The following is a 135,361-nucleotide window of genomic DNA, read 5'->3' on the forward strand; positions in this document are numbered from 1 at the left end:
ACTGAAACTCGATTAAAAGTCTTTCTCTCTAATCAATTAAAGGGCTTTGAAGGTATTCAACCGCGGATCAGCTTATAACTGATCTCTTAGCACGTGCTCTTATCAAATCCAGGTGATTGTCATTGTCTCGGTTCTGAAAAAGTTTATTTTCACAACACCTAAAAGCCTAATTATGTGTAACAAATTATGATTTTGTGTTTCATGCCACTTACGAGGTGGTTTCAGTTGTTCCAGTGTTTTTGTTCGATCTCTTAGGTCCGCTAGAGCCTCCTTTTGTCTAGTTATAATCAGATCATGTCGTTCTCCTCGGCACCGAAGACCTTGGGCGTGTAAATCACTTATCTTGAAATTCTACGACAAAGGACGCAAACTTAAGATCAGTCTAAATAACAACGGCGATGAGCTGTACTACATTATCCTCCTTCCTCACCCGCACAACAATAAAATTTCATGTATGAAATGCTTTTTCGGCCGTCACGTAAAAATCGTCTTAGATTTCGGAGAAATTCAACGGAGTTCATCTACGAAAAGTGAAAGTCAAAGCGAAATCTTGAAATGAATGAAATATTTGCTTAGAAGCAACAAAGATTCGCTACACGTATCTAATGATGAAATTGCGTGACACGTTAAATCCACTGAAATCTGCTGACATAAACAATATAAACCATGACGTTGGGTCAACCATTGCCTGCGACGACAGACATAGAGTAAATAAACGGGGCTAATATAAATCGGTTTGCAAGCTTTTTTAAAGTAAACTTCTGCAAGGAGAGAAAAAAAAAAGGACACCACACACTCACACACACACATTAAAAAACCCATGCAACTCAGCACAAGAAGACCAAATGCAACGCAATAAATAGAGAGAGCGTTAGACAGTTTTGTTGTCACCTCTTTCTCCATCATTTGTAATTTCTTCTCTTGCTCTTCAATCTGTGTTCCCAGTTTTTCCTTGTACTGCACTAATTCAGTTCCTTGCTTGGTTGCATCTCGCTTTTGCTTTAATAACGCCTGTGAATACAATAACTGAGTTAAACAAGAGAAACACAGCAACAGTGACTAAAACTGTACAATATCTGATTGAAATACTCATAGCCGCAATTTCCCGATAACTGGTTTCCGGAATTTACATGGATTCACTGGATGAAACCTGGAGACACCGGGTTTTAGAAAATTTCCAATACAGCTGATACAAGTGCTTTCAAATTGATAGCTGATTGCCGGTAACTAGAGAAATAATATATTCCACCTTTCAATCTGAACGGTGTCGATGGATCAGCGAAAGCTGGACAAAGGTGCGAGCCCTCGGACACTCACTAACCTTTTGTTGTTCAGTGAGTTTATCCTCTCTTGAATTGATCTCTTTTTGCTGCTCATCCACTAATGCAGACAGCTGGACTAATTGTTTTCTCTGTTCCTCCAGCTCGTTGTCCTGCTCTTTAATTCGTTCCTCGTATTGTTCAAGTTTTTGTTTTTGTTTGTCACTTAGTTCACCAGCCATGTCTGACATGCGTGCTGCAGCTCCTGCAAGATCCCGCCTTAGAGCCTGTACGACATCTCCTTGGCTCTCTGCTTCTTTCTTTGTTTGTGCTGCTTCACGTCTGGAAAATGATTACAAAACGATTTAGCCCCCAAACAAATCATAATTGAGCCCTCCGACATCCTAAGCATTACAGTCAAAATGTGTTGCGCACGCATGTTTGAGATTAACATTTTATCTACTTTCCTTAACCAAAAACAATATCTGAATCATTTTACGAAAGGATGGAAGACATATAAGAAGCAGGAGATGAACCTGTTACAATGAATATCACTCTGTTTGCAGAGTTTTATCAAGAGGATATAAATGGTTCGGGCCATTATACTCCGTTGGCATTTCAAAGAATTCCAATGCACAGAACAAACAACTGTCAGTCAACAAGACTTCAGTTGTTTTCCTTCTGTTTCCACACTCGAACATTATTCAGCTGAAGCAAGAGAGATGTCTGTTATTAAATTAAGACAGCCCCAAACTTCCAAAGGTTTTTCTTCCCCAGTTCTCCAAAAACTTCATATTAGTACTTTTAGAGTATAGATATCTAGATACCTAAGAAGTAAAACTAGTTGCTCTAATTTATAGACATCAGACTGAAGTGTGGCTTCTACACTAGTCTGAGGCACAGTCTCCGTCTCAACTGATCTTGTCTGTGGCTTTGGATCTTTTCTTGGAGACTGAGGTCTGGAGAAACTAGCTAGTTCTTTCTTTGGAGAGCTGGGTCGAGAGGCTTCTTTGCGTGGAGAAGATGGTCGGCTCTTACCTGTAATAAGGACAGGGAAACAAAATCATGAATTGTTTTAGTCACACTAGCCACACAGACTATATGAACAACTTGTGGGACTTTTATATACTCCTAACACAAAGTACACACTATACTCCCAATCCTAAGAATGTCCGTTTTTTTTCTTTTTCTAAAAAATTCAAATCACTTTTTCTCAGCTGAAAGAGCAGAACACAAAAGCAACAAAACTACTATCCTCCCTGCCTATCACTCCTCGCTCAATTCATTTAAAGCCTCCTCATGATCGGAACAAAGCTGTTCGAGAAAATAAAGTGCGTTGCACAATCAACCTTTGAGAATTTTTTTTTTGACATTTCGATACTGTTTCTGTCGGTAATGTGTTCGTTTTTAATCCAAGATATTGACATGCAAACAACATCAAACACTAGCTATTTCACGTACCAAGACTGCAAACGTGAACACAGCATTGACAGTAATGAAAATAAAACAGCAGCAGGAACAACAATCATCAGGGTGAAAACACTGATCATTGAACACATTCACCAATAAGAAAAGAAGGCACCTTAATGAAAATCTCGATTAACAACTACCTTGTACAGCCTTTTCACACACCCCTGGCATTAATTGAAACCAATTTGATATTTTCATCTTTTCGAAGAGTTCAATTTAGGATCACCCGAGCTAATCTAGATTTCGTGTCTAAACAGCTTTCTAGCGCAATTACTACTAGGTGGATGACAAAAGCGCACAGTAAAACGTTTTTTTCTTGACTACATCAGAAAATGCAACGCATGGTTAATCAAGGAATGCTGACTATAATCTGAACAAACACTTACGATGATGCTTTTAGCTGGCATCCAACGAAAACAAACAAAACAGAGTCATCGAAAGTACGGAAAATTATTTGCAACTAAATTTAGCAGCGCTATTTTTAGCGCTTTGGTTGGTAATTTCTCATGACTGACAGAGGTAAATACTTACCAGTCATTTGTTTGGCATACATTGCCTCTTGCTCCAGCTGTCGATTCTGCCTCGTCAGACGCAACAGTCTTTCTTCCATTGCCACGATTGTGACAGCGTGTTGCCGAGTTTGCTCCTACAAGCCAAAGTAAATTTCACTCGGTTGGAGTCAAACTTAAACAGGCCTCCTCTTTTTAAGTTAAGTCGTGGGAATAAAAAGACATTTAAAACATGACAGTTTGCAAGCGGAAGCCAACTAGTGATGAGAAAAACCCAAATCAAACAACGTTGCATTGTAAAGCTCTTCTGTGATGCCGCAAACACAGATCAGTTCTGGGACTGATGGAAAGTCTATATTACACAAGTTACCTTGAAAGAAGCAACTTCTTCTTCTTTGTAATTTGTTAGTTCCTCCTTTTCACGTTCAACACGAGCCAGCTGTTCTTTGTACGCAGCGGTTTGCTCTTGAAGCTGGGATCGCAAATGGTTCTGGTGGAAAAATCGCCATTGTTTTGAGTAGTTAAATCTAAACGGTTTTCAAATTTCAATTTTTCAATATACATGTTAACTCTTCAAGGGAATTTGAAAAGCACATCAAAAAGTCATCCTTGTCAAAGAGAGTTTTCACATGCTCTTCAACTGGTTCTTGATGCCTAATCTTGTGCTCACACACGTGCTTAGGAGCCAGGAAGGCAATTTGCAACAGAAGGCGACTTCACGTTCCATAGATTTCTGCAAGTGAAATCCATTATTTCCTTTGAACAGTTTTCAGAACCTTACCTTCGAGTGCGTGTGTGTGCTGTGAATGTTTAACTCTCGACAATTTGCTTCAACGTTTCATTATTCTCGAGAGGAGAAAAATTATCCAAAAAGTAGTTTCCGAAAGAGCATGGACTAATCTACTCTCTAATACTCTACTCCTGTTTTCGTCCGTCTTATGTAAGTGAAGTGGGAGATTCTGAAGTTATGTTTCTACCTAAGATTACACACCGTAAATTACCATGACCTGCTTTTGAGAAATACTACACAGAAGAGAAGTGGCAAATATCTCACTCAGTGCTACGAACACATCAGAGAACTTCATGGCATAGTCGTGAATGACGGCACTCACCTCTGTTTCTTTCGCTCTCTGTAATCCATCTTTCGCTTGTTCATATTGAGATTTGGTTGTTGCTAAGGCAACACGGTGATTTTCCAACTCTTTCTGACGATCATTCAGCAGCTGCAAGGAGACCGTGCCCAATTAAACAAAGAAAGGCGCCGTGCTACTAACCTCATGCAGGAAAGTATACTGTATGCACTGTAAGCAAACTACGTACACCATAAACTCAGAAGTAAACAGAAAGAAATTGCCAAGACTGTTGTTGTTGACATTACTAAAAGCAAGGACAATTACAATTATCTAGCTTAAATTACAATTCATCTTTCGGAAATGTAAAATGCACCCAACTAGGCAGACGAATACGCCCTCAGTTTTCAGTATGTTGCTCATAAACTCCCACACTTTCGTGCCGTAACACTCGCGCTGTGGAAACTTTCTAACCTGTTGTAACTGTGTAACGCTTCCATGCTGTGATTCCATGATTCTCCTTTCTGCATCTACTGCTGCTTGTATTCTTTCCCGTTCCTTTAGTTTGTATTCCTGGATCATTTCATGTTGTTTTTCGTCTTCTTCTGACCTGACCTCAGCCACTGCCCTTGATATATGTTTTTCTTCCTCTCTCTTCATGTCTTCTCGTAATTTAATCATCACTTCTTGGTGAGTTTCTTCCATTTCAGCAATTCTGAAATAGCATCACAAGAGTGGAAAAGTACATATGTTGTGGCCCAAGGTTTTTCCCAGTTTGAAATTCTTACTACCACCTTCATTTTAACTTTCTTTGTTTTAGATCATGATGAAGTATATGAGAACGAGTTATGAAGTAGGGCTAACGCTCAAAACGTCAGCTTTTAAACCCTTTACGATGGCCAATTTACGTTATCAACTCAGTTGATAACACTAAATTACTCGGTTATACTCTCCCTCCCACGCAGCACCACAGTTTCTATAGAAACTTATCCCTTTATGAGGAATACAATATCAATATTGGTGGAAGCTTTTTACATCAAAAATAAAATTAAACTAATTCACATACATTCACGACTAACCCTTACAATACGTGTTCAAAGATTAATATTTTTGTCGAAGACACCGGCATATCCAGATGAACCAACCTGAGTATCAGTGCTCCACACGGGAATCGAACATAAGATGTTCCGGTTAATAGTTCAGATACTATCACTAAACTTAAAAAGACTCTCTCAGCTTTATATCTATTTTTCCTCATCAATTAAGGGATAGATCGCCCTTACTTTCCCTTGAGCTTTCGACATTCTTCCTTCTGATCTCGCAGTTGACGACACATATCTTCTACGCTAACAGAGGTTTCTGAAAAGAAATGAAACCCAAATGATAGGCACATTACATGCGAAACAAATATCAACTCTATATACTGTCAAGACGAATGTTCATAATATTCTACATGTACAAAAAAATTGGCCAATACATCATCGTTTGAAATTCGTGAAAATAACTGTGTTTCTTTGGTCGATGGTTCGGAGCGGTTTAAGTTTTTAGGCGCACAAGGACCCCAAAGCAATACTAAACATTATTGGTGCAAAAGTACAATGTACTCACCAGAATCACAATCATCTGCTGCATTCTTCAAAGCTTCTTCCGCCTTCTGTTGCCAAGCACACTCATCGGACAGCATTTTACAAACGAAATCCTACCCACAGTAACAGCAACACAGTTAGAATTTCATTGAGACTTTGAGAGAACTCGGAGCACTCCGTTGCAATTTTGGCAACACGCTTTCAAACAAATGTAAAATCGATATGTTGTGTTATATAACCTATCGCACCTTAATCCAAGAAAGAGAATCATGCGTTGTTAGTTCCTCGACTAAGGTAAGCTCTTCTTCCAGAGAATTACATGATCGACCGGATTTCCACAACCGTTTCTAAAGATGAGAAATGCAAAACATCGTCAAAACATTACTTACGTCACCAGAAACCACCTAGCTACAGGTTTAAGTCCATTTCTCTCTACCAACCCACCCCCCCCCCACCCCGTGCGGAGTGATTTGAATCATTTCAGAACCTCTTCTTCTCACAGGTTGCCACCCCTATATTCAACATATCTGACGCGGTACGTAGAGGTCAATGAACACTGAAGTCAAAATATCTTACCGCCATGCCGTCTAAATGTTTCCGCATTTCTCCGATAGAATCCTTGAAATCCTTATCTTGTGCTTCTTTCTAAAACAAGACATCATATATGTAATACGACTGATTCAAATTTCTTTGAAAATGCACTAATGATCCGTGACAAGCTCTGTTGCGATAAACAGATCAGCTTAGCACTCTAAGTATGGAAGGTTTTCTGGAATATACAGAGAATTACCTTAGTTTTTCGTTACGGATAAAACAAAAATACAGTTTTAAAACTTCAGTCTTAGAGCGTAAAGCTTTACTAATCTAGGTGCATGTAGCAAAGGCATCCTCTAATTGTCTGTAATGGTAAAAAATACTGAAACCGTAACAAGAGTAAAAAAACTTTATTGTTACAGCAGCAATATTCTACCAGGAACGTCTCCATTATCAAAAATTCATTTAAATCAAGAAATGATTAGTTCGTCCATTATACATTATATGGTCAATTGCCACGAAATAACCAGTCAGGACTTTACTATTTTTCTTGGCCTCAGCTCGAGGCAGTAGGAAAGTTTTTCATTTTTTTTCCTTCCGGTTCATCAGTTTGATTGCTGGTTTAAGTTGTCTGGGTCTTGACTTAAGTAATAGGATTCAGTTTACCTCGCTTTCTGAGCTGGCATACTGCTTTATCTCTTCCACCAGGGAAAGTTTCTCTTGAGTCAACTGTCTAACGTGATCAAGTAGTTCATCATCGTCCAGTTCATGATCAACTGTCCTCGGAATCCCACCGCTAAATGTATACTCTATCAATTTCCGCCGGAAACGATCAAACTACGAGAGGAAACATGGCAACAGTAGTGAGTCAAGATGTTCAGTAAAAAAATTATTTAAAACACGCTAATCGAAAACCCATGACATATTTATCTTTCAAGTTGTAAGTAGACCAAGTAGCATTTCAAACATTGCAATAATTGTGTTTCAAGAACAAAGAGTAGAGTCCATTGATGTGTTTGTAAACTCTCCAAACTTCCATGTTCAATCTGAAATGAAAATTGGTGCAAGGAACTAAGGTTTTGATCAACGTTAGCAACTTACTCTTTTCTCCAACTGATGAAAGTCAACCTTGAGCAGTTTTTCAACTCTCTGTGCGTCAAGACACTGTGCTTTGGCGTGATCCAGCTCTTGTTGAATTGCTTTATCACTCTTAAGAAGAAGAGAAAGAAAGAAAGAAATAGAGCCATGAGGGTACAACTACAACCTCTGAAATGAAGTGTGATGACCCTGTTTGAATTTTATGTACTGCATTTTATCCTTTGATTTATTAAAGGATATGCTGATATCTGCTTTTTTTTAAATTAATGAATTGTCTTTAATTAATTGCATCTCTTTTTAACCCTTTCACTCCCTGGTGAATTCATTTGATTCATTCTCCTACAATGTCGACACACACTGTCAAGCAGACAGCTAACGAGAGCAGACCAGTTAATTATACTAAGGATATTGTTCTGATATAACTTCAACAAGAGCACTCTACCGGCTGTGTAACATGCTGTGTTAACAAATATGGTTCCCTAGTTGCATGGTTTCCATAGCAGCATACCTGTTGCCCATTGCTAAGGTGATCTCTCATTTTCTCTAATTCGTGCTCCAAATCAGCGATGGTTTTTATCCTCTCCTTTAACTGCTTCTCCGTACTTTGAAGTTTCTATAAGGAATAAATAATAAGAGTGTACAAAACACTTCAACTAACACAAGTCAAGAAACTGTTAGGAAACCATCTGGGAAACCTTGCTAAGAAAAGAAGTGAACATTTAAAGAAAATCAATCATCGTGCAATTGCAACTTTTCACGAAAATTCTACTTTTCCAGCACAGCTTCAGCTTGACAAGCTTTACATAGTATCCAACTTCCGATGAATAATTTCAAAGATCCATGGACGTCATGGTTGCAAGTTGTCAAACTGAGAGCAGGATAGAAAACCGTTATTAGTTAAAAATCATTCACCAATGTTCTTTGGTGTCTGTTGCCGTTGGTAGTTCAGAGTCGGAATTTCGGCGAAAAAATTCAAGTCTACCTGATGCTAAAGTTGTACACTGAAATAACCAGCACTAATAAATGCTGGCGGACAGCAGACTCGAGAGGCAGAAATGCGATTGTACTTTTGAAATAAATGTTCTTTATGGTCTACCTAAGCTCTTGGCCTACCCGAGGTATTCCGAAGAGCTCTTTCAGGAGAAGCACGCTTCACTTAAAGCCCCCTCATACGTACGAATGATAAAATGTTGGGGACAAATGTAGAAAGCAATTTACATACTTTTCAAGTATTTAATTTTGACAGAGACCTTGGACTTAATGGGTATGAACAAAACTTGTCAAGATGTCATTTTAGAGCGAACCCGGTTACTGAGTGTCCAAAACCGGCGTGGCAACTACCATTCACTAAAACAATGTTTGATTAACGTAAGTGGAACGAATCGCCATTGATATTCTTCATCAACAGAAACCAAAATAAGGGCGGTACTGCATAACAAGAAACTAAGGGAAACAAAACTATTTGAGTATGTTGACATTCCTAAATGATCATTTGCCACTGTCTGTTCTTACAAAAACAGAATATTAACACAAAAGTACAAAGAACAATCCATTACATATTGTAAACAACCGGCAGATTTTACTAGAAGTTGAACACCATTTTCTATTCTGTTCTCACGTAACATTTGAGAGCAAGTCAGAGATAACTGAAAAAAAAAGCGGAAATAAACAAGAAAAAAAAAGTAAAAATGGAAAAAAGAAATTGCAAAATTCTCGGCGTTTCTTCTATGGATTGGGGATGGCAAAAAGCTGTTAGAAGTAATCGATCGGCCAAACTTGGTCCTTGGTTTGTACTGGATTCTTACCGCTTTATTAGCATGAAGCTCCTGCTGTAGTTTCTGCGCCTCCTTTTCCACATCCTTAGCAGCCTTCTGTCGCGCCAGCTGAAAAATATGAGAAATTTTCAGTAGAATTGCTTAGAGATACATGGATCGTGCTGGTTAAACATATCACAGCAACAGCAAGCCAATCGATGCCATGAAAACAGGAAATCCATAACAATGTACGTCTGCCTTCCTGCGTAGGATTCCGCGCGTTCACACAAGTAATTTCCGAAAGATATAGGCGATCCTCGCAGCTACGAACACTACTGAACTAATAGTTGAAATAAGACCTGAAAAAAATTTAGGCCGTACGGGATTTGAACCCATGACCTCTGCGATACCGGTGCAGCGCTCTACCAATTGAACTAACAAGCCAACTGGTAGGTAGTCATTATGTTGGATCCAAATAAACCTTCCAAGTGGTGAATAATGACTGGAAATATATAAAAATCATATATGTGCACTGCGGTGAAGAAACAGATATAGGCAATCCTCGCAGCTATGAACACTACTGAACTAGTAGTTGAAATAAGACCTGAAAACAAATTCATGCTCGTACGGTATTTGAACCCATGACCTCCGCGGTACCGGTGCAGTGCTTTACCAACTAAGCTAACAAGCCAACTAGGAGCTGGTCATTATGTTGGATCCAACATTGAATTCTTCACAGCAGTGCACATATATGATTTTCATATATTTCCAGAGGTCAAGGGTTCAAATCCCGTACGGGCCTGAATTTTTTTCAGGTCTTATTTCAACTACTAGTTCAGTAGTGTTCATAGCTGCGAGAATCGCCTATATCTGTTTGTTCACCGAAGTGCACATATATGATTTTCATATATTTCCAGTCATTATAATTTCCGACTGTTAAGTACCTTGTCAATAGTAGAGAGAAAATATCAGGATGCACACTTAAAATGTATGATGCAGAAACTACTCAAGCAAGGGGACTATTTTAACACACAAGCTACTCCTCACAGAGTGAGAGTTTTTTAGTCAATATAAGGAAATAACCCGTGTCCCCAGAGCCCCCTACAATTCACCTTTCTTCCCGTTATCCCTTTTTTACTTCAGAAGCAGATAAACAAGTTTGTTCTGTACTCATAATGAAGTAGTATCCGTCGTAAAAACATGTAAAGTCTACTCACCTTCGCAGACATCGTAGAAATTGTTGAACCTTTTTCACGGAGTTCTTTTTTGAGTTTTTCAATCTCATTCTTAGCCTGGTGAACCAGTGCATCCTTTGCTGAGTTCTCTCTTTGTAAACCATTCAGTAAAGTGGTGGACTGCATTTTCTGTTTGTTCAGTTTTTCATTGTCGTTGGTTAGCTGGGCAATCCTACGCTCTTTCTCGGCTATTTCTGTGCGTAAAGAGGCAATCTTGTTCGTGGTGGCGTTCGGATCTGTTTTCACCCAGCTTGTAGCTTTTGTCTACAAGGTAATATTGTAAAGGCTTGTTCAAGAACAGTTTGTCGACCACTTATCAATCATTTAAGTATTTTTTCCATTCATGTTTTTCATTCAATCTCTAGGTACTACTTATTTCAAGCTTTAGCCAAGGTCATCATGACTATAAATCTACCTCTCTCCCCCTAACGTAAATATAAATGGTATCGCAAAGCTGTCATGGCTAGTTTCCTGCAATTGACAAGCATTCCAACCAGGAAAAGTGATAAACTCGTTATACGCGGCAAGAGCTCTGAGTCGATGTGACGGATGGGTGGGGTGGGTTGGGGTGGGGTGGGGAGGTCTGTCACCTTGTAAATGGGTGTGACTAGTTGACACGTTTTTACACATGTACCTTGCAGAAATAATGGGTTCCTTCACAAACCTGCATTTGTAGTTGGTCCTTCAGTGAGGCTACTTCATTGTTCTTGGCATGAAGTTGGTTTTGGTACATGGCTAACTTCTGTGCTGCTGTCTTTTCACCTTCTTCTTTCTCTTGTAGAATTCCTTGTAACTGTGACACTTGCTCTCGCAGTTGTAAAATAATACTTGAGTTTGAAAATGCAGAGTCCTCACCTCCAGCTCTGAGGGTCAAAAATGAATTGTTTTCAATTTCCTTAATAGGATATCATAAATATTAACTGTGAATGAAAGCACGTTGCTTGTGACTTCTACACTTTCTGGCAAGGTTATGGTAGTTTTGTCTGTAAAAAAGGCACAATTCATTTTAGCTTCTCAACATTAGTCAGTAGACAAGGTGTTAAACCATAAAGCATCAAAAAGGTGCCCAAGGTATCAAACTTGTGATCCATAGTTAGGGACACAAGAAAAACAAATGAAATTCTACTTTGAAGTTAAAATCCATTGCTGGGTTATTTAGATGTGTCATCTTTTTACCATACCTTAAACCACCACTGGATTGCAGAGCTCCCTTAAGATCAACAACCTCATCTCTAAGAGCAGCAATAACTCCATCCTTTCGATGACATTCTGCTTCATATGAAGCCAGTCGGCTGAGTTCATCACCCATGCGTAACAGACGCTCCTCCTGATTAAATTGACAAAATTGTTACATAATGTAACAACTAATTTACATGAATATCAAAAATAGAAAGAAAAATATTTTCATGTACGATGCCTTGGACTCAGTTACTTGGACTCAGTTATGTCTGAAGACATATTCAGCTTTTTCCCTTTTCCAATTCGCCAGAACATGTTATATTAGTTAGTTTTCTTCCTTTGCCAATTCACCAGACAATGTTATTTCAGTTATAGTAAACTTAGTTATGTCCATGAAACAAAAGTTGTATGAACAATCAAGGGCAGAAACATACCAATTCTTGGACAGAGTTTTCCCCTGCTGTCTGCATTACACCATTCACCCAGCCACCTAAAAAGTAAACACAGAAGAACACTACTTGTACACTCCACTGTTATGATTAAATTGTATGGTGATCATCCATCAGTCAGTAGTTTGTTGCCACACATAAAAGCAAATTCTTTTTATTTCTTAAATGATCACAATTTTTATGCAAAATATTAAATTTGAATAACAAATGAAACTCAAGGAAAGAGATGATCCTGGCAAGTACTTGTACATGAAAGCTGCAATTAAGGCAATTGCAGAAAAAGGCTTCAACAAATACAGGCTCAGACATTTAAGCCTTAATTTTTTAAGTTTTTTTTTCCCTGCAGTTGCTCAAATTGCACTCCACCAGCAAGGATCATATTGTTAAGTCTTATTTGAACATGTTTTCTCTCATTTTGCTTAAACACAGTTGATTAAAAGGAACAAAGTCAGGCCTATTTATTTGTTTTAGCCACATTCTCTCCACTTCCTCACCTCTTGTGACAGGGGGGGCAGCAGTTCTTTCCCTTCCAGCAGAGCTTGGACGTGCCTTTGTTGCACCAGCACTAGTGGGGCGTGACCTCAGGGGTGGGTGGGGCATGACATTAGCCTGCCAAGTATTAAAATACTTCATTCTTAATTTTACTGATTGAAATTATCTTATTTGGATACATGACATTTTTTGACATTTCAAACAGTTTGTCCGATAATTTTTCACCAAACCACCATTCAGCAGCTCACTTTCAGTTAGCATGTTTTCTATATGTAACCCAGTATATCCTCTGGGTAATAGACAATGTAGTTGTAAAGTGTTTCAACTAAATGACCTGGGCTTAGAGGCATAAGCTCACTACCCGATGACTTGATTTGGCAAACAAACCTTTCAGCCCATGTTAAAATACAATTTGTGGCACAAAGATTCTCAGTTCTTGTTTGAATCTTGATTGTTATAATAGTGATTATTAAAATGATAAAAGCTTAGTTTTTCGTTTGTCTCACGATGTAGTCACGTGTAATGTAGATCGCGATCTACATCACACGTGACTACATCGTGAGACAAACTAAAAACTTAGCTTTTATTTTTATTCACCATGATGAATAACCACAGCATTTTTTATGAAATTAAAATTATAATAATAATAATAATAATAATACTTATATTAATAACAAAACACTGGTCTATTCATAAGGCATCTCCTGAGGAAGATCTTTGCTTGTAAAGTGCTAGAAATAGTAATACTTCAAAAGAATGCCATAAAAAGTAGTCGTAAGTACAATAAATTACAAAGCAAAAAATGCAATTAAATAAGTGAATGATTAAGTTAATAAAATTAAATAATAGATTGTATTCAATTCATAGCAATTAGAGTTGTTGACTACACATTCATGTATATTTTTGCCCTGGAAAAATAAAATAAGAGGCTTTGCAGGTACTGCCAAGTTGACAAGATGAAAGAAAGGCATAATATCATCCAATGTAGCCTCATTGGAATAATCATCCAAAAACAGAAAAAATCCAGTGTGTACCTATTACCTTATAAGATATCTAAAGGTTGTTACCTTGGTATCAGAAGTTCCCCTTAACTCTGTTATTGAGCTCCCAGTGCCAGGTGGTAAACTTACAGCTTGAGAGCTTGAAAACAACTGCATCCCTTCACTGCTAGAGGTAGTGCTGGTGCTGATGTAAGGAAGTGAGGTTACCACCCCGGATTGAATTGATGCTACAGGAGATGGTAACACACGAAGCCTGTATGATTCCCATGGTTTTGATACTGCCAAAGTTGGGTAGTGTACTGGACCAGAGGAGTCAACAAGAAATTCAAATCCTGTGTTTTCTATCAAAATTTTCACACATGTTAAGAAATGTAACTGTAAAAGTAAAAAAATTTACAAATCTACTGAAACAAAGGCAATAACTGTGCTTATCTTCACACTTGCCACCTTCACATAACAGCTAAAACAAAATTAGTCCTATATATATAAATGCTGAGTCTTATACATAATCAAGTAATCTTATAGAGTGGCAAATAGGAAAAAAAGACAAGTGATATACACTGCAAAAATAGTGACTTAAGTAAAATTTGTGTGTGTGGAGAGGGGTACAGAAAAAAAGCTCATCAAGCCTTAATTTATGCTTTACAAACATCAGACTCCCTTGTGCTAAAAAATAATGTCACTAAATGGGGGACCATTTGGAAAAATAATGAATCATCTATTAGAGCTGTGGAAATTCTGGTACTGAGTTTTCCTTATATTACAAATTACTGCTAGTTTAAAAGGATACCATATCCAAATCTAATGATATCTCCAGAAGCAAGTCTAACAGCTGCATTTTGTACACGACACTCATTGACATAAGTTCCATGCGCAGAGTTAAGATCTTGTACTACAAAACAACCTTCTGTCTCATCATATTCAATAACAGCATGCTGACGCTCCACATTGGAACACTGCTTGGAAACAAAACAGTCAGGGTCAAATACATCACAATGCAAGATGGTATGTACAAAACAGCTGATCACGAATAAGACAGCTAGTGCTAGTCCCAATATTCAGCTACTGATGATATTTGGGTGACTAAATAAGTTAAAATGGATAAAAAAATGTCTCTGGAACTAAGAAGAGAAATTAAGGGACAGTCACGGCAACAGCAGATTTTGCTCCTCTAAGCACTAGTTAGTGCCTTGTTTTTTTTGTTAAATGTCGATCAACTGACACAGAAGGAGCCGGATGTAAGCATCCCTTTTACAAAAATCAATTAATGTTTTCCATGAACGTGAGAATACTGTTAAAAATACTTCTAAATTGAAGTGTTTACTATTTTATTGACAGAAACAAGTTACTGTTTCTGAGACGCGCACGTTAAAATGATTCAAAAGAAGAATAAATGTGCAGTTGAGACAATACAGAATCCATTGACTCAGAGAAAGTTATACAAATTCTAAATATATAACCCTATTGTAAAAATTATCTCGGAATAGGGATCGACAGAGTAGGGAGTGATTAGGTATCGTTTAAATTTGTTTCACAATGCCGCTAATCGTATCAAGTTTAAATAATTCTAATACATTAACTCTAGTTTAAATTCTTAGTTTGAAAACATATGGAACAAAAGTTTACAGCAAAAACGTGAATATCGTCTTCCTCTCCAGAGCCTTTTTCTCGGAATTTTTTTTCAAGTAATTCGTGGGTTATAAAAAAGCACGTCTAACTCTTGTGGTGAGTGCGCTCACCTGGATAATAACATCACTGCCTTCACAACCGATGGTAGTAAGCGGTTGTCGAAGCTGATGAATACAGCTTCCATCTCGTGAACGAAGACACGCTTTCATTGACGGTAGAGTTATCTCATCATAACCTCGCTATTATTTCTTATTGGAACTGTAATGGATTTCGAACGATCGTAAACATTCGGTCCTTTCTGTCGGTATTTAACATGGCCGACAGCATTTGCGTTCTCACGTTGCTACGGCGACACTTATATCAAACCCAGTAGTGCTCCGTCAACGAAAAATAACAGTGAGCCAGGGAAGGGCAGTGTTTGAGCGTAGTTGGAACGGGTCACCCTATGTGAGCAACATGTCCTCATTCTAGAATTACCAATAATCAGTAACTGGCTCAGAGTCTTGTTTTACCAATAATCAGTAAAACAAGAGGCAATGCTAAGGAGGCGTGGATCCCAAGGAATCAAAATGGCGGATCAAGATGAGAGCAGATCTAGGAAAAGGCCAAAGAAAGAGGGAATTAAAGAGTCATCTGCGGATATTATTGCCGGTCTTGCTAAACTTTTGGATCAAAATGCCGTTAAGAAAACCAAAAAGAAGGCTACAATCATGGAATTTCGGTGAGATCCTCTAACTGGCCGACGAGTTTATAAATCGAAATACAGACCAAATAGGAAAAGCCAGGGTACGTAGGTACTGGTACTGTTTCCAGACGTTTTAGCCTCGTGTAAAGTTATAAAGTGTTCTCTCTTTTTTCGCGTTTAGTGACTTGGGCTTTTTTTACGCATATATTTTACATTTCCTGAATTCTTTTTACTGCATTTTTAGGAGCTAAGAGTACAAATGACACCGGCCTTGATGAAGAAATGCATGATTCTTGTGAGCCTTTCATAGAACAGTGCGCAGACCAGGATTCAGATGGTATTAATCAAAAAATTGTTAGTTATATCGTTAGTTGGGTATAACTTTAGTTTGACATTTGCTGCAACTGAACGGCCAGAACCCGGTCAAATCAGTTTATGCATATTTATAGATGATATTACATTGCCGCGTGGGTATATGTAAAATAATTGTTGTTGTCGTTTATTAATTTGAAGAAATGAATTTCTGTGAAGTCTTGCCCAACAAATCACACGCAAAAACTGGAATAACCTTTTTTTCACCATCAATGCCACTTCATTGTTTATATATTTTACCTTATAATGTACTAACTTTATTGCCCACTGGCTTTTGACATATAGTAATGTAATTGTGCTGTGTATCACCCTTATTTCAACCACAGCAACATCGCCACAACAACATATATATTCAACAACATCAACCACAGCCACCTATATTATTTCACCCAATCTGCTGTATCACACATTCCACCTAATTTTGGCTGCATATCATTTTATTTTTAATTTTTATCTTTTCCTTGTTAGGTAATTATGAATTTCTTCTAAATGAAGCAGACGACCTTCTTCATGGTTGGACAGACCTTAGAGACTCCCAAGCGAATGATTGGGGAAAAAGAATGGAGTCAGTTAATGCAAATTGGCAAGCTTCGAGGACCCATTTATTTGAATCAATGCTAAAGTGCTCTGCACCAAGAGTCCAAAAATGTAACAGGTGTGAGTCAAGATAAACACTGTTTACTTTGTCTCATGACATACTTAGTCTAGGATGAGTAGTACTTTGAGATGTACTTTTTCTAATGCAATAATGTTAGTAGTCTTTATTAAGCCATTAGGTCACTATCAATTTTGTTGTCAACTACATAGTACTTACATTACGTGCAAAAATTTTCGGAGGTTTAAATTTCAACGTTTTATTTCAGATGGTTAATTTTCGGACACATTTTTTCTCATTTTGGACAAATTTTGGACAAAGATTTCGGACACTTCACTGAAACATTGCTAAAGCAATTTTTAAGCTAACAAACGTTGAATAACGCTGCGAAAATGTGCCTCAAAATAGTTTTTCTGCACCCTTAAGGGTTAACGGATATAACGATGAGAAAATAACACAAATTTTGTCATGTAGCTATATGTGAGTATTTCAATCAGTGTCTCATCTAGAGTTTTTGAGCTTTGGAGCTCAAAGTGGTTTAATAGTCTACGACAAGAATTTGGAAAGGATCTTCTGGTTCTAGCTTCTTAGTGAGAGCCTTCACTATTCCTGTCATCATATCACGTTTGTTTCGGCTTACCAGCGTGGTTTGCTGTACTGTAAAATTTTCAGATGTTTTAAATTTGGGACGCTTAAAAAATTCAGACGGTTTATTTTGTTTTCAGACGGTTTTATTTTTTTGTTCGAAATTAACACCGTCCAAAATTTTTCGTAAGTAATGTAATAATTGGGATTGTTCTGTTGTTGAATTTAAGTTTTCTTAATATTTTTGTTATAATTTATGCTTTTTTCCCTTTGTAAGTCTGTTTTGCATTCAATAAACAAATTAGGTTTAATTTCAGTTAATCTAATATAATTTCAGCCAATTTTATACCACCATGTCCCTCTTCTACTTATTATGTTGTTAGGGTTAAGTCTTTATGACCCCTTATGTGTATCCTTGGGGATCCACTCAATAAACTTAAGTTTGCTATAAAGGTCTAGTAGAAATTTGTTTGTCTCCTCGAAGCTGCAGAGGCTTAAGAACAAGCAGACCATCTTTTCTGTCACCTTCGTTAATTAACGGAAACTGGCACGCAACTTTACACCAGTTAGAGATATCAACCATTATGAAACTAGAGGCTGCCAGATAAACGTATGTGTTCCAAAACCCAAAGCTCAGTTTTTCAATAGGAGCCTCGCCTATACCGGAGTGGTAGCATGTAGTGCGATGAGGAAGGTTTTGAAGATCAACTCCTCAGCCTTCCAAGCCAGTTTACATGGTCCTCAGACTCAGGATTCTTTCACTTCAGTCTGGACTAAATTTAAAGCAACTGAAATGAATTTATTTTTTTATTTCGAGCATGTCAATGTCATTGTTGAGAAATTTGCGAACATGCATATAAGAAACTGCTGCACGCAGAGCAACGTTGCAAATTGTAAAACACAAAACCTCTGAACAAAATCCCAAATTTGGCTTCATGACGAGTGCAGTTGCGCCAGGAAAAAATGTAAATCGCCTCGACAACAAATCACTACAAACATTTTGTGATAAAAAGCTCCAACACCGAGATAATAAAACTGATGCACCGGTTAAAACTAGACATGCAATTTATTTTTTTTACCAATGGGAAATCTCTCTCGAACAAAGTAAAAGTTCACATGATTCGAATGTTTATGAGCAAACTGTATAATCAGGTGCAGTAATTACATAAGGCTAACTGTACCAGTTTCAGTTAAAGTTAGTGTAAAATTCTTCAGAAAACAAAAGTCACATGTATTAAAGCAACAATGGCAACAGTTCTTCCTATTGAAAAGTCGAAGAAACGTTTCAGTTTAGAAGCTGAACATGTCAAATGCTTTACCTAAACTCTAGAAAGTGTTGTAGGTTCTAAAGGCATTCCAGTAGGAAATAATAACGATATTAAAACGTTTATGTTGGTAGCTGAGGAGTGTTGTGTGCATTCTTTATCTTTAAATTCGTTTAAGTAAGAAATCGATCTATGCGAATGAGGCCAATATTTACCAAAAACGTATGCCTTGTGTAACCATTTTACGGCATGTAGCCCAAACTTCAGACTTTTCCGCAGAATGGCGAAAACTGGACTGAAATCGATAAATGCGAATGTGGCCAATATTTAGCGAAAACGTATGCCCTGTGCAACCATTTACGGCATTTTTCGCAGAAAGGCGAAAAATGGACTGAGATCGATCATGCGAACGAGTCCAATATCTAGCAGAAACGTATGCTTTGTGCAACCATTTTACGGCATGTGGCCCAAACCTCAGACTTTTTCGCAGAAAGGCGAAAAACGGACTGAAATTGATCTATCCGAATGAGTCCTGTACTTTGCCAAAATCGATGCTTTGTCCAACCATTTGACGGCATGAGGCTCAACCTACAGACTTTTTCGCAGAATGCCGAAAAATGGACTGAAATCGATCAATGCGAATGAAACCAATATTTAGCAGAAACAAATGCTTTGTGCAACCATTTTATGGCATGTGGCCCAAACCTCAGACTTTTTCGCAGAAAGGCGAAAAATGGACTGAAATTGATCTATCCGAATGAGTCCTGTACTTTGCCAAAACGAATGCTTTGTGCAACCATTTGACGGCATGAGGCTCAACCTACAGACTTTTTCGCAGAATGCCGAAAAATGGACTTTACACACTTTATTGATGCTCCCTAAGTGGGCTTTTCAGCTCAATAGAATAAAAAAATACAAATATATAAATTAATTGAGAATGTAAATACAATAATATTATAATTACAAAATATATATCAATAATATAATATATCAACTTAATAAAACATTTGCAAGATGACGTCTAAAATTCCCGGGGCATTTTAAGGACTTAATGTCATCATTCAAGGAGTTCCAGAGTTTGGCTCCTCTGAAAGCAAAGGAGCGCTGCCCTGTTGACAGGCGACATAAAGGTATATCCAAAGCACCAGATGATCGAGTTTGTCTATTATGGACTTGAGAACGTGATTTAAACATATCAGCAAGATAGTCTGGAACAAGCTTGTTAATACATTTGTGCATCATAGTAGCGTCATTTAGAATGAGTTTTTCTCTAATAGGAAGCCATTTCAACGATCGCAACCCATCCGAAATATGGTCATACTTTCTTAGTCCCAGAATAATTCGCCCAGCAAAGTTTTGGACTTTTTGTAACTTGTCAATATTGCTACTGCTGGTATTACTCCAGACAGTTGAACAATATTGGAGTTTACTAAAGACAAATGAATTTATTACTAACAGAAGTGTTTTCCTATCCAGGAGGTGCTTGATTCTGTTAATTTGGTACAATTTAAAAAGGCATTTAGAGGCAATCTCAGTGATATGTTGGTTATAACTGAGGTGTGTGTCGAGAAGAACACCCAAGTCCTTAACGACAGGCACAGGTGTTATTTCTTTGTCAAAAAGTGTTATACTGAATGATGACAGTTTCTTTAAAAGTTGTGGTAATCCAACAGCTAGAACCTTAGTTTTGTCCGGATTAATCAAAGACTGAAATCGATCAATGCGAATGAGACCAATATTTAGCAAAAACGTATGCTTTGTGCAACCATTTTACGGCATGTGGCCCAAACCTCAGACTTTTTCGCAGAAAGGCGAAAAAAGGACTGAAATTGATCTATCCGAATGAGTCCTGTACTTTGCCAAAACCGATACTTTGTCCAACCATTTGACGGCATGAGGCTCAACCTACAGACTTTTTCGTAGAATGTCGAAAAATGGACTGAAATCGATCAATGCGAATGAGACCAATATTTAGCAAAAACGTATGCTTTGTGCAACCATTTTACGGCATGTGGCCCAAACCTCAGACTTTTTCGCAGAATGGAGAAAACTGGACTGAAATCGATCTATGCGAATGAGTCCTATATTTTGCCAAAACCCATGCTTTGTGCAACCATTTTACGGCATGTGGCCCAAACTAAAGACTCTTTCGCAGAGAGGCGAAAAATGGAATTCAATTGGAGTCCAATATTTAGCAGAAACGTATACCTTGTACAACCATTTTACAGTATGTAGCCCAAACTTTAGACTTTTTCGCAGAATGGCGAAAACTGGACTGAAATCGATCTATGCCAATGAGTCCTATATTTTGCCAGAACCCATGCTTTGTGCAACCTTTTTACGGCATGTGGCCCAAACTACAGACTCTCTCGCGCGAAAGGCGAAATATGGACTTTCATTGATCTATGGGAATGAGTCCAATATTTAGCAAACGTATTCTTTGTGCAACCATTTTACGGCATGTGGCCCAAACCTCAGAATTTTTCGCAGAACTTGGGGCGAAAACTAGACTGAAATCGATCTATGCGAATGAGTCCAATATTTAGCCAAAACGAATGCTTTGTGCAACCATTTCACGACCATTGGCCAAAACTACAGACTTTTTCGCAGAAAGGCGAAAAATGGACTTTAATTGCTCTATGTGAACGAGTCCTATATTTTGCCAAACCCCGTGCTTTGTGCAACCATTTTACGACCATTGGCCAAAACTACAGACTTTAATTGCTCTATGTGAACGAGTCCTATATTTTGCCAAACCCCGTGCTTTGTGCAACCATTTTACGACCATTGGCTTAAACTACAGACTTTTTCGCAAAAAGGCGAAAATGGAATTCCACTGATTCATGCGAATGAGTCCAATATTTAGCCAAAAGGTTTACTTTGCGCAACCATTTTACGACATGTGGCCCAAAATACAGACTTTTTGGCAGAAAAACGTACTTCATTCGATCTATGTGAATGGGGTCCAATATTCAGTCGAAACACATCCTTTGAGCAATCATTTTAAAACAAGTTGCCCAAACTACGTACTTTCCACAGACATGCGAAAAAAAGGATGATTTGTGCGACCATTTTACGGCTTGGGGGCCCTAACTACAGACTTTTCTCAGAAAGGTGATAAATGGGCTTTAATATTTAGCACAAACGCATCTTTTGAGTAGTCCTTTAAGGCTAAGTGGCCAAAGGCAAATGAATATTTTAAAATAAGAGCATGCTTGGGGCGTTTACATTTACTCTAAGCTTCACAGAGGCATTGCAATAGTCCTTTGTTGGTCAATTTACAATGAGGATACATTTCCCAAAAGTTTTACTTTTCTATGTTATGTAATGTTATGTAATGTAATGTAATGTAATGTAATGTAATGTAATGTAATGTAATGTAATGTAATGTAATGTACCGTAATGTACTTTTATTACTGCACTGTACTGTAATGTATTGTAAAGCTTTATTTAACCTCGGCCTCTCCTTCGTCCTTAAATGTTCCCCAGAGAGCCGTGCTAGCTAATAACTACAAAATTAAACATATCAATTAATGGTTACATGCGAAAAGATAAATTATATGCATGCATTGTTATTTAATAATTCCTTTAAAACTATTTACATCTTTAGCTTGTTTGGCTTCTTCGGGATGCAAGGTGAGAAGGTTAAGGCTCAAAACACAAAATTAAGAATATCTCTGGTAATAATTGGACAAGGTACTTTAAACTTGCCAAGCTTGTTACACCCAAACAAATACACCAGACGGTGTATAATTTGATGTTGCTATGGCAACATACTCGGTTCCAGGACTCTGTCGTGCAGAAATGATAATTCCTGTATTTGATCTTCAAGAAAGGTTGTCTGCTTCCTTTAGTTTGGTTAGAAGACCTAGTGTAATGTAATCGTTGTATATTTTTCAAAAAGAGCCAAGTATTTTGCCCTGTAAGGTAAAAAAAGGCTAAATTTGAAATAAAGAGGAAAGGGACTGGAACTGAGACAATTGCCATGGCAACAGCAAAGTATGTACCATGTCATGTATTATGTGGGGTCAACTAACCATGCAAAGTTTCCATTGCATTGCTTCATTCTTTCCAGAGATAAGCTTGGTTTTGTGTTCTAACCCTCACAAACACATCTTGTAACGTCATCAGTACCTAATTTGCAAATTAGAAGAAACTTGAATAACTCTGGAAGTGAAAAAGATATCGCCAAAAGAAAAACGCCATCCTTCTTTGCTTTGAAAGGCCCTTTTAATAAGCTTATTTTTTAATAGCTTGATTTTTCATTTCATAGGCACTTTAAATATTCAGGAATTGTAAGGTCGAACACGAACTGAACCATCAGGATTCATTGTAACTAGAGACAGTGCCTCCACAGGAAAAGCAAAGAATCCTCCGTTGAAGAGCTTGCCATTCTCTGATGGGTCGCCAAGTATGCAAGGTGGCACATGATCCCCTTGAACAGACGTAACCATCATACACACATGACCAGTTGGAATTGGACAACCATGTATCATGGACCGGCCTCTTTGTTCATATCCACCAGCAACAACTTTATTGTTTACTTTGTAAACCAGCATCTCTGTAGGTACATACAAATCAGGTAAGTGGCAATTTTTGCTGTTAAAGAATTCATAATTATAGTATTCCCATTTATAATAATATTTTTCATAAAAACAAACTTCACTGACTGAAACTTCAAAGTTAAGGCAAAGAACATACATACTAATTTTGTAGAGACATAGCAGATAATTCAAAAACTAAAAAACTGACATCTACATTAAATTATATAAACATTTTTAGGTTATTAATTTTTGATTTAAGAAAAAAGGATACAATTGTTATTTTTAATTCCAGAATTTAAATGACAATTGAGATTGCAACAAAATGTCTCAAATACTATACCTGTCGGATTATCAGACCCGGAATTGGTGGATTTAGTTGAGGGCTGTGGGTGCTCAGCTGTAATGATATAAGAAGAGCCACGAGGAGACATTGTACAAAGAAAGAAAACAGTCAGCTTTTATAAAGGTCCCATATTATATTTCAAGTTAATAAAGAATGCTTCTTACTCAATAGGTTTTAGATCCACACAAGTAGTAATATGCAACATTTTACTATTTCCAAGTGTAAGATCGTACCATAATAAAATCGTTTCAATGCTCTGAGCACTGTTGCTCCATGACTCTGGGACTTTTCATTTTCTGCATCCTTTAAGAAAAGCCTGCCACTACCTGGAGTGCCATAATAATAAAAAATGTGGCGGTCAGTCTCCTGACCAGGGACACAGGAATGAAAAAACACTATGACATCATAATAGTGTTTCTGGTACAAAGTGTCTGCCTAAGAAAACATATACACAAAATTTCAGTACTTATTAAAAGGCACTAACATTAACATGATAGGAAATACTGTCCAAACAAAATTCAGGAATGCAATTAGGTCTTTGTCATACCCTTAACTGCAGGCACCTCTTCTGAACAGTTACATTTGTCTTGCCCTTTTCCCTTATTTTTTGCCAGTAGGCATCATGAGGATCTTGGGGATCATCACTGAATCTTCTCTAAAATGACAAATACAGTATAATAATAAAAATAACAATAATAAAATGTATTTATGTAATACGTGTATATGTAATGCATGTACTTAATTAAAAGTCATAAGTTAACTTAAAAGTTATTTAGTTGTTATACAAAATAGGTAATTGTCATGTAAAAACTTGACTGCTGACTATAATTTACCAACAGTTTTTCTAATCACCATTGGCACTGACAAACTAAAAAACACTGACCACACTGGTACGACATTCCATCCCCACAAAATCTTGAATGACAAATGCTAAATGTTAAATGTAAAAACTTTAATGTACAATCCACTGAACTTGAATGTGGAATGCAAAAACTTGCATACTAACTAAGACAAGGTGAATGTACAAGGCAAAAACTTGAATTTTGCACAAGGAAAGTTGAATGGCGAAAGTGCAAACTAAGAATTTGTACAACAAATGTAGAAGCAAATGCAAAAAGAAGAATGAAAAAGCAAACATTGAATTTTGACAGGGATAAAATGTCATACCAATGCAGCCAAAGATGATTTTATTAACAATATTTTGACTACTTAATTTGATGGAGTATGTCTATGATTCAAGACTGAGAAATGTAATTGTAATGTGACCCATTGACTCCCCAGTCATTTTTGCATGTTAAAAAGAAAAGTAGAATTACTGGTAATTATTTAATATAGCACTTTGATTTCACTCGAAGAACACTGGGGGGGAGGGGTGCATGGAGAAGTTACAACTTATAATATCCAAAGTGTTTAGATCCTAAAAAAAGAACATAATTTAACTTCATGGCTATTAGATTATTGATCTTTAATACTGAGCAAGGAGAAATAAACATGGATTATTGAAAGTAAAAATACGTTGGGTATTTTTATCTGTCTACCTCAAGAAGTTAGAAGCAAAGAGACTAATACCATACAGATTTTGCTAAATAGAGGATTGTTTAATAAACTGGAAAACCGGTTTAATTTGAAAAGCAGTTATTCACGAAACTACAGATAGTCTACTAGCTAAAGTAAGAAAACTTCAAACTCCTTTGAAAGATGATCATTTTCTGATGTTGACTTATTTTGGAAATAACTTCAGGAGCATTCAATGTGCATTCTGATGAATTAGAGCTACCAGGGAATTCAATAGGTCTATCCTATAGCATGGCAGTCTCTGTTAAACCAAAGCATCACAATTTTTGATTCACTAGAATGTAATCTGATGCACTCCATGCTGATAATCTTCTGTATCATCTTTTAAAGTATTCTTCACTTAAAGAACCCTAGTCAGCCAAGCCCTGAAATTCTTGAAATCCGCCATTCTTGATGCCATTGAAATTATGAAAATTGTGTGGTGAAGCAAAATCTTATTGCAGCGCCGCAAGTTGTGTTACTGGAAGTCTGTTAAAGCACCTTTAGCAGTTTCGAGGGGATCCCTTCGTTTTGACATGCTCCGCATAAAATATAATACCGGAAAACCTGTATGTAAACAAAATCAAAGGCGTGGCTGCCTAGGGTCCTTTAACACCTCTTAAAGGCGATGGATGCAAATAACAATTTTTTTTTGTTCAGAAAATTTTCACATTCTCAAATAACTTGGGGGAGAGGGGATGGGGACGTATTTAAGCGGCCACAACTGGGACTTTGAAAACTGGCCACATAATAGAGGTTGGCCGTTTAATAGAGGTATAAATACTTTAATAAGGTAGAAAAATGACAGTAAAAATAATTTATTGATCTGTATAGGAAAATGTTCCTTGAAAAGTGTAAATATGTGAGTGTACATAATTGAGTATGGGAGGCACGGAGAGATGTAAAGTGAAAAACCTTTCCATAGCTAGGGCAAGGTACTCAGGTAACAAAGCCAGGGTTAATCAGTGATGTGCATACCCCTACAGCCTCTGCAAGTCTCTTGAACCATAGAATAGTCATTCAATCACCACCAATTTGGCTTGAAAAGCAATAAATAATAACCTTGTGACAGCCAAAAGGTAGCTGAATAGACTAATCGAATACAACAGTTTACTAACAAATAATTGGAGACTTTGGGAAGTGGCCACCTAATTATGGAGGGTGGCCGCTTAATAGAGGTCCTACTGTAGTACAAAGTACAGTAGAATAAAAAGGTGTTACACTTTAAACACAATCAACAATCTATACTGTATTTCCATGTTAAACTGAGATGACAATAGAGTGGATCAAGCAGAAGCCTACCTTTTTACGTCTAGGCTGTGAAGAATTGGATTCTGATGAATCACTGAACTGAAATTAAGAAATTAAGAAACAAATACTAAATACTTGAAGTAAAAAAATTAAACGAGAAAATCAGAAAGAAGAACTAATTCTATCAAACGACGTATTGGCAGTGATCGCAAAAAGTTTTCACGGTAAAATGCGGCCATTTCGACACATCATTTGGCGCCGTCGATGGCTACGGTGACAAAAAGCGCGAAATAAAAAGTAAAATTGAACAGTTCAAAACGTCAAATCGACAAAACGGATGTAAATTAGTTTTATAACAAAGTGGACGCATTGCTCAACTATGCTTAACGCCGAGTAAAATGTAGCGCTGCGAATTTGGAGTACAAGTTGCTTAGCGAGACTGATCAGCTTTTCAATGAATATTCAACAGGCAACACAGAAATTAGCATTGCAAATTGTATCAAAATGCATACGAAATATGCATATATATATATATATATATATATATATATATATATATATATATATATACAAAAAGAAAGGTATAGGATTATTTCCTTTTCACGGAAAAAAAAATAGACAAAGAAATAAAGGAGAAAGACCAAATAAAAATAAAATTATACCTGTTCCCTCTTTTCGCTTTGCTCCGCCATCTTGTTTCAGAAGAGCGCGTTGCTTGGGATCCACGCCTCCTTAGCATTGCCTCTTGTTTTACTGATTATTGGTAAAACAAGACTCTGAGCCAGTTACTGATTATTGGTAATTCTAGAATGAGGACATGTTGATGTGAGGTATTCCTGGACAGTATTGGATTCTGGATTCCACGCTGTGGATTCCGGATTCCAGGTGCTACATTCCGGATTCCCTCTCAAATTACTTTTTAACTTTCCTTTTAAACAAAAACCAAACTGAGGAAAAATTTAAACTGAAATAAAAGTTTTGTACTACCCCGTGTATGTCGCAAATAAATCCCAGACTATGACCAAAAAAAGCTTGTTTTTCTACATGTAATTAGAAATGATGTTCGACATTATAAAACGGTGTTCAACCAACTCAACTATACTTAAACCTTTGCAAAATCGCAAAAGATCTGCATTTACACAGAAATTTTCCAAGAATAAGATTAGAAGACTGATTAATAGCTAGTAAGGAACTTTGGCCATTTCATTATGGAAGTCGACTGGGTGATAGGTCATGACTGAATTTGTCGTTGTCACGCGGGCTGTAGCGGTCAAAATTCTGCAGCGAACAAAGCGTACTCTGTATGGTCTGCACGGTCTGCAGTCTACGTTTTAGCATGATCGTGGTTGCATGGATGCGCATGAAAGCCGTTAGGACGATTTGAAAATGATCTTCAGCAAATGGATTCTGGATTCATTCTCTAGCGGGATTCTGGATTCCAATGCCCAGTATTCCGGATTCCACAAGCAAAAATTTCCTGGATTCCGGAATCCGGATTACCTTATATGGGGCGAAACGGGACGGGTTGAATATTTGTCCGCTGATGTTCTCTTGATTGCAATGAGAAACAAAACCTGTGCAAATGGTGAAATTGTCAGATTATACATTCTTGATGAGCAAATAAAAGGAACTAATACTAATCAGGGATCAACGAAAGAAAGGAAGAAATGGCCACGAAATGATAGCAAGGTGAACAAAGGAAGAGAATAGAAACCAAAGGGAAGACAAACCGTAGGTAAAATGAGGGTCAATGTAAACTTGCTATAAAGGACAGGAAAATGGTTACGCCTAAATAATCCTTACTTGCGCATGTCAGGAATTTCATGAACAAATAAATTCGCTTGTTTACGAAGTTAGTTTATGGTATTTGAAAGTGTTTTTTGGTTCTCTTCTTGTTCGTTTGTTCTTTTAACGAATGAACATACTTCTTTTATCTGTACAAATGTAATTTTGCAGTCTCTAATACGTTAGAAGAAGTCGATTGACTTGCAGTATCATAAAGATTTGGTTAGAAACACGGAATGACGTGCCTGTGTTGAAATTTGTTCCATAGCAAAGCAATCAATGATCTAACTTAGATGCACATCTCTCATCGGTTGAGAGATATACTTTGATGAGAGTATGTAATCAAATTTGTTCAATAGAGATTTTCGTGGGTTTTTTTTCCGCAGGGGAGGCGGGGGGGGAATCCATATTTAGAAATAAAAGAGGACTTTTTACGTGTTATATAGGCTCATAAAAACATTTGAGGGTTTGGATGTTTTGTCAAAATCACGAGAAAACTACTCAGGGGTTTGCATAACAGCCTCGAACTCGAAATCGTAGTTCCAGCTCATGAAGAAGAGATTCTAATTTTGATTTTGTAATCTTTATTGAACCAAAATTAAATTAACTGCAAAATTGTTGAAGAAATTACGGACATGTGGACTAAAAAATTGCCTTGAAAACTGATCAGTTACTATAAACTACTGTGCAAAATAAGAAATGGAAATCTCTAAAAAATCCGGCCAGATAGGCTCAACCATTGCTATATATCTCGCTGTACTGGTAAAAAAAATCTACAAAATGTTCGTGTTATAGAGGATCCGTGCGTACCACATTTTGTTACAGAAAATAGTTTTACTGGTCATTCTTCATAATAGACAGCTAGAATTGCCGAACAGGTTCCAATAATTCTTCCATGGAGCTGACGAATATTCTCAATGCTTCTTGCACTGTATTTTCGCTGATCTCTAACAACGCACGTGACTTCTTGACGTAGCTGCTGAATCAAGGTACCCAGCTCTTCTGTGAAGGGAACTTCAGCGTCCTTCAGCTTGTCAATTCGTTTATTAAAGTCACTTTTCCTACTGCTCAAGGCAATGCGCTGTTTGGCTGTTGAAAGACAATAGCATAGAAATTCAGTACACCCGATTGATGGATACCGCCACTTTATTACAAGAAAGCTTCACTGCTGGGGGAAATTAAAATTGATTCATCAAAAATAAACTTTAAAATCAAATTTTTTTTGCATAAAGGGAAATGAAATACATGTTATAGGAAAGAATCACACATATATACCATTTTGAAACTGGAATTTAGTGAGGGCCGCCACTGGCGGCGATTGTGACGCTATACGGATGCTACAGATATCTGTACGATCCCCTGGGACTTTGGCAAAGAAAAGAGCTGTTTCTTGGTGATAACAGTGCCAACCATATGACGTCACGCAAGCCAAAACGACAGCCAATGGGAAACTCAAGGATCTGTGTAACATGTAATTCTTTCCAATTTCTTACACATTTTGGTTGTTGTTTCCCATTTGTTCTCACAGAACTTCATACTAGAGAAATTTTCATCAGTTTCACAACAAATTGCTTCACTAATGGAGGCCCCTGTAAACAGTGGAGAAGGGTAGATGTAGGGAGGAAAGGGAGGGAAGGGAGGGAAGGGAGGGAAGGGAGGGAAGGGAGGGAAGGGAGGGAAGGGAGGGAAGGGAGGAAGAAAGTAGAAAACTCACCAAGCAACTGCTTGATAGCCCGTATGTATGGGACACCTAAATTGGTTCTGTTAACCGCGCGTAAATCCTCGGTCCAGTCATTGACTATCTGCAACACGGACTGCAGTTCAGACCTCTGTTGCTCCATTGTCTTCAACATCCCATTTAAATCATCTATTCTCTTCCGCAGAGCCTGTTGGTTACTGAAGATTTTCTTGACAGGTATGCGCTTTTGTTCATCACCGCTGGAACCTTCGTTGTCGCTGAGCCCACTATCTGACGACAGTGACATCTTTTTATCTGATATAATGGCAAGATGAAACATATTTATTGTCAAAATTTTTTTAAAGAAATTAAAACGACTACAATGTCTGAGAAAGTGTATTTCTCATCTACATCGGTAACTAGGACAACAAAGTACAGAGTACGTGCAGACAATTGGACGCATTCAACATGACAAAAGTAAACACGTGAACACATACATTACCACCAAGGTTTACTGCACGAACATTTTAAGATTACAAACAAACGGACTCCATCAAGCTTGAATAACTGTAAAAGAAACTTGCAGGGTGGTCAGAGGGATGAAGATCACAGTAACAAATTAGTCAAAGGAGGGTACAGCCCTTAAATCGGTATACAATCCTATTAATTATACTTACACAGGTTTTCATTATACCAGTTCGTAAGAAAAGTCATTTATTGTTTCAATGGATCAGCCATTGACTTAAAGAGTAAGATAAAGTCTTGTAAAGACGAACCTTTTGTTTACATAGCTGAATTATCTTCTTATTATGGTAATGTTCCTCAGAGCATGGCTAAGTGAGGAAGGAGGTTTGACGAAACTACTTTATTCACTGCATCCTTACTTCTTGGTTCGCCATTTTGCAATCAGTGAGAGTATATTTTGTATATTGTCTTTGGCTAAAGAAGTCACAGATGTATCTCCCACCTCAAAAATCAATAAATCACCCTCCTAATTAGAGTTCTTATCTAACATGAAAGCTTTATTAAAGCTTTTCACAAGGAATTGCAGACATACCTTTCTGTGACATAGCTTTGTTTTTCTTCGGCATCGCTGCGGCGCACCTTACTCCTGCAGCCGAAGATTTAGAGTTACCGGGATATTTAAAAATACCTTTCCTTATAGGAGACTGATACTTAGACGTGGCGCTGAGTTGATCCTTTATGATTATGTCCCCAAACAATTCCGGGACCTTATTTCGACGGGCCTGTCGTGGAGCTGGTTTAACGGAGAGTGCCCTGGAATGCTGAACTCTTTGAGGAAAAAACTGTCTTTGAAACCCTTTGGAGGGTACAATAGAAGGAAATTTCTCAGGGTAACTGTTACAGCTGTTCTTCTTTTGCTTCATCTCGTCTGGCACTCGTTGAGAATTTCGAGTCAATGATGTTTTGATTCGATCGTTTCGTGTCAGATGCGACTTAAGGTTTATGGGATTTAAAGTCATCCGGTAACTATTGGCAATCTTATCCAGACTGACGGAATTTGGTTTTAGTTCTGTAGTTGACTGCTCAGTATTTGTTCTTAAAGTCTGGTTCGCAATGGCTGGTTCGAAGTCTTGCTCGATGCCGCTCTCTTCTTTGTCCTCTGTAGATGTTGAACTGTCACACCGTTCAGATTCGTCTAAAACAGAGAGTTCATCCTTGATACACTCACTGTCTTTCGTCTCGCTACGACACATGAAATAAAATGAAACATAAGCATACTTACCACTAGCAGAGCAGGTTAGTTTTAAAATGAACAGGCTTTTGCTGTAGAGTCTTTCAGCTATTTTCTTTGAAATTCAATTAGAATAGTATCAAATAAAACAAGAAAGGGTGGAAAACTACAGACCGCTGAAATACACCTGTTAATTTGCTTTTGATCTCGCTTTTCCTTTTGCATTTGAACCAATCATGTTGCTTGGTGAAAGCTTAACACAGCACCTATCATGTGTAAAAGAACTGACGTGGCCATACCTCTCTGTATCACAAAGCGTCGAAGATTCCAACACTAAACACAATTCGGATATTTTATGCTTCTTTTCCAAAGTTCTCTCCTCGGCTCTGTCGTCAAGTTTACCGACTGAGTCAGGGACATTTGGTTCAATGTAATTGCCCTCATATGATTCTCTAATCGCTTTTACGTCTGACGTAGATTTCAAAATACACGACATCGGCTGGTTTGCTTTCATGACTGGTTGAGCGGCTTCAAGTTCCTGAAGCAAGAGATGAACATGAGTGTCTTCCAGGATTGCGTAGTTTACAATATGTAAATGTGTAAACTGACCTGAAGCTGAGAGTTTGGGTCAACATTTTCTTTCTGAGATTCGGCGTTGTCATCGTCTTCCTGTTTTGATTTGCGAAAGCTGAACAACCTCCGGAGCATATTTTCGCGAATAAATGCGTCCAGGACGAGGTAAACTGTTTAAGGGAAGAAATCATAACTAAGTTCAGCTTATAGTTATAAAAAAAATGGTAAAAGAAAATGTTTCTAAACACTAAAAGACGGAAACTGAATTGGAAAAAGAGAATATACAAGTTTACAAGCTACTGATGGATAGGCGATCCATTTCTAAACTAAATAAATACCAACAAAGAGAAACCAATAATGCTGGTTTTGGTCATTTGTAAGAAATAAAAGTCCCCTGTGAGGAAGGTGTTCAACAGCTGTCCCGCTATCACGCGTCGCTTGTGAAATCGTGCAAGCGTGTAACAGGTGTTACAACTAATCACGTGTGTCTATCAAGGGCAGACTCAGTGAGTAGAACTTCAGTATAAAACTAAGGTGTAAACAACGCTGTAATTGATATTAAAAATTATGTAGGATTAATATGAAAGAAACAAAGAAACGGCTGGAAAATGTATTAAACTGTAGTTTGTTTAGAAGAGTGATTACGAGCGAAAACGAACTTGCAGCAGGCGGTACTAAAATTATTGACATAATGAGGCAATAAGAATACCTGTTGGATTTGTATCCTTGTTACCTTGCTGTGGAAATATAAATACCTTTCTACCTCAGTTAAGACGAGTTCCTTGCTGTACTTTACTTTACTCGTGTGGGAATTCTTAAGAAGCCGCAAATTTTGTGACAAATTGCTCCCCTTACCACTTGTTTGTAAATAGCGGGTTAACGTGGGTGGAGTTTATCTTATTGTCAACCGCCTGATAACAAACACCTTACATCATATATTCTTTTAATTTGGTGGGTTAGGGAAATGAGGTTTAGGGCGGGATTTCTCTCACCGTTCAATTTATCAACAATGATTTTAAAGATGGTGATAACGCTGCAATAATGCTCTGAACTTTGAGAGTCTTTTACCCTTCGCCTCTGGTAGACGCTTATGAACTAGGAACTTAGACGGACGCAAAATTTTACCCACCAGCGGAAATTTTCTTTTGCTTTTTGTACAAAAAGAATTTGTCATAACTTATAGTAAAAAACTTGATTGAAAACCAAGAGATAGGAATATTACCGAGAAATGCAGATACAGTTTATAGAAAAGTATTCATTTTCCCGCCCGATGCGGGTGATGTTCCCCAAACCTTACTCTATGAATTGAAAGTAATGACAAGGCATAAGAGCAGGTTGTAATATTAACTCAGTGACAATTCCTATTTGTTTCGCTCGAATTAAAACCATTTTTATTCAAATCTATCTGAGTTTGGTCTGCCCAATGACGAAGAAAATACAACGCCATGGTATATTTGAATCGAGACATTATGTTATGAGAGGGTGAATAAACACGAAACTTAAAGAACTTTAAATTTTGACATTTCTCTCAAATTCCTTTCCTGGTGTTTTCTTAGACAAATTACATTGTTAACACGGACACAACCAAAGTTAAGAAAGCAGTTAATATATCTCTCTGACTTACCTCCACGATTACGCTTCTTGTCCGCTGACTGTGATGATACCTTTACTAACGACATAATCAGCACAAGAAGTTGTTATATCAACTCAGTGTTTAAAAATTCATGGAAACAACCAGCCTTGGAAGGATTCCACACGAACTCTTAAAATATCGATCAACCGCCTAATGAACTACCTCTTGCTACAGATCAGGTATATGAGGTGCAGCCGCAATCGCGAGGAGTTTGACAATTTAAGGCCCACCGTTTCCGCTTAATCAGCCGAGTTGTGATAAATATCTCACGCACTTGATTTGCCACAAAAAACTGACTTCTCCTGGGCGTTAACAGAGCTAAAGAGACAACCACGCCTTGGACGATAAGGTCACTCGAAAATTTTCCTCACCTGAAAAGCAAACAGTTCCTTAATCTACACGCAAATGTTTACAGAACTTATGACGAGGTCTTAGGAGCAAATAAAGCTGAGAGACATCAGTTCATTGCGCTAAACTCGTATTTGAAAGTACCTCGGCTTATGCTGTACCACGAAAATTGTGATTTTTCATCTCAGCATTTTGAATAGAGATAAGAAAAGGTGGCAAGAGTAAATTGAGTCACTTCACGTACCTTATACTGTGAGCTCTGTAGGACGCCAGGGGGCTTAAAGGAATTATCACACAACACAACAGAAACTGTCATAACTCTGGACGACTCAAACACGCAACAACAGGGTGGAACCACGCTGTCTTTATTTCTAATCTCAGAGTGGTAGAATGGTACTCAAATTTTTTTAAATTTCGAGGCTGACAAAGGCTTGATTCAGAAAACGACAATTGTAGAAGGAAATGATACCTCAATTTTATGAATCTTAAGGGAACGTTTGGCAAATAAAGCATCCTGTCGTTAGGATTACTATTAACAGAGAAGCAATGTCCGAAAGATAAAGTCGTTAGCTCTAAATCTATGAAAACGCATCTTATTCTAAAAATTGTACATTGACGTTGGTCTATATCATTGTTTGTCGAGTAAGGACCCAGCTCAGCCCACTGGAAGTAGAATACTCAACATGGTAAACAATTCCCTCTCAAAAGTACTCTAACGTGCACTAATAAGTTAGTGAAATAATAACTCTGACCGTGATTGGCGATTTTAAAGTACCTATGGGAAAAAAAGTTAGGGAGCCTGATGTCTCTTAACTCATTATAATTGCATTACGTTTTTAATGGAGCCGTAATACTGCCGTGAAAAATAATAAGGATGAAAGTTCTGTCATGATTGGCTATTGTTAGCCTGTGAGCATTGGTGCTGCGCAGAAGCGCGCGAGATTCGAGCAGACGAGTGAAGCGAGCGAGGGATAAGTCTTTAAGGAGTCTGGCACTAAATACAGAAAGACTGGGTTGTATGAACATAAGTATTTCAATGTGAGAATAAGTTACCAGCGATGATGAGTTCGGAAGTTCTAACACAATCTTTCTCCAGTCTTTTTTTTTAAGATTGTTGTTTATTCCATAATCTCTTGACCACCTTTGAAAAAAATGGGCGATTATTTTCGTAGAATATCGTTCAGCCCTTTGTTATCTAAGGTTGCTAAGTGTCATGGTAAACAAAAAAGAAATAAAAGGTCAGCATACTTTAAACAAGACAAAAAAAAAAATGGAATCTCATCTAATTGATATACGTGGAATAACTTACACCAGTGCCTCATGTTTTGGAAAGAGTTGAACGGGATATAATAACGATAGCGATATGCTGACAGCGCTAGAACATTCACGAGAACCCGCACATTAAGGCTCAATTTAAGCCTAACCTGATCCGGCTTTGATTCAATAAACAACCATTCAACGAGCTAACTACTTGAGTCTAACAGGATTAGACCTGCTGGTAGGTCATTGAGATATGTTCTGTTCACTTCAGTGATCCTATTCGCAGGATGTGAACGAGAATTTTTCCTCCTTCCGTAAAGAGTAGCCCTCTGGCATTCACAGAAAAGTAAATTCAAGACGTGTCAAATAGTTCTTCTCATATTTGTAGAGTGCCTTGCCAGATAATCAAAATATCTCTTTAGCACAAAGTACACTATCAACCACAACTTCAAGACTTACGAAAATCCATTACCAAGCGTCATATTTGATTTCACATATTTTGGTCTTTAGGGACGAGATAAGGAAGAAGATACTGGAGACTTTTCACGATACTGTTCAACAGAAGGATTTTTAAACTTCGTCTTAATTCTAAATTTTTGTAATTGTCAGGATAGCCTGCATGGTATCCGCCCGTTCTTGAGAATTGCTTTGTACGTTTTCACTCTATCATCAGATAGATTTGTTGTTATTGCGGTCATGGTGGGGGTTATTTTGAGGCCTCTAGGTGTTCTCCTGTTATGACGACCGACATACCATAAACAACATACCAATACTTTGTGGTAAAATGCAAAACAAGCTGAAAGTGACAAAGCGATTTTTCCGTCGATCGAAACACAATTGGAAAATTGCTTGTTCGAAATTATCTTTATCCTGAAATCTCTTTCAGGCTGTGATCATAGTCAACGTTGTGGTAACAGCCTTATGAAAGCAGATAATCATCATGTCTTCATTTACAATGCCTGTTCTGTTCAGACGGAGATCGAACGTCATCTTTTAAGCTTGATGATGGCGAAATAAACAGGAAAGATCAGTAACAAATAGCACGGGGAGTTTAAGTCTGATTCAGTTGCCTACTTTCATAAGCAGAAGAACAGGTGTTGCTCTTAGTTTCCAGATTGGACTCCTACTACGAAAACCAACGATAAACGTTTTTTAGAGAATTTCATACCGTTGCCATGGTTGGAAAGTTTCTTTCTGAGTTGCTCAGTGGACCATAAAACGGATCAGTGGCTCTTTTTTTCGTGACTATGTTTATTTACGCTATAATCGAAAAATGTAAATGATAATTTTGCTATAATGACAATGCGTTAGTAGAGGGCTTTTTAAATCTTTTCGGTTGACAGAAAGATACAGTTAGCTTTATTTTTGAATTGCCTATTAAAAAACCACAATTTTTCAGATTGATTTTGCCGCAAAACAAGAGTCTAAGTAATCTGGTCGCTGATCTCTACTGCTCGATCAAAAGTAGGCTGTAGTTGTACTGTTGAAGTCAAATATTTCTACAGTGACTGAAGGCACTCATCCTAGTTGTCAAATACGTCACTGCAGGTGACTGTGAATGAACAGGTGGTACCGCACAGTAAACAAACAATCTCAACCGAAGATAGTCATCTATGCATCTAACAGTTAATTGGGAATAAACTAAGCTTAGCTGGCACTTCCACAAGGCACTTAAATGAAAATCAAAAATTAACTGAAACGATAGTAAACCGACCCTGCAGTTTTCATCTAAGTTATTGACCCACAACTGACCTACGAATTTACAATTAATCAGTTTTAATTGTGGGGACAAATAGACGCTGTACTGACTGTTTTATCAAAGTCTGAGATAAGTAGAATTATCCGGTTATATTTGCCGGTATTCCAAGTATAAGACAGTGTCTAGTGTTCCTATCAGCTCTCCAAGACATTGCGTGATGTCCTCTATTCTAGCAATGTAATCACTTTCGTCACTCGCAATGGAATTGACAAGATTTTGTAGATTTTTGGCGCAGTCCGTGATTTTCTCATGTCCTGATACACTGGAGTCACAGAGGCGCTGTAATGTTCTGTTAAACATGCCGTGTTCGTTGTTAAGCTGGGGCCTTATCTTACCGCAAAGTTCGCGCACTGGTCGAATGCATGGCACCTCAGGACCGTAACGGTCCACTCGTCCGAACGCCTCACTGAGTTTCTTAACAGCGTGACAAATGGCCTCTAAATCTCTTTTTTCACCTTGTTTCATGACACTCGGATCTTCACTCTCTGATTTTGCTCTTTTTCTACAATTTCTGTTTCCACGCGCGTTGCTTCTTTCTTGAATTTCCATTGCCACTTTGTTGACATTTTCAAGACTCTTCCAGGTTCGACGCAAACTGCTCCATTGTGGGCGAGCGTCCTGTTTACAGCTCATTGCAAGCAAATTTGGCTTTTTTTCAAAATTATCAGGGCGTGGAGTCCGTTAACCAAGTTTGGATGTACGGTTTAAAGTAAGGTGAATCAAGGATATACAATTTTGTTAAATATAGATCCTGACCTCATGCCACCTGATCTTACTGGGTAATGCCTCCCAAACGAACGGAAACGGAGCGAACATTGCACGAACGGCCAACGATCATTTACAATCTACACTTCGGCAGTGATCGACCAATCTCGTTCTCAGGCCTCCCCTCCTCCTCCAAAGTAATTGGGGAGAAAAAGGGTTGAAAATGAAGCTGTTTGAGCAGCTGCAGCTGCACAAATGCGTAAGTGACCAAACAAGATGGCTGATATTGCATATTGGCTGAGTTCTTTTTTTTCTTTGTTTCCGTTTTTATGAACCGAGACTTTGTTGTGGTCCATGGCTGGATATTGGCCGAGTTCCTTTTTTTTCTTTGTTTGCGTTTTTATGGACCGAGATGATGTTGTGGTCGATAAAAAATTACGGACTTTATAAGTCTGCCCTCAAGCAATTTATTTACCTACGTGGGATCAAAGCAGGCAATCCCGAGCGGGCAAGATCGGCTCGGGTAGCCAATCAGAACACAGGATTCGCTTCATATTTACCCCGGGCACTGCCAGCGATGTAATTAAGTGGTACCGCCCAACCAAAATCAATGCACATATATAAAAGATCATTCGGATGAATAGCGTGGGCCATGACGGGAAATTTTTTTAGTATTTTTTAGTATTTCAGAGGTCTTTGGAGAAAGTCTTGCGTATCACTGTTTTGGAACGATGCCTTTTCCGATGATTGTCATTTCACTCTTTGAAATTCATCTGGTGCTTAATAGTTTCTGACAGTTTACACGAGGTGGAAAGCAGTATAGCTGAAATGGTTCCCAAGAGAGTAATTTTTGTTCTTGAATGCTTTGTATGTCGGCTTAACGCTCTAAATAAAGGCGTCGGTCTTTCGGATGGCTTACCACATCCTGTTGACCCAGCTGATGACCCTGTGTTGTTTGTGAATAATTTTGTAACAAAAGCCTAATTCTTTGCACTTCCTTTACGAAGAAATTAAACACAGGAGTATTTTTAACATACCATTTAAAAGGATGGTAACTAGATCTGTGCACGTACCAACAACCCGGAAATTGTCTATATTCTGTAAAATACCCAGATTTTTGCTCAAATTGTAATTTTCCTGTAAGTAGAGATTCTTCGTCCCTACGTAGTTACATTCTTCTAATTACTTGGTCAATATGAATTCAGAGGAAGTAGGCCAAAAATAGCCTACAATCAAAGCTCACCCCTGTCTGAGCATAACAGGAATTAAGTCAGTGTCACGGCTTGTAAATTTTTTCTTCCGTAATGATCTGTCAATCGATATTAATACCCCTTCTGAGTTTCCGCAAGGTTTGATACTACTTCCTGTCAACCTGAATTTGGTAATATTCCAAATTGCATGTTTCCGACCTCCATTATGAACAAACAGATTGTTCTTGGAAAACAATCCTTATAACCTCGAAATTTGCACAAAGTTGTTTACTGCCGTTTTAATAGATTAAAAACAATTGGAACCACAAAAATGTCTTTAAAATTTGTTGAATTTTATTGCTTATAACGTAACACTGCATTTAACGCAAAGTATAAGTGGGACATATTCCAATAGAATATTGTTATAAATATACTAACTATTTAACTCCCCATATCTAAACATAATAAATAAATGAAATCACTCAATTTAATTAGCAACTAAAAGAGTTGAAGCCTTGCTAGAAACAGAACAATAAGTTACTGCTGTGAGAAGAGCATATCCTGATAAAGAACTTCAATATTTCAGGTAGCAAACAAAGTCCATCTGAATTCAAGGAGACAAAATTTACAATAATTTATTAATATGAACTTTATTGCTCTCAGGGAGTCAGACAAACTAAAGATAAAAGATAAAAATATCAAAATCAATTAACCACTGTTTATATCAACCAAAACTGTTAATTATAAGTTAAACAGACCAACCTAAAGAGTCAAATTCCTGTCAATAATAATGATGGCAAAATTATCCTTTAGATTCAATTTGTAGTGGTGCTTAGTTAAACCTAAGCAAAATTAGTGCAAATAAATATTTAGGTCACTTCTTTCTTGTATTTTTACATTCTTTAGTCACTCCCTACAATTTGGGTAGTGAAGTATAATTCTCCATAAATAAATTAAATTTTCGCAACTAAATTTGACTCTTTAGATGTCTTTAAGGGTGTTATACATAATAGTGCAAATGTAATTAAAATTCTGTGATATGCGAGGGATGGCCTCACCAATAAATAAGTTTAAATTTGAAGAAAAGTTTAGCTGCTATTTACACTAGTTTGAGCTGTTTCAAATCCCTGTAAAAGTTATTTCTTTGAAAAAAGGAGCATCTTTAACTGGTGGCAATGAGTTTTCTCATAACAGTAATTAAGAAACTCTGTGCCGAATATTTCAACCTTTGAAGATTCTTTTTTTAAAAAAGAAAGTCTAAAAAATTAAGACTGTTTTATCTTTTATGCATGAGTAGGTATAGTCTTTGATTTGAAAACATATTTCTATTTCACTTTCTGTATCATAAAAGATCATCCTACACTTGGAACCAGCTCCTAGTTGGCTTGATAGCTCAGTTGGTTAGAGCGCTGCACCGGTATCGCAGAGGTCATGGGTTCGATTCCCGTTCAGGCCTGAATTTTTTTCAGGCCTTATTTCTCAACTGCTTAAGTTGAGTATATACTGCGATGATCTTCATTTGCTTAAAATGCTTAAAATAGTTGCCTTTGCTGGTTTTAAAATTCCCAAACAATTGTATAGTCTTGTGAACATAATTAAATTACCCTGGAAAATCACCTAGGGAAAAAAAACTTATCAAATATAATCAACCCTAATCTAAAGAATGATTTTATGGCTTTTCTTTCACATGAAAAAGGATGAAAACTAGCTCGGAAGAATTTGTTATCTTAACAAGTTTGATTAGGTTCTTGATCGTTAACAGAGGAATGGTTCAAGATGCACCATTTAACACTGAAAAGGACAGCCACAATTTATGCTTTTTTTAAATTCCACGAAGCTGATTGTCACCAGCCTTGCTGGTACAATAGGTATTTCTTCATTGGAACTGGAATGGGAAGCTTGTCTACATTTCCTTTTGTTAGGTGCTCTTTTCCAATGGATTTGCGTATTGTACGTCTGCAGAGATCCATCAGAGGTTGAGGTTCAGCTAAAAAAAAAAAAAAGAAAAAAAGGATCATGAGCAAGGTTGGAAAAAAATTATCTCCAAGTATATACATGTACCAATATTGCAAACACAGTCATGCAAATTCTATAATAAAGCCAATTGCCTCAGCTCTATGGCACAAGTTATCAACTTTCAGTTATTGACAGATATTTCTATTTTTCCATGATTATCGAAATCAGTCTATTCATTTTGCTGTTGTCATTTTTTTCTGGCCTGGAAATTTTATACCTCTATAAAAAACTACATTAGTCAGCACTTTATAAAGAAAAGAACCTTCAGACAGCATACTGCTCAACATGAAAAAAGGTTGTTAAGAAAAGAACTGTCTCATAAACATAGCAACAGGTGTCCTGATCCAAAGCATGAGTGAGTCACTTAGTAACCAGGCAGCCTTACCAACTATTTCTTACTGTGTTGAGTTTTACAATAATTTATTTTTTTCATTGTAAATACCTGGATATAAACTGATAGATTTGATCGACTTGACTCAGAGGTAAATTTGCTCTAGAATCATTATATTGCTAAGACCGAAATCTTCTCAGTTTGAAACAACCATAAGGTTAAAAGTTTTGATCACAAAAAAAATGTGAAATATCCTTCATATTAATTCTTAAGTGTCATCATTATTTCAACAGTATAGGATTTCTTTTTTGTCGGCAATGAATTTTGGTTTCCTGTGGTAGGAAATTTTGACAAGTTTGGTAAGGAAAGGTAATTCATGCTCTCATACCCTGCCTTATTAGAAAAATGTGCAATTCTTTGATATGATTTTTGAATTCTAAAAGCTGACCTACTTTTGAATGGTTTTGTGGCAAACGCTTTCAACGTTCTCTACTTGCAACAGGTGGTTTGGCACGCGCCACGCTCATTGCACCAAAATAGCTGAGATGTGATCTCATTGTTCCTTTGTTTGCACCCAGCTTTAGGGATAAAAAAATCTTACAGAGAGAGACAACTTCCCAAAGCCTCCGATACAATACAAAGGCTATTTCCATATTGTTAAAATGGAAAAAAACATTTATAGTGGAAACTTGACAAATTCTCTCAGGCGGAAATGACAAATACGGTCCCAACGGATAAGAAGACTTCGCTCCAAATGAAATATTAATTTCCATTCACCCATTGAAACAATAAAATCGGAAGCGAAGATACTGTCTTAATTTTGCTGAGCTTTTGAGATAAACTTTAAGCGAAAAAAAAAATGATAAAAACCGCTAAAAACTATGGCAAATATATATTCAAGACATAAACAAAACGAATCCGCTCATTAAGAAGAGGCACATGAATCAATGAGACGAACGAAACTATTCCTACTACTAGAAAAGCATGGGCTTTCAGTTTCGATATCTTCTTGATTCTTTAGAAACTATTTGACCGAATGGATTTGGAAAACGATAGGTTAAGGAAAAGCGAAATTTTTTGTTTCTCGAAAACCGTAACGCAGATCGATGAGGTCATTTTCTCATGTGACGTAAGGGAAGTCAAAATCACATGGGAATGAATATTTCAACCCCAAAACATGGCAATACATTTTTTTACGATCAATTTTAAATTCCTCTGTCAAAAGGATGAGGAATAGAAGAACTGAATCAGTAAAAAATAAAAATCTGTTTCAACAGCTATTGACGGGCAAAACATACAATATGACAAGTTTAGTGAAAAAAGAACTGTAAACAATGGGTCTGCGTTCATGCACGAAACAAAGGACTACTAACACAGAGAATTCGCTGGCAAAAAGAAAAAGTGCTACTTACGATCTAGTCCACCGATGTATTTCATAGTGATTTCACAATGTCCCCACACGGCTGAGACTATAGGATATACAGTTTTCCCTTTCATTCCACGGAAAGCGACTCCTAAATAGCGTCCATCGTTCGTTTCAAAAGCCATAGTTCCTTCATCCATGTCCAATATAACGCGAAATTTGTCAGGTACCACAAAGCTATGATCATTGTCAGACAAAACTGGATACTTTACTGACGAAACGTTCTTTTCGTTGTGGTAGAGCTTGTTTCTAACAATGTCCCATCCCCAACTATCCTCGTTGTTGCCGACCAAGGATTGATAGCCAGTACAGTGAAGAAGGGCTTTTGATGTAGCTACCCCTACTACTGCGTGTGTCCCACGTTGTCGGGTTGACCACTGAATCTCCCAGACGTGAAAACCTCGACTATAACCCTTTTTTCCTCGTATGCAGTCCGTACTCTGTGCTACTGGATGTCTGTGAAAGGTAAACGGGTCGTCGTCTTTGACGAAAATGTTAACCGATCGATCGTTCGGGTTCCAAGCATGTTCTAACAAAGCCTCTTCCGGTAGAGGTGGACGATCGAGTAAAATGTCTAATTTTTCTGGTCTCGCCAAGTCTCTGGCCCGATCTTCTTCTTGAAAGACATTGAGCGATTTATAAACCCCTTGTCTATTGTCATTGTGGTCGTTCCTTTTCACGGCCGATATTCTTGATCCCATGTCGAGAAAGGGATAGTAGAAGAGAGAAGTGTAACTGGGATGTAAAGGATCCAACGTGGAGGCTTGACGCACTCTTGAAAATATTCTCAAGTTGTTTTCTCGAGGTGATTACAGGTCCCAGTTTCTACCTATCATTCAAACTTTCTTTGAGTCAAGATTTTACAACCTTTCCTCCGACCAAAAATATTTAAAGCGTTCCGACTTGTTTCAAAAGAACGTTCTATTCAACGAAATCAAAACTCGCATGAAGTACGTGCGTGCTTGTCTGAATTGACTCACGTAATTTCTCGGTGAGAATGTGGTTGGCTTTAACTAAGACAGTGGTTAAGTCTTGGCTAAACCTTTGAAGGCGACTTTCGTAACTTACCAGTTCTTCTTAAGAATGAATGAGAGTTTTTGCTGAGACTCCTTTCAAGCGACCGATGAATGCCCTTTGTTGTGCTAAGAAAATTTTCGGTTCAATGTTATTTATATCCTCGAACAAGTGAATGGAGACTCTCGCGCATGCGTTATAACCAGTCAAGCGTGAATGGTTTATTACAACGTGTATCACACGAGCTTCATACCGACTTCCGGTTTGCGTGAAAACACGTTCTCCCGGATACGAGAATTATCACAGGGATGGCTGTTGCCGTGTTCACCGCTTCAATAAGAAAGCATTTTTCATTTTCGAGATAAGTAAATGAAATTTCTCATTCTTTAACATAATGATGAGAAAGTTAAAGCAAGATTTCCTTTTAAATATTCTTTTTATTTTAAAGCTCGAAACCGAAGCGAATTCCATTCAACTGTTATCAGCGTCAAAGTTGTATGGCAATCAATATTTAATCGTTCAATAGCAAGGAGGACATTGACTCTAAGTGAAACAGGTGATTTTAGCACAAGTTCAATAGAGCATAAGAATAACATGTGTTCGCTGTGTGCAACAGAACGACCAAAACAGTAAAGTAAACTGCTGTAAATTTCATTTTGAATCATCTACTACTTGATCGCGTGGCTTATTTTCAATCGATTATATCATGACTTAAAAACTGTTTCGTGACCGATGGTTTTGAGTGCATAAAGAACTGATAATCCATGGTTTTGTCGAACTGATGAGCAAGGCTTAAAAACAGTTAAATTTTCCTTCAGTGCTGAACGCATGAATGAGCCACACGCAATCGAAAGATAAATTTCAGAACTCTTTTGCACTTACCTCAGCCTTCACTTATTACGATCATTTTAAATTTTGCCCAAAATTCGTGAAATGATACAAAAATTACAGTTATTTGTTTTTTTGAAGAAGACATCTTTTTCAGAGCCAAGGAAATCCAAAGGGAGGAAAAAAGCACGCTCCAGCGCCTAAAGTAACTGTCGGTTATGGCTTAATAAATGTCGTCGAGACGATTGCTGTGCATTTTAATTTCAAAAGCACTATTCACTTCCCTTTCGTTTTCATGCCAATTTAGTCCCAACCCTCCCCTTCAACATTTGTAGGCCAAACTCCACGACAAGTCTGTGGCATTGCGTGTGCTACGCGCGCGTTCTGCGTGGGTTTACTTTTTTGCGTCATTCGGGCGTTTGCGGTTGACGTGATGAAATTCCCGCCCGGACGTAAACATTGCCGCTTCGTGAAACATTTCAAAGTAGCGAAGACTTCTCGTGAATTTAAAATTTTCCAGGAATGTCATTTTACTGTTCGTATTGTTCAAGATATTGGGTAGGAAAAATCCTACATGATCGTGATCGAAGATTTGATCAAGAAAATTCATTGAGACGTGACATTGCATGATTGCCGTCATGTTTGCCTACTGATCCCATATTTATCGGGGTCACGGTTTCCATGACATTCAAGTACTTTCTCGTAAGTTCGATGCAGGGTTCAAAATTTCATCGAATAATGCTGGCTGTATCATTATTTTGACAAGCTTTCATCTGAGACAGCAATGAACAAAACCAAATTCGTGACTTTCACTTTAGTTGCGTGTAACGATTTGATGACTGCGATAAATGAACCGTTGAATATATAATTAGTTCATGCAAACTGAGATAGAACGGAAAGCAGAAGGAAGTCAAGTGCTGCGAAACACGCAACTCCTGTTTATCGTTTGTATCAGGAGGTCATGCTCGGAATAAATTGAAAATAATGTCGGCCACTGTCGGCATATAATTTCGCGCGTTGCTGTTGAATTGAGATTACAGTGTACATTTGAGACAAATTTCATTGCGTGACCAGAAAATCAAACGTGTTAGTCAATCTGTAGCATATATCATGAGTTTCTAAATTCTTTGTTTTCATGCAGTTTAAGACCTAAAATGGCAAAGTCTTTAAAAACCTCTGTGATTACACAATAATGAAGGATTATGCTCTTATCTGCTGGGAGTTAACCTTCATTGTCGAGAAGCACACGTAAAAATACTTTACTGAGGGTCCTGTAGGGACCTCAATTCTATGGGTGTATCGGCTCTCAACCCACGAATAAGGACTTGTGGTCGTGGTCTTGTTACGAGACTAACCTGGCCTTTGGCTTCATACGACGTTAGCCACCCAGGCTTCCGTAGCAATTACGTCTCTCGTGAATCCTGTCACTCTTTCTCGATACTTTTCTAAAGTTCTCATAGAAAGCTCAGATATTGACAAAGTACAGGAGTCCATGGGCTCCTGCAAAGTATCACTCTAAATAAATTCGATTTACTTCGTACACAATCGAGAGGCCGTTGGAGGAAAGAGCGGGTGTGACATTGCACCCGTTTTCGAAAACGACTCCTACTGCTGAGAGCATTCACTCCAGAAAACACTTTATGAGTTTGTCCACGCGTTTGTTCAAAACAGCAGAGACTAATAAAATGGATTGCCTAAAAGTTGTGTGCATTCGATCTAAATTTACATCTACGATGAAAAAGAATCTGATTCACTAGCACTAAAGAATCTGTCCAATCTGCCAATAAACTTGTAAGGCAACCGCTAGAAAGAAGCTGTTGGTTGGGGGAAGCGGAGCGGGATCATTATTACATCGAAGAGAGGGGGTGGGCAAGGGGAGGATATGTGCGAACGAAATTGATGTGTACTGGTGGACAATCAAGCCGTTTCCCGAGGTATCTTGCAGAAAGGGAAAAGAAAGAGCAAAAACAACAGGCCGACAAAAATTTGGACTTCTTGCTAAAAGCGGTATCTGCAGGAAAGGAAAGAAACCGACTATTAAAACACCTGAGTTCTTCCGTCCAAAATTCGGATATTCAACATGCCGGGCTGCGATGTAATAAGTTTGTCTACGCCCCTTCATCAAGCTTTAGAAATCTTTCTCCAGATCGAGTCGTCTTCCTGGTCTGTGTATACAGAGACCGGTCGCATGAGGGTGCAAACGCGGTCCTTTAATTGCATTCGCAGCCAAAGGACAATAAAGACTTGCGGCTCTCTAGAGACATTTCGATTCGCTTGCCTACTCCACAAAACAAAGACCTGAAAGAAAAAGAAAAAAAAAAACAGGAAAACGATGCAAAAATAGGTAATTCAGTGTTAACAACTGAGTTGAAAACGTAAATCGGCCACCGTAAAGGGAAAAAAAAGCTGACGTTTCGAGCGTTAGCCCTTCGTCAGAGCGATTGGAGGAATTGTGGGTTGTGTGTGGGTTTATATGCAGAAAAGTGGAGCTACGCTATTGGTGGGAGTATGATGACGAGAAAACAGGAATAAAATAGTTGAAAAGCGCTCGCTGATACCGTGGGGATTAAGAGTGCCGATTTCGATTTGTTTTTGTTCTAGTGTTTTGCGGCTTTCCGAACTGCCTAGATGTAAGGAAAGGCCGCAAACTGCCATAGGGTTTTTTGAACGATTAGGGAGATTAAAGTGTCTAGCGACTGGTTTGGATGCGTCCTTGTCATTTCTTTCCACGTCGCGAAGGTGTTCTCGGAATCGGTCACGTAGTCGTCGTCCTGTTTCGCCAATGTATAACTTATTGCAATAAGTGCAAGTTATGTAGTAAATGACATTGGCGGAGGTACACGTAAAGTGATCAGTGATCTTAATGGATCTCTTGCGTCCCGATATTTTCTCTACTTTATGAATGAAAGGACAAGTTTTGCATCGTGAGCGAGCGCATAATTCCGCACACTTCAAAGCTGCCACTCTTGCCATCCAAACATAGCTGAAAGTTATCCAGAGTTAAACATACAAAAGTTTTCTTTAGGAAATCGTCTCCAAACTGACTCGCACCTCAATTATCTTTAGAAATCACGTGGAAGAGCGAGTCTCCCCTACGTCAAGTATACTTTCAGTGGAGATAACCGAAAGAGAGTTAATTCTACATTGTTTTCAGTTTGAACCACAAAGCTGCCAAAAAGTCACAACCGAGCCATATCGACCGCTGGTTAGTTCACGGCGGTGTTAATGAACGGTCAGCGGTACTTGCTTGCCCTAAGTAGTTAACGAGCGTAACTCTAAGAGGAGCTTATTCGAGTAATAATACTTTGATCAACACTGAAACTATGGGTGAAAAAAAGCTAGGGTACATTCCAAACTATGCCAGATTCATCATGGGTGGATCAGCCGGGTGAGTGTTGATTGGTGTTCATTTCAATGAGGTGAATACCCACAAGATCACGACTAACTTGGAATCGCGCGCCAGTCATAATGAATATTTAGTAAATGTACGTGGCACTCTCTTTTGTTTGGTATCAATATCAAAGTTCTCATGGTTTACCATGCAACGCATCCTGCATGTGTAAATTTGAGGTTCTGACCAAGAGATCAACAACCACTGTTTGATGTTATTCCGAAATTGTCAGACATTTGCTAGTTGTTTCACGTGATAATCTTGGGATAAATCTCAGTGGTTACATTTGCGCATCGCTACCCTTCACTGCGCTAGGTTTTGTTTCTTGCTGACTCAGTGTTGTTTAGAAGCTATCCAATACAGGATTCTGAACTTGTTGCTACGTTTTGCTGTATGTATGTGAGACCTTAAATTGACGTGCAAATTATGGACACTGCTTATGAGGGTCTCCAATAGGTTTTTCGGGATCCGGGATTGGGCTCATTTAAAGGCGGGATCCGGGAATTTAAACTAAGAAGGGAGCGAGATGTGGGATTGCTATTATGAATGAGACATGGGAATCAGTGACTTTGAGGAGCAGGATTTGGGAAATAATCGCTTAAATGAACCAAGAACTGGGATGTCTGTTGACGAAAATTTATGAAGAAATTTATCTTCTCAGTCACGAAAAGCACCAGGCATACAGGTTCTCTAGCATTCAAGAGCCGGTTGGGCTGCTCAGTGACATTTTTCAGTTATTGTGCAGGAATGAAAATTATATCAGATGCGAAGTTTGCTACTCCATCCTTGGAAAGAGAGGTTGATTTTTACCTCGGAAGAGGTTCCCGCTTTGGAAGAAGTATCCAGTTCAACAGCAGAATTTCGGTTGTGTCCTCGTGTACCGGTACACAAAGGAACGAAACATTAACGAACTGCATCACAACTCCATGTATGGATGTGAAAACAATAGGAATTCCCCTGTGTACCGGTACACCAGGACAGCCCCAGAATTTCTTTATCTCCTTTGTTATGGAACTATGGGATTGCTGTGACCTTTTGTGTTTTATGCACTAGTTGAAATTGTTATTCATTTCTTTGATAATGACCTGTCTGTACTAATACATTTGTCTGTGATTTAAGTTTAATGAAAGGAAGTCAATACTGTGACTAGCACTCGTCATGCATGCAAAACTTTTAAAACTTCTAAATTAAACAATATTATCATTTTGGTGAAAAGAGATAAACCCATGCTTTACGGTGACTATGGACTTCAATGGATCGATGCTGGTTAAGAAAATCATCACCCACCAGAAATACCCTTCTAAGTTTAGGAAATGGGCTAAGACAAAATTGTATGATTGGGATTAGGATTGGCAGGTATAAACCATTGGGATTACAAGATTGAAAGAAAATTTTAGTCAGGATAATGGGATTGAAGAACCCTATTGGGAACCCTCCTTGATCAATGGAATTATACTAGATTTTGATGCTCGCTGGATATGAACAATCCGACATGAATAGATTTCTCTAAAATGCCCTGTATTTATTTTCACTGAACAAAGACCGGCTTGATATATTACAACTTTAATGCCAATCAACTTTAAAATAGCCCTCAAGCAGACTTTGCAGTGAAATAAGCTATTACTAGGTCCATGTATGAGCTATTGAGTCAAAGTATAAATAAACACAATATAAGAAATATGTAAACAAACAAGATAGAAAATTGCATGCGGAGAATTTCCATTTGAAGTAGATAGATGGTGCTATGGCTTGTGCTATGACACCAAAAAGTTGTGAACGGAATATGCAAAAGTTGCAGCATTTGCAAATTTTCATTGTTAAATATGGAAGTGGAAGATCTGGCTTTGTATCTGTGGAAAATTTATGTGTCATGTCAAATTGTAATGGGAGCCATGGATGATCTTTGTGTTACAAGGATATAGAACACAGGATCAATCTTATCTCAGTCCAACCTAAGAAATTTTCTCTCTTGATCTTCAATGATATTGGGCAGCAGGCAAATTACTAATATCAAGGTATTTTAGTGATTGTGCTCACAGATACCTTTGTGGTTACTGCAGTTTCACTAGTTGAAATCTGAAATGTTTACCATGTGCAGTTTGCATAACTGCAAAGAACATTCCATTAATTTAAAAGGCACTTCACTAGTTTATCTGATTGGTGTATAAGATCACCTACCGATTTTGCTTCTATTTATAGTGATCAAAAAGCTTCCACCCCCTTAATCAACATTTGGATGTAGGGAATTCATGTTTGAACTTTAAGCCTAAAATGTTAAAAATTCCAGTAGGCTGTGTGCAGAGGTTCGACTGATGTCATCTGTTGAAAGTGGACAGAGCGCTCACTTTTGACTATAAATTTGTGATTAAATTCCATGGAGCATGTCTGTGTTCTTGTATACATCCTGGCAGCACTCCAGCAATGAAGGAGATTATAACAGTTTGTTCCTTTTGTAGTGGGGAGAACTCTCAACTCATGCTATTTTTTCATTTAGTTTTTCCAATTTTGTTGCTGGGTTTGGTTGTGAGTTAAAAGGTCAGCTTATGTATAGAAAACCCAAGAGGCTTTTAATTAGCCTTCTCATTTTAAGAAGTGGAATGGTATTATGGTATTGCCTCTGATAGTGAGACCTGTGATACCTATTGTTTCCATAAACACAGCCCCAGTGGATATGATAGGCAATCATGATTTCCAGTGACATACAGATCAATTTATATTTGATTAGAAGACGGTAACAAGTAAGTTATATACGAGACATTGATATTTTTTATATCATGTATAAACTTTATCGAGGTATTCAGTGGTCTTGAGGTTGAGTAGAAAATAAAAGCATTAAGGTTGATGGAATTGCAGACGTGCAACTGTTAGAGAAAACTACATCTGACCTCTATGCTGAGCAACCTGGCTATTGCAAATAATCAACCTCTAAGCCTCATTTGCACCAAATTTTTCTCAAATCTTTGCCACCCTATTGTTGTTTCATAGGGTATTCTTTTGATCTCAATGCTTAAATTCATCAGTCTGCATCTTGGAAGTGAACCTAGGGGTGAGAATTGGACATACTGATTTTTATCAAGCATGGGACTTATCAAATTTAGTTGTAATCATTGTGTTTCCTTAATGTGATCCTTTGATTGTGTTTAAGTAACCCCAGTTAGGTGCACTGTAGAGGCTGTCAGTACGCAACCATAGTGCGTCCTTATTGAGCACTACTTGTATCCAAGAGGATAACTGCTGCCTCCTGAGGTGCTCTTATTGTAGCTTAGGGGATCATTTCTTATCTCCCTTACTGTTCAAGATTTATTATTTTTAATAAAATGTCATGTTTTCACTTCTATAAGTCAACTTGAAAAGTGTTGAACCTACTAGCTTTTCTGTTTCCAATAATTGTCATGATGTGTTTGAACTCTTAAAAGATACAGATTAGGTATTTTGTTATTAATTTGAACTACTGCTTCTGGGGACCAACAAAAATATTATAAAGCTCAGAAAAAGTGGTCTCTACAGTCACTTGGTTTGCTCCATTGGGAGAGCACTTGACTGCTCTATTGGAGGTTAAGAGTTCCAGCCTCAGAATGACTGCATCAGCAAATAGGATCTTAAAATAAAGGAGAATGTGCAGTCTTAGCATGTCCTCAGTAGATATTTGGACATCCTAGACTCTTGAATGAGAACTGTAAAGGTTAGGCCCCTTTTTCTTGTATCTTCAAATTCAATCAGTTAATTAGCTGGAGTGATTAAAGAACCCAAGCAGATGTGCTATTTCTAAAGATTAGTGATTGAAATTATGCCTGTGGTAACTGGGTAGTCAGTCTGTGTTGCAGCAGGTCCAAATTAGATTATCACTGCCAAATTACAACCTGCTTAATCAACCAGACAAAATGAATGAACAAGTGAACAGTTAAACAGAAATCAAATATACAGAACTATCATAATTATTATTGTTGTTATTATTTACTAGAATGGGTGCAACTGTGTTTGTACAGCCCCTAGATTTGGTCAAAAACAGGATGCAGATGAGTGGTGAGCATTTATTTGTTATTTTTAAATTTCAAATTCCAGGTATTGTATTTCTGTTGTTCTGATTGGTTCACTCTACACTGCTTAAAAGCTCTTATACAGAATTGCCCTATTTAGAAAATGTTTTATTCAAGTGTTGCTAAGCTGGATTAACTTTTGGCTGGAAACAATCACTTCTCCTGTACATTGTGGATAATTTAATGTAATAAAACAGTTATTCCATATACATTTGTTGGATACAAGATTGATTGGCTGTGGCCAACAGGGTGCCATATCTAACGCATGCACATGGAATAACTGTTAAATGACAATCTGAATCAGTTACATTAAATTTCACTTAATGTCATCCCACGCAATGTCATCTGATATTTCCTGTTGTTTCTTATTCATCAGGACTTAAGTTTACCCTGGATTAAAACAACTGACTGTTTGAATGTTAATTCCTTTTAGTTTTATGTTTATGTTGGATTAATGTAGCTGTTAGCAAGCTAATTGGATGAACAATGATTTTTGTTAAGTGTTATCCAAGGTTTTCATGCACAGATAACTTCACCATTGAACAATTACAAAGTTGGACTTTGTGAGGTTAATATTGATGCAAAATACTCCCACATACAGGAAGCTGTTGTCTATAAATATTTCAATTGCCTGAAGACTTTTCAACATTACATGTGTCTCAATATTATTCATTTAGGGGTTGGTGGTGCTGCAAAAGCACACAAAAGTAGTCTACATGCAATTGCCTCCATTCTGAGACAAGAAGGAGTTTTTGGTGTCTATAATGGGTTAGTTTGTTGAATAATGCAAACATGTAATTGAGCACTTGTGGTCTTTTTTGTAATTATTGTATTTGCTGTGTTCGATAACTTAGCTATCTCTCTGTGACATAATGACTTGCAGGGCTTGAATGAGTTAACATTTCTTTGTACAGATTATCTGCTGGTCTGTTAAGGCAAGCAACTTACACAACAACACGACTGGGTGTGTTTACTTCGCTCATGGAAAAATTTAAGAGGTTGGTGATAGAAATTACCATTTTTAGAGCAGGGTCAGAACTATCTGAAATATTACTGTAAAGGGTCCCTTGATCTACATATACCCTGACAAGGGTTTCAATAAGTTTTGATGTAGATGGTAAAGACTACAAAGTAATCAGCTAATGGAAGAGTGATCTGTACTCTAATGGTGATGACTTCAGGGAAAATAGGCAGTGATTTTGCTTAAGACTGATGGCAAATTTTGCAGATCACTGGCTCTTCTTGAAACCCCTGTATGAAAGGCCTGTCACAATGCTACATTTTACACTGATTATTGTACATCTATGCCTGACTTGCCATTGAAATATTTTCTACTTCAATTGTAACATCTTTGTTTAAAGAGCTTGAAATGATGAAAAGATATTGTGGCTCTCTGAAATTCTGACTTTAGTTTTAACATAAAACACTTTTCTAATTATTATGCCTTGACAATTCCTTTTTTAAACTATCAGCTGTTATCAGGTAATGTTTTAGGTAAGATGTATTGGGTGAGCTGGATGGAGAGAGAAAGCCACATTATTTACTTACAAGTCTTATTTGGCATTCTGTATATGACACAATATTATTTGCAAGCCTTTTCAAATTATTTGCCAATCTGCCTTATTTAGTAGTTTGTGGATAGGATCCGCATAGAAAAACACATATCATCCATAAAGAACTGAGTCTGGCTCTCTAATTTCATGCCACAAAGCATCTAAGGTTATTAACCATTTACTACTGACCATGCTTCATAAGCCAATGTGCCAACTGTCTTAAACTAATCTTTCTGCATTGACCAAATCCAATTTCAAATGACTGACAAACTTGCTCAACAGCCAAATAAATGGAAACATGCTCTGTGTTGAGGAGCTGGTAGACCAGATGAAATTAGGAGAACTGCATCTCAATCCACTGGTCATGAAGTAGAGAGGGGTGGGGAGAGTGCATTGAGGTGAATTGGTTAGTGAACATTGTAAAATTGTTTTTGAGCCTCTTCAAATGGACCTGCTAGGTGGATTTTTAGGCCCAAGGATGGGGACCCTCAACTCTCCTCCCTAATTGTTTGCTTTCCTAGCTTAATTATTAACAGGAAATTAATTTTAAAAAGTTTGCATCTTATATTGTGCAAATAAACTACATGTAGTTAACGGTTTGGAATAGTATCTAGATAAACACTTATATTAACTTATGTATAAGATTTTTAGCTGTCATGTTTTATCTTTATAATCACTTCAATTGTGATTGTTATGTTTTTTGTTTAGCCCTGATGGAACTCCACCTTCTTTTCTCATGAAATGTGCTCTAGGTTAGTGTTTCTACCTAATTGTTATTAACAATAGAAGCACAAGTGATAGGCTACTACAGTTTTGTTTTGATCAAATTTGATGGATTCTGCCCTGTTAGCCTGTTTAAGGTGTAAAAATGTGGAAATGTTTTTGACAACATATATGCAACAAGGGTAAAAGTGGCACAAGTTTCTTAAATTGGTCAAGTGATTGGAAGTTGTAAAAGTAGAAGACAGTTAACTGTTTTTCACTACTGATGCATAATTGCAGTTGTAGGGTTGACCACAATTATCAGTTACTGATGTAGGGAAGACTCATGCAGTCTCACTTTCAAGAAGACATTCTCTGTATAAAGAGTGTATTTATTACAATGCAACATTTCTAAACAACTTGAGCACCTTGAACCACTTTTCTTTGTACAAGTAAATGTTTGGAAATTGAAGGGTGATCATTGTTTTAATTCAGGAATGACAGCTGGAGCTGTAGGCTCATTTATTGGTACACCGGCAGAGATATCCCTCATAAGAATGACTTCAGATGGAAGGTTTGTTACAACATTATTTATATAGACGTAATATGTCGTAAGAAATCTAGATGCAGACAATACAATCAGTGGTATTGTAAGTGGAGTTTTCTTGGGGCAAGATAGCAATACCTGTAGATCTGTTCCTCCCTTGTAGCACAGCAGTTGGCATGTTTATTACTTCACATATAACAGTAAGAGTTGTATCCCACACCCAATAAGACCGGACTCTTTATTGTGCACTTAGGTCTGAGTATTACAATTGTATTAAGACATTATCCAACTCCAACTTGACAATCTTTCCTTTATCTTTCCCTGTCTGCTTGAAACCATGTTTTTGTAGTGAGAAACAGTAAGCTGTTAGCTCATTGGAGTCAGAGGGCTGTTAAACTACCTTTTTAAACTAAAGGTTACGTTTTTTTGTAGATTTTTGCAAGCTAAGGTGACATATTTACTGGTATTATCTTTCATTCAAATGAATTATGAAAGGTGATGTTTCTCGCATGAGCCCTTCGCTAGAGATGTGCTATTGGAAACAAGGAGGGGGCAGGTAGCACAGAACCCTTGAAATCACTGAAACCTCGCACATGTACGTTCACCTCCTCTCAAAAAAAAATCAACCAAAAAAATAAAGACAGTTTGTTTGCCTTCCCCCCCCCCCCCCTCTCCTTCTTTTTGGAGCAAAGATGTTTTGCTGTGATCCAGCATTAATAAGCAATACACAAAAATAGATAATTTTTAAAAATACCCTACCTAGCAATTGCTCGTTAATAGGTATAGCTGAACTAATTGTGTTGAACATAAATTCTTTGTTTTATTTAACAGGCTTCCTGTAGAACAACAGCGCAAATATACAAGTGTGTTCAATGCCTTGTACAGAATAACTAAGGAGGAAGGAATTCTGACTCTTTGGAGGGTAAGAATGATTCGATAAAAATAGTTCAAGATTCATTAACGCCGGCAAGCCGTTTATGTATCCACTGATCCAACTGAGCACAGGGCTATAAAATGTTGAAAACTCTTTGGTGAACAAGGCTCTTTTGAAGATATCAGGCAGACAGGTCTCTAGGCGTCTCGGTGCTTTACTTTATTTTGAACTCTTTTGTAGGGATGTGGGCCAACTGTTTTTCGAGCTGTTGTAGTGAATGCAGCGCAGCTGGCGACATACTCTCAAGCAAAACAAGGCTTGCTCTCCACAGGTTTGTTGAATTACAGAAGCCTTTCATATCCTAATGTCTCCTTACTGTGGTCATGTCTTTAGCTCAAACGAATTTAAGACCCATGTTTTCCTTGCTTTACAGTGTCGTTAACAAGATCTTAAATGCATGAAAAGATCTTAGATGCATGACGAAATGTCTGATGGTTTATTTGGTGTGTAGAAGAAAAACGTCCGGGTCCACATGAGATGAGCACATGTAGGATTCTAGGTTACACTTCGCACGCTGCACCTCACGATTATTAAAGGATCATATTAGTTGTGCAATAATTGAAAACATTGATGTTTGTGTTTGCAGCTTATTTTAAAGATGATTTGCTGTGCCACTTTGCAGCCAGCATGATAAGTGGTTTGGCGACTACTTTAGCTTCTATGCCTGTTGATATCGCCAAAACTAGGTTAGTAATAACTTTTCTCATTTAAATAAATTGAGATATATACTTGTACAGCTGAGAGTTGCAACAGAATTACAACGCATGGCAACCACCTACTTGTGTAATAAAGAATTAATGGGCCTCGATAGCAGAATAACATTGAAACTTTCAACTTTAGTTGGTTGATAGCATCTAAGCCGTTCAGTATTTATCGTTCCAACCTTTTTTGTAGGATTCAAAATATGAAGATTATCGATGGAAAGCCTGAATATCGTGGAGCCCTGGTAAGAATCTTTTAAAGCTAATTGTTTTCAAAAGTGCGACGAACCCTTTTCGAATATGATTATTTATGGCCTGCCACTATGGTGTTCAAAGTCCGTCACACGTGATTGTTTTTCTTTTTCCAACTTTATTTCACAGTCTCTAGCCGAGAGACCCAAGTTCCCTCTATCGCCGCCAAGTTTATAGTCCTCCTAGTTTTCCACAAGTAGACTCTGAAGTAAAGAAAAAGCGCCATGAATTACCCTATTCATTCCTTTCTTTTGCTTGTGTTTCAGGACGTTTTTGTGAGAGTGATCCGTCAGGAAGGGATTTTCGCGTTGTGGAAAGGATTCACACCATACTATTTTCGTCTTGGTCCGCACACTGTTCTAACGTTTATCTTCCTCGAACAATTTCAAAAGCTGGCGAAAAACTTCTATGGTGTGTCTAGTGGTGGCGGTCTTTGAGGATAGGTCAGCTTGGCTGTGATGAATGATTCTTGTACAGTTACAAATTCATCTTCTGAATGACATGGAGGGATCATTTGACAGAGGAAGAATTTATTAATAAGTTCAATAATGTTTAGGCGATGGTCATTGCAAATAGCTATGCAGAAATAATTAATTTCAATGACGAATAAGACTCCATAGACCTACTGAGACGGCGATGGTCTCCGTCTTGGACAGTAAGCTCACCATGTCTTATTCTGAAGATACATGGATTAACGAATGACACCTGAAAACTCTGCAAATACGTAATGATTGTATGAAACTCCTCTATAGGTAACTTATTGGTAAATTTTTGTGATGTTGGTATTAAATTTGTTATGTTTTATAGCTTCAGCGATCATTTTTTCAAAAACAAATGTCTTTATACGTATGCCAATTTTTTCTTAACATCTCAAGCCAAGACTTGGAAATGGGAATTTCGATCGTGAAACCTTATGGTTGATATCCTCATTATTTGTTTACTCCCATCGATTTTATTATTTTTTGGACAGAGACACTTAGTAAATAAAAAGATTATCGTTCATGTCTTTGAAACTCGGTAATTGAAAGACAAATTTCACACAAAAGTAATTTGGCTCAAGAATTTGTTAGATGGAGACGATAACGGGTTAGCTTGGCATGCAAAAAAAAAAAGTGAGTGTCTCATTTGAATCTTGTAAACTCGAGCGATTTTAATCTGCTCTTTCGATACAATTCTGTGACCATTTACCCATCCTGATTAACCCTCATCTGAAAAATACATTTTTGCTTTCGATTCATAGTTTTTAAATTTGTTTTGTGGAAGGAACTGAAATTGCAGAAATGAAAGGTGTACAAGACAGCTCTATGTGGCTTCAAAAAATTGACAAAACAAAGATCAAATATTCTTCCGGGCGAGAGAGTAACCTTTGCATTCATTATCCGTTCACGTCACACAATTTCTGTCAGAAACAAAATTTAAAAGCAAGATCGAGGTTTTCGGTAAATGTTAAAGGCTGAGTAAAGCTTTGACAAAAGTTGGAAAATTTAATCTATTTCCATTCATAGGAACATTTATTGCATAAAATTTAAGATAACTGTTGACAGTTGTTTACACAATATAAGACGCTGACCTGTATCCTCTCAGCAGTATAAGAATGAGTCTTATTATCTTTGAGGCACCAAATCACTAACAAGCTTTGCCGAGTGTTCTGTTCCTTTTTTTAAGAGAGCGACAAACATTTTCTATCGAAATTATCCTTAATAGGAAACATATTTGTTTTTGCAGCTGTTTTTAAGCTTGTTAACTTAATTTGTCTAGTGAGTAATCTGGTGGTTACAGAACACAAATGTGGTTAAATTTTCTTCGTAGTAAACATACTAGCAAATAAGTGTCACAGCATTTGTGCAAGAAACCAATAGCCAGAGAGAAATTTCAGAGTATGCCTTCGAACCGTCAACCATGAGAACACGGAGATATTCAAATATTCATAGATGAACTTTGTTATCAATTACTCTGACATAATTAGCCATTAATTATTTGCACAGAATGGGTGAAGTCTTAGAGGTGAACCGCAAGTTGCTGAAAAGGACATCGATTTTCTTAGCATAGAACTGATTTGAACCAGTGAAAAACCAAGTTGTTTTGTAACTGAAAGAGTAAGATAACTTGCTTTTCCCTGTAGAACTCTGACGGAGCGGTTTCAGCGATCTGAAAAAAGCGTTCAGTGGAATCAAACACATGTTTATTACGAAATGAGCTCATGAATTTCAAATGACTTTTAGCTTGTAAAGGAATGAGAGCATTACAAACGCATAATTAGAGCACCAGGGACGAGTTGGACATGGAAAGACTTCGCATTATGGGCCAGAATTCCAACGAAAATGAAGCAGAAGTGGCAGCAGTCATGAACAGAGATGACAAGTCTTGTCATAGGAAGATCGATTGGAACGCTGTAAACAGAGGGCCAAGGATTGTTATAAATATTTCTGGGCAGCGATACGAGACCTATGAAAAGACGCTTGAATTATTTCCTGAGTCACTTCTTGGAGATAAAGAAAGAAGAAAGGACTTCTATGATCCGGTTAACAATGAATTTTTTTTCGACCGTAACCGCATTTGCTTCGAGTCGATACTAGCTTACTACCAAACAAACGGAATTCTTATAAGGCCGCAAAGTATTCCACGGAAGGTATTTATAAGCGATGTTCGCTTCTTTGATCTCGGACCAAAGGCTTTGGTTCAAGCTGGTGAAGGATTGGAACAGCCTGTCGAACAAAATAAACGACTTTTACCAAAGAACAAAATACAGAGAAAAGTATGGGAGTTATTTGAACATCCAGACACTTCGAATTTTGCACGAGGAATCGCCATTTGGTCCGTTTGTATAATTATCTTATCAATAGCTCTTTTTTGCGTCGAGACTTTGCCGCAGTTTCAGGAGGAGCCAGCTAAAACAGTTAATGGAACAGTCACTTCGTTTGCATCGAAAAAGAAAACAGATAACCCATTCTTCCTCATTGAAGCATTTTGCATCACCTGGTTTACATTAGAGTATGTAATTCGTTTCATTTTTAGCCCAAACAAGTGGAAATTCTTCATTTCAGTGCTAAATATGATTGACTTGGTTTCCATTATACCGTTCTATATAACTCTGCCTATGGAGGATTCAGGTAATGTTTCGTCACTCGCAGTTCTTCGCTCCGTCCGTCTCGTGCGAGTCTTTCGTATTTTCAAACTGTCGCGTTACTCGCGTGGACTTCAAATTCTGGGTCACACTCTGAGGGCGAGCTTGAGAGAGTTAGGCCTTCTGTTTTTCTTCCTCTGTATGGGAGTTGTTCTGTTCTCCAGTGCTGTCTATTATGCAGAAATCAGCAATGAGGATGGAAATGATTTCCTGAGTATTCCTCATTCATTTTGGTGGGCGATTATAACCATGACTACTGTGGGCTATGGAGACATAACACCCAAGACTCTTGGTATGTATCCTATATGACTTTGGTTTTAAATATTTGCTCTTAAAGTTTGTTATTTTCTCATTATTGAATATTTCGTGGCTCTCGAAACTGATTACTTTAAGTAAGTTTTGGTCACGAATCAAGAAATAACACACTTACGAGAATTGAATAGAAATCAAGGTATCTCTAGATGACACTTTGTTGTAATCCATTGTTTACATCTGTGGGTAGAAATCAAACTGACCTTCATTTGTAGATCATCAAAAGGCAATCGTGTAAAAACAGAACAGTTGTAAGAATTACCGAAGCCTAAAATTGCAACTCAAAAATTCCTGCCTTTGGTAGGAGACAATTTTTCTTAAAAAAATTCACGCGTCGATGATTTTCACGCGAAACCTGGCGCTATAGGATTTTTTGAAACAATGCATTATTTAATTTCCATGTCATCTATTTTGACTGTGTAACTGTGGGATATGACATTCTTAAGAAAAGAACCCCTGCAAATGGAAACAGTGCTCGTCAGTAGTCTTGCAGAAAGCCGTGTATCTGATACAGCGATAAGCCTGATAAGTGACTTTCACTTAATTAAGGATCCTATGAAAATCTTACATCTGAGTGATCTGTCAAAAGTGAGTGTTTGCTTTAGGTAAAGAATGCAATCAGAATGAGGCGTAAAAAAATCAGCGATTCTGACGCATTCTACAAACAGGGCACTTCATTAGTTAAGTACGTTTTAAGACAAAAACAAATAAGGTATTTTAAATGTTCTCGCCAAAAAACCAGCATACTGCTCGCAATTTGTGACTCAAGGCAGCATCCTTTGGGATGTTCACCTTGAATTTGATGTCGCCTATCGAGGGTCTGATAAACCGCAACTCAGTCATACCGCAAGAAAATCCAAATCTTTTATCTTCCCCTCATCATAACAAACAAATATCGCAATGATGTAAAACGTCCAAAAACGCACACTGAGGTAGACGCACTGGTGAAAGAGCGCGCGCCTTGATTCAGCGTACACCTACTAGTCAACCATGTCTAGAGGCCTGTGTTCCCGTGTTGGATAAAGACTTCTTTTATATTTGTTTTTTAAGAAAGAGCTATCTTATCGGGTTTTCATAGTTCTTATTTTAAAACAAGTTATAGGAAAAATAAAGTGGGTACAATTAAAACTCCTAAGATTATTAGCCTTTTAAGGCATCTTACTGAGTGTAGGGCCGTTTGTCTGGGAACTAGCGATTGACTCCGACTATTATTCACGTTATCCTGCAGGTGGAAAGTTAGTTGGCTGTTTCTGTGCCATCACAGGTGTGTTAGCCATTGCTTTACCAGTGCCAGTCATAGTCTCGAACTTCGCTTATTACTACTCGAAAGAGAATGATCGAAGGCATTCAAACATGGATGATGAGGATGAAGACGACGAAATAGAACAGGAAAATGAGCCAGTAAAGAAAGAAAAACATGTAAAGAAAAAAATCTCATTAAATTGTACTGCAAAGATATGTCGGACAAATAGAGGCAATGATACAGTACAAATAAAAAGAAAACGAAAATTTGCAACGGTGAATTATCCTGACACGCTGTATAATGCTTTAGATTCCAACGCAAACAAGGATCATCAAAATGGATTGGCAAATGCCAACCCAGTTAAGGACGAAAACGATCAAAAGAGCTACGAAAAGGAGACTTCTTTGTCGCAAGTAGAGACAATCGTCTAAACACATTCTGGAATACAGGAAATGTCACGTACGACTAGGGAGACATCACGTTCAGTCATTGGCCCACTCTCAGCTGGCGGGATACCACAATGAGGTTAATATGATGACTTACTCTGTTTTCCAAAGTAGGGGCATCTATCTATGGAGGGTTTTCTATGATTGGCAGCCCATTGTGGAACATTCGGTATGACCACGAAAAGGGCTTCTCAAATGTTACCACTGAAATCTTAGCAGGTAGGAGGCCTTTAAGGCCTCATGAACGTCGGTTTTAAACGGCCTTTGTTGAAACTCATGTATCCCTTCCACGGCTGCGGATCAGTGTGTTATTCAGGTGATAAAATGAAAAATTTCAGCTCTGGTAAAACCAGCTGTGATCACTGTCCGTTTAAAGACTTAAATTCTTCGTTGTCCTCCAGTAGAGGTTATAAAAGAGAAAGACGTTCTTTCCTCTAATAAACACGGTTTACAGTGACCGAGACTGTGCGCAAAATACAAAAGATTTGTTGAAATTCTTGTTGAAATTTCTGTAGATAGAAGTTAGGCTTCGAGAGAACTGATGGTAGAAAGGGAAGAGAGATTTCCCTGCCTGGCCAGTGGTTTTGAACTTGGAACTGAAATTCACGGCAAATCATGCCGCGTTAGTCTTTTGACTTAAATAAATACCAAAAATTTATTCAAATCTGTTTCAGTTATTTGAAGTTAAACCTTATAATTTGCTCCTTCATTATTGAAACTATTAAATTTTTCTACTTTAGGAAACAACCTTCCCAATTCTATGATAATTTGGTCAGATGTAAATTGGCCACCGTAAAGAGTTTTTAAAGCTGACATATACATAGAGCGCTATCCCTTCATCAGAGCAAATTTCTTTGGCATCGTGGTCATTACGAGTAGCAATTTTTCAGTTTTTTTTTCTGTCAACTGGAATAAATTAAAAACTTGAACGATTCTCTAATTAAAAACTAACAAACAAACAAACCACCTAATAGTTACAAATCAACCTTACCGGAGCGATTCTCTGGTTATCATTTTTGTGTAGAACGCATGCGCAAGAGACCCGTGGTGGGGTGAACGAACAGTATAAAAAGGGTAAGTTTCTTAAGAAACAGTGGTGCAGCGTCGGTGGATAATACTTAATTACATGGTAATTAAGTATTATCAAATGAGTCAATAACGTAAATTGGCCATCGTAAAGAGTTTTAAAGATGACGTTTCGAGCATTAGCCGTTCGTCATTATTTTGTCAAATAATGACTTGCTGTCGCTAAGGATTGTAGTTCCGCTTCATTGCAGGCTGCTTTAATTATTGTGGATTGGCTTCGTTTCTCTGCGAAGCATTTAGGAGCTTGTACATTGCAAGCTTTACTGATTCCTGAATAAAACACCCCTGTTAAAAAACAAAAGCGGCATTAATTGACCAGTTTTTTACCCCAAGTCAACTTCATGTTGAAGATGAATTTAAGTTTAAAGAAAAAGAATTGTTTACCGTTGTCGCCAAATCCAGTATTTTTTTTGTTGTTTTTTTTTTGTTGTTTTGTTTTTTACTTATTCATATCACGACAACTACACTTTGGAAAAATTTAGTTGGTTGATTTAACCCATTAGAGGCAATGCAAAATAATCATTTTGGTTTTATGAAAATGCCAGAACAAACCATAGAAACTCGATGAAAATGCCAAAAAAGAGCATTTTTACTTTTCTCTCTGACTTTTTAAGCTCCCCTGTACAAAGCTTGTTCTGTAGATGCAATTCAGCGCCCGTATATTTTACAAGCCTCGAGGAAATCGTCAGTTTCATCCCTAACACCTGTTGTCAAATGCTTAGCTATGTTTTTACGTTTTTAAAACCATTGTCGCTGTTGAAATACTAGGATCAGATTGGAAAGACCCTTAGAAAAGTCACGAAACTGATAGAATCGTAGTCGTTTATGATCAATTAAGTGGGAAAAGGGTATGTCTGGTCAAAAAAAAAAAAGAACAATTATTGTTGTAAAGTGGGCGGGAAAATTGAATATCCTCAGGGCCCTTAACCCTTTCACTCCCAATATCTCTTTAGCAACTCTCCTTACTGTCTGCCATACAGTTCTTGTGATGTTAGTTTTGAGAATTTGGTATTGGATCAGCTAATAATCCTCTAACTGATATTTTTCTTTATTCTCATCAATTTGCCCGCTTGATATTGTCTTGATATCGTAAGGAGAAATTATGTCTTGGTCACTTATGGGAGTTAAAGGGCTAAGATAAAAAAAAAATTGTGAGGACTTAAGACTCGTCCCTCAAGATCCACCTCTTCTCCAGTGCTAAGATTTTAACCCGACGAAAGTGAAGGAACAGAATTGAAAATAGAAGAGTTACACGTCCTACTGTTATCAATATCAATGAGGTGCGAGGAGGCCTGGCCAAAAGTTCGCGGCTCAGGGGACTAAATGTGCTCCGTACATGAAGAATCTTAGGTAGAATCGTTGTACGCGCAGTCTAATGACTCTAAGCACTTGAATTGTTATGAATGGTACACAAGAACAGAAAAAGTCGACGAGAGCCTTTAAATTATCTGTCTACTTGTTAGCTTTGCGGCCATGGTCCTTCTCAGCGTCATTTATTCCGGTGGTTTTAGGGGCCGTTTTGTGTTGGAGGGCGACTGGTCTTTTCAGTGTCTCGTTGCTCGTATTGACAATGATAGCTGTTCTTGGAGTCCACGCGGCCGGCAATCTGGTAAACACGTATTACGACTACATGAAAGGAATTGATAGCAAAGTATCAGACGATCGTACTCTAGTTGATCACCTTTTAACGCCTAAAGAGGTTGTCAATCTGGGCGTTCTTTCCTATGGCCTCGCCACCCTTGCCCTTGTGTCCTTGGTTGGATTATCATCAGCGAAAATGGAACATTTGTCGTTCTTGTTCTTCGGAGGACTATCTGGCTCGTTTTTATACACTGGTGGTGTTGGGCTAAAATATTACGGTGTCGGTGATATTGTTATTGTTATCACGTTTGGTCCTTTGGCCGTCCTTTTTTCTTACCTGACTCAATGTGGTAATGTGGCGTTGTTTCCGCTGGTCTTTGCCATTCCTGTGGCTTTGAGCACGGAAGCTATTCTTCACAGCAACAACACGCGAGATATGGAGACTGACAAAAAAGCCGGTGCAGTAACGTTGGCTATCATTCTTGGCCAGCAGCTCTCATATGTACTCTATTGCCTCCTCCTGCTTGCTCCATACATGATATGTACTGTGCTCTCAGTCAACTTATCTGTACGTTTCCTTTTACCCCTTATCACGTTGAGAATGGCTTTCAAATTGGAAAGAAGCTTTCGGGAAGGAAAACTTATTCTGCTTCCTCAAAAAACTGCTAAATTGAACTTAATTTTTGGGTTACTGTACACTTTAAGTTGTTCAGTTGCCCCTCTAAGTCTACCCAGCTAAAGGTTAGCACATTGGTAAATGGATTGGATAGTGACTGTGTAGTCTGTGTAGCATTATAATCTTTGGGGGAGTTCTATTTTTTCAGATTGAAGTTTTTTTGTTGTTTTGTGTGAATGAATGCTTGTGACTCCCCAGCAATGAATTGTTTTTAATTCTCTGTTCAATTAGAGGACCATAATAGTGTGCTTTTTTTTTTAGGTGGTAGTTGGTAAAATTTCCCCTCTGTGGTACCTCTTATCACCCCTCCCTTAAATCACTTAATTGGAATTCAACAGGCAAAGAATTGTTCTACCAGGTGAAAAATTTCTTTTAACTGTTGTGCTTGAAGTAAGGAGGCCACTTTTACTACTTGTAGAGCTAGAAAAATGGACATGTCAAGTGTTTGATTGGAGTGAGTGAGAGAATTTTGCTGAGTTTTATATTAAGGCATTCCTTTTTCTTTGGAATTTATTATTTTTTCGTTGATCAAGACCAACCCATTAGTCTTTATAAATCTGATGTTACTGCAGTCCATGGTCCTCAGTCATGTTAATTTTGGGGGCACCCATTGTAGTCTGTAGACCTGTAGTCAATGTTTGTGTAAGCGTGCAAGGGTTATGGAAGTAGCATTGAAAGTTTGTATTGATTAGGTCAGGTATTCTGCAACCCAGCAAATGGATTTATTGGGTATGTTCCTGGCAACTCCACTGGTAGCATTTCTTCAATAGTCATGTAATTGCCTCAATCAATCAGTGGACAGAGTAGTCTTCAAAAAGTTTTTAACTTTGGTTGTAAGTTGTAAATTAGGCCAACCTCATAAAGTGTTTTTTTAACACTGCCTGAACAAACCAGTTTTAGAAAAGAAGAGCAAAAATAAACCAACACCCAACAGTAAAAAATGTAAAAAAAAAAAAAAGCATAAAGGAATGGAAAATTTTGCTTTGAATTCATGGTCTTGAACAACTCACACCTCTTATCATTCCTTGATACCATGGTCCAACCAAGCCTAAGAAAGAATCTGTTGATATCTGGGTTTTCATAGTATTTAAGAAAAAGTCATTTTGAACACAAATTAAATGTTATATTGCATCAAAAGTTGACTTTGTATTTTTATCGTATTAAACCTCACCCTAGATAATAAATCATTATTGGATGGGGATGAGCATGATATCATGAATTATCAATGCAGAGGTCTGAGTTAACTGGCAAAGGGGAAGGCTTGGACTTGACATGATAACCCAATGTTTGCTGCAGATATTGAGTTCAAATATCAACTTGACATTGTATATTGACTACATGCTCTCAACCAAAAATACCATAAATGTATTTATCAGTAATTGGTGATACAATTGAATCTGATCTTTTTCCATAGTTACATTTCATAGGATCAGACTGAGTGTTTCTTTAGGTACTAAATTGACACTTTTCCTTGAAATTCTTTACTAATAAATGTTTAAATTTGTAACCAGTATAGGAAATTAGGATGACGCTTTCAATTGAAGAATTGTTTGTTGCGAATGAAATTTTCTGGGTTTTTAACCTCTTCCTTTGATTCTTTTGGTTGCAATTCACTACCTCAAAAGAAAAATATACTTGTTTGTCTCACGATTTGGTCAGTTCAGCTGTGGATTGCTATTTGACATTCATAACTTGCCATAAGCGTAGATTCTGGCTCAAGAAAACCTACTGGTAAAAATAATCCAATTACCTAGTTAGTTAGAAAGAAGTCTCATTGATTCTCTGCACTAAATAATTAAAAAATTATGAGTTACAATAAAACCAAAATAAATTTGTTTTCCCACTATTCCATCCATGTCCTCTGCAGAACATGAGAAGAAAAGTCATCCAAATTGAGCTATCAGTTTTTAAGAATAAGTTACCTTTAAAGCTTATCTTTTTGCAATAACATTTAAGTCTCTTGTTATTGTTATTACATATTTTGTCAGCATTGGATTCACTATGAGCTTCTTTCAAAATTATTCTGAATTTTTAAGAGAGAACACGTTCACTTTTGTCTAAGAACTAGCAAAAGGAATATTGCAATTTATTCATTCACCAAATTAAAACCATCGTAGGCGAAAAAATCAGGTTACATTTTTGTGCAACTTCAAAGAAGTTTTCAACCACCATTGAAGATTTATGGGGGGTAATAAATATAATAAGGTATTGTTCAGTGTTACCAACTGACTTGAAAACATAAATTGGCCATCGTAAAGAGTTAAAAGGCTGACGTTTCGAACGTTAGCCCTTCGTCAGAACGATTGGAGGTGTTGTGAGTTGCTTGTGGGTTTATATGCAGAAAATGGATCAACGCTATTGATGGGAAAAGTAAACCCCCGCATAACCCACAATTCCTCCAATCGCTCTGACGAAGGGATTACGCTCGAAACGTCAGCCTTTAAACTCTTTAGGATAGCCAATTTACTTTTTTAACTCAGTTGATAACACAACTTTACCCTGTCATTTTATACTCTCCCACCGACACAGCACCACAGTAAACTGTGGTGCAGTCCCCCTTGATGCAAATTATGACCTTAAAAGCAACCACTCGAAGAACGTTTTGAGTAGATGTAGTTTAAAAGTGCGTGATATTTTCACAAATTGTATAACAAATTTTTCCATACGCTCGGTTCTTTTTACCGATCAATTTTGTTTTTTTATGTTACTTTAAACACCCTTGCTTCCAGCAACCTCAAAATGTACCGTGAACTGATGAAATGACGCGCGTGATTGGTGCCAGAACAGGTATGAGTGGGGTAAGTTTGTCTCATTATATTTCCTAAACAAGCACCGTGACCTATCTTTTAAATTGTATTTTTCGAAACAGATATTGGTAAGGAACATTTAAGGAAAGTTTAAGAAAAATTGTTCCATGCCTATTTTTTCTGATGAATCACCTTCAAGAAAAAATCTCAGAACTATTTCGACAAATGTTTCAGCATACGTGGGGGACTGCACTATTTTGTTTCAGTATGCGTTTAAGCGATGATGAGACAAACAGAAAACCGAAGGATTAAAAAAATAATAACGGTAAGCACCCCAACTGTGTCATGTACATTTATTTTCATTAAAGTACTCATGTCATAAAGGGAACATTATTGAAGAGGATATCTCCTCTGGAGGCAGATCTCCTCTTTGGCCTTGCATTCAGAGGAAGGTTTGCTAATGAACCTGCTATTTTGGTCACTACCGGTCACGGAGTACAACTGACAAAATTTCTTTCACAGAAAATAGCTTCACAAATAAAAGTAAAAAAATTACTCTCCATTGATTAAAGTCTGTACTCTGGCTTCAGGGGGCAACACGTACGCGCACTCTTCAATTACTTAAATCCAGGCTGCTTCTCAATTTTTGGGTGAGTAATGACCGCGGAAAGACTGAGTAGAAGTTCAAACAGCCAATCAAATTTCAGTTTATTTTCAAAGAATACATATCACCGGTAGGAGCCAGAGTGCAACAGTTTCTTATTTGTGTAAGTGGGGTACGCCGTCGACACGAGAGATCTCTCCATAAAAGTACGGTTTTCTGGCAATACACAGTTAAAACTTTACCGAAGAAAGTTGTATTTCATTTGTTAAAATCGAGAAGGTAAGCTGAGTTTCTCAAAAACACCTAACTGAATATTTTTTACTCTTATTTTTCAGTATTAAAATTTCGACTTCCTCTTTGACGAGAAGTAGCATACCAAAGGGCGCTGGACGCATTTGTTTTCTTGTTATTGCATATATGATTTTATTTTCTCTTTTTCTCTTTTACAGTCTTGAAAATGGCTAAAACTCTCAATTCTGATGGCGCTTTACTGAATAAAATGGAGGTGAGTTTACGGACTGTTTTCCAACTTAATTATATATTCAAACTTCCTTTCAGCTCGGCGAGGTGAAGCTCTCCTCAGCCCCAAAAAATTAAGTCGTTAAAAAAGACATCATCCTCGATTCGAACGTTTCACACAAAAATTCAGAATATATATTTCGTCAAAGGTATTCTTGGTGCAATATGGTGAAAAGACAGAAATAGCTATTTTTGTCACTATCGCGAGGTGGTTAGCACTTCCTGTTTCCTTTGAAATCCCCCTCGCGCAGCAGATGGTTCGATTTTGTTTTCTCTGTTGGTAATGCGATGTCTGAATTTTATTTTCCTTTTTCTTTTAGTGGTTCAACTATCTAACCACCTGTAAAATGGATCGGTTTGCACAGGATCTTCTTCATGCAAACCAACCACTCGTGCCCGAAGCAACTCCGGTACCTGGATTTGAGCGCTTGATATGTGCTCCTCACATCAGTCGAAATCAGAAAATTCACACCATGAGGCAACTAGGTTTGAAGTCGCTATATTTATGTCCTGAATCAACCTAAAACGTTCGTTTTCAGAATGCCTACTGCGTTCTAATTTAAAAATCGAAAGAGGAAAAAGTCTATAACTTGAAAATATTCGAGTTTGTTTGTGTCTTAATTTGCAGTTGAGTTTCCTCAAGAAAAGTCCTTCTTGGATGATCTGTATGCCCTTCAAGGCGACGAAGTGGATGCTCTTTTCAATGGGATTTCGGCCAGTGGCTTTTCAGACCACTCTGTTTTCAATCCCGAACCAGAGAGATATAAAGGTATTATGACCTAATTTTTACTCAGTTTGCAATTGTTGTGTTTTCCGTTTTGAAGACGTCATTCCTTGTTTCCAAGGCGACCTTATTCTAATTGGTTTCGAGTCTCCCTTCATTGACACCTGGTCCAATTCGTTAAGACTTCCTGTTTTCGTTTTTCAAAATCGTCAGCCTTATTATTAAAATTTTGACTTTGTTTTTTGAATTTTATGTTTTTTACTTTTTAGTATGACCGATTATTAAATTCTCATTCTTAAAAACTGATAGCATGATTCAGACATAAAAGGAATAAAGGAAAGACAGATGCATATTGGTTTTCTATCATTATCAAGAAGTGTTGCATCATGTCTAAAATTAAAAGAGGAGGTGATTATTTTTTAAGCGGTTGCTGCTTAATCTTTTTCTCCCCACATCTTATTTACACCTCCCACAATTTATTAATTTCAGCCATGAACTTGTGATATTTAACCATTCAAAACTAAATTTCCTCATGTTTTGATTCTTATATTCTCATCACTCAGTTGATTAAAAATCAGTACACATTGAATGGAGAAGGTATGTGGATCAGTTCTGGTTCAAAGGAATATCAAGTTCGCACAAGTCTAATCATATTACATGTTTATTTAACATTCCTTTCATTTTTCAGGTATTGATCACCTACCAGACCCAGCAGTCTTTGATGGGCTGCTAGATGAAGTACCTACTGTGCCATATACACCCAGTTTTGTCCCATTCGTCTCGAAAGAGGAGGCTAAGTTCCAAGTTTGTGGTGATTCAGTGTACAATTCACCTGCTAGCAGCAGCCCTCCCTACAGCCCACCTACCAGTGAATCTGGTTCAAACACCAGTGCTGATGAAGGGATTCAAAGTGACCTTGAAAACATTGATGGTTAGTGAAAAGAAACCTCACCAAAACATACAGACACTATTGGACATATAAGAACAGCCCAGTGACTTGACTGCTTTATTCAAACCTGTTTTCTTAAAGGGTATTACTCATAGGTGTGAATTCTAGAATATTTTGTGTTATGATAACCATTTGAATTGTTTCTTCTGCATGTAAACTTTGTTTTAGATTTTTTTCTGGATAGAGTGAGTCCATCTGCAGAGTCACCCTTATCAGTAAATGGTGAAGCTGTCACATGCAATATTAAACAAGGTATCATCATTTTATTCTCATTTTGAGTATCTTTAGTATTGTGAATTGATATCTTGATTTTTACTCTGTTAACTCTAATTTTTAACAGAATCAACTGTGTCAGCTGTTGTGCCGAAGCCAGTGAGGAGACGAAAGCGTGGGCCAAGACCACTGGTCAAATATCGAGGTATGTGCAATAAGTATTGCAAGTTTGACACCTTTTTAGTTCTTTTTCATCTCTATTTCCTTCTTGTGCAATCACACAATTTGTCCAATTTTAAGGTAGGAACTTGTGTTTTTCCATCTTTTAGGTGATGGACCAATTCAACTGTGGCAGTTCCTACTGGAGTTAGTCACTGATCCTAAATGTTCAAAACTGATCAAGTGGACTCAGGATGAGGACTACGAGTTCAAGATCCTTCAGCCCTCAACAGTGGCTAGGATGTGGGGGAAAAAGAAAAATAAACCAACCATGAACTACGAGAAGCTGAGCCGCGGTATCCGTTACTACTATGGCAATTCAGTGATTGAGAAGGTTCATGGAAAAAGATATGTTTACAGGTTCTTGTGTGATATCCCCAAAATTCTTGGCTATGATCCAATGGCCATTAAATGCGAAGACATTGTGGATGATGCTGTGTGTGGAGAAGCTGTACCTGAAGTCAATGATACACCACATGTTGCTCCTTCAGTTGAAGATAGCTTTCTTGCTGGATATCTTGACTTTAGTGTACTTTATAGTTAAATTCTTACAGTTTATGTTGAGACCCAAAACGTTATGTAACGTTAAGTTGTGTTACTGTTATTGCAGTTATTGTTATTGCGGTGACACTTTTTGTAGCTTGTATCAAGCAGATTATGTGGTAGTCAGCCCAATGATTTATAAATCGTATCGATTTTATCCATGCAAATGTTGTGAAGTAAAGTGTACAATCACTCTGCCACATCAAATTTGGTAAAGGCCCAGAGGGATTGGATGGTTTTTTTTGCAAGATTTGCAATAAACTGCATACTTTGTATGTGCCCTGTGAAAATAAAAAGATTGTATTTGTAAGTGTGAGATATATTTAGACGAATGAAAGGAAATCTGTTTCCTTTTATTCTTTGCCATTTTAAAGGTCTTGCGATGTCTTGTGGATGCTGGCATGAAATGCTATGATTATAGTTACATCAATATTGTAAAAAATACATAATTTCAATATTTACATTAGTACATGAGCTGCATAATCCAAGGCTCACTCAGGTGTTAAGAGGAATGATGAATCTGTCTGTTTTCTAGGAAGTTGAAAAATATTTGCCATATCTTTGAAAGTTATTTCTATACACAATTTAAAGTAATAAATAATTATTGTTACACTGAACCAGTGAGCACTGTACTTTTTGCCTTTATATTGCTACCAGGTAGCTTTATTTGTTACAAATTAGTGTCTGTAATATGCTATTGAGTGGGTGGAAATAAAATGCTTCTTAAATGTACTTGAATGTGACAGTTATCTGAATATATAATTATTGTACAGCGTAGCAATGGTTTTGTGATCAGGCTGTAGTAATACATTGTCACAGTAGGTATGTGATGGTGGTTGAAACTTGAGAATATCATCTCACAGTTGAACTCTTAGAGTCATGGTCAAGGTACTAGTTTTTAACATTTGGAGATATCTCATCTCAACAGATGCTTGACAAAAACTTGGTTTCAGCTAGGTCTTTAAAATCTTTCTGAGAGAAATCAATCTGAATATTTTGTCTCAAGTACTATGTTGGATTGCTATTAAATTATAATTTGGTTTTCTGTCCAAAATTGATAAATAATTGTATTTGTTTGAAATATTTCTTTGTTTTTGATTATTTAAATTCATTTTAGCAACTTTCAGTTGGGATGACACTGAGGTGAAGCGGTCTCAATAAATTTAGAAGGCTAGAATTGCGTGGGACAAAAACATTTCAATTTCTCTTCTGACAACTTTCAGAATGGAAGTCACATGGCACTTATTTTGTAGTAGAATGCAGATAGGAAAAATAGTAAGGTTAAAAAATTTCATACTTCTATTTCTTTGTTAGAATTACTAAATACTCCCAGCGACACTTTCTTGAAAGCTCAATTGAAAGCCAACTATAAAATACAAAAAAACTAGGAGGAAAACCAGACTATTAAAAAAAAATCCAAGGAGAAATCGAGAAATCCTTAAGGCCCTTTTCCAAAACAAATTCATGAGGAAGTGTAATTCTCCTCTCAAAGTAATGAATTACTCCTGAAGTTACCAGTACTATGTAACTAAATCCTTTAAAAAATTCTTCCAAATTTAGAACAGGAAATTATATATACAAACCACTTTTCCACTCAAGACATATAAAATGGGTTTAGCCAATGCTCCTCATCTTTCGCTGGCAAGGAGTTAGTTTTAGAGTTTTATCACTGTACTAAGAAGAAATAAGATAAATTTGTCTTCACAGTTATCTAGTATGTATAGGGTGCACAAAACTTGAAAATGAAAAGCCCAGCACAATGACTTTATGGCTATAAATTCTACATAAAGAGGGAAACTTGTCATACTGATAATTCTAATTTGAACAGAAAGCTCTAAAAAAAATATTATTATAATTAGTATCTTATATTTCAAATATACCCTTATTACACAGCAGTTTTTGTTAGAATGTTGAGTACAATTCAAGATTTATTTAGATTTTATCAACTAATAAGCTGTGGGAGTAGCTTTGGAAAGTAATATAATCTCCTTAACCAAACAGATCCATATCTAAACCAATTAGTGCAACCAAAGCAGTCACAGTAATACATGCTTGTTGCTGGCCTGCCAAGCTTTAGGGTCTTCGAACCACTAAACAAGAATAAAGACAGCTAAAGCAAAGACAAGAGTGAGGGGTACCACCACAGACACTGATGGACTTCTTGAACCTGAACAATCACAGAACAGTTTGTCAAATAAAACTTGTCCTGTTACGCACATACAAAAACATAATTATAAACTTTCATTGAGTGTTGGTGGCAAGTGCAGAACAAAATGCAAAGAAGAAGGGCCTTACAAGGAAACAAAACTTAGGCATCCAATTTGAAGGCAAATATTTTTAATTGACCTTTTATGGGGGAGAAAACACAATGCATTAATTTTGGCAAGGAGATAACGGGAGAATTCTATTTTGAAAATAATAAATTGAACACTTGACTTTGTTTGATGCAAACAAAATCCTTTGTGAATATTGATGAACACCTTTTCTTGCCAATAAGTCCTGAAAAACAGCCAATAGCAAAAGGAAAGCTTAAAGGTGGCTAGATGTATTCTCATTCAAGTCTCAGTGGCTTTTTCTAGTGTTCTAATCTGTTCTAACTTGTGGTTCTTAAATTCTATATGGATGCCTTCAGCATGTTAACAGTGCCATGGAGCATTTGGATACTTTAGGTGATAAACATTCACTAATCAATTTCTTTCAAAACATGCAATCTGAGCCAAAAAAATGATAATTAGTTTTTTCATAAAATATTTACTAGATACATGCTACTTTTAGGGAGAATAACCACAAGTAATATCAAAAATCCCATTATAGCAACATTTTAATCTGGTTGCTCTCCATTAAGGAAGGTCATGCAGATTATGCTTGGTGTAAAGTTCCTCTGTAAAATCGTAAACTTGTTTCATTGCATCTGAAACTTCTTTCAATAACTGCTTGGTTTTGCCCTTATCCATGTTTGGTTGTGCAATTTTCTTGATGAAATCTCCGACTTTCGGCAATGTGTACATAGCCCATAATGCCGCCTTTCGAATTATCCACGGATGGAAGTTAGCCAAAGATTCATTGTAAGCATCTTTAGCCATGTAATAAGAGGAATCGTCGTCTGTTGATTGGCTTAATTTACTCATGAAGAGCATAGTGAAAGCAAGAGCCCGGTGCAATCTTAGAAGAGTTCTTGATCCTGACAGAGGGTGCGTTGTTTTCCGTGTCAAATCATTTTCGATTTCAAAATCAAGCATTGCTTGAATGAACACATACTTCTCTCCGTGTTTTGACTTTCGATAATCTTGAAGAATGCCCATTTTTTCTCTCACATCCGATGTAATGAATCCAAACACAGTCCCAAGCATATCGAAAAATATACAAAGTTCTCCATATCCTCGTATGTATTCGTCCATGACAAGGCTTCCGTCTTCTTGAAGTGTTTTTTTGAAGGCATCAAGAACGATGGCGAGTTCAAACTTTCTCTCAGTCATAATAATTAAAGTTATAGACCTTTGAGTAGGGTAATCTCTTCTTTGTCGTTACTACGCAAATTATTCATGAGCTATTTTCATACCGCCGGCTGAGGCCGTTTCGACGCGTATAAGCCATTTTAAATATCTGCGGTTTCATCTCTATAAAACAAGCTTACCCCTGTACTGCGCATATATCAAGGGGGGAGAACCCTGACCACATTGCTGGACGACTGAGCTGACGGCTGAGCTCACACGATGAGATGTGACACCATGGAGTTTTGAATCCTAATTTAAAAGAATGCCAGAGATTAAAGTAGTTCCGTTAGGTATGTATAGTGAGGTTTTTGATATTTCTTTCGTGTGAAGATTTTTCGCTCAGTGGTACCTCCTTTCAGAAGGCCCCACGCGATCAGGGCAAGTGTTCCTTTGCCTTGGAATAGGGGTTGAATTGGGTTAACACTTGTGACAAAATAACTGGCTATAAAAATATGTTTATATCATTCTGGCTTGGAATCTACAGAAGTTTTTATTTCAAGGAGTAAGATGATGTAAAGAAAAAAGTTCGACATAAACCTTTACTATCCTTTGTTTTGAAGGATTGGTAAGATTTCTCTCTAACCCTATACTTTTGTAAGACAAAGCTGTAATCCCAAAGGCAGTCAATTATTTCAGACTATTTTCGCCATTGTCTTTTTTTCCAAGAATTGTATGCATAATGGAGAATGGGGCTGTATGGCAATAGGCCTTTAATGCATGTTTACATTTACTCTTAAGCCTCATGTTCAAGGCAGTGACTGTTGGATTTTAATCAGAGAGTATTACTTAAACACTTAAATCAAAAGAATACCATGAAAACAACAAGAAAGCAACAAATACTATGGAATATTTTAGTACAAACAAGGCTTGGGGTGAATTTCAGTAAATAACATTATCATGCATCAGAGCTATTTTGCCTTAAATTCTGCAAAGTTCAGTACATTTTTATTTATCAATGTCTGTGCTATCTGCAGTCTTAAAATAGAGTATACTGGTTTCATTTAAAACACTGTTATGACATACACAATTCCTCTCTAATGAGAAGATTCTCTCTACCTTTACAAACTATCAGTGGACCTGATTTGAAGTTGTATTAGACTGAGTTTCAATGTAGGCATCTCATGCAAATTGTTGCATGGCCGTAGCACCAGGTTAGACAAGACCCATTTTCTGGTACTGAGGCTGTCATCAACGTAATCAGTATACACTTATTGATCTTAACAACACTTTAGGGAGTCAATCACATTTCAGTAGTTAAAGTATCCCTTGAATGGTGTTAAAGCTGAGACTTCTCAGCACAGAAAAGTGTCATGTCCCCCTGATTAGATGACTGTGTTCCTTTGAGGTGCCTTGATAAAAGCTTGTGGCTGTCCAAAATTCTACTTACATTTCTCTGTCTTCCTTGTGGGGATCTAAGGCAAAAAATAAACAATTGCCTCTACTTGATTAGTATGTTCAGGGATGTCATAAAGGGCTGTGCACCGGGCATATTTTATATAGTATCCTTCCCTTCTTTTTTAGAAGACTGTCTAGCTGTGTTTTAACTGTAACTAACTGTTTTTCTATTGGTATTGCAATTTGTGGGAATCATCTATCCAGGAGCTGGGCAAGGTATGTAGCACTTTACCATAGGTTTTTTTTGAGTTACTGTAGTTACTTAATAATGAAAAAACCCATGTGCTGAAATATATATTGCTATTATCCTAAAAAATAATCCCAAATATCTACTTGTGAATTTACTTTATGACATTTTCTTTCTTTTGTTCAATGTTAAATATTTTTAGATATAAAAAATAAATCAATATTCATGAATTTAATGTAATGCCATGTGTTGTTAGTTGTTATTAGGCCACAAACTGCTATATGCTGCTTAGAATGATTAGGGAGATTAAAGTGTCTAGCTACTGGTTTGGATGTGTCCTTGTCATTTCTTTGTATATCACAAAGGTGTTCTCAGAATTGGTCACTTAGTTGTCTTCCTGTTACATCAATGTATTACTTCTTATAATAAGAGCAAGTTATGCCATCAATGACACTGATGGAGGTGCATGTGAAGTGATTAGTGATCTTAATAGGTCTCTTAGTTCTCAACATTTTCTCTACAATGTGAATGAAAGGATAAGTTTTGCATCATGAGTGAGCGCATCTGAAAATTCCAGGTTGGTCATTGGTTTGAAATGAACTTCTGACCAGAAAGTTGCCTATGTTTTTGTAAAGTTTGAATGAACTTAGTGGAGGTTGTGAAAATATAGTACCAGTCTCTAAATCATTTTGAAGTAATTTAAAGTTTTTAAGAATAATAGATTTAACTGTGTGGTTGCGAGGGTGAGATATAATAGTGAATGGAGTGCAATCAGTATTTTCTTTCTGTGCCTGCCACTCAATTTGTTGGCAGGCACATTGGTAGCCTACTTGAACAACAGAAACAGGATAGCCACATTTATCAAAAAACTGGCTCATTGCCACTGATTTTTTTGGAAAAACCAGAGTTGTCACCACAAAAACAACAAAGCCTGAAGTGAGGAACTGTGAAAAAGGTATGGAAGTCTAGATGTGTGATGGATGTGAAGATGAATACAGTAAGTAACTATGTGAGTCTGTAGGTTTGTGGTAAACACTAGTGCATAGACCATCTATATTGTTTGATAATTGAGCTATGTTATTGTTTATTTTGAAGATGTTGGACGTAGCTGTATCCTTGTTACTATTGGTGGGAAGAATATCATGCTTGACTGTGGAATGCACATGGGTTATAATGATGAGGTGTGTGTGCGGTTTTCAGTTCAATGTAATGTTCAATGAGTAAAGGAAAGTTGATTCAATTGTTGTTTCCTTTCTTTGACCTGCCAAACCTTCTCAAGGTGTTCGTATTTGAATACTCTATGTCATTACTCAATTTGATATGATAGAATCTATTACTTTCAACAAATTGCAATTTTTCACAGAGGAGATTCCCAGATTTCTCATACATCACTCGAGCTGGGCGCTTAACACAACATTTGGATTGTGTGATTATCAGGTTAGTAGAGTGGGTATTCTTTACCTCTGTCAGTAATTTTGCTATAGCCCATGAGGCTTAAAGAAAACCAAAGTCTCTTGCAAAAATTACTGATGAATTAATGTGTTAAGGTTATTATAAAGGTTGACATTTCAGGGCATGGAAAGTTTTGCCCAAGTAAAATGTGAAAGACTTCACTTGGTCTTCTGCCTGTCAGGCAACTGGGGAGAAAACTTGCATTTGAAGATGAGGATAATGATCGAGGGTTTGTCTTGGATAAGTGGGTGAGAGCTTTTTGAACCTGTGGAAAGGGTGTAACAAAGTAGTACATTGGGGCTTTGTCTTCCTGAGTTGCAAGAGTTTAAAAACATCTCAGCGTGTGCGTTACAGGACCTTAAAAAAAAGAAGAATAGCATCCATGTGCTGATTATATTCATGAGGTGGTACAGAAGCTGGTGTTGTACTGTGCAGCATTTTGGCAATGACTTCATAATGACCAGTGGTTGTTTTTATTGTAACAGCCACTTTCACTTGGACCACTGTGGTGCTTTACCATATTTCTCAGAGATGGTTGGATATGATGGTCCCATTTACATGACTCACCCAACTAAAGCAATATGTCCTATTCTTCTGGTAAGCTGAAACAATGTTAAACACATAACAGAGCTATCGAGATCTGAATTTCAATGGGTTTCAAAACACCTTTCTTAAAGTAAGCTTTTATCTTTCATTGAACCCTTGTGATAATAGTAAAGTATTCAAATTCTAACTAACTGACATTCTATCTTTGTCCCACTTTTATAGATCAATATAAATCAGTGACTGAGTTCAAAAGCTGTAATGTTTCTGGTCTCCTTTTTGCTGTCCAGAATACTTTTTCAATTAGGAACTCTTACCAAATATAAAGGGTATAAAGAAGAGTGATTCTCACAGTTTGTTGGTCCTTTGACAAGAAATATAGATCAGAGTTATCAAAGCAGCTATTTGATTCCATCTTTCTACAGTATGCTGTTTTTAGTTTACATGTTATGATCTAATTTACTTTCCCTTTGGTAACTTACGTGGCACTCTAAATAGTTCAAAATTCATTGAAGACACTTTCTCACTTAGAAATACCAGTAGAAATATTACTTTTATTTATTATCAGGAAGACTATAGAAAAATTACAGTTGAAAGGAAAGGAGAAACCAATTTTTTCACTTCACAGGCAAGTTCTAAGGGCAGCTTTTGAAATTGTATGGAATTATTTATTGTTCATAGTATAATTACATAAATACTGAAAACAATTGCACAGACATGTGTATAAAGGATCTTCAGGTGCTGTACTTGTCTGGTGAGTGCTTAAATGGATGACTTCAACCCATAAATTTATTTTTTCCTCTTGCTTGTTTGTTTTATGTGAATTATTTACTAGGTTATTTTTAAAGTGATTTTTGTCACTGACAGGCTCTAAGCTCCTTATTAAATAATTTCCATAACTTCATTCTGTTAAAAATCCCTGTTCACTCTCCATTCAAAACTCAACAAGCATTAGTTATTTGCAGTCTCAATAAAGAAATTTAATGGGAATCATGTCTTGCATATATTTAGATTGTGTAAGAAAGGAAAGTATGCATCATTGCACAGTTGCTGGTATTTAAACTAGGTGGTTCAAGGGATGGATTTCTTTTTGATGTCTTCAGAAAGTTTTGGTTTGTTTGTGGAAATCCATGGCTGTCTTCAGATATAATTTGGTTCCCTTCAGAAAGTCTTGGATTTCTCTGGATAAGAATCATGCCTATGACAAGCATACTCTGTAAATGACAAGCTGCTATTATAAAATGGAGGTATAATTCTTTCACAAGTTAGTCACCATATATGTAACAATAAACTTTTTCTTTTTCTTTAGATGATCAAGGATTGCATGAAAAAGGTCATAACTGTCAATCTACACCAGACAGTAAAGGTAAATTAATCATTTAGAGTTTTTTTTTGTTCATAGCACTTTAGCCAGTTATACCCACACCATCCCAAACATTTTTTAGTTTTTCAACAATTCATATGTTGGTGATATCACTAACTGCAAGATTTACACTTTTTTATATGAGTCAGACATGTGTGTAACTGATAAGTTCAAGAGAGATTAAAACAAGAACCTCTGGAGATTATTTTTACTAAGTTTTGTTGCTTTCCTATTCAGTGATAGTTGTCTTTTTGTTGGAATGGCTTTAATCTCTTTTGATGTAGTACAAAATAGGCCAAGAAATTCCCAAGTGTAGGTAGAAGTAGCAAAAGATGTAATCAACTTGTGAAATGCTCACGATGTTCTGGATGAAAGGATGAAAATGTAAGTCAATAGTGCATAACTACATTTGCTGTGGGTTTTTTTCTGTTGAACAGGTTGATGATGAACTGGAAATCAAGGCATACTATGCAGGTCATGTTCTAGGAGCAGCCATGTTTCACATGAAAGTTGGGACTGAATCACTGGTATATACTGTAAGTGCTATCAATATGTTTGTGATTGTTTTCTAGCATTTAATGGCCCAGGATATTGGTTGCTTTTCATGAGGTGTCTGCCTGCAGCTATATCACTATGTCACATGATGTATGGCAATCATGTAGCATGTTAGAAACTTGCCAAAATAAAACAAAGAGTTTGAGTTTTCTTTTGAAAGACATCAGTTCTCTGTACTTATCATCATCATTAGGTCTATGTTCAGACAATACAGAAAAAAAAATTGGCACCATTTCTTGACATACTAGTGGGCTACATGTAAGCCTTAAATAAATATGTATGACATGAATCTCCAAAAACAAATAATATCACTCACTTACCCTATAGGCCAGGGGCATGGTCAAAGATTTAATGTGTCAAGCAATATTGCAAAATTGCCTTTATTTTCTGGCTTGTCTGAGTCTGTGAGAAGTCATATAACTGATTGATTATCTTTCTCCTTCTTACAGGGTGACTACAATATGACTCCTGACAGACATTTGGGGTGAGAAATTTTTTACATGTTCTAAGGATTAGGAACAAAGTTCAGATACTGCTTTTCTTGTTAGTCTGTTCATTTGAATGTTTTATTGGTTTTTTGTGTTTTTCTAATCCTTCATGATCACAATGTTACTAGTCTTATGAGGTAATGAGAACAAGAAAAATATTTGACCGTGCAGGAGAAAAATAATTAATTCCTAAGTTCCAGTACAGAGTTTAGATATCAATGCCATTCTGTGTACCTTAGTTAGAACCTTTACTCTAAATATGCACCACCATTATAGGGAGTTAAAATCATCCAATCCGTCAAAATATTGTTTACATTAGTGCAGCTTGGATTGACAAGTGTAGACCGGATGTACTCATAACTGAGTCAACATATGCTACAACAATACGAGACTCAAAAAGGTTAGAATTTGATTGAATACTTTCTGCATAATTGCTTTTGAATCATTTTGTTAAAGTTGAGGAATAACATAATATAAATCTTTCATTATAAACAGATGCAGGGAGAGAGATTTTTTAAAAAAGGTTCATGAATCCATGGACAAGGGTGGAAAGGTTAGGGGCCTCTATTTTTTTTATTTATTTTTTTACCTCTGTATTCAGGTGATAAGTGGGATATTTGAACATTTCTATACAACATCGGGTAATAATTTTTGATGTAATGATAATGCCAGTGGTGGTAATGATTACTATTATTACATTTTTTTTACATATGATACAACATAGAACTTTACATGTAGTAATAAGACCTTAAGAATATTGTAAGGATAGAGTGGATACTAGAAAATAAACATATTTATGCCCATGAACATAAACTCTATTGCTATAGTATAGATGTAGTTTGATGTTATTAATATATACTTAACAGGTGCTGATCCCAGTGTTTGCTCTGGGGAGAGCTCAAGAACTTTGTATATTATTGGAAACATACTGGTAGGATAATGACTATTAACTATGTTTTATTTTATAGGGGCACCCAAGTTCATATTGTGACTTGCTTTGTCTGCCCTTGTGAATTTTCCTATTGTTCCTCTCTTTGTCAATGTAGCAAATTTGTCTGTGCCCTATGTTTTACAAAAAAAATGAATGGTCACTGGGTTTTGCTGTACTTTTCACCTAAACTTGTCAAAAAAGTTATTCATTAATTAAGATCATTAATCCTCATTGCTTATTTTTCCTCATGGTATGACATCAGTCACACTATGAGGTTTAGGGGTTGCATGGACCAAAAATTCACACACTCACACTCTCTGTTCTCTGATCTGTTTGATAACTTTGTTAGGAAGCCTAATTGTTATAAAGAAACTCATTGGTGATGTACTTTCTCACAAAAAACAGTTTCCAAGTTGGACACTAATTATTAGTTGAAAAATTGGCAGAAGATACCATTTAATAGAATTGTTATTAATATCATACCACAAGGTTGCTTCAAGGAGCCTTTCACTCGTTATTTCATCGTAAAATTTCCTTTCAGGGCTGATCAGAAACAATTTTATGGTTCAGTTGTTGTTTGTTTAATGTAAAGCCACCAGATGAGGTATACATTTTCTGCTCTGAATCATGTAAAATGGTGAAATGCTTGCTCTTCTGTTTAGGGACAGAATGAATTTAAAGGCACCAATATACTTTTCAACAGGACTCACTGAAAAGGTACTGTCCATCAATGAAAAATGCCCATACTATATATTTAGAGCCTTTACTTTGTTGTGTGTGTTGTTAATTACAGAATTTACTTTTACTACAGTATCAGAGTAATTGTGGAGTAACTACAAGAAACATTTCTTTTGGGCTCTATCTTGAAAAGATGATTCTAGGTGATTAGACACTTGATCATCTTTGATTAGTAATTTCTCTAGAGGTGTGCGACCAGTTAGCATCAAGCTCCATGTTGAGCAGTCTCTCCAAAGGATCAGAAAGACATTGGTCAATAAAGTTTATCAATTGTGACAGAGTCATAGTATCTGTGTTCTTGCATTGTAAAATGTTATGTAATTTGATAGCTCATTGTCAGCCAGTAATAATGTCATTGACCAATAAATTAACTTTCTTTAGGCAAACCATTACTACAAGTTATTTGTGACCTGGACAAACCAAAAAATAAAGAACACATTTGTCCAAAGGAACATGTTCGATTTCAAACATATCAAGGTAAGTGTAAATTTAATAATGAGCAAGGAGAAGTTACACTGTAGGTTTTATTCTTCTTAGAAACAGGTTTAAAAGGTAGATATAATTTCTGTCTTTTACAATTATAGAGATTCTTGAGCTGTTGGCAAAGTTGAAGCACCTACTCATGATGGATGTAGAATCTCCTTCTCTGCAGCCTGTTTTGGTGCTGCCAGTTTTAGTCTGACCATTTTCTTTCCTTTCTTCCTTTCAGCCTTTTGACAGGTCATATATTGACAATCCAGGACCCATGGTAAATAACTTCAATTAAAATATTATTTTCCTTTGCATTGGAATCAAAGGAAAAGGATATTTACATGTAGGAACCATGATTTGTTTTCTTGGAAACTTAAAAGTAATTTCATGTTATAGAGATTAATGTACCTTTAAATAATTTGAAAATTATCTTCAAATGTGCATTAAAAAAACTTGATTACAGGCGAGACACATTCTGACTCTTTCAAACAAATTTGTCCAATTGCCTTTGCCTCACTACTCTTTTTTTTCTGTGCTGTGGTGATCTGCTTGAACACTTAGTGTAGGCACTAAAGAAAAAGGCACTCTTGAATCAGGCAATAAACTTTTAAAGATAACCAGAACATCAGCTGTTTGATAACCCTTTCACTCCCAGCAGTGACCAAAACATACTTTATCCTTGGCTTACAATATCATTTAAATATTATTACAATATCAAGCAGACAAGTGATGAGAATTAAGACAAATACCAACTAGGGGATTTTCATTTGGTCAAATACTAAATTCTCAGAACTAGAACATAAGCAATTTATGGCTGGCAGTAAGAAGAATTACTTAAGAGATCTTGGGAGTGAAACAGTAAATGGCACATTGGAGTTTTGCATGAGCAGCTTGTCTACTGTGTTGTACCTTATTTTGAATGAAATAACTTTTTGTATTGCAGTTCAATTACATGATCAATTTATGCATAGTGATTTGCATTGTGTTTAACTTTCTATCTTTTCTCTCTTAAGGTTGTGTTTGCAACACCTGGTATGCTTCATGCTGGATTGTCATTACAGATCTTCAAGAAGTGGGCAGCAGATGAGAAGAACATGGTATTTGGTTGTTGTAAATCATTTTTTATTTCTCTTTTCTGCAGAGTATTACTCTGATACATTAAGTACAGTGCATGAAGTTGTTACTGAGTCATGTTATTCCTGTGTGATGTGATGTAGGTTGTAATTCCTGGTTACTGTGTTGCTGGAACTGTTGGTCACAAGGTGCTGTCAGGACAGAAGAAAATTGAATTAGACAAGAAAAGTGTTGTAAGTGATCATACTCACGTACACACGAAATTCATATTGAGTGACTCTAAAATGTTGATTAAATGACTCTGATAACAAAAAAACTGCATTTATTATGTACTTCTGGACTACTTTATGTTATGATCATAGATTTTGTTTACTTTTTAGTTGGGGTGTGTTGGTTATTTTGAGTGAAGGGCTAATACTTGAAGAATCAGCTTAAAAAAAAACCCTTCATGGTTGCTATATGGCAAAACACAGTTGATGTTATCTTGTTTTGCCCCCCACCAATGCAGAACCAAAGTTTCTTTAGAGATTTGCCCCCTTAATTCATTTATTGATTACAGTTTGTTTGTCAAGCAGTTTTTAACTTCCAACAATTAAATTCAGGTGTGCCTCAAGGAGGTGACTAACCTTGAATATGAGTGCATCAAATAATATAGTTTTTCCCCTAAAGCTTTTTAATGGTACTTAATGTGAATATGTTATATTTTTGGTAGATTGATGTGAAGCTTTCAGTTCAGTACATGTCCTTCAGTGCACATGCTGATGCCAAAGGAATCATGCAACTCATTCGCCAGGTTTGTCTTGTCAATTTAGTTAGACAAGTTCCCTTACCTGTTGGCTGCAGTCAGTCTGTACATGAAGTGATTTTATTTTTCCTTGATCTTTTTCATTGTTTGTCAGCCAAGTACGTCTTACTTGTTTTATTTATCTTATGTAGATATAGTAGACAAAAGAAAGTGGCATCCCAATTAAACTTTTGTATAATTTTTTGCCTTTAGAGACACTGCCAAGTTTTCTCACATTATAACTATTTTTTTGCGCAGGCTGAACCTAAGAATGTTGTTTTGGTTCATGGAGAAGCAGGCAAAATGGATTTTCTAAAGCAGCAAATCGAGAAAGAATTTGGTAAGTTAAAAAAAGCACTTCAGCAGAAATGGACTATTAAGTTAAAAGTGATGATGAAATGAGTATTGTGTTGATGAATCAAAGACTACAGTGTGAAACATCGGAGCTGATTTCAATTTGCACTGTGTGCATTTAGAATTCAGCTGTTTGGCTTTCAAAATGTAATACAATGTAAGTTTTTTTTTTCAAATTTAGCACCACATCTGCTTATCATTCCAAGGGCTTAAGCATAGTTAGATTGCATGCTCATTCCCTCACTCATGTGGGTTTTTGGCCATGCCATGTTGGCCTCAATCGAAATGTGCCAGTCATATTCTTAGGCCAGAGGGAGAGAAGCAAGAAGAACCTCTGTTAGGAATCAAGCTTTCTCAATTATAAATGAGATTTTTTACCTCATTTGATAGGAATTGGATGCTTCAAACCAGCAAATGGGGAAACAGTGTGTATGGAGACCATTCCCACTATTGCAGTTGATATGTCACTAGCTCTGCTAAAGAGAAAAGTTATGTCACTAGAGAAGAAAGGTAAGTGACTAATCGAAGTGATTGGACACTTAAACAAAGGAGGGAGTGGGTAGGAATGACAGTAGGCAGTGGTCTGGGTTCAAGTGTAAGCACTGACTTTCTTTCTCATTTAATAAAGTTTGTCTGTGAAAGTGTCTAGTTCTTTCTTTGTGAGTCTGTGTGTTTGGGTGCGTGCGTGCGTGCGTGCGTGTTCATGTGCGCGTGAAAATTCAAAAGCAGTAGCAAGTTAACTCGCCATTTTATTCGTATTTTATTCGGGTAGTGATGCGCTGAAGACAGAATTGAGAAAATTAAAATCCTAAACAATTAATTGCATACAAAGACAATTCCACTTTTGGTTCCAAACGTTCAGTTTTATTGATAGTGGTAAGATGGCGCTGCAGTGCTCTAGATCCTAATCACAACGAGAGAAAGTTGGCTTCTGGGTTAACCGTTTGACCCGGCCTTTCTGGAACGATCGTGATGTAAGTTGTCGTGGAAATAGCGGTAGATTTTCAGGGTGAATAATGCTGAGAATTGAGCGATTCATCAATCAGGATTTAGTCCTGATGTAACGATAAATTTTTGACATTAAGTGGAATTTATGATGATTAGCCTGGAGCCATTACCATTTTTCATGAGTAGAGAACATTCATGAATGGTGTTTAGCAGTTTCACTTGCCGAAAATATATTTGTGCTTTTATCTCTTCGGTTATGTCAATGAAATCTAGAGTAAGTATACTAGATATAGTCGCTTTCCATTTCATAAAGTCCTCTTCACATTATACACCGCTTTTTTTTTTTCCAGATGCCAAACGAGCCAAACTAACTCCACACAATAATCATTTACCCGTCCAAGGAGTGTTAGTTATGAAAGACACGGTAGGTTGTTCCGTTGTTTTTCCTCATTGTGCTGTGCAGTAGTTTTTAGTAGAGGACGCCGTTTATGACGGTCAGCAATCGTTAAAGCAATGGTGTTACACTTCAGGTCGAGAACTCCGTAACCGTGCACAGCCTTTTACTTTTTTCTTCTTCTTCAAACTTAGGAACAGAATAAATTAATGAGATGTTTTCCCTTGACCAGCAAGCTCGACGTGATTTGTATGCCGTTCAACGTTGTGCTTGTTCAGATACAAGACATTTAGCAAAATGTGCAGTAAAGAAATCGGTCGAACTTCATAACCTATGCAATTCATAACCTACATGCTGTATCAGTGGTTTTATTTTTAGTCTTGGTGATCAGTTTTAACTGCCTCTCTTTGCTGTCTTTGTAGTCTGTAAGATTAGTGGAACCAGCTCAAGCCATGAAGGAACTGGGACTGACTGAACACAAGCTTCGTTTTACATCATCAGTCACTTTAGAGACTACAATACCATACCACATGTTTATAGAAAAGTTGCAGTCTCAGCTAAAGAGGTAGGTTGTGTCCATTAAAAACAATTAGAGGATATGTTAAACATTCTTTAGCCTACTTGAGTGGTACTTCTTTCGCATTATTTTAGTTACTCCGGACTCTTTCGGAAGTGTGTGTTTTATCAATGGAAGTCGTACGATTGCAATGAAGAAAAAACAGTTCGAAGGGTAACTTTGCGTGCTTCCCACGGTAGCTCGTCAATTGCTTTCACAATGTCACGAAATAACTGTTTCCCGGATCATTCAACCAATCACTGTACAGAAAACGGTCTGTGATTTAAACAATGTTACATTTTACCAATCAGTGCTTAGAAATCAGGCAAGTAAAAGTGACGAAGAATAGAGATAGCATTCACAACTCGTTTCCTGTCGCCGTATCGGTCAGTTTTGTGTATAATAAGTGTACTCCGGTACCTTGAATCGTACTGTAATTGAATTAGTATTTTTTTTTTTAATTCGTGGATGTTTGGATAATTGAAGACTTCTTCCAAATTACTCGGTCCAGCGAGTGGCGGAATGTTGTTTATCAGTAGACGACGCTGTTCTTATCAAGGTTAGTGTTGGCTATTGGAAGTTGTTTTTGTAGTTCTGTCTTTTTTTTTTTTTTTTTTTTTTTTTTTGCAACTGCTTTGTTCCGATCCTCAATTTGATTTGTCAGACATATTGTACACGGGATAGAGAACTGCTCAGAAGTGGAAATGACAATAGCAAGGACACTGACTATAGAAATGGCAATGGCGATGTAGAGGCGCACTGAAATGATCGGCTTGACCTCGTTGGTGACAACTAAAGGCTTTATTTTGTAGTGTCCCTTTAAGGAACGAAACTAAAAAACCTTTGCCGGATTCAAGCTATCACCAGCACTATTATTATGATACTGTCTATTTTTCCTTCCTTTTGTATTTTGTGCTCCATCAATCTCGCCAATGAAGTAATTTAGTTCCTTCACTTGATTTAAGTCGTGTTACATTACAGATATCAAGAAGTAGTGATGACGTAACTCATGAGGCTTCTAACTGTACGGCTTTGGTTTCATGGACATTACAGGTGACGATTACGTTTGTATCAACTGTTTAATTTCGTGTCTTGAATGACTTGAATGTAATACAGATGTAACGACTTTATATTTTTTTCATTTCCAGGAAGAGGAGTTAGGAAGTCACGTGCTGTCGTTGCTACGTGACAGAATAACCAGACCTTTGCTCCCATTTGGTGAGTCTGGTGAGTGAACAGGACACTGCACTCGACGATATCCTCGGCACGACCCACATATATGACGTTACGACGCAACATCAAGGGTGCTAATGCTGCTTTGTACAACGTGGCTGCCTTACCAATACGAGAGTCGTTGATGTTCCTATTGTACAAGCGATCGACGTAAGAAAGTCGAAGTACAGGATAATTTAGTATTATCAACTGAGTTAATAACGTAAATAGGCCACTGTAACGAGTTTAAAAGCTGACGCGTCGAGCGTTAGCCCTTCGTCAGAGCGATCTATCGCTCTGACAGTTGATAATACTAAATTACCCTGTTATACTCTCCCACCGACGCAGCCCCGCAGTTTCTTTAGAAACTTACCCCCTTTATCCAAGGTCGAAGTACGTTTGGGCTTCTGCTTACAACTTGTAAATATGGCAATTAACTGTAAATAGTCCTCATTTTGAAATAATCACCACCTGAATAAAGTGACTGCAACTTCCAGTTTAATGGTATCACTGCGAAATTGAAATTATATATAATCGCATCCGCGCCCAAATAAAAGGAAGGGCATTATTTCTTGTTTCCTGCTGCCGCTTGTTAAATAGTGGTTGAAACAAGGTTGATAAATCAGATAAGGGTAATTAATAATGAGACTACGAGCTCAAGATTTCAATCAGGAAGTTCTCCCTTGTGCTTCTACAGATATTTTTAGCAAACATTTTTTGGTACTTCTATGATAGGTACATACTAAAAACGTACAAAATTCCAAATGAAGCATACAAGACGGCAATTTTTTGTGGTAGAGTGAAATGTTTCCCTTCAAAACACGCTACACTTAAATTAAAGGCGAAAGGTAGAGTAAGCAAAGTTAACCCGAAATACAGCGAGGTAGTTGCAGCTTGTAAACCTACAATTACATATGGGAACAACATAAATAAAGTGTGAAAATAACATGCGCGCTGTGGTCCAACAAGTACTGCCAGTGTCCTGTAGCCAGCTCTGATGTCTGTCTTAAGATCACGTGTGTTTTGACTAGGGGGGAAAAAACACGTCAAACGTCACATTGTATTAATAGGAACAATTTATGACCCTTAAGTCGTCTATTCTCAATATCTGACCCAGAGGAACAGGGACTCTGGGAACATGAATCAATAGTACTACGAAAGCTCAAACTATATGGCCGTACGCATGCGTGTAGAACCTGTGTCATCGGTGTCCACGGAAAGGTTTCGCAAATGGTCGATTTGTCCGTAAAAGTGCTGGTTGTTCTGCTGCCTTTCTCTTACTTTTCTCTTTTTTGAGACCTTTCAGTTGTGCGAAAAAAGACCCAGCATTTCGACGTTGGTAATCGGTGCTCTATATGCTGGTCCTATATATATATTCTATATTCTTATATAGATCTATATCTTATATATTGTGGGAAGAAAAAGACAAATAAACTACTAGTTCATCCTTACAGACCTGTTTCGTGGTTGCCCACTCATCAGGGGATTTAATGAGAATAGATCTTTACCATGGTAGCGATGGTAAAGATCTATTCTCATTAAGTCCCCTGATGAGTGGACAACCACGAAACAGGTCTGTAAGGATGAACTGGTAGTTTATTTGTCTTTTTCTTCCCACAATATATACATCTCTCTACTCCTATGCATTGAGCACTGTCTTACGTAAAGTCAAAATTACTCTTTATATCTATATCTTATATATATCCTATATATATAATCTATATTCTTAAAAATATTGTGTATTGGATTTTTCCTTTATCCAGATCAACCACGAACTTTGAGATTAACAGCCCTTGACTTAAGAAGCGGGAATTTAATTTCGATTCATTATTCTGCCTGATAATGGCTTGATTGAAGCCACTGTTACGATAAACGCAAACTTCCGCTGGTATAATGAGGTGCGTAGTGCGTAGTGCAGCCAAGCGTAACAGGTGCAAGGATTAGATTCATTACACGAAGTTAGCTTTTTCTCATAATTGCGATGTCTGAGTAACTCAGTCACGAAAGAATATCACTAGCCTAAGAACCAATAGTAGAAACGAGAATATGTCCTTAGCCCTGTAACCTCGGTCACACTTGACTAGCTTTCGTCGACTTGACGATCTCGTGGGAGGCAACCCGAGTGGTAAGGGTTAAATTATTCGAGACAAGTAAACATGTCTCGCGCTTGAGGTGTCACGAATGAGTTAAAAAAAAGTAAGAGGCAACTTCCTACCTGTGAAATATAGCTTCTGTGAATAGCATAAAAGGCAAAGAGTAAGTTACCATCCAAGTATACGACAATTGCCGGTGAACGGTTCCAACCTGTTGAATGTAACTGAACACAAGAGACAGAGGACCGAATATCCCACAGGCTAACACGTCGCCGACTACAATGTTCTTCAATCCTCCACCATGTAACATTGAAGTGAGAAAACCAGTAGCGTACAGGCCAAATTCCAGCCTGAATTCTGCTTCAGAGACCACAGCTAGACAGCAAAACGCTGCTGAAGCAAGAACATAACTCCATACCGCCCATTTTGCGCTGATTTCGAGCGTGACTCGTCTTGTGGTAGACGAAATGAAAAACCTTCGGTCTTCGGCCTCGTAATACGAGTTTGCAAAGTTCCCTGCCGCGTGAGTGAGGAGGATAACAAGAGCTGTGAGGAAACATTTCACAACATCAAACTTGCCGTCATGTTTCCAGGCCAGAACTGTCCCCAGAAGAAATGACAAAATCGACGCTGGGAAGGTCCATGGCTCCAATGATTTAATAAATATGTTGCGTTTGTTTGAGTTAAAAGACATAGTCAGCTGTTATTTTTTTTTTTACAGCTTAAATGTCACGTGATAAAACGTCAGAAAATTCGGTGAAAATGGCAAAGGTCGAAAGGAACAATTTTTTTTTTCGGTGACTATAATGAAATTTGGACGCAGTTTAGAGTGAAGTTCTCTCTAGTCTATGGATTTGATGCGAAATGTGGGTGGAAAATGTAATCAATATGCAAGACAATGATAATCTAGCAAATTCCTATGCTAATATCCAGTGGATAAAAATAACATCAATTTACATCGCTGTTTACAAGGTTAAGGGTTATTTTTATATGGAAATTAATCAGTCTCATTAAAGACACGAGGATGATGTTCGAGGAAAAGAAGAAAATTGAATCAGTTTTGATCCACCTTACCTTTGGTCCAGTTTATCACATATTTAACAAAGCTAAAAAAAAATTTCTTTAGTGTGACTCGGTGGTTAAAAGAGCAGTTACACTGGCATCAATTCCCAGTAGAAAATGCTGCATGAAACAAGTTAATAGTTCGCAACGTTTGAAGAAAAAAAAAAAAAATGTAGAAGAATAGAGAAAGCTGTAGCAAACAATGAATCATGCATCAGGAATGCCGCATGATTTGCTTATGACGTGTTCACAAGACTCACCATCTTTGTGTCCACAGCAACCGAAAAGGAACCGTCTTCTATTTTGGTCCACAAATATTTTCTTAAGAGGTCTTAAGAGATTGAACGGTCTCCGGTCTTTTTAATTTAACCCTTACAGGTTCTGATAGGCTCTGAATGGCGTCGCTAGGGTGTGTTTTTTAACAAAGTACAAAGTACCCCAAGTACTTGGTGGAAGCAAATGAATCGTAGCTATTTTATTAGCTTTAGTAGCAAATTTCCCTTAATTTCAGTTATTTATTAATTCATTCCTCCGTGGATCTTTATTTCTGGCCATTTATACCATTTCATTGTGCCGCCATTCGATATTTCTAAGATTTGAGACTACAATCAGCGTTGACTTAGTCGACACATCATAATATACAATAATAATAATAATAATATACAGTATTTATAGAGCGCTAATTCCCAATGGTCCAAAAGCGCTTTACATAATAAAAATAACAAAATCCTAAACCTACAAAACTACATTGTCATTCTATAAAAATTCCCAATGGTCCAAAAGCGCTTTACATAATAAAAATAAGAACAAAATCCTAAACTTACAAAACTACAAAACTACATTGTCATCCTATAAAAACATCATCATTCTATACAACATCATAACCAATTTTAAAAAGCCACGTCTTGGGCTTAGATTTAAAAGAAGAAAGGGAATTACAAGATCTAAGTTCGAATGGTGCGGCAATAGTAAAAGACCGGCCACCATAAGTTTTAAGATTAAATTTAGATGTAGAAAGTAAAAATTGATTGGAGGATCTAAGAAGTCTACCAGGTGTATAAGGCTTGATGAGATCAGTGATATAGCTAGGTGCAGCACCATGAAGCGCCTTAAATGTAATTACTGCAATTTTAAAAGTTATTCTTTGTTCAATTGGTAGCCAATGAAGTTGAATAAGCAACGGCGTAACATGCTCATATCTACTAGTAAGGTGAATAAGCCTAGCAGCACTATTTAGGACACTCTGTAAACGTTTCAAGATACATTTAAGCTGACCGTAGAGCAGTGAGTTACAATAGTCGATCCTTGCAGTAACAAAGGCATGAATTAGAGTTTTACATGTATCGTAAGAAAGAAACTTGCGAATCTTAAAAATATTGCGTAAATGAAAAAACGAAGACTTGCAAACAGCAGTAACGTGCGGCAACATCGATAGAGAGTTATTAAAAATAACTCCAATATTTTTAGCAGTAGTTGAACAGTCAACAGTGTCAGAGGCAATCACCAGGTTTGTTAACGCAGGACGTGGGCGATAGGAGGATGAAAAAACTATAATTTCAGTCTTCCCACTTGTTAGCTTCAGCTTGTTATTTAACATCCAAAGGTCAATATCTTTAACACAATCTTCAAGAGCAGATGTACATGTTGACATATCCTCAGGCAATGACGTTTCAAAAGATAAATATAGCTGTGTATCATCAGCATAAAAGTGATAAGATAGACCATGAGATCTTGCAATATCACCTAAAGGGGAAGTGTACAAAGAATACAGCAAAGGGCCCAAAACGGAACCCTGAGGTACACCATAAGGTAAGGCATGCACATCAGAAGAGACATCTTGGATTCTGACATACTGAGTGCGATCAGATAGATATGAACGAAACCGGCAGTCCAGTGCCTGGTCACAAATGCCAAAACGGGTAGATAGTCTAGCAAGGAGAAGAGAATGATCAACTGTATCAAAAGCAGCAGACAGGTCCAGTAGAACCAAAACAACAGATTTTTGATTGTCAATGGACATAGCAATGTTATTGTAGACTCTGAGAAGAGCTGTTTCGGTGCTATGGTGAGCACGGTAGGCAGACTGAAAGACTTCACACAGACCATTGTTGTCAATGTAGTCAACAAGCTGCAAAGCCACTACTTTCTCAATGACTTTGGACAAGAAGGTGAGGTTAGAGATCGGCCGAAAGTTCTTAAATTCTTGATAATCAAGACTCGGCTTTTTCAACAAAGGACGAATTACAGCTTGTTTAAGTTCAGTGGGCATGACAGAGGTCTCCAAAGACAGCTTAACAATTTTCCAGATCACAGGGCAAAGGAGATCAAGACAACCAAGGAGTATTCTAGAGGGGACAGGGTCAAGTTCACAAGACTTTGATGCCAAAGGGTGCACAATCTGAAGTAAGGTCGAATATGAAGGATAGCTCAAACGATGGAGACTAGTTGTTGCTACTGTGGCTTCATTAAATAAGTAAGTTCCCTGCATAGGGTTCGATTCCAGTTCATGTTCACCAAAAAAGCCAATGAATCTATTTGCAAGATCCGCCACGGAAGAGCAAGATGGATACTGCGGTGCAGGACTCCGATGTAACAACTTACCGACAATGCCAAACACTTTCCTCTGATTAAGGCAATTATCATCAATAAGTTTGGTGTAATATTGTGAGTGGACAGAGAGTAATAGCTCATTGAAAATACGATTTTGTTCAATAAGACGCAGACGATCTTCGGGCAATCTAGTCCTACGCCATCTCCTTTCCAGTCGGCGACGAACTCTTCTCTCCAGTTTAATCTTCTCACTAAACCATGGATCATGTTTGCCGAGTCTTATTTTACGTGTAGAAGGTCACTCCTGTTTCTACCACGGTCCTAATCACCCTCCTCTATTCAATGTTTCCGGTATGTAACTAAAAGTTCATGGAATCACGATACAACATTGTTTTCTTTTCCCTTTTTTTTTTGTTTTTTGGGGGGGGAGGGGGGGAGGGACGTATAGTTTGACTTAACGAGGGCTAAAGAGATCATTTGAAGTGAAAGGGGGTTTAAAAGGTCAATGTGTCAACAATTTGTCGGCGGTTGTAAGTAACCGAGTTGTTGTCAGGGAGCAAACTGGTGTAGAACTTCTGGTTAAGAATATCACAGTTCTATTGCCGTCACTCCACTGACTCAGACGCCTGACATTGTTATACTATTATATGTTGTTGTGAAAGGCAACCAACGATGCATTGTATGATAAATTGTATCATGACACCAAGATAAGAAACTCATTACAGATGTCTCAGCCTTTACATAATCAAAAGCCCGAGAAAAAAAATCCCAATAAAGCTAACTGAAAGGTGACGAACTGTATTGTGGCGGGCTCGGTAAGATTTGCTCAGCAGGCTCGATTGCCACGTTTCTTCCCCGTCCTCGAGACGATCGTAGAGTGGATTCGAAAATACGGCTGAAACAACCTCGTGGTCACTGTACGTTCAAAGAGGGCACTTAAGCGCATGTCCGAAGCAATCAGCTGGGTAAAGGCAAGTTCAGCAGCAATCTTAATTGCGCTTTGTGAAAGTGAGCTTCAGGGAATTAGTATGCTCAACCGCACAACAAGTTACATCTCAACATATTGTATTATCTTCAGTTCAATTCATTATGAAATAATCAGCCCAGTCAAGTAAAGTAAGCCAAACAGGAGATTGAGCTGAGCGGTTTTTTGAGGAATCATGATCATATCTCCATGGAGACATAGAGACGAGAAATGAACAGCCAGTGGGGCCGTTACGAAAGGGAATAGTAGAGTCCAAGAAGAATTCAAGGCCAGGATACACAGTACAACATATGGACCAATCAGAAGTAAGCAGTACAGAACGCAAGCATACTGCTTGCCAAGTAGAATGGCCAATGTCACAGCTCCTGATGATTTATCACTCTCCAGATCACGTGTGTTGTTCCTGAAGAGAGGGAAATGACAATTTTAAATACAATTGAGTTTCAGCCTAAGAACAACTCATGTCGGAGATACAATTGGTATGAGGAATCATGTGAGGGAGGTAGGGAATTGCGTTCATGTACGATGTCGTGCATAATGATAGTTTTGTCAGGTATGACTTACAGATAAATAAAGGGGCAAGTTTCTAAAAAAACTGTGGTGCTGCGTCGGTGGGAGAGTATAGCAGGTAATTTAGTGTTAACAACTGGGTTGAAAACGTAAATTAGCCACCGTAAAGGGTAAAAAAGCTGACGTTTCGAGCGTTAGCCCTTCGTCAGCTCTGACGAAGGGCTAACGCTCGAAACGTCAGCTTTTTTACCATTTACGATGGCTAATTTACGTTTTCAACCCGGTTGTTAACACTAAATGACTTACAGATAGCTCGGCTGTTTGCCATATATACATCATAAGTGGCAAACGGCAAATAGATGGTTTTCTGATGAAGTACATGTCTACCTCGTGTGCATGAGTTTCGCGTTCGCCTCGCGCGCGTAACGCGACAATATAGTCATGTACACGACGTAATAGTCATGTTCTGAGTATATTAAAACGTACAATTGAATTGAATGGGACCTGAATAACCTGTAACTATTTACTTACCCGTGTAGAATGGCTTCTGTGTTCAGTGCCAAGGGTAATGCATAGGCAATAATTCCGAATGAAATTTCACCGGTTTGAATTAGGTAAGCGAACACCGTAGTCAGAGCACCAAACGTAAGAAAGATCAGGATATCACCAAGTGCCATGTATTTTAAGCCGATTCCTCCGGTGTAAATAAACGAACTCAGCACACCGCATAGAAACAGTGCAATCAAAGGCACAGTGTCTTCATCTGAGCGGAGATAAATGGCAATAAAGCACACGATTCCCATTACATAGAACTCCGTGATACAAGCGACAAGATCATTTGGTGAAAGCAATTTATCGACCAGAGTTTTATCGTCAGAATCCTTTGTATCAAAACCGTTGATAAAGTCATAGTAAGTGTTCACCAAATTCCCAGCGCCGTGAATAAATAAAACTGCCGCGATGGTAAAGATCGCTTGGATAATGTCGATACTTTTGTTTTCTTTCCACACGAGGCAAAGTCCAAGCAAAGTACTTGTTATGGACGCCGAGAAAGACCACGGACGAACGGCCAAAATTATACTTGTAAGCTTTTGTGACCATCGCTGCCTGCTGAAGTAATTCATGATATGATCCTTTGAGGATTTTAAAGATCGGAACGAAACAATGTAACAAAGTAACGATCTGTCAAAGGACTATTATCTGCTTACATCACTATGTGGCTGAATTTGATTCGCACGTGTCTAATGATTTCAATAGCTTACACAGCTGTCGACGGAAGTAAACCTACCGGAGCAATATCCTGTTTTACAAGAAGGGGAATAACGCTTCTCCTGGGGAAAATTAAATCGACTTTTGAGGAAAATAAGCGACAATTAGCAGAAAAAGAGCATGCAATGAAGAATAGTTAATCGTGTCGGCGGAAACCAGTTCAACAGGCGTATATTTAAGAAAATCTAAAAGATCTGGAAATAGATATCTTTATTTCTAAAATCCAAAATTTATAACAAACGTACAAGGTCGTAAGGCGCAATCCATTTGACCCTAGATCAGAAATGGAGTCACAGATTTTTCCGAAGAAACGCGCTTGAGAAGATCTCTATTTTTGAAATATTTTTTATCGCATCTTAAACGTGGACTGTTGGCATTAACTCAGTCAGGAGATTTTCGCAGTCGTGATGAAGGACATTGGTACCTAGCATACACAAGGAATCAGTTTTGTCACATGGACCGGCCCTGTGGAGCTCACACGACTCCGTGGGACAAAGCCATGCAATTAATAGATTGAAAAAGTGTTGTATTTGAATGATCACCCCCTGAAACGGAGGAAAGTCGTCACGTTTACACGCCATGCAGGATATCGAAAAGAAAAGCACGCTAGAAACAAAAGAAGAAATGATAACTAATCGCGTTGGTCTTCAAGTAACGGAAAGATTATCAACCAAAGAATATCCCCGACAGTCGTTCATAGATCTACTGACGAGTCAAACTTGAATTTTAAAATACGTTTAGGACTTAACACATGGGACTGAAGTGGTTGTACGTACACTTCACAAGTTGACTCGAGGATCTGGAGAGAAATTTTTTAAAACTGTAAAATTTTTCGGTTTCGATAACGAGAATCGTTACTGAAACATCACAACAAACTGAAGCTTGTGTCGGGACCAGACAGTTTATTAAATTTATTTAACCAACGTTCATTAAACATTAGACCAAAACATCAAAGGTATTCGATGGACTGACTCTAAAACAACAGTCAAGTTATCAGGAATAAATTACAAACACCAATGATGAAATATAGAAACAATCAAAACTTTCTATGATGTGGTTGGTGGAGAAACAAAAATTTCTTAGAAGCTAAAGAAAACTTTTTCCTTGCTTGCTGGATTGTTAATAACAAGTGCACCTAAGCGGTATTATACTAAAGAAATTTTGCAGTTAAAACGTGCTAGCGTGGTGCATAGCCATTAGCTCTATTCAAGTCTGATGAATTGCTTGCTGAACGTATTGCTCAATCCTTAATAAGGACTAACATGACTGTAAACATATCATATGCGTGTAATGCGGTCGAAGAAAGAAATATAAAATCGATCTATATGGGAACTAGTCATTATGTTGAATAATGGCTGTAAACATATGAAAATCATATGTGTGCACTGCGGTTGAAGAAACGAGTACAGAATCGATCCTCGCTGTTATGAACACTACTGAACTAGTAGTTGAAATAAGGCCTGTAAAAAGTTCCCAGTTGGCTTGTTAGCTCAGTTGGTGGAGCGCTGCACTGGTATCACAGAGGTCGTGGGTTCAAATCCCGTATGGGCCTGAATTTTTTTCAGGCCTTATTTCAACTACTAGTTCAGTAGTGTTCATAGCTGCGAGGAGGAGTTACATGTAAACCGCCTGTGCCCAGTCCAAACCTCTCCGTTATCGACGTTTAGATTCATATAAAATAGTCAATTTATTTTGGTTTGATGCAAGTAGAACCCATCTTTGCAACAACTAAAAGCAACATGAAAGTTATAATAAGAGTGAACAGTAAATGTGTTTGTCACTGATTGATCCAACTCATGGTCCGTTGCATATAAACTGCGTCTTTGTTGATTCTACTTCAATGAACAAGAGCAAACAGAGAGGATTTTAATAAACGTGACAGAAAACGTGACAAGCTATCATCCAATATCAGTCGAGTTTGCATTAATTATTTAGCATATCGCTTTGCATTTACGTGATTAACGAGCTAACTTTCCGACAGGAAACATAGGCAGCTAAAGCTTTGCAGAGGCGTGATTCGAAGTTACGAAAATGGCAAAAATTATTACTGTTTTTGGAGCTACTGGAGGGCAAGGTGGAGGAGTAGTTTCGGCGCTGCTCAAAGCAATTTCTAGAGGAGAACCCTACGCTATCCGCGCCGTGACGAGGAAGCCAGATGGAGAAAAGGCTAAACAACTGAAGATTCAAGGCTGTGAGGTTGTGGTATGTGATATGGACAACAAAGGATCCGTGGAACAGGCAATCAAAGGCTCCTACGGAGTTTTCCTGGTGACAAACTACTGGGAACATTTTAGTATGGAGAAAGAAGTAGAACAAGGTAAACGAGTCATCGACGTGTGCGAAGCGCTTGGAGTGAAGCATTTGATTTACAGTGGGTTGGAAAATGTGAAGAAAACGATTGGAATTGAGTGTGGTGAGTAATATGTTGTGAGTTTCAAAATTCGTGACACGCTGAGCACCGTGAAGTTGTGATTAATACAAATATCAACCGAGCGATCTGGATGGTGCTCCGACAAACTCGTTTTTGAAAAAAATATTACATTTCCTGCAGATAAATATCGGTGGCAGTTATAATCTGTTTCAAAATTCTACGGGACGGAGCGAAGAAGTGTATTGTACCGGAAAATTAACTAAATGAATTGTTACGGGCGAGCAAAAATTTAGAGAATCTGCTTTGTCATGGTGCAAAAATTGGTCCTCGATTTTATTGTTATTTGAGTTTTTGTAATTAGTATGTCACATCAAGGACATTTGACATCGTGTTTTATTACTTTTTTTTTTATTTCAAGATGATTCATTTGGTCAAGTAACACGAATATCGCGTTTCCCAAGAGTATTTGCTAAAGCAAAGAAGCTTGGTGTTGACATATTCTGCGCACGAGAACAGTGTTCCGGTTGAGTTGAAAACGTAAATTGGCCACCGTAAAGAGTTTAAAGGCTGACGTTTCGTCTATCGCTCCGACGAAGGGCCAAGCGTTTGAAACATCAGCCTTTAGATTATTTACGTTGGCCAAGTAAGGTTTTTAACTCAGTTGATGACACTAAATGACCTTTTATACTCTCTCACAGACACAGCACTACAGTTTCCTTAGAAACTTACCCCCTTCATTCATAGTGTTCCGGTTGATTGACTTATCAATTAATGGCCCGTAGGGAGAAAAGAGAGGTTGTTAGTACTTCGTTGCTTTTGTTTTCTTCGGCCCTCGAAAAAAGGTTTGATATGAGCCTGAATGTACGTACTTTCCTTGATGATTTACGAACGAATATCATGTTTACTCCGACCATATTTCATTCGCAAATGAGTATTGAGTCTTCTCACTCACAGCCCTGAATCGATTAATGATCGGGAGTGCTACGCAACAAAACAGAGAAATAGGCAGTTAAGACTGCGTGTTGCCACTGATATAGCGTAGTTTTTTATGGCACTGAAAAGGAAAAAACAACACGACGCCCGAAATCTTCTGACGATGTAAAATGTCGAAATAAAGTTTTTCCTGCGACAAACAAACCTCCTGGTGTAACAACTCTCTTTGCTTCCTATTGTCACTTCCTCCACTGCCGCATTACGATTGCGTTCCCTTGCGCCCTTTGCAGTAGACAAGGGTAATGGAGGTTCTGGGAACGAGATCACACTCGTCATCGCTAATGCAAATGAAATTTGCTATCTTACTCTGGAAGCCGGTTATCCAGACATCTACCGAGCAGCAAGCAATAAGGCAAATCAGATGCCTGTATTAGCTGAGGCAGTTTGTATGCTCTCATCCGGTCCTTGGGCCACGCGACTCACCGAAATGATGACTTAGTCGTTATTGAATAATCACAACGATTATTTGCTCCTTCTTCTTCTCCTTTTTCAGCTCACTTTGATGGTAAAGGCATGGTTGAAGAATACCTCCACACAAAAAAGCTCAAAGAACGCTTGCCTTTTACCATAGTACGCTTCCCGTTCTATTACAACAACCTGGTATCGTTCTTTACACCTCGGAAAAAGGACGATGGTACTTTACTATACGATATTCCGATGGAAGGTGTTGCCATGGATGGAATAGACGTCACACAAGGCGGAGAATGTGTCTATGGTAAATGAAACTCCTTTGTTCATTGTTTTCCTTTTTTTTTCCTACTACTCGCGCTCTAAAAGTTTGATTTTTGATCCATCGTATTTGTCACAGGCATTTTGGAGAGCCCGGACTGTTACCGTTTCAAAACCATTGGTCTGAGTGGAGACAAGATTACAATCCAGCAGTATTGTGAGACACTGACCAAACATTTAAAGGACAAAGGCTTAAAATTTGAGGTTAGCTGAAATGTCGGTCTGATTTAATATAAGGGAGGCTTCGATAGTAAAACATGTTGGGTTTCCTTGGGTTTGTACGCACTGCGCACCTATCATTTAATTTGCGCCAGGAATAGTGAGATCAAGAGATGTTAGGAATTAAACCCTATCCATGTACATCTTGGAAGACTTTTAGTGGCATAACATCTCACAAGGAAAGAACTCCCATTTCTGACACTGAGGCCGACGGCTTGCTCTTATCGCGATCTGTGCGCCTGTGGAAAGACACAGCATCGGTACTCCTTAACTTTGAAGTCTGGAAAAGTCACAGCGTCATTCGAAAAAATGTAATCACTAAAATTAAAACAATTACAGCCCATTTCATCCTGCTGAAGATGAGTCTAATCTTAGAAGAAGTTGTTCGCATCAACTGTAAACATTAAGAATGGAACTAGTAAAACTTACAGATTGGGTCCACAACGAGGTGATTAACTGGGACAACCTTGACTCATTCCACGGACTATCCTCCAAAACTAAAAAGCCAGTAGCTTTCTAAATGCTGTATTTCTAGACCTATCTAAGGCTGTCTATGACCAACTGAATCCGCATCATCTACTGCGGCAAGAACTAATTAACATTGGTGTTACCACTTCCCACACTAAATAGATTAGATCTTACGTCACAAATACGTCACAAGTCAGTCACAGCAGTCGGAGATGCTGACGTATAAGCCTCTAAAATGCCCGTCTAAGCTACTAGAATGCTCATTGGGCGGTATATTGGGACCGCTACGCGTTTTTCATTCATGTGATCTCCTTATGTGTTATGCACTGCCGTCGATCATATTTCGAACACCTTCTTAAACATGTGCGATGTTTACGAATATTCAAAGCGTGATATTCTACAGTTAACCCAGAATGTTTGCTTTTGTACAGCCGTTACGATGTTGATTGTCGGTTGCCGGTTGCATGAAATTAAATCACAAGTTTGGCTCTGAATGTTAGGGTTCCTACATTTTATAGAAAGGCGTTATAAAGCTTTTTTTTTTTTTTTTTCAGGACTCAAAGATTACGTTAGATGAGTACAGAGCTCAGCCTGACAATCCTGCCGCTATTGAACTTGGAAACATGTTTGAGTTCTATAAACGAGGAAACCCAGACCGTGACATAAGATTGACTAAGAAGCTGAATGAAGAAACTCAGAGGTTTGACGTGTGGGTTAGGGAAAATAAAGCCATGCTGGAGGAGGCTTTCTCCAAGAAACAGTGAATCAGCATGATAGGACAGATGAAATCTGATATGTTCCTTACAACCAGTCACACTCGCACAGTAATAGGCACTCCCTTCTGTCAGGTCATTTAGACTTTACGTAAACGGGAAATGCATACGCAGGATAACCCAACTTATTCACTTAAATCCTGGAAACGTCCTTCGCCAGCCGTTTGAATTTTATTGATTAGCTTGTAGTATTGCTAACAATAATTACCATCACCAATATCTATACCTAGTCTTTAAATAAAGGATACGCATTTTAAAGTATTGGCTGTGATTTTTTCAAATTGCGCATTATTTTTCCTAATCGCCATTAGCAGGAGTAGTAGAGTTTTAAGTACTTCCTGTTCCCACATGGAGCCCGAAAAAACCTGTTCCAAGGTTTTACCACACAAAAGAACTTCCCCTCGCACCATCTTTTCAGAACACGAACAGCCTTTTGCGAGGAACAAGTGTCTTTGTATGTGCTTCCACAAGCTCTGTCACCCTCAATGTACCCATAGTGTACCCAGTGAATTCGGATCCGTCGAAAAAGACCGCACTTAACTATTCTGCCCATATTGTTTTCGCACAAAACCAAACGTTTTCCTGATAGAAGGAAAAAGAAACTAGTGAATTTCATTCGTGTTTTCTATTCTATTAAAACAAAAAGAAAATTGACTTGTACTGAAGATGCCCTGCAGCCAATTTTCCATTTTTTTTTAATTTCAGACTTAAACCTTCAAACCCCAAATCATTTATTCAGTCTTTCCTGTCAATAGTACGCAGGAAAGTTCACTTAGTAGCATGTTATGATGTAAGTCTATTATGAATATTTTTTTTTCAAAGAGCGATAAAAAGCGATTCACTTCAAACATCCCAATGCTTGATAGACAATGTGCTTTCTTTAAAGCAAGGTACTAGCGCTATTTTTCTCACAAATTGATTGAAAACATAACAATTTCGCGTGAGTTTCAGTAAACAATGTCGCAAGATGCTCGTCATTCCTCACTTCCGTTCTGAAAAATGAACGCAAACGTAAACAGGGTTGGAGAGTTTGCCGCCAGAGAATGAAGCGCTCAAGAGGAAACTTTTCTGCATCCGCTTTGCCACTTCGTCGTAAGTGACCTGAACTGAATAAAAAATCCAACATACCGCGGGGGCATGAGAACGTGTTGCAACTCCGGGACATTGAGCCTTGTCCTCTACATGGCTCCCCATGATGCTGTGGGAGAGGGTGAGTACAAGTTCTATATCTAAGCTGAGTGCCCCCACCACAAGTTCGCTGACAACTGCTCCAATTGTTCCATGGGCTCCAACCACCATTAACTGCGTAAATAGCAATTACGACTATTATTACACAAACGTAATCGATATAATTTGTGCCCTTCTTGCTTCTAACCTCATTGCCTCACTTACTCGCCGTTTCGTTCGTTCTATTAATAAATTTTGAAATGGCTATACCTGGACAGGGCTTTAAGTTACAGCTTTGTGTCACCATAGAGACCCCGACACAGTCAGTGCCACAATGTGCCGGAGAGGGATTATTGCAGCTACGTTTACGTCTCTGGACGCCACCTTTACAGCTTACAGAGCATGCGTTCCAGGCTTGCCAAGAGCCCCACTGACCATTCACTTTGAAAACCAAAGCAACACAAGCTTGGGATTTATCCTTCTCATTTACGTTGCATATGAAGTAAAACAAATGAGATTATGGCTTATAATCATTTCAAGCTGAGTGAACTATATCTAACGGAACTAAAAAAAGGGCTACAGTGTTCTCGGTGAAAAGATTCTCGGCAGTTGTTTGGTAGCAAACAAGAGAATTATCGAAGGTTTTGCCGTCATTATATTATTCCTCAACCTAAATTTTATTTTTCGTTATCCAATGCAGCTACTATCATTATATAATGTTCACAAACGCCCAGCTATATTTTTCCACTTCAGCTTGGAGATCGCTACATTGGTATATATTTACCGGCACAGGTTGGGTGAAAGAAAATGAATTTATCGTGGTTACGTAACCTAGTGTGTGGGGTGTTGCATGGTATGCAAAAAATACTGCATAAGAGTCAGTGCGTTTATTGTATTATTAGTTGTTTGCATGTAATGTTTTGAGCCTTTCAGAGTGTCTGTAATTTTGCTTGCAAGACATAATAAAGAGGGTCGCACACAGCTCATGTTGACACACCCCAACTTTGGTTGCTTATAACATGATAAATGTTTTATATTCGTTTAAGCGGGGTAGCGAATTAGAATATAAGCAACATTATCTAACATAGAAGTGGTTAGACCTGGGCAGAATTGTAAACTGCAAGTCTGGACTTCACTAGCATTCCCTTTACATGGGTCACCACCGTTTGCTGGTGCTGGGTTTCTACATTTACGCATGCGTCTCTGTAAACCATCATCGCATGTTTTTGAACATGAAGACCAAGCAGACCAGGCAGACCAATTTCCATTCACTGAGAAAGTAAACACATCATAACAGTAGGCCAGAGGAACAAATAACTAAAAAGGTGGAGAGTGAATGTATTGTTTTACTTCCTGATAATTACAAATTAGCATTTTCTTCTCACAACAAACCTGGGCATTTATTAACATTACATCCTTTAGTTTCCTTGGTAACTCCCTGGCAGGGTTTTCCACTATTTGCTGGCGCTGGATTTGTGCAACTACGTTTGCGCGTATGAAGACCACCACCGCATGTCTTAGAACAGGGAAACCATGTAGACCAGGGAGACCACTTGCCGTTCACTATACAAAGATAAAAACAGCGACACGAGGGTTAATCCAACTGATTGGTAATCATTCTTTGATCGCTAAACTATAAGGCTATTAACAGATGTACTGTGAGTGTCTGAATTCCTACCGTCAATTCGATGATCGTAATCGAAGAACGCTATCACTGCAACTTAAAATTTATATCCATTTAATGCAAACCTGGGCATAACTTAAGATTGCATTTTTTGGTTTCTACGGCCTCTCCCATGCAGGCTTTTCCACCATGTGCTGGTGCTGGATCTGAGCATTCACGCATGCGTTTTCGAAAGCCTCTGTCACATGTCTTCGAACAGGAACCCCACGAGGACCAGGGAGACCAGTTGCCGTTCACTAAACAAAGATGAGAATTAATCCAGCTAATTAGTAATCAGTCCGTCGGTCAGTCGACTTGTGAGGCTGTTTACACGTGTTCTGTGCGTGTCTGAATTCCTGTCAATTTGATAATTAAGATCAAAGAACCTTATCACTACAACTTAATTTTTTAAATCCAAACCTGGGCATAACTTAAGATTGCATTTTTTGGTTTCTATGGCCTCTCCCATGCAAACTTTTCCACCATGTGCTGGTGCTGGATCTGAGCAGTCACGCATGCGTTTCTGAGAGCCTTCGTCACATGTCTTCGAACAGGAACCCCACGAGGACCAGGGAGACCAGTTGCCGTTCACTGAATACGAAGATGACTTATGTAAGAAAAGTGAATATCTTGGAAAGAAATGTTTTGAGTATAGGATAACTTAAAACGACATTTTGTAGTTTCATCTGACTCAGTTCGAACCTGGACATAGTAGCAGAATACATGCTTTAGTTTCCATGGAAACCCCCGCTTGGCAGGGCTTGCCGCCATTTGCTGGCGCTGGATTTGTACAACCACGTGTGCGCTTCTGGGAACCTTCATCACACGTCTTTGAACAGGAAGACCACTTAGACCAAGCCGACCAATTACCATTCACTATCAAAATGGACAAAGAAAGGTTAATGAGATAATGACCATCGCGATGGTGCAATTTTGGGAATCAGGAAATAAAGTTGCTCTGGTTAAAAAAATATCTGACGAGGTTGTATAAAAGCATCACAGCCGTGAATCGTAAGGTGCGCGCTAAACGTTCGGTCAGCGGGTAAGGAGGGAAACATTCAGCCAACGTGCAACATCATTTATGTTAAATTGAGTTGCTTGGAAGGGCTATATGCTTTACTCTTATTAATGGGTAGAAACCATAATAAATCGAAAGAAGATTCGAATCATGATACTTGGCAGCCTCCTGTCTTGTTTTGTTTGTTTGTTTGGTTGTTTAGGCCCATCCCAAAGGTAATAATACGCTCTAATTTTATCGTCTATCCCTTTCTCTTTTAATATGGCTCTTATATTTTTTTCCGTTCAATATACTCCTTGGTATATACTTACCAGGCTTAAGCTTGTAAACGAAGCTTGTGTAAAGCTTTCCAACCCCATAGTTATCTACACCAATCCTACAGTTGCGGGATTTACCAGATATATCGTAGGTAAGTGACGCATTCCTTCCTATACGAAAAGAAATATTTTCTTCGTCTATATTATATTTTTTTCCAATCAGTTTTTTCGGCATCTAACAAAGCTTTACATTTCAAATAAGAACATCACCAAGCAGGTCAGAATCTTATTATCAACCGGAGAAGAGTTTTTCACTATTCATACAGTGAATGTTAGTTTTGTGTGTATCACAAAGTCATAGCAGAGTGGATTCCTTTACTTGAAGATAAAAAAAAACCTTTTGCATTGAATTAGTTCGAAAGTATCAAATACTGTGAATGCTTTACAAGTTCTCCTCCTCTCCTTCCCCTTCCCCGGGCAAATTTTCAAAAAAGAACACCACGCGAAAAAAAAATTCATTTGAGCGACCTAGCGACTCAGCATTTGGCAAAATTCTTGTATTAAATGGCATATAATAGTTTCTGCTTAAAAACCTTGTAGGTTTTTGTACCATAGAGGTCCATACCAAATACAACATTCATTAAAGCTTGGCAACAGTCAGTTTAGGGAAATATAATGATAGGCCTATTTGCCTTCAGTTAGTTATTTTTTTAAATATCTAGAAGCCCCTACTAACTCTCTTCGAATGCTGACTGCAGCAAAGAGATCACTTATACATAGAGAGCTTTAATAACGAGTATCACGAAGCTGAGTTAAACTGCACATGCCGGCACCATATTAACTGCTGTTAAGTTTAACTACTAATCTGTGGGATACTGCATCCTCTAACACTCTTAGGTCCGCCAAAGTAGTTTAAACACACACAATTGTTCCATTTGAAAATGAAAGTTACCTCCCCAACACTCATGTTGATATTGTATTCCAAAACAAGAGTAATTTCTGATTTCTGCCTGTTTGCTGCAAGCCTTTGCCAGTGGTTTTAGGTTTGGCCAGAGTTCATTAACGTCCAGGTCAGTTGGTGTGTAGAAATGGACAGGAAGAGCAGAGTGATCAAAGTTATTATAACATCCAATGGCTTCCCACTCATCAACTGTAGACCAGCACATCAGTCGATTAGTGACGAGCAGCAGGCGTAAAAAAAAAAAGATGAAATTCCGTTAGGCCTAGGCATCCAGTGGATATTCAACAAATATTGGGCGAAGCGTAGCAAATTTTCATGGTCCATTAAACGCGTCGGCGTTTAACAAGTTTTTCGCATTTATTCAAGGGCAGCGTTGATTCTAAGGCGGCGTGTATTTCAAAACCATATCTCTTGAATTTCTGACAAAAATCAGCCGCAATTATCAAATGACTTGTACAGCCCCGCTCATGCAGTCTTCCAAAACGACGGTATGCTTTCCGTGTGAGCAGATATCTTTTGTTTCTAAAACGATGGAAGAACGTGTTTGCAAGGAAAAAGTAAACAACAAACGGGTATTTCTTTTTCATTTGCATCTCAAGTTTTCCTGCACTTAAAGTGAAAGAATTTGCATCGGGTGAGATTGTGAGCTATCTCCCATTTTTATCTTGATTCTTTCCTTCTCCTCTTTTCTCTTTTTACGTCAAATATCCCGTGACCATTTAAAGTCCTTCAACAGCTATGATGAATTTAATAAAACCTCGAGCGGTCAATCTTAGTTTGGTTTCTCGTTGCAATTTAACATTTTCATGAAATGATTATAAAATGTTTCAGGCACCCATGTTTTGTCAGGTTTAAAATCATGACATGAAAGAAAATATTAGTGTAAGTTTTGTAAAGAGGAATCATATAATCGTCAATCAATTGACGCCTGCCAATCAAACCTGTATTCAGCGCATTTGGAAAGATAGCAAAATCCAGGGTTTTATATATATATATATATATATATATATATATATATATATATATATATATATGATTTATTTTGAATTTATCGGTTGAAATCAATTCTCCTGTATCTATCAGAGTCAATACCTAAAAGAGTGTGAACGAATGTGTCTCACCTGAACTCACAGATAAACGGACCAGTGCACAAACGTTGATCAAAAATAAAAACATCTTTGCCACGCGCAAGTTAATGTAAAATGTTTTCGGTTACCCAGAACTTTTCGGAGATCACTTTTGATCTGAAAATTTACTTATTTTCAGTCATTAGTACGTAAAGTAGAAGAAGTTTCTTTCTCGTATAGTATGCCCTTGAATTCATTAAAAATGCTTGGAGAGATCTTTCTGTCTTCAGTGACAGACAAGTATAGAAAGAAAATTATTTGCTGCCAATCGTATTTCTACGATTTGATGTAATAATCACAAAACAAAGTGATTTACATTACACATCACTTTATCCTCCTCTGTGTCATAATTTTTATCCCCTAAAATAACAATAAAAATCACACCTTCCGGATTTGTGTTCTTTTCTGACCAGGTGATTCCTCTAATATTGTCTTATGTTTAATTACCAATACCATAAACGCTAGTATTGTTTGATCTTCTAGTTTACTAATCATCAAACTTATTTCCATTCCTTGACTCCATCACCATAAAAGTGTACTTGTAAATCAAAATGGCTCGAGAAAGGATCTCAAATCACAATTGTATCTCTGTCATTTACAAGGGAAGGTTGTTTATCAATTTTCTTTAAGGCTACAACTTTTTAAAACGCTTTGCCCAATGGGTGTTTGCCATCGAAATTTGATTGTTCATGAAATAATAAACGAAACTTTTTACCGTGGTGCAAAGTGAGGCCAGACTCCGCACTAGGACTAGTTGGTACAATCATAAGGATTTACTGCCATATAGAAGCAATCATACTGTTGCACAAATTAAACATAGGCATGCTAGCATGCAAGAGTTATTTTTTTTAGCTGAGTAGGTCGAAATAGGACACTTTGTGTTCCTAATGTTTTTTAAAATAACTTTCACAAGAACGAAAATATCGCATCAATTCACTTCAAGAGAAAGAGAAAAAACATAATTTATCTGAGCTCACACAGGTATTTTCTGGTCTATTGTCTCTATTTTCTAACTACTAAGCAAAAATAATGTGCATCGGTGCCACGCTGACTGTAGTCTCCTTCGCATCCGTTGTTTGGTCTCGTCGCACAACGCTCTCTAATTCCCGTTGGACGAGACCAAATAACAGTTGCGAAAGAGGCTACGCTTACAGCCGTTCCTCTAACAGAAAGAAATTTAAAATTATTCGCCTACAGTCAGTCACCTCAAAAATTTAATTCCAGGTAATTTTATTAGGAAAAGCAGACTGAAATTGTTATATCTTCAATAGACCCTAACCAAAGACATCTCGTACGAGGGAAGATACACTGAGCAAGAGAAAAGGATAATATTTCAAAGAAGGCTGTTTGATTGGTTGTTGCCTAACTGAACTTTGCCCTCTGTGTGTGAAATACGCGATAAAATGCAGGTTGTTTACAAGGAATTTACAAGCGACCAGGTTAATTCCAAGGTAGCCAAATGCGAATTTTATTCGTAGAAAAAGTCAAGACGCGGGAGAATGCGTGTAAAATTCACTATCAGTAGCATAAAGTTTCCTGTAAATTTTTTTAGTGGTGTTGGATAATGCGGTTAGAATACGTGATAAAATGCAGTTTTTTTTACAAGGAAATGGCGTGTGATGGAGCGAAGTCTAAAGTGGCAGAATGGAATTTGATTGGTAGAATACAATTCAAGCACGTGAAAAATTGCTCAATGTTCATGCAGTGCAATGATTGGGTATTTTCTGATTAGACTTTAGACGTTGTTTTCATAGTACGTTGTTTGGTGCGTGCGTTGTGAGAAAAGGAGCGGAAAAAACACATTTTAACGTAAAAATTATACAATAAAAATAAATGCGAACCTTTCACATCCCGATAAATCTTGAAATCACTCGACGAGGCTCTTGCAAAGGCTACAATCATAACACTTGCCAAATGAGCTTATATGATTATATTGGTGCGAGCAACATACCACTCTACATGCTAACATATGCGTCGATGGGGAGGAAGGGGGGTTCCACAGGATAATTTGTTTTTACGAACTGAGTTGATAATGTAACAGGCCACTGCAAAAATTTTTAAAGCGGAAGTTTCCAACAGACGAGGGGCTAACGCTCGCTTATACTTCACATACAGCTTAGTTAACGTACGTTTCCTATATTTTATACTTGGCTGTACTCGATTGCTTAGTTGAGAGTGAAAAGAAACTAAAAATCATCCGAAGACTCCTCAATTTTACGAAACGAAGAATTTCAGAGAATTATGGTTGCAATTCTGAGGATTGAAAACAAGTGGTAACTGATCGAAGATTTCCAGAGATGCTACGAAGTCTGATTTGTTACAAAATGCCGAATAAAGATAGATCAACTTTTATGGAGAGGGAGTAACACCTAAAATCTGTATTGAAATATTTCGTTTGATATCTTTAAGTATATGCAAGGAGGGAATTTAAAAAATTAACCGATTGGTTTAACGAAGTCATCAATAAATACATGTCACGTTGAGAGAGATGGCAATAGTGATTCAGTAGACTTAGAACCTGAAAGAGTATTCATGCTTTACACCATGCGTATATCGAGTTATGAATGCGCGCAAGAACTTAATTGGAAAGTACGAGAGAAGTGACTTGTTGCTTGCTACCTGTCCAAGGGAAAAAAAACAGATTTTCTCCGTCAGTTTTTAATAGATCTGTATTGAATCCAAGCAACCGCATTAGAGTCTATGAGTCAGCCTTTGACTCAGCCTTGAGTCTAATGAAAAATTCAAAAATGGGTCAGCAACCTTGTCAAAATTTATAATTGCGAAAAACCCGTTCTTCCTCAAGAAATTTTTGATAAACGAGTTTTCGGTTTCCAGTCTATGCTAATAACACTGAAAGCTAAAATTAAAAAAGCATTTCCTTGCCACACACCCTGTCCTTCGAGCTTCATTAGGGAAACTGAAAGACGCTTTTCAGCTAGAAAGAAAGTACATGTAAGCCACTTGAAACTCTGTGAAAAGGGCTCGAACATCTCATTCTACGCATGGGTCATGCCGCACACAAACCCTATTACTGACTCTGGGAATGTGTTAGTGACAGGCAAAGACCCTAACAGTGCCTACACAAACGAATCAGACGTAGATATGGTGATAGAAACTGATATTCAATTCTTTCAAAATATAATATTGTTTTCATTTTTTCGTATGAAATTTTATAGCAGCTACATTTTCATTTTCATGAATTTTGTTCTTCATGCCTTAGTTTTGAAAGCTTTTGATTGGAAGTGTTAAACTTTACGTTTTTTAACGTCAATTTTACAAAATTGTATTTCCAAGTCATGTTTGTCACAGGAGTGTTCCTTTTAGTTCTTTTAAAATTCAAACTCGCTTTTAAGCTAGAAAGAAAGTACATGTAAACCACTTGAAACTCTGTGAAAAGGGCTCGCGCGTTTTTTTTATGGGTCCTTGGCTGCCTTTTGTGGGGTCGAGTATTTTTACACAGAGTCTGGACTGGCGAAGAATCAAACCTAGTCAAAAAATCCTTGAAATTTCTATGCTAATAATGAACAGTGACTCGTTTAGTAATTTTTGCTCCCCAAAAGGAAAACTCACGAAAAAGATTGTCGTTATTTCATAAAAATCCCTACTCTGCCGTTCTAATTTATGATTGTCACCTCCTCTTTTTGATAAATGTCGACAGGAATCAAATAAAATGAAGGGGGAAGAAAAATGTTGAAGAAGAGGAAAAAACATGCTGTAAACTGATACCAAGGGAAGCATAGGAAGAAAAGTCTCATATGGAAACCTTTTGGGAGGAAATACTCGCGAATAGAATTTAGTCGCTTTCATCAGCCTACATTGTAAGCAATGTGAAGAAAATCAGTAATGACAAAGGATGAAATTGTTGTGAAGATTCTTTGAACGATTCTCACGATTCCATTTAACGAAGAATTTTTTAATTTAAAGACCACCATGGAAGATTAAAGTGCAATAAGGATGGGGTAGGTGGGGTAAGTCATGGTTCCATTGAAGTGAGGCTACCGTCTGGCTTCTAAAAATTTCGTCTTTGTGACCTCTGGTGCTTCCTCTAGTATCACACAAATCAAATATGGCGGACGTAACCAGTAAGGGAAAAACAATTTCATTCATTAGCATGAAGGAAATATTTCCTAGAAATTCGTGATTGCTATGGACCTTTTCCATGGACATTATTTGCGTAACACAAAAGGAACGAGCATTTCGCAAAACATCATTGCCACTGGTAATTTTATTCAATAGATCCATATTGAATCTAAGTAACCGGATTAGAGTCTTTGAGGCAGCCTTGGAGTCAGCCTTTGACGCAGCCTTGAGTCTAATGAAAAACTCAAAAGTGGGTCAGCAACCTAGTCAAAGTTTATATTTGCGAAAAACCCGTTCTGGGTTAAGAACGTTCAATTTCGTAAATCTCTTCAGTTCTTTCTGTCTTTAAACTAAGGCTAATCTAAGGTCTTAGTTTAAGTTTTGTTTCTATAGAATAACTATGTAAGGAATATGGAAGGTAGAAAACTTTTTTCGACGACCACACCGCCTGAGGATCGTCTTCTTTGTTACCCGTGTCATTACCTTGGATCAGCGTAGGACCTCCCGCAAAGCATAATTGCCTCAGTTTTTTCCCCTTAAAGCCCGTGATCAAGAAAAGTGGTTCAACGGAAAATATACTTGTACGAATAGACGAATTCCCGTTTTGTGTTTGGTCGAGTGTGGCGTGTACATTTTACTGAATAATCATTTCTAAAAATAGAGGTTATTTCTACACCAGACTGAATAAAAATCATGTTGAAATTTATCATTTGGTTCAAATTTTGCTCCACCTCATCATCAATTGCAAATTCGAAAGAAATTTCAGTAAAAGTATTCAATAGCAATTGCGACTCCCAAAGAGCAATTTCCTTCATAATCATACCTAATCTAATTGCATAGTAAAGAAACTAAGTCTGCAAACATCTCTAAACCAGACATAACAACATGTATGTCACTCAGCGCAGTGTAGGACGAAAGTGAACTGTCATCTATGACAAATAATTTCAGGACGTACAAATTTATTGGAGAAAGAAATTGAACGAGCTACCTGTCTGTTACCATCAAAGGCAAATTTTTTTTCAGTTACTTTACAAAATTTGTACATATCGCCATCAATTAACATTAATTCGTGTATAATCGTGTGAAAAGCCAAAATAAAAAACGAAAGAGTTCCATAGTAATGTGGTAACTTTCAAGAAACAATTTTCATTAAATCAAAAGTGAGGAGATCCTTACAAACCAGGTATAACAACATGTCACTCAACATGGCAGGAGAGAGAAGGTGATCTGTGAATGACAAATATGAACCAAGCCAAACAGAAAAGGGTTGCCAATAGTAACGAATCCTAAAAACGAGTCAGTTCTAACTATCCATGGTTAAATTTGGTAAGATCAGAGAATTTGTACATTTCACTAGCAGGAAACTTCTCTTGAACCACATGGTTGTGGAAAAGTGATTTGTCAAAAAGAAAGCCGACAGACGTTTGTTTTTAAAAATACAAATACAAGGTATAACTTGTTTGCACAATGTAAACATAAACAAAATTCATTAATCATGATATGAATATTGAATATGAATATTTTTGTCCATGCCTATTAAGGCATGGACAAAAGTCATTGGAAGAAAAAAACAAAGATAGTAAAGAGAGACTCTGTAGGGGGAACAGATTCACTTTGGTCAGGTAACCAAACAGGCGTATCTCTGAATATCAACTGCTTTATCCTATCAAGTAAAGAACAACTCGTGGCCACTGAACTGATTTTCGTGAGTCATCATTTCTATTGAAGCAAAATTGATCAATCATACCTTATTTCATCTCTCATAGGTCGAATTTACCACTACAATGAGGATGTACTTAGTGGTTCTCTTATTGTCTTCAACCTTCTGTTATACACAAGCTTGGCCTACACAAGAAGGCAAGTACTTGAATATGTTATATCTTAGCTGCATTCGAAGAGGAGGATCTAAATCAGTTATAATATGCGAAGCTCCAAAATAGACTTTGTCAATTCCTTGTCTCGCCTCAATTTTTCATTCCATCCCGCCATCCCACCGCAAAGAACATTTTCATCCCGATTCCGCCTTTTATTCTATGCCGCCGATCCCTGCCCAAGTTGTTCAAGTTCACCGCCGTATTTAAACTGATGGACAAATTATAGTCTTTATAATATTGATAATGTACTCTCATTTCTCATAACTCTCATGAGGCAAAACCGAGCTTTAAAATGCGTTAAAATACGTGTTGAAGCCAAAGAAAATCTCAGCGACACGTAGGCTGTGTCATTTCATACGCGGTTTAGTGGGATTACTAATTTAAGCCCGTTTATAAAGCAAATAAATACTTTTTGATGTTTCTTAGGTCGTGTAGCCAATAACTTGAGCTGAATTATGATCTCGGCTACGACCATCCTATCCCGCCTTCGAAACAGAGCATATCCCGTTCGTACCTTCCTATTTTCATCCCGCATCTTGCCTTTAATATTACTAACTCTCATCGGGCACCTATGATTATCGGACCCTCATATGCCTGTGCAAAGTTATGGAACATTTTTCCTATTGTGCGTGTTATAAAGTCAACCCATAAAGTATCTAAACTGATTCCGTCAAATAATTTTTATCAGAAAATTATGAGGACCTCTTCAAGTATTGAAATCATGGTCTGATTACGTCATTATCCTTAAGGACTTGTGCGCAAGTTTCAATCCAAGCAACGAAAATAAGAAGTTTTTATCAAAAAGACTTTCTAAGATGATCAACCATGAGCGTGCCAATCTTGATGTAAGTCGCCAGAGTTAATCATAATATTCCTCCACCATGGAGAGAAGAGTGATGGCACCGAGAACATGACATCAAAATTACTAAGAGAAAACGTGGAAGACAAGGACAAGCAACACGCGTTAAGTTATGAATGAAGTTGGTCAGTTTGAGAAACGCGGGTCAACTGAGCTTAATAGCATCAAAGCAGTGACTGCTTTGATGCAATTTAGCTTGGTTGACCTTTAGGGGCTTTTTTATACAATCTTCTGTAGCTGGTATATGTATTTCTCTGTATTTCTCCTGTTTTTCACAGTAAGAAGCGCCCTTGTTTGTGAAGGAGGGAAGCAAAAAATCAGGTGCACACATCAAAAGATTCAGATCATTTCTGCAGTCTATGGAAGAACAGACCGCTCCGTGTGTCAGTGGGGATTGGATTGGACGGTTGCTTGGTTATGGAATGTCAACTGCCGCGCAGCTAATACATTAGCTATTGTTAAAAATGAATGTGAAACCCTGTCCGAATGCGAGTTGCATGCCAACAACGCAGAATACGGAGACCCGTGCTTCGGAACGAAGAAATATCTCACGGTAAATAATCGTTTATTTTTACGTACGGTTTTCGAAAACATAATTTGTTGCTCTTAAACCCAAAGGTCTGTGATTTATCTCTTTAAATAGGACCAAGAAGTGTTTTTCTGTTCCGCACTCGTAACAAACTTTCAACACATTTGTTCTCGTATATATGGATATATATATATATATATATATATATATATATATATATATATATATTGTATATGCATTTATGTTTTTATCTATGTTTATGACTCAGCATTAATGTTATTACGACTCTATTGGCTACTTTACGTCACGTGGAACAAAATCACTAAATATTTATGACGTAAGAGCTCTCATTTACGTTACTCTTCTTCGAAAAGAAACAAACCTAGTTGAAAAAGCCAGCTTGAGTGTCACTCTTTCATCTTTGTTACTTTACAGGGAAGAAAAACCAACTCGTTTTGTAGAGTCTAGTTAAAGAGCCATTTCAAATAAAGCTTATCTCAAATACTACTCTGGAAAGAACAAAAAAAACATTTGCGCATTCAATTTCACATTTGCCCTCAAGCTTCGCTTCTCTGCCAACTATTCATTTTCGGGACAATCTTTTAACCGCGGACATTATCAGCCGACATAGCAGTCGCCTGAAGAGACCGGTTTATTTACCAAATATTTTTTCACAGGTGCATGTGCCTTGTACATTAGAAGTGTCTTTGTGGACTGAACTTAGTCAACACAAATTTATTCATTGTTAAAGTGTCGCCTAAGAAATTGCAAACTCCTCCGGCTCAGTACGCGTAAATGTTATTAGATAGCTAAAATGTTTGTGGCCAGACCAAAAAGAATTCATAGGAACCTGAACAAAACATTTCGATTCATCACTGCGGAGTGAGAAACTCAGAACAAGTTGAGTATCATGGACTTTTTCAAAAAGGGACCTAAAACTAGATGATGAGGTTTTTATTAATAGCATCAGTAAACGCATTGTATAAATTTTGTTCCTATAGGTCAAATACAGGTGTATAGGCCGGATTACACCAGATGACACCAAGAGAGCTCGCGTATGTGAAAATCACAAAATGTCACTCGAATGTCCTGAGAGACGCAATATCGACATCGTATGGGCAAACTTTGGCCGTCTCAAGGGTGCTCACATCTGTGGTGACGGTTTCTTTGGAATATTTTCCTGGAACCAAGCCTGCCAGCATCAAGTGGCTTCCAAGGCTATTGCCAAGCAATATTGTCAAGACAAGGAACATTGCCTTCTTGATGCCACCGTCGCCAAATTTGGGGACGCTTGCTGGGGTACCAAGAAATATTTAGAGGTTGGTAAAGAAATATTTGATTTTGAATTTGAAAAAGTGAAAGAGCAAACAGATATGCTTTCACCTACATTATATCAAAAGAAAATAAGTAAACGATAATTAAGCGACCTCTTTCAATTAATCGCCTAAGCTTTAAGATTTTGGAAAGATGCTTTGTAGTTAGGGATTCCCCTTTCGCACTATATTTGAAAACAAATGCCCAGGTGAATGCGGAGTTCTAGATTTAATAACTTCGATGTTTTTTTTGGTTCTAGGTCCGCTACAGATGCTGCCCGAAGAAGGGTGGATGTGACTGAAGCTCAATCAACAACTCAAGAAATAGCTAGACCGGTCAAATAGGGACTTGGAGACGGGGAAAGGGACGACGGTTTTCTCTTTTGTCTGGGTTTTTGTCTTTTTCTAGTGGGAGTGGGTAAGGTAACTTTGTGAAGCATGATTATCATGTAGCCAGAATTAGAATAAATAAAGTTTATTGACATGTCACATGTCGTATATTAACAACTGAAGTGTCTTTTGAACAACTGCTTCGTTTGCGATCTAAACTTACTACTGGTAGATTTCTCTTCGGCATATCTGCCGTTGTTGGCTCAACTTTTTCTGTTTGAAAAGAATAAGTCTTCTAAATCTGTTAATACCTCTCTTCCTTTCTGTCGCCCATTGCATATCCAATGGTAATAATTCCACAGCACATTTTATTCTGTGCGTTTTCTATGTGGGTCCTTCACTAGCTGCCTTTTGTAGGGTCGAGTATTTTTACACAGGGTCTGGACTGGCGGAGAATAAGACCTAGACAAAAATTCCTTGAAATTTCTATGCCTATGATGAACAGTGACTCGTGTACTAATTTTTGCTCCCCAAAAGGAAAACTCACGAAAAAGATTGTCGTTATTTCATGAAAATCCCTATTCTGCCGTTCTAATTTATGATTGTCACCTCCTCTTTTTGATAAATGTCGAGGAGAATCAAATAAAATTAAACCCTGATAAAAGCTTACCATAACTCAAGTTGAAGAAGAAAAAAAACAATACTGTAAACTGATAACAAAGGACGCATATAAGAAAAGTCTCATATGGAAACCTTTTGGGAGGAAATACTCGCGAATAGAGTTCAGTCGCTTTCATCAGTCTACATAGTAAGCAATGTGAAGAAAATAATGACAGAGGATGAAATTGTTGGAAGACTTTTTTAACTTCTTTCACAATGCCATTCAACGAAGAATTTTCGAATTGATACTACCGTGAAAGATTAAAGTGCAGTAAGGATGGGGTAGGTGGAATAAAACATTGTTCCATCGAAGTGAGGCTACCGTCTGGCGTCCAAAAATTTCGTCTTTGTGACCTCTGCTGGTGCTTGGTGTCACACAAATCAAATATGGCGGACGTAAACAGTGAGGGAAAAACAGATGCCTCTCCCGCCAAGGAACGCAAGTTTTCTTTGACACCGATAGAGGCCATGGCTGAAGTCGACAAGCTCAAAGAAAGGGTTCGCTCCCTATCTTTTAGTAGTACGATCTCAGGAGAAAGTACTGACAGTGGCAGTTCCGTCACACGACCACTCGTGAAAAAGCAGGACGATTTAATAGATTGCTTGAGTGTTATGCGGCGTTTGATGGAACAGGCAGAGGGTGAGAGCAAACGAATGAGGGAGGAAAAACTTGTTATTGCTTCTAAAATCAACAGTTCTCTTACTGCGGTTAATCGGGAGGTGGAATATTTGAAGGCAGAACTTAGAGATCAAGACAAGAGGCTGTCGGAGCTGGCGAGCAATAAATTAACTTCTGAAACGAAAACTGATGGTGCTGTATCGTCTAAGAGTATAGTAGAAGATTATAAAGAAGACAATGATAGATTACGGTGTGAAAACGAGTTTTTAACCAGAGAACTCAACGAATGGAGAAATGGAAACACAGACTTAGATCAGCTTCGGCAAAGGCTCCATTCTTGTGAACTCGAAATTGCTCGAGCTAAAGAAACGATTTCTTGTATGAAAATGGAAAGGAAACGTTTGAAAACGGAAAAAATGGATTTACTTAATCAAATGAAGCAGGTTTATGGAATATTGGAGGTAAAGGAAACAGAACTTAGAGAATTTATTCAGAATTACGAACAACGGATGTTAGAAGGTGAAGAACGAATTAAGCGCCTGGAGAGCGAAAAGCGGACTTGGGATAAGGAGCGATGCGATCTATTAAGAGAAACCGATAGCTTAAAATCACAGTTGGAACTGAAAGACGTACAGCTGAAGGAATTGGAAGCTGATTTTTTCGAAGTGAAACGACATCTGACGGCTCTGCAATCTTCGCTCAGCGAGAACAATTCACAGTTCTTTTTTAAAACGAACAACTTAAATGTGGACACCGCAGGAGGCAAACGTACATGTAGAACGAACGCCACGAATATTAAGAAGATAAATTCCCTGCAAAACTTGAAAGATTCACCAAGATCCCCGCTAAAAAACGGAGGTAAGTTTGTTTGCGTGATCTCGATCTCATTTCAAATTTTTGTGTAATGTACATTACGTTGTTTATTTTCTCATTATTTTTGTACGAGAAGGAAAAAGGTTAAAGACTTTCAAAATAGCCAGCCTTCCTGGCGAAGATTTGCTGGTAATTCAGGAAATCTGTGTTAATTTTACAATCTTCACTTGACAATCTCCTTAAAATCAATAGATGTTGAAAGCGCTAATTCGATTGCGTTACGATCTTTTCCAGACCTTGGATATGTAAGACAGACTATTGATTTCATAGTTAATCAGGTGCTTTGTGATAACAAGCACGCTACTATCAGAAATTTAATTGTGATCTCCATAAACTTGGACATAATTTCGCCAAGATATTCACTCAGCGCACATCCATTCTTCATTAAAAATGTAGATCTACCTTATGTTTATGTTTTACTAAAACCCGAATACCGGATGTTTGCTGAAGACTCTCAACTGGAAAATTATGCCACTCCTAGGCCATTCGTCAGCTTTAGATACATTTTTAAGAGTATTCAATCTGTCAAATTTTATTTACATCATCTCTGAGTTGCAGACACAGTCACAAAGGCACAGTTGTATCATTCGTTTTCAAATTATTCTAATTTTTAAACCACTTGATTAAGGTGATATGGATCTTCTTTCTGACAGGCTTGTAAGTCGATCGCGTTTGTTTTTGAAATGTAGCAATGGTTTTCAGATGTCTTCATAATCACTAGACAAAGAAGCTTATCTGACAGATTAATGAGTTTGCCCTAAGGGCGTTCCACAGTCAAACAATAGGGATTTGGGATCTTTCTTGCTATTGGTTCATTATTGTATGGGCAAAAGAGCCATGCTGATCTGTTTTGAGCTAAATTATCATTTTTGAAGCTATTGATGACAGTAATTTGATATTTGATAGTAATTAGATATTGACCACACTCAAACAATTTAGGTTTAATTTTTTTCATTGTAAATTTAAACAGTTCTCTTTGTGCTTGCTCATAGATATGTGTATTTCTCTATATAGATAATGCAATTTTACCTCAGGCAGGGATCTTAGTTCATGGTCAAGTATTAAGAAGTCACCTATGGGGAATGGCAGGGTGACCCCTTAATACAGGTCCCACAGGCTAGGGGAATTAAAATAATAATAATTAACAGTGCCACTTTATGCCATAATTGACCACTTAATGTACAGAATCTTACTTCAAAATACTACCTACTTATTTTGTAAGAGAACATGGATTAAAAATTACTTGAAAGACTGTTCATACTTTTATTAATGTGCTTCCACTTTCAGTGACTGTTTAATACAGGTGTAGGACAATAAAAAGAGGCTACTGGGACTTGGTAAAGGGTGACCACAACCGCTTAATAGATACTAAATTACATTGATTGAGAGGAAACAAATTCAGGACTTTGACAACTGATTGCTTAATAAAGGGTGACTGCTTAATACATTTCTGCTCAATACAGGTTTGACTGTAGGCTTCTTTGATTAATTTTGTTTTTTCAATATTGTGGGAAAATTGTTGAAAGTTTAGTCACATTTAATTGACATAATTAGTTATATTGTGCTAAGTGATGTTAGAGAAGTCTGCATGTTTTATTTTTTATGGCCAGATGACAATTTTTTCTGAACAATATTGTTGTCAACTTATCATCATGGTTGGGTCTCATGATAATTTTCTATTTTACATGGTATCTTGAAGTGTTGTGAATCATCATTAGCTGATATTTGTGTTTAGGTTTTGTATATTTTTAGGGGTCAATGAAATGAGTTGTGGTTATATAAGCAAGTTTTACAGCAACAGGTTTTTTTGGCTGTGGTTGATCCTTTTCAAAGGATAGAAGTGAAAGCAAAAAGTAGTTGGACAGATGCTATTTAAAAAAAAAAAAAAAGCCTTGATCTCAATTGTAAATTTGTTTGTTTGGAAATTCAGGAAGAAATTGTATCTACTTTCCATGAACATGACATCATCCCATATTCACTAAAACAGAAACTCTGATAACCTATCTGCGTGGAATCATTTTATCATCACAGAAATGTTGCAGAGATGCCTTTACATTCTATTTTTAATTATGCACATCAATCATTTGATGAGACTTTTCATGCTATGCCACCACATGGAAAACTGAACCCCAGATGGTAATAGAACTTTTTGTGTGGTCCAATGCCAGATTATCTATCACTTTTACTGATAGTATTCAAATTCTGATGTTGCAACATGAAGTATTGGTTCATTGTTGCATTGTTTCTTTCTTGGTGTATAATTACAGTTATTTCCTGGAAGGTGAATTTTCATGATTTTGTCATACTTATGTATTTGGAATAGTCAATTTGGTACTTTCCCTGTTTTACTATTGGTAATAATGATTACTTTCAGGGCTAAAAAATGGCGGTTGCACGTTTGCCAGTGGCGAGTTAAAACTGACCAGGGCCACCAAAAGTTAAGGTTTAAATGCCCGATGTGTGACTATGCTGCAGAATTTAGAAAAGTTGCAATGTAGTTATGCAAAGTACAAAGTTAAAAATAAAGCTGAATATGTAATTTAATTGGACTACCTTTCTCTTCGTTTCTTTGCCTGGACTCTAAAATCATCCATTTTGGTGAGGTTTTAGTTCTGAAGTTGGAAATCTTGAGCTGCTTTTACAATGATTTCACGAGTGATCCACATTCACAGCATATAGATGCCATTTTGATTTTGTGATTGCCATTTGACTCTGGACATACCAAGAGTTCTGTGCGTGATATGTTCTTTCCTTTTAGTTGAGGCTCCATTAAAAGCCATGGGGCGTTAAATCAAGTTTTTCATTTTAAAATAGAGGAAATCAAGGGCTACTTCATTTTGGGATGGGCCGCTAAGAATTCAAGGAAACTGGCCCAACTGGCCACCAAGCACTGGAGTTAATTTTTAGCCCTGTACTTTTACTATTATCTTTTTCTTTCTTTTTTCATAGATCATTGTCCTGTGCCAGTCCCAAGATCACCAGTGGGGTCAGTTTCATCAGACTCTCAGTCTGATTTAAGCCAAGCCCCTACACCAAATGACTCAGAAGTCTTTGATTTTGGTGTTCAAACCAACTATGAACAACATGACCCAAGTAAGAAGAAAATCAAGAGACGTTCATCCTCACTGTCTAGGTTTTTTTCACGAGGAAGGCAACGAAAGCCTCTCTTCAAGCCTTTAGTTAAAGGTAAGCAGCCAATATCTTGTTTTTAAATGTTTTTACCACTTTTTGTCCAAGTGAGTCTGAGGGTGTACTGCTTTGAAGAACTTGAATGATGTGTTTTACATTTGAACCGAAATGTTAGATTTACTGTATTTTTTTCTTTCATCTTTTTTTTTTTTAATTTTTTAAGTCCATTTTATTTTATCATAAGTTTAGAATAAGTGTTGAATAGATTTTCACCATTTTAGTAGTACTTAGATGTATGTTTGTCTCTAACTTTGATAAACAGGACCTCTCTGAAATCCACCTTTTTTTCTAGATAGGACTGTGTGTAGACACTGTCATAAAAGAATGATGATTATTATAACTGATAAATTTTTTTGCTGTTTACACTCTCTCCTTTGTTCAGAATTCTGTTTGCATCACAAATGAAAACTGTGAATAGGTTTGTTTTGGTCAAATTCTATTGGAATAACTGATTTTCTCCAGCCACAATGATAACTCCTGATAAACTTAAGTCAGAATACTTTTTGCAGGTGAAGTGTTCCTGTTTCTCATCCTGAAGAAAATACACTTTTTGGGGGGGGGGGGGGGGAAATGATTCTGCCACAAAAAAGACTTTTTACATCGAATGAAAGAATCCAATGCTAAAGGAAGACTTAAAACACTTACCTGCAGATTTATCTATTTCTTTTTAATTTATTTTAATTGTTATTACAATTACTAGTGGCCATGTGAACTTTACTATACTTTAATATACTTTAGTAGTGGTTTGTTTAGCTGTCTCTGGGTTACTTCATAACACTTCAGTCTATAGCTCTTCTGTGCTTCCTTGGTTTGCATTTCATTCAAGTTGTGTGCCAATTTGTGTAGCATTGGCTGTGGCTGCACTCAGATAGTTAACTAGGTATATTTTTTAGAAACTTGTGCAAAATTTCCAAAAACCTTCACTTGGTGAAAGGTTGGTTAAGATGAAAAAACAGAGTTAAATTTTTTTAATTACTGCAGTGAAATGGGTTATAAATGGGTGAATGTTATTGATATCATGGGAGAAAGGCAGGTCTTTCAAACATGATGTTGATATTACTTAGATGCCAGTGCTTTCCATGGCCATCAAATGAATGTTCCCTTGGTTGGGTCTATCAAAGAAATCAGTGACGGCTTAAGGGAATCACTAATTCTGCCATCCTTGGCCTTTGTAAAGAGCACTTTTGAATGAACATTGAGTCCTTTCAAGTGCCTTGATGTATCCTTTCACTACTTATGACAAAAAGAAACTCTTGCCTTCAAGCAGTAGTATAACAATGGAGATTCATGTGGAAATTTGATTGTGGCTTAAGTAATGTAACTTGCACTGATAGGAGACTTCTAATCTGGGTTTCACTATGCAGGAAGGTGGTTTAAAATTAACTAAACTTGGTTAAATAAAAATCTATTGTCCTTCAAATTTACTTCTATAGTTACTGTTAACCCAGTTTCAGTTCAACAAAAAGCTGAATAAAGGGGCCATATCATGATTTTTCAGAAACTCCACAATTTCTAATTAATTAATTATAAATATCTCATTTAACTTGTGTAATGGGGCCGTGGCCATTTTGTTATGATGCAATTTCATGACTTATTTGTAAACTAAATGAGAATTCTAATTGTACATTGAACCTTAAATTTTGCAACTGAATATGGCTTATGAATGTTGAAACATGTTTAATTTGCAAATTATTTTTTTTGTAAATTAAGATGGATTTATTAATACCCTCTGCTTAGAAACAACCAAGTACATAACAGCATGAGAATAGAATGTTGAGAGTTGGAAGAAAAAATATGAACAACAAAAGATGGGAAAGCCCTCCTTAGTGCTTGTTAGTATCAGGTTGCAATTATACCAGTATATTTCTGTTACTCATTTTTCCAAATCTGACCACATTTGTACCTCTCTTCTTTGATTTTGTACAGAATTTCCAGACATTGATAATGTGGACAAAACTCCAACCAGCATGAGTTATGCCGAGAAAAAGCGTGTGTGGGAACTACACAAAGACATCCCAATGGTTTGTTGGAAAGCCAATATGGTTTTAGCCTGGCTAGAGGTGGAGTGCCAAATGCCTATGTATTCACCGATGTGTTATGACAACATTAAAAGTGGCAAAGTGTTGTTGGAGCTTAATGATACTGAGCTTGAAGCTGGACTTGGTATGGGTAACATAATGCACCGAAGGAAATTGAGATTAGCTATTGAGGATTACAGGGACCCCTCTTCTGTGTAAGTGCTTCTCTATCATCTCCTCTTTACATGCAGATTTCTTTTTTCCCTCATAATTAAGGTGATTGACAGAGGCATTTTATCCTTGGATCAGTATGCACATTTTTCATACTGTTCTCTAAACATTTTGTATTAGGTTGACAAGGAAAGTTTGTTAAATAATTTGAGAGCTTCTGTATTTAGTTATCAATTCCTTGATTCTTGTGATCTTAATGTGTGATCCTGGTTATTTTTTAGAAAATTTTCAGAGATATCCTCTGTAGATCACCTTTGGGTGTCCCGCATATGGATTAGAGACCTGGGTCTCAGCCAGTATTGCTCAGCATTTGAAGCTCAGATGATTGATGGAAGGCTTCTGAATGTGCTCACAAGAAAAGATATGGAGAAACATCTCAATGTCAGCAAAAAATTTCATCAGGTAAGATAGTAGAACTGAAGGGAATAGGCCATTTTACAGTTGTGTGCTTGGTTGCCAAGCCTTTGAACAGGAGCAAGGCTAAGGGTGACCTAGTTATTATACAAACTTTGCTGCTTTTCAAATGCAAATTACTTTGTTATCATACTGGTCTCCATCACAACAAGGTCACTTTTAGCCTCACTCCAAATCAAAGGCTTGTCAACTAAGTACACAACTGTAAAATGGCCTATTGTGAGCCTTCTTATATCCCCCCCTCTCCTCAATGGAACCTCCAGTGACACCCACCTCTCATAAGGGGCCACCTTCTCATAACTCTTAGAGAACAGTTCATCGATTCAATCTTATTTTAACTCCAGCCTTGCTCCAACAACCACCTCTTATACAAGTACCACTTCCCTTTGTTTTGGAGGTTTGATAGCTTATTATTTGTACTGAAGACTATGATGTTTTCAACTGACATAGAATAAAGACCTCGGAGATACTTATACACCTATTTGTTCAATATCCAAAGTGGATCCCCATCCCTCTTTGATTTTTGTTTGTGATGTCTAGAAAACTTAACAAACTGATGGAGTGTATCTCTTATGTTTCGAAGTCAAGTATTCTTCATGGTATAAAGTTGCTGCGGATGATGGAGTTCAACAAAGAGGTTTGTCAATTGTGTAGTTTCAGACATGTGGTATTGACCTTTAACTAGTTGTTTTAGGAACTTGTAGACATTCCTATTGGAGCAAGCAATTGCTCTTTCTATGTATATCAATGTTTTTTTTTCTTTGTGCAGTTGCTAATGGAGCGTAGAAGAAAAAGTGAAGAAAATGACTTGGATCCTCTAGTTTGGACTAATGAGAGAGTTGCTAAGTGGTGCCGTTCTGTGGACTTGGGGGTGGGTAAATTAGGTCAAGAATATGCACTCAGTTATGAATTAAATCAACTGTTTGGAAGTTGAGGGTTTAATGGTAGGAAAATGCGATTATGCCCTGTAAAGAAGATTTAAGACTTTGTAATTGAACTACAAGTGATGCTTCAGGATTCCAGTGAGATAACTAAGAAATAAAAAATTTATTAAAGTTCACACAGCAACCAGGTGGACAATCAGACATAGTTTGAAGCTACACTGGTTTGCAGATTTAATGAATGTAACCGAAGAAGTTACAATTCATAGACCCAACGTTTCGACACTCCTGTCTAGTGCCTTCATCAGGGGTGATCTAAACGCTGCAACAAGAGGTCCTTTTATATGATCACTAATTAGCGGCCTTTTTTTTGACGAGGTGTAAATAGGCGTCAGGAAGCAGACCGCCATCGTCACGATTTAAAGCAGCGTGGGCGGAGTTAATGGGCCAAGCCTCCAAACAAAGGCGCTGGTGGTAACGCCGATTAGTAGTGATAATTTTAGAATTATCCCACCCAATTGTATGGTTGGTTAGGCAAGTATGCTCCGATTCAGCTTTATCGGAGCATACTTGCCTAACCAACCATACAATTGGGTGGGATAATTCTAAAATTATCACTACTAATCGGCGTTACCACCAGCGCCTTTGTTTGGAGGCTTGGCACATTAACTCCGCCCACGCTCCTTTAAATCGTGACGATGGCGGTCTGCTTCCTGACGCCTATTTACACCTCGTCAAAAAAAAGGCCGCTAATTAGTGATCATATAAAAGGACCTCTTGTTGCAGCGTTTAGATCACCCCTGATGAAGGCACTAGACAGGAGTGTGGAAACGTTGGGTCTATGAATTGTAACTTCTTCGGTTACATTCATTAAATCTGCAAACCAGTGTAGCTTCAAACTATGTCAAATAAAAAATTGGAAAACATTTTGGATACTTTCAGGGGTAACAATCAGTTATTTACTCAATATTGGGTAGAATTATAAATTATGTTTTGATTTCACATTTAAGGAATATGCAGACAGTTTGAGGGACAGTGGTGTCCATGGAGCATTGTTGGTCCTTGATCAATCGTTTGGAGCAGATGAACTGGCTCAAGCTCTTGGCATTCATTCATCCAAGAACATTATCAGGAGGCATCTTACCTCTGAACTGTTATCTGTGTTAGTCCCTGCAAGGTAGGATATTTTTTATTTGCAAAAATCACAAGTGAATAGGGAAATCTACCTTTAAATTGCATACAATGTTATAATTCAAATTGTTTTGTGTTTCATTTGATCAATCCTTCCCTTGGTCACACCATGTATAAAAGGAACTTACAAATAATTTGTTAAAAATCCAATATAAGAACTGCAGTGGCACCCAGTGAAACTGAAATCAAAAACAAGGAGAAACAGAAGACACGTCGATCACTGAGTTTCAACTCTGGCAGCCAAACCAGTATGAATTCAGATATCAAAAGACACAGCTTCAGAGTAAGTCAGTTCAGTACATGCTAAACAATGAAATGATGCTATTCATTTGCCTACATAGTAGTTTAAAGAGAACTTAATACGATGCATGTCTTTTTTTTGGACACTGTACAGTAAAACAGACAAGACTTAAGGTTGTGCATTCTTAAAATTTACCTATGAATTAATATGATAAAATTTTTGTCTGGTTGTATTAAAAAAGAAAAGAAAAGAAAAGAAAAACTTCATCATGAGACCTGTGATGGAAAACTCAGTATGCATGATAGGAATGTTTATGTCATACAGTATATTTGACAATATGACTGTAGGTCTTGGAGATTTTGATCCTTGTCTTATCAAAGAAAGAAAAGAAGTTATTTCCTGAAGGGAAGATTTATATCCCTGTTTTAGGTCATAGTTTAATATTTATTTTCTTTCAGTGGAAATACTTAACTTAGTAAATTTGAATTATCAAAATTGTAATTATAATAACCAAACTTCCAAATAACCATGATCTCAAAATTAAAAAATTGTAATCTGTTTAATTAAGTTTCTCCCTACACTTCTTTTGTGTTCTAGCTGCTTCCTGTATGCTTTACAACAGAACAAAGTACAGTCAAGGCTTCTCTATTTGTTAATTGATTAATACTGAAATGGTTCTGTTTAAATGAATTGCTTCTTCCCCCTAGCTTTAAACTCATTCCTTATTTTTTTAAAAATGGATCAATGAACTAGCTACAGCTTAAACTGATAACTAATTCTGTACTTTTCCTAACCACTTATGAAGCACATGTGTTCCCTTGAAATATGCTACTGAACAACCTACTGTAACTGTTCTTTTATTAACCTCTCTCTGTAGAAGGTCACACTCTGTGCTAAATCAACTATGGAGACTCATCTCTGAAGCTGGCTGCAGACCAACTTTACTTCAGTTAAATGTAAATACTATTGAAAATTCCTAAAGGCTAGTGAATGCTCTCATCTTTCATTTCAGCCTTTAAACTGTACACTGTCTCATTCTGCTGATTCTTACATTCTCATTTGTTAAGAAAAATTATTTACATCATAAAGCACTTTGTTCCCATAATTAGTTTGTTTGATTTTGAATCATGTTGTTAAAGTACCACCAAACATGGTCTGTCATGACAGTGGTGTGGACAAGAGCTGTAATTTTCTGATTTCTCCTTGATGCTGCATTACAATGAAATATTTGGTCACAAACTTTCTCCAAGTCTTAAGTCCATTCTGTTGGCTGTAAAATAATGGCTAGATGTTCTTTTTATGTACCTCTGTCAATAATTATTTTTAAATTTCTTTCAAATTGATCTCAGTTATCATCGATAATTATTTCATCTGGATAAAGTTAGTAAACAAATTGCCATAATTTAAAACCAAACTATTGGGTTATGACATCAATGTTAAGAAGGATAAAAATGCAAGGCAAACATAGACCTGTCACATTTTCATGCTTGGATGATGCTTAAATTCTAAATACTCAATTCTGGCATACTCAAGATAGCATTAAAAGCCCTGTCAACACACATGAATTGAAACTGAATTGAAGATTTTTGTGGAAACTAATGTAATTAACAATAATTTGTCAATAACAAATGGTAGAGACTTTCACTAACTGTTGATGACTTTACTTAACTTTGAAGGAAAGGTGTAGTCATTGTTTGTGCACCTAAAAAGATCTGTCCTTTTTATCTATAGTATAACAAAAAGTCAGGTTTCTCTCTAAAATAAGAGAATTGTAAATGTGGTCTTTAAACTTTGAAATGATTGAGAGCATTCACTTGTCTAGGAGAAGAATCCACTGATGTACTTTTAAGTACATCAGTAGATTCTTCTAATTTCTTTTCTTTTATATGTAGCTGTTTAATTTCTTACTGCAAGTGCATGCTTGGTATGAGACGTTACTACTGTCACTCACTTGTGTATGGCCTTATTGTTACATACACGTAACTACATACTCTCACTATACTCTTATGTTTTTTTACCCCTATTCTCATCATGAAATACAGTTGTGTGAACATCCACCAAGTTAACCACCTACCAACATACCTACCTACCTACCAAGCTACATACATGTGTTAACCAACCAACTCACCTACCTACCAAGCTACATACATGTGTTAACCAACCAACTCACCTACCTACCAAGCTACATACATGTGTTAACCAAGCAACTCACCTACCTACCAAGCTACAAACATATATTACCCAACCTACCCACCTACCTACCTACCTACCTACTTACCAACCTAGTTACATACATGTACTAATCAGCTAACCTACCTACCTACTTAGCTAGCTACAAACATATCCTAACCAACCCACCTACCTACCTACCTACCTACCTACCTACAAACATGTACCAACCAAGCTCTTACCTACCCACCTAGCTCTCTTTTACCAACCTACCTATCTACTTACTTATCTACCAACCTTCAGGTTCAAATTTAAGAAAGCTGTAAGCAACATACATCCTTACCTGCTACCTTACCATTTACATACCTCCATACATTGCATTTACCAACCCCCTTAACTAACTACCTATCTAACCCACATACTTACCTACCAACCTACTCAGCCACCTATCTTTTTATTGCTACCTACAATACCAGTCGACCTGCTTGCCTGACTGTCTTTCTCACAAGCCATGACTTGTCCATATAATATCTACCTTATACAAAAGTGTCAACCTGGACGTTGTGTTGTAGCCCACTCTTACCAAACCCGACTAGCATCACTCTAAATGTGTTTTGCTTTTCCAGTTCTTCTAATTTAATTTTTTGCTTTCATGATGAAAGCTTGTGTTAAATATCTATCAGTGCCTGGTACAAAAGTTTTATTTGAGAGGTCTCTCTTAAACCAGGCAGCTTTAAACAGGGCCAAAAAACAATCGAATTTGAGGAAATTTTGAAAATACTAGTTAATTTGAAATCTTAACCAACCCTCAATCCTCGTTTGTCTCATTTTTCTCTAGATATGATAACTTTGTAAAGTGTGTAATGCTAACATCGTTTGCCTGAATTTGATTTCAAATATTCAATCTTCACTTCCTATGCACTTTTATTCAATGTGGTGAATGAAAAAATCAAATATATCAAGAGACTTTAGGCGAGTGTCTGGTCCTATCTATTTTGATGTTAATGGGATTGTAGAATTATTTCAAACCTTATGTTAGGGGGTGTCATTACTCATTAACACCCTGGAAAGCGATACGATATTTATCCCCGTACCCCAATTTTGTGTGAAATGTAACATGTGTAGAATTGTCGAGACAGTTCCTCACATCATCTTATGGGTTTTCATTCGTCTGGCAGCATACACAGGTAAGCAAAAAAATATGTGGATGGCTTTGAAATGAAATCATGGCTTTGATACGTAAACCAAATTCAACCAAAAGTGGTGTCTGAACATCACCTTAGATAAAGTACGATAATCAGTTCAGACAACTTCATGGCGTGTGAGGTTTTTTTTCTTTTCGAGGCACCTTATTATAAAATATGTCAGATATTACGGTGTTCTAGCTTTTTTTAAAAGACTCAAAGAGGCTTCCTGGTTCTGCTTGCGAAATTTTAATAATTATCATTCTGTTTCTATTTTTAGGATTCATTCATGACTCATAAAAAGAACAGACCGACAAGAACAAGTAGTACTGGCGATGATTTGTCAAACTCAGATTACTCTGCGGTACAAATGAGAACCTCGCTTAGAAGGTCTCGCTCGCGACCAAAGTCGTCTTTACATTAAAGCGGGAAGTAACAGCAATAGTTATTAACTGGAAAAAAAACTGGTCAAACTTCTTACAAGCTAACCTTAAAAGGGTTTTGGCTTTCAACAGGTCTGTTTCGTGCGTTATCAACATTTTGTAAGTACTCAGCCTTTGTCGAAAGGAATTAATTTCACTTTTGTTTTAAAAAGAATCACCGCAGTTTTTTCTTATGACATTGGCGGGATGTCAAATTGATAACATAGTTCAATGATTTCTTGTCCGTAATAACCTGAATAATCCAACAGAAGCTTTTTGCTGAATCATTTCCACTCTTCCCTTCTCTAAGCGGAATTTTCTGGTGTTGTTAGTTGTTGCGAGTGGAATTTGGTCATATCCCTGAGACGACATTCATTAATCATATGGAGTGCTCCTTTGCTTTCGTTTTGATTCTTGTGTACATTCCATGGTGCGTATGGCCTTGATAACTTCAGTTGAGCTTTGTTCATTTGGGGTTACAAGCAGTTCGATTTCAAGAACGAAACACCACGAAACTATTAAAGGTCTTACTTTTGATGCTAGTATCATGATGATGCAGCCTGTAATGAGAACTTGTTTTGAAGTTTACGTACTTAATATTCCAGTTTTGGGTGGGGGCGGGGAGGGAAAGTTTTCTCGTGGAGTGAAGGGCAGCGTGTGAAGCTTTTGTAAGAGACTTTGATATGAGTGAGATGACGTCCATATTACGTATCAATTGAAGTGTTTGTTACACGCATGGACGGTTTTTTACCCCTATGACTTCCACTTTTAAAGAACTATTTTTTTGTTTTCCCGAATGATTTGTTTATGTCTAGACTATATGTCGCACAAAACGACACAAACACCTCACTGATCACTGTACAGTTTTAGAAATTTAGTCTGGTTTTAGAAATCACAGGGAAGTGCTTTTCCCTGTAGAAGAATTTCGAAAAAAAGCACTATACTTGTAAGCTAATAACATAGATGGAAATAAGGTTCTCTAATCTTTGAATTTCTTTCGTCACAAAACGTTTTACTCTTTCTAATTGTAGACTGTAATATATGCACATAGTAAAATTTTAATTTTAACTGAATTATTTTATTTGCAAGATTCTAATTTATTGAGTAGTTATGAATGTCAGTAGAAATTTAAACTGCCGAGCACAGTCTCAGAAATAATTTATTTCACAACTTTGACTTAGATGTTTCTTGACTGAAAGAGAAAAATTTACGTAATATATTTTGAATTGTCACTGTGTTGCTGGTCGATTTTGTATCGCAAGAAGGCTGAATATTTCTTTGTTACACTGCTAATTCTTAGCTGCGTATACTACTATTCTTTCCATTCTCAGGACATTCTGCAAATTTTAAATTTGTTTAGTACAGATTGATAGGTATAGTCTTAAAATGTTACGATGAGAACAGGAGCGTAGCTATAAAGGGAGGGGGGGTGGTCCTGGAGCGCCATTAAACCTCACCCTCTCCCCATTGCGGGTTGATCGCTTTCTTTTGTTGTTGTTTTTTATTTCGAGTTAACAACATACAAACCTTATAATTAGGTGGCAAGAAAGGACCAATTCGAAGAATTCACAAGGCATACACCACTCAGTGCTCATTGGACAAAACGTCACTTTCACTAAAACTTGGCGACGACGTGTACACGATGAGATCACTCCACCTCCCCTTTCCTTTGTTACGCCCTTGCAGAAGTACTCTTCTATGTGTTCTAGCTTGAGAAAGTTTATTATAAAATAATTCAAATAGTACGCGCGCTCTGATTGGCCATAAAACCATTTTACATGAGCGTGTGTAAACACGGTTTTCGTTCCTCTTTCATTAGTTATTTTATAAAAGAAATGTAAAATGGTTTCCGTGTTTACATAGCCTGATGCAAACACGCGGGAGGTTGGGAGAACACTCGATAAGCTGGAAACCACTTCGCTTCGCGTCGTGGTTTCCTACGCTTATCTCGTGTTCTCCCAACCTCCCGCGTGTTTACATCAGGCTACGTAAACACGGAAACCATTTTACATTTCTTCATTATGTTGCTCTTTTTTAACAAACAAATAAATTTTATATTTTTTAAGGAAAAACAACCTTTTGCAGCATCGACCTAAATTTCTCGTCAAGCAAGTTTTTAAATGTCATTAATTCTGGTAAATGAAATTAGAAAAATTGTTTTAATATATATTGAGGTTCTCCTCACTTCAAACTGTTAGAATTATTGAAGATCAGCTGATTTTAGGGAGATTATTTATGTTGATCAGTTAACCCAGCGACAGTTGCTACAGACCAAAGCCTAAAAAATTTCTTGTCAAATAAACACTGAGTAGAACAGGTATCGTTTGAGTGTCTCTGTTTTATCTCTTCTTTATATTCCCGCAGTATACGTTCTGCTAAGCCGAGTTGGAGGGATGTTGACAACAGCTCTAGTCGAGAAGTTAACGTTGTTTTATTTTAGTTCAGCGTTAATCTCCTCGACAAATGGTATCTTACAGAACAGTTACGAAACAGGATCAAAACCCAACAGTACTCTGCTAAGCGTAAGATTAAAACCGGCATAAGGGAGGAAAGGGGAGGTAGGATGGTTTAAGTGCTTCTTGGTAAAGTTTAGTAGTCGATATTCAGAAGTGAAAGCGCTCCAGACACAATGAACGGTTAAGCTTCCGGTAAAATTTACATAGATCTTCCGATTCGAAGGGGCGTTAAAGAGAGAGGTGACGGTACACCTAGCAACCTTTGAAAGGAAAGAATCAGCGTTTATTAATTCACGATTACCCGTCCAAAAATGTCCAGGATTAAGAAAATCATAAACTGTACTAATACACAACATTACCTGTTTCTGAGTAAGAGATGATTATCACGAAGACAGACCGATATTATTCGACTTTACAAAATCATTAGCTGCAGCCGTTTTGGTCGCTCTAGCGAGGAGGAAAAATATCTGGCGACGACATTCATAGCTGAAGACGACGATTTGGCGACTTTTGATCGGTGGTAAAGCGGCAAGCTGTAATTTTTTATTGCTTATCGTTTATGACAGAAACAATTACTTGCCATTTTTCTGGCGACCATTTTATGACTCTGAGAAAGGTTTGGCGTGGAGTCCTGAGTTATTTATTGCATAATTAAATTACCAATCATAATTTAGATTTCACTGGTCAGTAAACTGCTTCGAAAGCTAGAATACTTTTAAGCCCTCAACTGGCGCTAGGAGCATCCTGAACCTTCCATAACTCGTGAAGTGGAAAGTGATTCCACTGGTTGTAAAACAAAAGAATCCACTGCATTTATTATGCTTTTCCAAACACAAAAAGGAGATTTTTCGATTTTTAAATTGCGAAAGTTTG

The 135,361-nt window shown here is 37.4% G+C and overlaps 18 protein-coding genes across 29 annotated transcripts in view; 9 read left to right on the forward strand and 9 right to left on the reverse strand.

Annotated features, from left to right (window-relative positions):
• The window catches only part of LOC113674551 (forkhead-associated domain-containing protein 1), a 20,883-nt gene extending 5,256 nt beyond the window's left edge, over positions 1-15,627 (reverse strand). The window contains exons 1-24 of one of the 2 annotated variants that reach the window (XM_089180184.1): positions 15,376-15,627; positions 14,427-14,592; positions 13,703-13,977; positions 12,638-12,752; positions 12,129-12,184; positions 11,697-11,842; positions 11,180-11,378; positions 10,498-10,779; positions 9,332-9,409; positions 8,035-8,139; positions 7,530-7,637; positions 7,095-7,265; positions 6,471-6,539; positions 6,143-6,241; positions 5,917-6,007; positions 5,592-5,667; positions 4,783-5,023; positions 4,351-4,461; positions 3,609-3,728; positions 3,261-3,375; positions 2,087-2,297; positions 1,322-1,601; positions 892-1,011; positions 213-351 (exon numbers count right to left, since the gene is read on the reverse strand). In XM_089180184.1, the coding sequence (XP_089036310.1) occupies positions 213-351; positions 892-1,011; positions 1,322-1,601; positions 2,087-2,297; positions 3,261-3,375; positions 3,609-3,728; positions 4,351-4,461; positions 4,783-5,023; positions 5,592-5,667; positions 5,917-6,007; positions 6,143-6,241; positions 6,471-6,539; positions 7,095-7,265; positions 7,530-7,637; positions 8,035-8,139; positions 9,332-9,409; positions 10,498-10,779; positions 11,180-11,378; positions 11,697-11,842; positions 12,129-12,184; positions 12,638-12,752; positions 13,703-13,977; positions 14,427-14,592; positions 15,376-15,474 (3,472 nt within the window). In that variant the 5' untranslated portion in view covers positions 15,475-15,627. Of the gene's footprint in view, positions 1-212; positions 352-891; positions 1,012-1,321; positions 1,602-2,086; positions 2,298-3,260; positions 3,376-3,608; positions 3,729-4,350; positions 4,462-4,782; positions 5,024-5,591; positions 5,668-5,916; positions 6,008-6,142; positions 6,242-6,470; positions 6,540-7,094; positions 7,266-7,529; positions 7,638-8,034; positions 8,140-9,331; positions 9,410-10,497; positions 10,780-11,179; positions 11,379-11,696; positions 11,843-12,128; positions 12,185-12,637; positions 12,753-13,702; positions 13,978-14,426; positions 14,596-15,375 lie in introns of both variants that reach the window. The other variant, XM_089180183.1, reaches the window with a different exon arrangement.
• An 81-nt stretch (positions 15,628-15,708) lies between these two features.
• On the forward strand, positions 15,709-17,809 carry LOC149041286 (uncharacterized). Of its 4 annotated transcripts, none has more exons than XM_089180186.1 (3): positions 15,709-15,986; positions 16,195-16,287; positions 16,791-17,132. In XM_089180186.1, exons 1-3 carry the CDS (start codon positions 15,848-15,850, stop codon positions 16,991-16,993), a joined length of 435 nt encoding a protein of 144 aa, XP_089036312.1. In that variant the 5' UTR covers positions 15,709-15,847; the 3' UTR covers positions 16,994-17,132. The 4 variants fall into 4 exon arrangements, with proteins under 4 accessions (XP_089036312.1, XP_089036313.1, XP_089036314.1 ...); XM_089180187.1 differs by having other exon boundaries at positions 16,195-16,304; positions 16,791-16,950; XM_089180188.1 differs by having other exon boundaries at positions 15,813-16,051; positions 16,791-17,809.
• A 4,353-nt stretch (positions 17,810-22,162) lies between these two features.
• On the reverse strand, positions 22,163-27,279 carry LOC149041287 (uncharacterized). 2 transcript variants are annotated; one of them, XM_089213779.1, is made up of 6 exons: positions 27,122-27,279; positions 26,511-26,558; positions 24,202-24,309; positions 23,888-24,089; positions 23,652-23,708; positions 22,979-23,328 (listed from the first exon to the last, which is right to left on the reverse strand). In XM_089213779.1, exons 1-6 carry the CDS (start codon positions 27,149-27,151, stop codon positions 23,054-23,056), a joined length of 720 nt encoding a protein of 239 aa, XP_089069905.1. In that variant the 5' UTR covers positions 27,152-27,279; the 3' UTR covers positions 22,979-23,053. The 2 variants fall into 2 exon arrangements, with proteins under 2 accessions (XP_089069906.1, XP_089069905.1); XM_089213780.1 differs by lacking the exons at positions 22,979-23,328; positions 23,652-23,708 and adding an exon at positions 22,163-22,687 and having other exon boundaries at positions 27,122-27,269.
• Positions 27,280-28,811: 1,532 nt separating this feature from the next.
• Positions 28,812-33,991, reverse strand: LOC113674591 (uncharacterized). 2 transcript variants are annotated; one of them, XM_027191073.2, is made up of 6 exons: positions 33,816-33,991; positions 32,228-32,361; positions 31,918-32,156; positions 30,980-31,629; positions 29,959-30,237; positions 28,812-29,333 (listed from the first exon to the last, which is right to left on the reverse strand). In XM_027191073.2, exons 1-6 carry the CDS (start codon positions 33,868-33,870, stop codon positions 29,086-29,088), a joined length of 1,605 nt encoding a protein of 534 aa, XP_027046874.2. In that variant the 5' UTR covers positions 33,871-33,991; the 3' UTR covers positions 28,812-29,085. The 2 variants fall into 2 exon arrangements, with proteins under 2 accessions (XP_027046874.2, XP_027046876.2); XM_027191075.2 differs by lacking the exon at positions 33,816-33,991 and adding an exon at positions 32,901-33,079.
• Positions 33,992-36,663: 2,672 nt separating this feature from the next.
• On the reverse strand, positions 36,664-37,960 carry LOC149041288 (uncharacterized). The gene has a single exon (XM_089180191.1). It carries the CDS (start codon positions 37,822-37,824, stop codon positions 37,279-37,281), a length of 546 nt encoding a protein of 181 aa, XP_089036317.1. The 5' UTR covers positions 37,825-37,960; the 3' UTR covers positions 36,664-37,278.
• A 1,458-nt stretch (positions 37,961-39,418) lies between these two features.
• On the reverse strand, positions 39,419-44,057 carry LOC113674559 (protein gustavus). The gene is made up of 3 exons (XM_027191038.2): positions 43,925-44,057; positions 42,846-43,685; positions 39,419-41,073 (listed from the first exon to the last, which is right to left on the reverse strand). The coding sequence occupies exons 2-3, from the start codon at positions 43,555-43,557 to the stop codon at positions 40,931-40,933; spliced, it is 855 nt and encodes a 284-aa protein (XP_027046839.1). The 5' UTR covers positions 43,558-43,685; positions 43,925-44,057; the 3' UTR covers positions 39,419-40,930.
• A 2,846-nt stretch (positions 44,058-46,903) lies between these two features.
• On the forward strand, positions 46,904-57,621 carry LOC113674562 (mitochondrial 2-oxoglutarate/malate carrier protein). 2 transcript variants are annotated; one of them, XM_027191042.2, is made up of 11 exons: positions 46,904-51,335; positions 52,051-52,112; positions 52,804-52,894; positions 53,041-53,124; positions 54,388-54,431; positions 54,877-54,955; positions 55,760-55,850; positions 56,043-56,133; positions 56,449-56,548; positions 56,757-56,808; positions 57,082-57,621. In XM_027191042.2, exons 2-11 carry the CDS (start codon positions 52,052-52,054, stop codon positions 57,250-57,252), a joined length of 864 nt encoding a protein of 287 aa, XP_027046843.1. In that variant the 5' UTR covers positions 46,904-51,335; position 52,051; the 3' UTR covers positions 57,253-57,621. The 2 variants fall into 2 exon arrangements, with proteins under 2 accessions (XP_027046843.1, XP_027046842.1); XM_027191041.2 differs by having other exon boundaries at positions 47,860-48,086.
• Positions 57,622-58,792: 1,171 nt separating this feature from the next.
• On the forward strand, positions 58,793-62,684 carry LOC113674546 (potassium voltage-gated channel subfamily A member 1). Its single transcript, XM_027191019.2, has 2 exons — positions 58,793-60,231; positions 61,480-62,684. The coding sequence occupies exons 1-2, from the start codon at positions 59,097-59,099 to the stop codon at positions 61,923-61,925; spliced, it is 1,581 nt and encodes a 526-aa protein (XP_027046820.2). The 5' UTR covers positions 58,793-59,096; the 3' UTR covers positions 61,926-62,684.
• Positions 62,685-63,432: 748 nt separating this feature from the next.
• On the forward strand, positions 63,433-66,420 carry LOC113674592 (ubiA prenyltransferase domain-containing protein 1-like). Its single transcript, XM_027191077.2, has one exon. It carries the CDS (start codon positions 64,426-64,428, stop codon positions 65,344-65,346), a length of 921 nt encoding a protein of 306 aa, XP_027046878.2. The 5' UTR covers positions 63,433-64,425; the 3' UTR covers positions 65,347-66,420.
• Positions 66,421-68,781: 2,361 nt separating this feature from the next.
• LOC113674556 (uncharacterized) lies at positions 68,782-72,533 on the forward strand. Its single transcript, XM_027191031.2, has 8 exons — positions 68,782-68,913; positions 69,084-69,139; positions 69,474-69,639; positions 69,782-69,922; positions 70,566-70,808; positions 70,995-71,078; positions 71,167-71,244; positions 71,369-72,533. The coding sequence occupies exons 2-8, from the start codon at positions 69,092-69,094 to the stop codon at positions 71,800-71,802; spliced, it is 1,194 nt and encodes a 397-aa protein (XP_027046832.2). The 5' UTR covers positions 68,782-68,913; positions 69,084-69,091; the 3' UTR covers positions 71,803-72,533.
• A 544-nt stretch (positions 72,534-73,077) lies between these two features.
• Positions 73,078-75,715, reverse strand: LOC113674557 (ceramide-1-phosphate transfer protein). The gene has a single exon (XM_089180193.1). The coding sequence runs from the start codon at positions 75,275-75,277 to the stop codon at positions 74,642-74,644; it is 636 nt and encodes a 211-aa protein (XP_089036319.1). The 5' UTR covers positions 75,278-75,715; the 3' UTR covers positions 73,078-74,641.
• On the forward strand, positions 75,463-89,688 carry LOC113674553 (integrator complex subunit 11). 2 transcript variants are annotated; one of them, XM_027191029.2, is made up of 25 exons: positions 75,463-75,585; positions 76,895-76,906; positions 77,973-78,058; positions 78,241-78,314; positions 78,815-78,926; positions 79,441-79,500; positions 80,182-80,238; positions 80,673-80,771; positions 81,240-81,274; positions 81,598-81,678; positions 81,774-81,831; positions 82,145-82,209; positions 82,872-82,926; positions 83,329-83,424; positions 83,657-83,695; positions 84,432-84,515; positions 84,636-84,725; positions 85,205-85,285; positions 85,535-85,616; positions 86,021-86,140; positions 86,929-87,002; positions 87,395-87,537; positions 88,015-88,087; positions 88,510-88,581; positions 88,677-89,688. In XM_027191029.2, exons 1-25 carry the CDS (start codon positions 75,558-75,560, stop codon positions 88,761-88,763), a joined length of 1,863 nt encoding a protein of 620 aa, XP_027046830.2. In that variant the 5' UTR covers positions 75,463-75,557; the 3' UTR covers positions 88,764-89,688. The 2 variants fall into 2 exon arrangements, with proteins under 2 accessions (XP_027046830.2, XP_089036318.1); XM_089180192.1 differs by having other exon boundaries at positions 75,492-75,585; positions 76,895-77,832.
• On the reverse strand, positions 89,217-91,702 carry LOC113674554 (ubiA prenyltransferase domain-containing protein 1). Its single transcript, XM_027191030.2, has 2 exons — positions 90,956-91,702; positions 89,217-89,767 (listed from the first exon to the last, which is right to left on the reverse strand). The coding sequence occupies exons 1-2, from the start codon at positions 91,525-91,527 to the stop codon at positions 89,467-89,469; spliced, it is 873 nt and encodes a 290-aa protein (XP_027046831.1). The 5' UTR covers positions 91,528-91,702; the 3' UTR covers positions 89,217-89,466.
• Positions 91,703-95,493: 3,791 nt separating this feature from the next.
• On the reverse strand, positions 95,494-97,173 carry LOC113674579 (ubiA prenyltransferase domain-containing protein 1). Its single transcript, XM_027191061.2, has 2 exons — positions 96,472-97,173; positions 95,494-95,833 (listed from the first exon to the last, which is right to left on the reverse strand). Exons 1-2 carry the CDS (start codon positions 97,062-97,064, stop codon positions 95,533-95,535), a joined length of 894 nt encoding a protein of 297 aa, XP_027046862.2. The 5' UTR covers positions 97,065-97,173; the 3' UTR covers positions 95,494-95,532.
• Positions 97,174-99,124: 1,951 nt separating this feature from the next.
• On the forward strand, positions 99,125-103,023 carry LOC113674587 (nmrA-like family domain-containing protein 1). The gene is made up of 4 exons (XM_027191070.2): positions 99,125-99,622; positions 101,067-101,288; positions 101,382-101,506; positions 102,544-103,023. The coding sequence occupies exons 1-4, from the start codon at positions 99,241-99,243 to the stop codon at positions 102,751-102,753; spliced, it is 939 nt and encodes a 312-aa protein (XP_027046871.2). The 5' UTR covers positions 99,125-99,240; the 3' UTR covers positions 102,754-103,023.
• Positions 102,912-109,205, reverse strand: LOC113674588 (coadhesin-like). 2 transcript variants are annotated; one of them, XM_089180194.1, is made up of 11 exons: positions 108,950-109,205; positions 107,820-108,017; positions 106,922-107,038; positions 106,295-106,468; positions 106,013-106,183; positions 105,679-105,849; positions 105,322-105,492; positions 105,030-105,200; positions 104,200-104,370; positions 103,891-104,064; positions 102,912-103,344 (listed from the first exon to the last, which is right to left on the reverse strand). In XM_089180194.1, exons 1-11 carry the CDS (start codon positions 109,002-109,004, stop codon positions 103,070-103,072), a joined length of 1,848 nt encoding a protein of 615 aa, XP_089036320.1. In that variant the 5' UTR covers positions 109,005-109,205; the 3' UTR covers positions 102,912-103,069. The 2 variants fall into 2 exon arrangements, with proteins under 2 accessions (XP_089036320.1, XP_089036321.1); XM_089180195.1 differs by lacking the exon at positions 105,030-105,200 and having other exon boundaries at positions 108,950-109,200.
• Positions 109,206-114,591: 5,386 nt separating this feature from the next.
• On the forward strand, positions 114,592-118,114 carry LOC149041289 (L-rhamnose-binding lectin CSL3-like). 2 transcript variants are annotated; one of them, XM_089180198.1, is made up of 5 exons: positions 114,592-114,705; positions 114,802-114,892; positions 116,047-116,321; positions 117,299-117,616; positions 117,871-118,114. In XM_089180198.1, the coding sequence occupies exons 2-5, from the start codon at positions 114,820-114,822 to the stop codon at positions 117,910-117,912; spliced, it is 708 nt and encodes a 235-aa protein (XP_089036324.1). In that variant the 5' UTR covers positions 114,592-114,705; positions 114,802-114,819; the 3' UTR covers positions 117,913-118,114. The 2 variants fall into 2 exon arrangements, with proteins under 2 accessions (XP_089036324.1, XP_089036323.1); XM_089180197.1 differs by having other exon boundaries at positions 114,614-114,657; positions 114,802-116,321.
• An 834-nt stretch (positions 118,115-118,948) lies between these two features.
• LOC113674560 (kazrin) lies at positions 118,949-133,261 on the forward strand. 2 transcript variants are annotated; one of them, XM_027191040.2, is made up of 10 exons: positions 118,953-120,077; positions 123,042-123,278; positions 125,208-125,514; positions 125,752-125,932; positions 126,528-126,581; positions 126,714-126,815; positions 127,836-128,002; positions 128,173-128,299; positions 129,135-129,213; positions 131,891-133,208. In XM_027191040.2, exons 1-9 carry the CDS (start codon positions 118,988-118,990, stop codon positions 129,177-129,179), a joined length of 2,310 nt encoding a protein of 769 aa, XP_027046841.2. In that variant the 5' UTR covers positions 118,953-118,987; the 3' UTR covers positions 129,180-129,213; positions 131,891-133,208. The 2 variants fall into 2 exon arrangements, with proteins under 2 accessions (XP_027046840.2, XP_027046841.2); XM_027191039.2 differs by lacking the exon at positions 129,135-129,213 and having other exon boundaries at positions 118,949-120,077; positions 131,891-133,261.
• The last annotated feature ends 2,100 nt before the right edge of the window (positions 133,262-135,361 follow it).

The sequence above is a fragment of the Pocillopora damicornis genome, chromosome 8, assembly GCF_964200805.1.
Source record: "Pocillopora damicornis chromosome 8, jaPocDami1.2, whole genome shotgun sequence".
NCBI lineage: Eukaryota > Metazoa > Cnidaria > Anthozoa > Scleractinia > Pocilloporidae > Pocillopora > Pocillopora damicornis.

Bases quoted from the DNA above. Each gene is read 5' to 3' on its own strand.
- LOC149041286 (XM_089180186.1), top strand. From the start codon at position 15,848: ATGAGAGCAGATCTAGGAAAAGGCCAAAGAAAGAGGGAATTAAAGAGT. The intron at 15,987-16,194 runs GTGAGATCCTCT...CTGCATTTTTAG, and splicing joins GCTACAATCATGGAATTTCG to GAGCTAAGAGTACAAATGAC. The intron at 16,288-16,790 runs GTATTAATCAAA...TTTCCTTGTTAG, and splicing joins CGCAGACCAGGATTCAGATG to GTAATTATGAATTTCTTCTA.
- LOC149041287 (XM_089213779.1), bottom strand. From the start codon at position 27,151: ATGGCGGAGCAAAGCGAAAAGAGGGAACAG. The intron at 26,559-27,121 runs GTATAATTTTAT...TCTTAATTTCAG, and splicing joins AAAGCGAAAAGAGGGAACAG to TTCAGTGATTCATCAGAATC. The intron at 23,329-23,651 runs GTATAGTATTTG...ATGTACCTACAG, and splicing joins CGGGTCTGATAATCCGACAG to AGATGCTGGTTTACAAAGTA.
- LOC113674591 (XM_027191073.2), bottom strand. From the start codon at position 33,870: ATGTCGTTAGTAAAGGTATCATCACAGTCAGCGGACAAGAAGCGTAAT. The intron at 30,238-30,979 runs GTATGTCTGCAA...CCATTATATCAG, and splicing joins CAAAGCTATGTCACAGAAAG to ATAAAAAGATGTCACTGTCG. The intron at 29,334-29,958 runs GTGAGTTTTCTA...GTCTTTCAACAG, and splicing joins GGCTATCAAGCAGTTGCTTG to CCAAACAGCGCATTGCCTTG.
- LOC149041288 (XM_089180191.1), bottom strand. From the start codon at position 37,824: ATGAGCTGTAAACAGGACGCTCGCCCACAATGGAGCAGTTTGCGTCGA.
- LOC113674559 (XM_027191038.2), bottom strand. From the start codon at position 43,557: ATGGGATCAAGAATATCGGCCGTGAAAAGGAACGACCACAATGACAAT. The intron at 41,074-42,845 runs GTAAGTAGCACT...TTTTTTTTTTAG, and splicing joins ATACATCGGTGGACTAGATC to CTGAACCTCAACCTCTGATG.
- LOC113674562 (XM_027191041.2), top strand. From the start codon at position 48,022: ATGGGTGAAAAAAAGCTAGGGTACATTCCAAACTATGCCAGATTCATC. The intron at 52,113-52,803 runs GTGAGCATTTAT...TTATTCATTTAG, and splicing joins AAACAGGATGCAGATGAGTG to GGGTTGGTGGTGCTGCAAAA. The intron at 53,125-54,387 runs GTTGGTGATAGA...TTTTTTGTTTAG, and splicing joins CTCATGGAAAAATTTAAGAG to CCCTGATGGAACTCCACCTT.
- LOC113674546 (XM_027191019.2), top strand. From the start codon at position 59,097: ATGGAAAGACTTCGCATTATGGGCCAGAATTCCAACGAAAATGAAGCA. The intron at 60,232-61,479 runs GTATGTATCCTA...GTTATCCTGCAG, and splicing joins CATAACACCCAAGACTCTTG to GTGGAAAGTTAGTTGGCTGT.
- LOC113674592 (XM_027191077.2), top strand. From the start codon at position 64,426: ATGAATGGTACACAAGAACAGAAAAAGTCGACGAGAGCCTTTAAATTA.
- LOC113674556 (XM_027191031.2), top strand. From the start codon at position 69,092: ATGGCTAAAACTCTCAATTCTGATGGCGCTTTACTGAATAAAATGGAG. The intron at 69,640-69,781 runs GTTTGAAGTCGC...CTTAATTTGCAG, and splicing joins TCACACCATGAGGCAACTAG to TTGAGTTTCCTCAAGAAAAG. The intron at 69,923-70,565 runs GTATTATGACCT...TTCATTTTTCAG, and splicing joins CGAACCAGAGAGATATAAAG to GTATTGATCACCTACCAGAC.
- LOC113674557 (XM_089180193.1), bottom strand. From the start codon at position 75,277: ATGACTGAGAGAAAGTTTGAACTCGCCATCGTTCTTGATGCCTTCAAA.
- LOC113674553 (XM_027191029.2), top strand. From the start codon at position 75,558: ATGCCAGAGATTAAAGTAGTTCCGTTAG. The intron at 78,315-78,814 runs GTTAGTAGAGTG...TTATTGTAACAG, and splicing joins TTGGATTGTGTGATTATCAG to CCACTTTCACTTGGACCACT. The intron at 78,927-79,440 runs GTAAGCTGAAAC...ATTTATTATCAG, and splicing joins CAATATGTCCTATTCTTCTG to GAAGACTATAGAAAAATTAC.
- LOC113674554 (XM_027191030.2), bottom strand. From the start codon at position 91,527: ATGTCTTTTAACTCAAACAAACGCAACATATTTATTAAATCATTGGAG. The intron at 89,768-90,955 runs GTAGGAAGTTGC...TTTCCCCCCTAG, and splicing joins ACAGAAGCTATATTTCACAG to TCAAAACACACGTGATCTTA.
- LOC113674579 (XM_027191061.2), bottom strand. From the start codon at position 97,064: ATGAATTACTTCAGCAGGCAGCGATGGTCACAAAAGCTTACAAGTATA. The intron at 95,834-96,471 runs GTAAGTAAATAG...CCCTCTCTTCAG, and splicing joins ACAGAAGCCATTCTACACGG to GAACAACACACGTGATCTGG.
- LOC113674587 (XM_027191070.2), top strand. From the start codon at position 99,241: ATGGCAAAAATTATTACTGTTTTTGGAGCTACTGGAGGGCAAGGTGGA. The intron at 99,623-101,066 runs GTGAGTAATATG...CTCCTTTTTCAG, and splicing joins AACGATTGGAATTGAGTGTG to CTCACTTTGATGGTAAAGGC. The intron at 101,289-101,381 runs GTAAATGAAACT...TATTTGTCACAG, and splicing joins AGGCGGAGAATGTGTCTATG to GCATTTTGGAGAGCCCGGAC.
- LOC113674588 (XM_089180194.1), bottom strand. From the start codon at position 109,004: ATGTTTTTATTTTTGATCAACGTTTGTGCACTGGTCCGTTTATCTGTG. The intron at 105,850-106,012 runs GTTTGGATTTAA...ATCTTTGTTTAG, and splicing joins CAATCTTAAGTTATGCCCAG to TGAACGGCAACTGGTCTCCC. The intron at 104,065-104,199 runs GTATAGCCATTT...CTATTTACGCAG, and splicing joins TAACTTAAAGCCCTGTCCAG to TTAATGGTGGTTGGAGCCCA.
- LOC149041289 (XM_089180198.1), top strand. From the start codon at position 114,820: ATGAGGATGTACTTAGTGGTTCTCTTATTGTCTTCAACCTTCTGTTAT. The intron at 114,893-116,046 runs GCAAGTACTTGA...TGTTTTTCACAG, and splicing joins AGCTTGGCCTACACAAGAAG to TAAGAAGCGCCCTTGTTTGT. The intron at 116,322-117,298 runs GTAAATAATCGT...TTGTTCCTATAG, and splicing joins GAACGAAGAAATATCTCACG to GTCAAATACAGGTGTATAGG.
- LOC113674560 (XM_027191039.2), top strand. From the start codon at position 118,988: ATGGCGGACGTAAACAGTGAGGGAAAAACAGATGCCTCTCCCGCCAAG. The intron at 125,515-125,751 runs GTAAGTGCTTCT...GTTATTTTTTAG, and splicing joins TACAGGGACCCCTCTTCTGT to AAAATTTTCAGAGATATCCT. The intron at 128,300-131,890 runs GTAAGTCAGTTC...TTCTATTTTTAG, and splicing joins TCAAAAGACACAGCTTCAGA to GATTCATTCATGACTCATAA.